Source organism: Polyodon spathula, chromosome 1 (genome assembly GCF_017654505.1).
Source record: "Polyodon spathula isolate WHYD16114869_AA chromosome 1, ASM1765450v1, whole genome shotgun sequence".
In the NCBI taxonomy this organism is placed as follows: domain Eukaryota; kingdom Metazoa; phylum Chordata; class Actinopteri; order Acipenseriformes; family Polyodontidae; genus Polyodon; species Polyodon spathula.
In genome coordinates this window covers 82,035,608-82,156,162 of record NC_054534.1, presented here as the reverse complement: position 1 = coordinate 82,156,162, position 120,555 = coordinate 82,035,608, and the positions used below count along the sequence as shown (strand labels likewise).

Here is a 120,555-nt window from a genome sequence, read left to right as displayed (position 1 = left end):
AAGGCACAAATGATTGGCACGGCTGCCTCCCCAGGCAGTGTAGTGCTTCCAGGGCAGGGTTAGGTCTCCTGTTGGGGCACTTTGAACAACAGTACATTGTTGCTCTGGTTGCTAAGGCCTTCAGTCACAAACCATTTAACTCCAGTAATTAATAAAATATTACTTATCCCCTGCTGGAGATGAAATCCCTGTTAATGGGATAAAGTTGAAACGGTTGACACTTCACATTTTTACATAAATCTGGAGAACAATATGTTACTTTAACATATTGAATTACATACCGCTTTGTAGTTTTCCATATATTTCACAGAAAGTTTGACATTTTGAAATCAAACATGAAATACTATACTACTGTTATGGCTTCAGGTAGACTTTTGCAATATAATTTTGTAGTTTTCTTTGATTACGTGGTGTTAAATAAAAGATAAAAATGATGTTCATATAGTTTTTTTAAAGTCCTAAAATTCTAGGAGATGCAAAACTTTTGACCATAGCTGTACACTTACATATATCTCCCACTTGACTTAGGCGAGTGCAAAGAAGCAACGCATTTACTCCAGTCACTAATTAACTGTTTATTATTTATTTAAAAGGAGAACATTCCATTATTTGTGATTGAGAATGTGCATTCATTATGAAGAAAATGCTGGAAGAATGGAAAAAGTAAGAAAGTACCTTAGACAGTTTTTAGTCACAAGTACTAAGGTTGTTTTATAACTGGAACACAGTTTATTTTACTTTCACAGAAAAATTGTGTAAATTGAACCCAATTGTTCCCCAAAATAAATTTTAGGATCACAAATTCCAGATATTATTTTCTGTGCTAGATAGTATTATTTTCTTGTGGGAATGCGTCCTCTACTGTGCCTTCATAGGTTTATAAAAATTGCATCAGTTTGTACAGCTCTTGTATTAGGAGCTCAAAACAGTGTGCATTTGTTTTAAAAGTATTTTTAGATTTCACTTATGTTTTTATCCCCACTAGTTTGTTTGTAAAAATTTAAGCCACACATGGACAAATGCCAACATGCGATCCAGCCAATATGGCTTAATAGTTTATTACAAAACACACAAGACTACTGTTGGTTCTGAAGTACATGGCTTTATTTAGAATTCTGTTACATTTACACCACGGCAGAGCTGTGGAACATACATAAGGTTCTTGTTTAGAACATACTTCAAAATATGAAGTATGAATAGCAAACACACAAAAGAGAGGTTGGGGAGAAATACACTACATATAAAACAATTGTATTGTATGAAGATCATACAGCGCACAAATTGCAATGAATTTAAAGAAATGAGCAAAACAATCCAAAATTTATTTTGGTAAAAATCAGAAGGAAAAAAACAATAAGTTACATTGACCATTGACTAATATTATATATATATATATATATATATATATATATATATATATATATATATATATATATATATATATATATATATATATATGATAGAAAAAAAGCACATGTATATAAACCCGTTTGCTGATTACAAGTAATATTTTAACACATTAATTTGCTGATTAAATAATTTGCTTACTGCTGCTTAAATGTAAGTGTTGTCTGGTTTCACAGCCCCCTTACGCAAAGGCCTGTGAAATCAGCCGCATGTATAACTAAAATACAATTTTAATGTTCTATGGTGTCCACAGACACATGCTGATCCAGTCAGTTTAGCTCCAGGGCCACAGGGTATCTACTGCGTATCTTTCATTGAAAAACCGAAATGCCCCTCTGCCTGTAATGCAATAGTGTGTAAACAACACTGTTTTATCATTTATGTATGTTTTTTTTCTGTTCCTTTTTATGAATCCAATGCATTTGCCAAAATGTTTTTCTTTATTAACTATACTTTACTTCAGAATCCATGTGTGTACCTTTGGCAGTATTACAGCATAGTGCTTTTTGTGCATTAGTTATGGGGATGTACCATTAGTAACAGAAGTCCTCAAGACTTGAGTACCAATACATTTTTTTGTAAAAAATGTTACCAATAAATTTCACAATAAAATAGTTAACATGACCAAATTACAATGTTAATAGGAGTACCAGGATATATAAAGTAAAAAAAAAAAAAAAAATATATATATATATATATATATATATATATATATATATATATATATATATATATATATATATATATATTATGTATGTATGTATGTATGTATGTATGTATGTATCTCTCTCTCTCTCAACTGTTTTTCAGAATAACTTTTCAAAATAGATTCGCCTCAGTGCCCTCATCAAGTAAGGTTTTTGGAAAAAGAAACAATCAACCTGTAGAAACACTTTAGTAAAATGATTTGAATGACTCTACAATCCCATTACATTGTTTTATAAGTGGACAGTTACAGCATTTACTTTTCACAATCATTGTGTACAGTTCAGTAGGAAAAAAAAAACAAACACACAACACACAGAAAGTTGCTTGAAAGGCTGAACTGGTGAAAGGCTGAACTGGTGAAAGGCTGAACTGGTGAAAGGCTGACCTGGTGAAAGGCTGACCTGGTGAAAGGCTGAACTGGTGCACCCTTTCAGTTGCCCCACTGTGCCTTTCTTAAATCACGGCAGACCCACCTGGCATTTGTTTAACATACTAAAGATGTCAGGAACTTTCAAGCCATAAAATAGAATAGAATTTCAATCCATAAAATGGTGAATTTAAAAGAAAACTGAGAACACTGGGAGTCATTCATAAAACATTAGCTTCAACTGAAAGCCTACAGGATAACCTAGTACTGCAATATTGTTAATGATGCTGAAAGATTTCTAGCTTTGGATTGTGATATTTCATGCAAGACAGTTTGGTAGAGAGAACCCCCCCCCCCCCCTAAAAAAAAACTTGTGATTGGAGTGAATGATTTTTCATGTGGTTCAAGTGTTCAATCAGAAGGCACTGCATTGTGTTACTGTATATTAGGGGCATACAGCTATTGAAATCTGTCAGCTACACATTATAAAAAACTGTCCAAGGTCCCATGTAAAAATCTTACCACACGCAAACTGGTAAGAGCATGTCATAACCCCCACCTCACAGTAACAGTAAATTACCCAGATTGTCTCCCCTACTTTTTTTAAAATTATTAATTATTTATCAATTTAACATACTTTTTTTAAATGCCCAATTTGAAAGCCACCTAACCACTACAACCGAACATGAGTACTGAATATACAGTGGATCGGTGACCTCTATTCCCACTGCCAATTGCCTCTTTTCACCTGCCAAACTTAAAACAACAGGTGCTCTCAAGCTACTGAACTCTGCTGTCAAGAGGCCAGAATATGCAATCTCCAGCACCCTGATGACCAGTAGAGGCTACAGAAGTGCAGGGGGGTGTTACCTGTGCCCAAACTATATTCCTCCCCAACCCACAGGAAGGCAAAAGTTAATTCAATGGTTTCTGTGGGCTCCCAGTCAAGATCAGCAACTTGGCACAGGAGGATTCAAACCAGCCAGCTCCTGATCATATGGCTCACCCTGCACTCCAGTCTGGTAGGGTCTTTACAGGATGAGGAGCCAAGCTTTCCCAATACTTTCTGCCACATACTTTACTTTTTTGTCATGTTCTACAGCTACTTTGGTAAAGATTATTGTTGCTCATATTGAAGCAGGGTAGTTCCTCAGATTTAAAAAAAAAAAACAACAAAAAAAAACACCCACTAATAAAGTTGTATGTTACTTATGTATTTAAGCCAATAAACACTGGCCTTTGGAAAGGATCTTGTCATGTTTGTGAGTATGAGACATTCTAATACAGGAACTACTGTATACCTACTATTTGTATGTATTTAAGCCAGTTGTATGTGTCTGCTACTTCATGCAGCAAGTAGTAGACACACAGAACTGTACAACCCAATTCTCCACATTTAAAACTAAATATGTAGAGCAGAATCAACGATGTATTAGTAGTTGACTAATAAATTACCATGCCAGAAAATGTAACAGAAGATGCTGAACAAACAAAGGGTTACTATTAAAAGGTCGGAAACTAAATTGTGAAAATAATATGGACAATGCTATACAGTGTGGGAACAACGTACAGCCAAACCACCTTCAAATATTTTCTGTAGTGTGGGAAACCAGGTCCGACAATGTTGCTCCAACAGAGCATATAAAGCATATTGATCAGTAAGAAAAATTAGCTGTTGGTGATAAGAATGCCTTGTCTAACACAAAGACATATTTTCCATAAACAAGATATTAACACTCACCACAGAGTGCACACACCACACACACACACACACACAAACCTGATTGTAATAATGTAAAGCTTTAAAAAGGAAAAATACATTTCAGAGATTTGTTTAGAACATGTAGCACAAAACCAGTAACATTTCAAAATTCAGTGTCCCAAGTAAGCATTAAATTACATCCTTTACATTGGTATTTCAAGTATAGGTCTGTGAGGTATTCATGAACAAATACTTATATCTTGATTAAACAGAGATTATTGTCAGACGTCTGTCCAAAAACCAATTAAACAACTGAGCTGCAGCGATTGATTATTAACGTACAGACAGACTTTTAAAATGCCAATGTGAAGATCTAGATTTAATAGCAACTACACACCATGTTATATGTGCTTGCTAAAACGCCAAGTGCTGTTTACTGAATGAAATACTTTAAATTTAAATTGACTATCAGCAGCTCTGTTTTATGCAAATTAAATGTTTGTGTAGGACACTTCCTTTGTATCGTTTAGGTTATTTCGGATCCCTGAAAGAACAACCTGCCACTACAGACCCAGTTTAAAAACAGACCGAAAAATCTTGTTAAGATGTGGTGGTTGGGGATCCTTTGAGGCTGTTGAGAGCAGCGTGGATACGAAAGTGCAACCTGGATTCCATTGAATAGCCTTTGTAGTTTTGCCTAAAATAAGAATAAAAAACAAACAAACAGTAAATTAGTTAAAGCCTTAGGAAGTGATTTCTAAAGCTTGGTAACAGCAGTAAAATGTCTGCTAATAAAATCACACGAACGAATTAATAATAATAATAATAATAATAATAATAATAATAATAATAAATAAAAAATGAAATAACACCTTTTCACAGTTACTTAAACACCATTACTTAACAGAGCAATACAAAAAAAAGTTTAACTAAATGCATGTATATAAAAACAAAGAAGGTTTATACTAAAATTACAGAATCCCGTTATTAAGTTTTAATAATATCCCCCTCAGTGTATGAGAGACATGACCTAAACCTGAAACAATACAGTAGAAAGGTGATACAATACAGAACTTAAAGCTGGCCTGAGGAATTCAAAGAGCAGCCAGACAGAATGGTGCACCAAACAGCGCTCCAGATAAGCTGCAGCTTTTATGCACTACCTTTAAATTTAGTGCATAAAAAAAAAAAAAAAACAGAATAATTTTGCTGCACAGCTTGTATTCCTACCCTAAAACTTCCACTAACAATTACAATTACAATGTCTTCAGTTACTAGGAAAATACACACAAGAAGGTCACGCTTTATTTTAGTTACTGTTTTTATTGTTTATTAACTGTTAACAAACAGCTAATAAACATGTTAATGTACATTATTTATTTTAGGTAAACTGTTAGTTAATAATATACAATAGGCCAGCTAAAACTGCAAACACCAGAGCCCTATGGATGAGCAATACCCAGTCGATCGTATGCTTGAAATTGGTTCAGATTCTTAATGTAGTAATGTTTATCAAATTAAAATCTGTTTTTTTTTTTTTTTTTTTTTTTAAATTAACCCTAACCTAAAAATTAACAATGTTTGTTAACAGTTAATAACCTAAAAAACAGCCCTTAAAATAAAGTGTGACTGGTCTTAAAATATACTATTGAAGGGTTGCTAAGAAAATATACTTACTTTGCATTTTCTATAAATCCGCTGGCTTTTTGAAAGTCTCCTTGCTGCTTGTACAAGAGCCCCAGCTCATATAAACTGAATGGCACCAAATAATGATCATATTTTATCCTCTTCTCACTACAAAGGAGACAAAAAAACAAACAAAAAAATGATTCACAATACGACCACAAAATGGCAGCAAAACCTAAAAATCTGTGTTGCAAACTCTAGCTCTTTGGGTTTTTAAATGGATCATTCATAGTCATCCTAGGTGGGACCAGTATGCAGTTTTCAGTGCTGTTTCATATATCCTGGGATATCCTCTTGATACCATCATTTATAAAATTGGGATATACAAATAAATACGAACATGGTTATGTTTTGCTCCTGAAGGCATTTAAAAGAGTTCTGGAATTTGAATTCTCAGCACAAGTTATAAAAAGTGACAAAACATTAATATTAAAATGTAAAAAAAAAAAAAAAATAGCAAAATGAAAATGTATATTGTGGAAAGTACCAAATAATCTTAAAGAAATACTGTAACATTGTAGATCTACGAAATGTAATAATGAGTTGCTGGAAGAGGTTTTGATTTAAAGAAGTACTAAGCAGGCTTGAAAAAGGTGGATTTCTGTAATGAGGTCAGAACAAAAATGACCACTGAAGGGATGGCAGTGCTTATAAAAAACCACAAAATGTTCCTGTCAGAACAACTGAGGAAGTCAGCATCTCTGGCCAATTTTTTATTTTTTATTTATTTTTATTTATACATAGCAACTTATTCACTGCCAAACATGAACTACTTTAGATGGGTATGACTGCAGTACAGGATACTGACCTTAAGGCTACGGTTTCGGTGTAGTGAGAGGATTATTCATTGTTTTATTAACAATAATATGATAGCCAATCAGAGTTCAGTGTCCTGACAGGAGAATTTTGTGTTACCTTTGTAAGGACAGCGCTATAATGATGACGTGGTCCAGTAATTCAACCTCCCCACCCACCCCTCTTGTATTTCAGGTTCTTTAGGATTTGCAATGGAGATATTTTTATCCATATATATTACACAGTGAATAGTGCTGAATTAACAAACTGGAAGAAAGTAAACTGTCAACATTAAAATACCTTGCAGAAATACACCTTCCTCAGGCATGCTTCTAGGGCTCTTCTTTAGTACGTCTTTCTGGCCCAAGTCAAAATCTTAATGGAAGGACTGATTTTGACATTGAGTAGCCATATCAAATACACAGAGCTTTTATTACTTTTGTCACGAAAGCCTTTTTAACACAAACAAAGTAAAAATGTCTCAGTAAACATGCGTTACCTCATGCTGACTTGAGTGAAGCAGAGTTCAGCTTGCAAAAGACGACCCAAATGTTTCAGACAAAGTCCCTTCAACATCTGGACAAGGCACTGGTCATCAGGGTGGTACTCTGAGGGATCTTTAACCACATATACAAAGTTATGGTAATGCTTCGAAACGGGCACACACACAGCCATATATATAGATCTCAATTTCTTTATAAAATGATCACGGTGTAAAACCATTAAAGATTTGTATTTCTAAAATGAAATTTGCAAACACACTTGCATAAGAAACAACTTAATGGGGCTTATTTTAAATAAACTAAACATCGGTGGATCAGTTTACATGCCATATCCTGCTGGCATTTATCCTCAGGAGTGATTTGTTGACCGAACGCCCGCCCTCCCCGATCAAATACAAGAAATACTAAAAGAAAAAACATTTTAATGACAAAATATTTCGACTTGAAGTCTTTTTTCAAGGTCTTCAACTTTTTTTTTTTTTAAATCCGCCAGTACCAGAGGAAATCATTTAATTTATGGACTATACTGGCATTTTGCCAGGGCATACGTTATTGCATCCCTCCTCTTCACTGAAAGAATGCTTTTAGATGGAGTAGAATGTAAATGCTGGCTTCTCAAAACATACAGAGCCCAGTGGTGTGAAACAACACAAGGTCTGTGTGCAATCCCTCATTTGCCACACTTACTGGTTTCTTGGTTCAATGCCAATTCTGCTTGTTCAATTGTAATGAGCAGACTCTCTGTGTGGTCAGCCCTCTTGCCAACAATTGTAAAGCCATTCCAAACGTACATCATTTCCTGGGAAGATGAATGAATAAATAAATAAAGAAAGAAAGAAAGAAAGAAAGAAAGAAAGAAAGAAAGAAAGAAAGAAAGAAAGAAAGAAAGAAAGAGTAAATTACAAAAAAGCTTACTTTTAAAATCTGGAGAGGAATCATTTTCTAATTCAATAATAAAACAAATCTGTTTGTGGAAGAAATGGGACACAAAGTGCCTGACCAGAGCTAGTAATTGTTATTGTTCTTTCCTTCCAATATCACCCTCAGCTATTTACTCCTGTGTCTTCTCAAGCAGACGCTGATACTGCGTCTATGTAGTGGCTTTGTAATTTGGACTAGGTCGAGACATCCAGACTTATTTCACTTCAGTATTTAAGGCATTAGCTTAACAATGTGTCAACTGTAATTAGCATTCTTGTCGTCTAGTTTCACAGGTCCTGATTAGCATTAATCTTTACTGGGCTACCTTGCTGTAAGAAAGCCAACATAAGGTATGATTGCTATCCAGGGTCTGTGAAAACAGATTTTTTTATTTCCTAAAAGGTGCTGAAAGTTAATGTTAATGTTAAACAAAGTTAAGATGCACTTGTCATTTTTAAACCAAAAGTGGTAAATCATAACAATAAATTCCTTTTCTATAGAAATTCAATGACATCTGTTCATACCAGAGCAGGCACCACCAGTTTCACAGGTTTTGGAGCAGAATAGCGCCGGGACTTTCGCACAGCAAACTTTTCTGTGGGAATGGATTTACCAGCAATTTTCTGCTTTAACCCTTCAACTTGTCTAGTGAAAAACACAGAAAATCCAGAAAATGCCAAATATGGAGAGAAGTACAGTCGTGTAAAATGTACAGCATCACAAATGTACATCACCTTTAGAAAAAAAAAACTTTGTTTCGTCATCATTACTTCAGACCATAAATCACCACGAAGAAGTACCATGAGGAATGATTACAAAAGATAAAAAAAAGAAACACAATACCCATCCGGTTCCTAGCAGCTGATTGATCTCAAAACTTTATCAATTTGGATGTTAAACAATCCAATTGATATAGCCTCAATAACAAGACTAGGTAACCTATTCCACACCCTCAACATTCTCTGTGAAAGTGTCTCCTTCCCTCTGTCCCGAGTCTATATCCACTTAACTTCCAGCAATTACACAGTATTTAATATTTTTTGTGTAGATATAATCAGTGTCATTACAGCTTTACATGGCTGAATTGCTAATTCTGACTGTGACCTGGCACACTAGTACCGTACAGTACTGTTGCCTTGATCAGTTACTTACTTAAACAGCTCAGTTACATTCTCCCCAGTCTGTCTGACAACTTCATCTGGAAGCATGCTTAGAATGGCAGCTTTCTGAAAGACATATATTGCCTGCAAAGACAAAAAAAAGAAGACGGACATGCTTAATTCCGTTGTTCTGACAAACTAAAGCAATTCCTATATTAGGCCAGCAGAGGGCTCTGTTATTTATGATCAAGGCATATTATTTTGCCAGTAAACCACCTGCAAGCCTACTTGAAGCATGCGTGTTTGAAGAACATGAATTTCTAGCATACATCTTGGTCTAATTTCATAACCAAACTTCTTGAGATGTACTATAGTGTATTGCTGTATTGAAGATTATGTATGAAAATTACTCATTGCAATCTGTAGACTAATCTGACCTGCAACTGAATAGAATAGCTGCCAATTATTGGAAACTGTAAATAAACTGCTGCAAAGAGAGAGAGAAAAAAAAAAAAAGAACAGGTTTGTACATGCTGAGCTGTGTTCATTTACCTTTGACCACTTGCTTTCCTTACAGAGCAGGTCTGCATAGCGGTAAGCCTCTAGCCAATTCTGCTGGAAGGTGTGGCACCACATCAGCTCCCAGTAACAGAGGTGATGGATCTGCTTCCACTCCTGCTGGGATGCAATGCAGTCCTGAAACTTCACTTCAGCCTGTGTGGGGGGGAGACCAGAGCAGCAAAGCATTTCATTTATACAGGCATTCTTTCACATTACAAGATGACCCCATATTCACTGGTCTGTCTTTGTCACTATCTTAAACTTGATCTACACACATGTACAGTCCACACTACATACTCTCACGTCAGGTGCTCAACTCCGTGATCTGGCCAAGGCATTTCCTCTGCTTTTACAACCCTGTTTATTGACATTTATAGTCCTTTTGGTGTCTAAGAGAGAATCCCATTAAATTAATTTGTACATACCAGTTTCTATTAAATACTGAATGTACAGAAAACCTGACCTCAATTAGGATGAGAGAGAAGTATGTTTTGTATGTTCGTAACCATCACAAAAACCATCATAAAAAATCCTACCATTAGTATTTTTATTTTTTATTGCAACATGTATTTTTTACAAGATTGTATGTGTACAGCATTTAATTGTTGTATATGAAAAAAAGAAAAATATTGAATATAAACTAAAAGTGGTCTAAACTTTATATATACTACTATGTCAATACTAAGGCTGACATCTATATTTGGCATGCAATATTTTTGATGATGATTAAACATTTAGGCAAAACTTCAATAGATCTTGTACCAGGATGCCACTGGTGATTGACAAATTAATCTAGGCAACCTATACTTAAAAAACAGTGTCTGAATGACAGTTTATTGCATTTGTAGTATACGGTGGAGCTGTGGGAATTTAATTTGTTGTTCATTTATAAAAGCATCCACAAAGGTGCACAGAAAAAAAAAAAAGAAAAAAATAAATTACCTTCTCAAAGTTTCCTTTAAGTACTGCTATCCTGGCTGTATAAAATAAAATAATAGACCCCTTTAAAAAGAAAAAAATGGATAAGTTATACATTTGAAAATGCCAATCAAGTACAGAAGTTATAGATTCAAAGATGAAGTCCAATATCACGTACGTTGGGGAATTTCTTGAGGTAGGGTTCCAACAGGGCTTCGGCTTCTGCAAGGTTTCCTTCACCACTACCTACGGAGATTTCGTTGAGAAAGGGGGTTGTGGAAAACAAATGACCGTGGCAGGAGTTTTGAGGATTAATACACTGCTGTCATGCAGTTCTAAAAAGGGTCAAGGTGACTTAGTTTCAACTTCAAGGTTGGTTCTTAAATTTTTCACAAGATTAACACTACACACTACCTTCTATATACCGACTAGAAAATTCAAGTCAAATGAGAACAAATTCTCTTCTGCAATGTAATCAAATGTATGTGGCCATGTGATACATCATAAGCTGTGCAAGTTGTGTGCATCTATTCAACAACATGGCAAAAGCAGAAGGATCTCAAAAAGCAGGTTGAAAAAATCACAACGTACATCACAAGTACACAACACACTCAAGGGGCATGTTGAGATTTGGGTTTTTAATAATCTGGAAACTTTAGTTTATCTAAATGGCCAGGGTATAGACAGCCACTGCTAGTTATATCATGCTGTCCCTTAAAGTAGGTGCAGAAAACAAAATAATAACTTCATAAAATAAATCTTACCTGTTATGCAACTCAATTGACTATAGAGGTCTCAAAACGTACAGTATCAAAAGAAACATATGATATTGGAAACATCTATTTTTAGTTTAAAATATCACAGCTGGTACTACTGCTACTAATTTGTTTGCCTTGCTGGACCAATCTTACAATTCCATGATAGTGGCACACATTCTGCTTCTATCCTTACAGCAATCTTTTGGATATGTAAACTGCTGAAACGGAGCGGTCTGCTTTTCATCAGATGCTCAAGTATGTATTATTGCTCTGTATCACAAGAAACACAATTCAATAAGTGTAGAATCAATTAATCAAAAGCACTGCTTCTGATGCACCAGTTTTGTTTGGTTTTCATGCTTCAGTCATTGCTTAGATGAATGGTTTTGCAATGAGTTCCAAACAAGTCCCCTAGATTCAAAGCACTCTGTAAAAAGCAACTAACTGTAGCGACAATGTGATATTATATTAGAAAAAAAAGACAATATATATTAAAGCAAAAACAATAGAAAGCATAGCTTTCAACTTGTACTGGGAGCCAGCATTTTTAAATTATGTGGTGTCTGCTGTATTATTTTTTCTACAACATTCCAACTGTGCTAGTTTAAGACTGTGTTGACCACCCAGTTTGTTTATGGCTGTCGTAGCAGTAGAGACGCTAGCATTACGCCCTTGAAACCCGCTAGACACAAACTCATACAACCAAATGAAAGACAGGGGTTTCTTACCAAGGATTAAAGCAACATAAGTGTGGTAAAGCAGCAGGGTCAGAACAGACAGTATAGCTCTCAGGCTGTGGCTAGAAGCCCCTTCTTGTAACTGGGACAGCCCAAACTCCTGAGAGGCACAAAAACAAATGGCGGATTATTTTAAGGCGGTACAACAAACATTTTCACACATTGCTATAGGGCAGGAGTGCCCTCGATTCTCGATGGCCTTTCCTTACCAGGTTTTAAATATTATCAATTAATACTGGTAAATAATTAATAAATACTTGAATGGAGGTGTAATTGGTTTAATTAAGTAATTAAGGGGTATGGTTGTACCAAGCATCTCAGATCAAATGACCCTCACTGTGCAGCGTTGCTATAGGGTCATTTCATGCTCACTGTGACCAAATTCAGGAGATGCGTTTACTCCATGTGTGGCTTATTATACATATACAACACTAACTCCTGCTGTCCTGTCCTCTCTCTATGTTATGTCCCATACTCCGCATCTCACTGGACGGGGAGGTGGGACTGGTCTTCTCCTCTCTCCCTCCTTCATCTTTTCTGTCCCCTCTGACCTCTCCTCACTCTCTGTTAACACCTTTGAATTTCACTGTCCAACTAACCTCTCCCTGTCAACTCCTGCTAATTGTACTGTACCATCCCCCTGGACCTCTCAATCACTTTCTCAATGAACTCAACTATCTCCTCTCCTCCCTCCCCTCTCTGTCTACCCCAACTGTCTTGTTAGGTGATTTCAATATCCCTCTCTCCAATCCCACACACTCTGCCGGATTCCATCCTCTCCTTCAACTTCTCTCTCTCTCCATCCCCTCCTACCCACAAAGCTGGCCGTCAACTGGACCTCACTTTCTCCAGGGCCTGCTGCCCGTCCACCCTCTGATCACTATTTTATCTCTTTTTCTCTGTCTCTCCCTACTGCACCTACCCCCACTGCCACCTCCCGCTGTAACCTCCACTCTCTCTCCACCCCCTGTCCTTGCCTCCACCGCTCTGTCTCTCTCACCTCCCTCCTATCAACTTATCCCAACTCTTTGTAAACTCTGCTACCTCCACCCTCTTCTCCTCCATTGACTCACTCTGTCCCCTCACCTTCCAACCTGCCCGCCCTCTCAGCAAGAAGCAAACTGCGCTCTGCTGAAAAGAAATGGAAGAGAACCTTCTCCTCTACTCTTTCCTCTGCTAAACGTTCCTATTTTCAATCTATTATCCAGCCCTCCACTAATAACCCCCGGAAACTATTCTCTATGAACCCCGGAAAACTATTCTCTAACTTCTCCCCCGGAGACCTCAACCCCCCCAAATTTGAGACCCATGAGACTGACGACGGAGCCTTTTTCTTCTAAAAATCTCGATATCACGCAAACTCTTAAGAGTGCTGAGAGACGGAGAGGGGTCCATCCCCTCCTGGTTGGGTTGTGGGAGAAGGGGGATGATTGAGTGGGCACTAACAGAGGGGAGACTCTCAGACTCAGTCCTCTCCTCCCTCCTCCAGGGCCACAAACCCAACATGTGCGCCCTCGACCGCACCTCCCTCCAGAGCTACTGTCCTGTCTCCCTCTTAACCTTCCTCTCTAAAACCTTCGAGTTGGCAGTTCACCGCCAGCTCTCTGCTTTCCTGTCTAACCACTCTGCTTGTACCTCCAATCTGGTTTCCACACTACTGACTCCACTGAAACTGCTCTCCTGTCTCACTAACTCTGCCCGTGCTGCCTCTCTCCCTCCTCTGTCCCAATTCTCCTTGATCTCTCTGCTGCCTTTGACACTGTCAATCAGTCTATTCTCCTATCCTCTCCTCACTGACCTGGGAATCTCTGGCAATGCTCTGGCCTGGTTCTGCTCCTACCTCTCCGACCGCACCTACCAGGTAACCTGGCTCTGCTCAACCTCTACACCTCACCCTCAAGGATCAGTCTTGGGTCCTCTCTACACCTGCTCCCTGGGTACCCTCATCGCATCCTATGGTTTCTCGTACCATTTCTATGCTGATGATGCTCAGATCTTCCTCTCCTTCCCCCCCTCGACCGAACTGTCCCCTCCCGTATCTCTAGCTGTCTGTCTACGATCTCCTCCTGAATGCATTTGCATCACCTCAAACTCAGCCTCTCTAAATCTGACCTCCTTTTCTTCCCCTCCTCTGATCTCTATCTCCATTACTGTAAAATCTACCATGCTCTCTCCCTCCTCCTCCTCCACCAAGAACCTTGGAGTAATCTAGGACCCCTGCCTCTTCTACTCCCAGCACATCTCCACTCTAGCACACACCTGCTGGTTCTTCCTGAGCAACATACAAAAAATCTGCTTCTTTCTCATCAACTACTCCATGCAACTCCTCATCCAGGCCCTGATACTCTCCCGCCTAGACTAGTGCAACTCCCTCCTGGCTGGCCTCCCTGCATCTCCCAAACTCTGCTGCTCACCTGGTGCTCTCTTTGCCTTGCTTCTCCCACGCTACTCCACTGCTCTGCTCACTCCACTGGCTCCCGATCACAGCCCGCATCCAGTTCAAGACTCTTGTTCTTGCCTACCGATGCCTCGACCAGACTGCACCCAGCTACCTCCAGACCCAAATCTCTCCCTACACCCCCACCCGACCTCTCCACTCCGCCTGCACTAGGGGACTGGCTGTACCTCCTCTTCACTCCCCTGCCTCCAGAGCGCGCTCATGCTCCACACTCGCCCCGCAGTGGTGGAACAACCTTCCTACAGTGGTGGTGCACCTCCTCAAGACACATCTCTTCAGACAACACCTGTAAAACTCAACTCTTCCCTTCTGGGCAATACAGCACTCTGCCTTTAATGCACTTTATCTGCTCCCTATTTTATTGTATTTAATCCTGCACTTAAACACAGTCTGTACTGTTTTGTATTTCACCTGCACTCGTATCTAACCCTGATGTAACTATCAACACTTATCTTCTCTTGAACTGCCCCAATATCAAATCGTACTGTGTTTTGTATTTGATCTTATTAGGACTGAAGTCATTGTATTTTGTATATTGCTCTTGATTGTACTGCAATTATTGACCTACAGTGTATTTTTTGTATACAACTGTAAGTCTCCCTGGGTAAGGGCGTCTACAAAGAAATAAATAATAATAATAATAAACCACACTGAGAAAAAGGCTGTAGGCCGTCGTGTGCATCCATAAGAGCTGTGTAACTACAGATTATCTCAAGTATCTGAGGTGGTAATATTCTCCATTTTGAGTATAGCCTGGGAACATGCTTTGAACTGTTTTGAAAAGCCCAACTGCTGCTAGCTATGGAGATTCACTAACCAGAATGGAGAACAGAATTGAAAGATGCATTAGAAATTCAAGCAACTTTGATGGATAGTTGGGCTTTCAAAACATTTCAAAAGCACAGCAACGTTTGTGATTTAGTCTTACCCTATTGCCTGAAAACCCAATAAATTCCAGAAGCCTTAGAACTCTTGCAGGTAGGAGGGACAGCATCTGAAAATGAGAGGGAAAAAAAAACCTCACAAATCTTAATAAAATTGCTTTGTAGGATATAAACAATGCTGAGAAAAAAATGTAAATGTTATTTCTTTTCCCCTATTTATTTCACTCATGAAGCTGTCATTACAAATGATTACTGATAAATATAAACTGGTTAAACATCATGCACTGTTTATAATTTTAAAAAGGCACTGCACACCAGATGTGTTTCTCTCAATTTTTAAAAATACATTAAATATCCATAGAAACCAAATTTTCAACCAAGAACATAACAAGTTCAAGAATGGGAAAAGGCTATTCTATGGCTGCTCGCTTTGGTGCCAGCGAGGTCCGTTAGCACTCAGGAGAGGAAAAACAAAACCCCCTAACCAGGTTAGTATTGAAAAAATTAAACCTCTGGGAATCTGTGGTCCTTCCTCCAGGCGGCTAGCTAAAGGTCTTATTGTGATGGTTTAAACTGTCCCTCATGTCGTTGTACAGTGGTTTAAAATCAGCCATCTTTGTGCTGAATGTACGAGTGACAACATGTATTTTTTACAATGAATCCAGTGTGCAGCGCCCTTGTTAATATTAATGACAGCATATCATAAAAGCCAATGCAGATTATTAGGTGTCACTACAATGGAAACATGAGCCGCAGTGACCTGAAAGTATTTCATGATTACTGATATTACAGCAGTGAAAAAGCTGCTTCAGAGCATATGCAGTTTTCAATTTAACTGAGGCAATCCCAAACATACCAGATTGAATGCTCCAATTCCTAACTTCACGCCCCCTTCAAACTGGCAGTAGGTTTCGTTCTTGCCAGCAAGATCCTGAGTCATGTTTAAAAGCTGCTGACAATCCCTGGCAGCCATTAGAAAAGTGTTAGACAGAACTCCAAACACATATTAGATGGCATTTAATTAAAACACAATTAATGAATACAACCATTGAAATAAAACAGTTGTTTACGCATTGGAGTGTAAACCTCTGAAACTATTATTCAACTGTATGAAAACACTGTCTCTGCTGTTTGTTAGTGTTATCACTGGAGCTCAGTGAGCACAGAAGTGATTGCTATTCTCCAAGCAGGAGTACCTCTGCAGAAATTAATTCATTTTATTTGCAACCAGCAATTTCCACATTGATAAAATTACAAGAAAAGGCAATATTGCTTACTTGTATATTTGGTAACTTGTTCTGATTTTGATACCACCTTTGATAAAGTTGATCATGTTTTCATCCTAAAGGGGAGGGGGAAACACACATCATAGTTTTAAACAAAAAAAAAAGTTTCTGGGAAAAAACGATGTCCTAAATGTCGCCTTCTTTCATGAACATCTTAACAAGAACCTTTTCAGATCAGCGATTTGTTTCGTACTAATCTCTGTACCATAATACTAATTCCTTGAATAGACCTTTTTCTAATGCTTGAGATACTTATGTATTTAGTAATGCATTAGGTATATCCCTATGAATAAATACAGAAACATCTGTAAACATTTTGAAATCAGTCTCAATGTTTCTAAAGCTGCTATCAGCATTTCTTTAGGATTGCACTGTCTGCATTATAGGTCAGTCCAGACTACCACGTTTCACATTAGCATACACTTTATTCAAAATGCCACCTTCTTGGCAATACAGATTTAGCTCAGTAGTTCAATCTCACGAGCGAGTATATTTACTAAACACTGTTTTGTTTATTTCCAGGTAAAGGCCCATCCCTACAATGTCATTCATTCATGACCTGCTTTACGAAAGAGCTGTATTTTCTCATGTTCAAGCTGACAACCTCATAATTTTAAATTCAATTTTGCTAATGGACTGATTTGTTTACATGTGGATCGCCTGTCATCTTACAGTAACAGGGAAATGTATCATATGCCCAACAACCGGTGGTGTGAAACCAAACACTTAGGCTGTATTTGAATGTATGAGATCTAATGACCTTCACCACCTCTCAATTCACTCTCATTTTAAATGGCGGGATAGATGTGGTCATGAGACAATTTTTAAACGATGGTATTACTACACTGTTGTATTATTGATCTCAACCTAGACTAGAATCCAGGTGCACTGCACAGTTCTTAACTGTAGAAGACAAAAAAAACCCCCAAAAAACCCCACTTCTGTTTATAGCTGTTCCTAAATACAATCTTATTTGTTGCGATTTACTAAAAAGGTAACACACTGCAGACAGAGCCTTTGTGACAAACATAGTTAACTATAAACATGTACTGTATATTGAACAGTACAATTATTTTTGTACCTTCTAAGTCAATACAATTAAATATTATTTTGGCCTTCAAAAAAGGAATGCTTAGGTGAGCGGTTTACCTGCACAAACGTTAGGGCTGCTTTCTGTAGCAAGCACTCTGCATAGCAGAGGTCTGCATGCATTTCCTCTAAAGAAAAAAAAACAGATATTAGGCCAGCAAACTCTTCAAAGTTGCACTTTATTTAGCAGAAAAATAAAAACTGAATTAATATTAAAAATAAAAAAACAGTAATTAAGGGTGGCTAAAAGGGGTTTACAGTATATAGTATATATTCACAATTTTACCAGTACAGACAGTACTAAAAGGATGGATTCAATAAAAAGAAAAACATTACAGCACTTGCATTATTTCCATTTTACACAGCAACATTCAATCAATTTTCTAGAGATCAGTATACAATGTGTGTTAAGTTACCACTAACTGTTTACTGAATGTTAACAAAATTTTTGGGATATTTGTTTGTGGTGTTTCCAGGTCATGTCAGACTGTGTTGAAGTTTGATTTATTGGTGATATTTCCAATTCCTTCTTAAAATCAATTCCCAGTTCCAATTCCAACTTCCATTAAGTTTGAAAAGTATTTGGAATTGAAAAAAAGGAATTGACCCCTAACCCTGAACAAGACCAGTATCAGTCTGTCAAAACTGCGTCAGTCCTACAAGTACTGTACAATATGTGTCTTTATTTACTCATTCATGTTTTTTTGCATATTGTATCACTGGTTGGCCTGTATTGCATATTTGTGCCTGAAGCAAATACATCTACATGAAATGAACAAAGGCACTTAATAAATCAAAACAAAAATCTGAAAATAAGGCAGTTTCTATATTTCTATTTTCAAGTAAGATAAACAAATGATTATACAAATTAAATATTATATTACAAAACCTAGGCAGTGTATTATGACCATCACATCCAACCAGATCACAGCTTTTGATTTCTGTAGTGTATGAAATAGAACAAATTTAAGCAAAAAAAAAACTAAGGCAACTGTAGAGGCTATCGCAGAAGAGTGCAAGGTAAAATGCTAAAATGTCTAGATTTACTTGGGTATCCAAGAAAAGAAAGCAACAGAAAAGTTAAACAGGACACCTTTTAAAAGTATTTTTCTATAAAATAATGTTGCATTATAGTGATGACATGTTTTTAAGAACGTGGAGTTAAATCTCAAAGATAGTGTTGTTTATTAAAATTCATATCGTTTACCTCTTCTTACACTACACCTTATCGCTTAATAAAGACACACACACTAATCTTTTACCTTCACTGAATTGTGCGGCTGCTTGCTTGGAAACTAAACTGGATATAGATTCCACAACTGTGTTCTTTTTTCTAAACCTAAGAAAGTAAACAAGAGAATATAAATTAAAAGGATATGAGGAAAGCAGACACAAGTGGAAGAGAACAACTTGTCTTCTTGTGATGAAAGGAGGTCAGAGTGCTAAAAAGAAAGGTCTATGGGGTACAGGCTGTCTCTCAGTCTTACAGATTGTATGTCGTCTCAAATGTACTTATTCAGTTATTTTCTGTTTTAAAACTACAGTCATCTTCACAAAGAGTTTTTGATCACTCGTGGATCTAGAGCTACCAAAAGGATGTTTTTCTGCAGTAACAATATAGTTGCTCAGGGGAAAACTAATTTTAGAAATGAGAAAGCAAGGAACATGATTATTGACAATGACCTACTTTATTATACTATCACCAGTGTTAAGGTTGTTTTTTCTCTATGGTGCAGTAGATGAAGACACTACAGATGCCTCACCAAAAAGCTCAGTCAACTGATCATCACACAACATAACCAGCATGCATGCTATACAGAGGGCCCTCCTAATCTCACGCTATCTCCTAATCTCATAGTCTACTGATTCTAACTGTGGGGGTTAGAGAAGTACAGAACATATGATATTACATACTTAGATTTTGCTTTTAATACTTGGAATGCCAGCTTTCAACTAAATAGCAAAAACTATAGTTAATATATCAATTTATTCATTTATTTAACAGCTTTTTTTATTTTGAAAGGGCTTTAACTTGCATAAACAAACAAAAAAAGGGTATTTTCTTCCCTAATGAAAGATAAAATGTTATTTTCCTGTCATGCTAGAGAAAAGAACATACATAAACCATCTTCCCTAAATACATACATATACTATTGCCAGTTCTGTACAAATAATCTTTAACTAAGGTATTCCTTAAGCACTGGTCCTAATCTTGCATTGAAGACATGTTAAGGCAATTAATCCTTAACATTTGTACTAAAATGTGACATAAAATGTGGAATGCGCTCTATCGACAAATCACAGCCACTGAACAACTCTGCTGTAACTGACTCCCCATGCAGCTTGCTTTAAATACAGTAAAGTTTTGAATTTGAAATGAAACTTTAGGACCATAATTACTGAGAGATAATAAAAGAGCTAGTCTATAAAACACATTCACATCATTGTCACGAGTTAATATGCGATTAAAGGATATATTTCTCCTAAATTAATGAAAAACATATATTCGTAGCCAAGATAAATGAGGACCTGCAAATTCATCTTTTACTGAATATTGCTATTCTTATTTGGTTACCAGTGCTGCTTTAATCCCTTACCTTTGGCAGGTCTGAAGTGCATCTTTCATTACGCTGATGCCCATCTGGATGTCTTGGTGTTCAAAGGTCATGGCCGCCTGCATCACCAAGATCGTGCTGTATCCCAGAGCATGGTACATGCTAGCCTTCGCCCTGCCATTAAGTGGTTTACACTTTAATAATGCAGAGTGAGTCAGATTTGTGTTGCTCAAACACTAGCGTTTACCCACTAACCCCTACAGAGGTCATTAACTATCTGCTAAATACACTGAACGAAATGCTACCCGTAGACTCCAATTTCCTCATTCTAGAAAGGCATGCAAGGCTGTGATGTTTCACCTCTGATGGAACAGCTTGGGCCATTGCTTGAAACACTCGATTCTGTGAAACTCAAAAGAAACAACAACATGTATACAATTTCATGAGAAAGGTTTGCCTATGATGGGTCACAGCGCAATAAAATCTGAAAGCAATTTGTTATATCTGTATTGAAGAAAAAATACAAAAATGGTTTCTAAACCACCATATTGGATAGGCGGTCAAAGCGAAAGTCACTACACGAAATCCTCAATGGTGGTTGTTATACCCCCCGTTTCAACAAAAAGTGCCACCAGACAACAACCAATACATTGAACATCAAACCAAACAGACTGCTCTTTGCACTGCTCCCCAGGAAACCTCTCTTTTCTCCAAACTGTTTTTGTAATATTGCCTGTGTTCCTATTCCAGCTTCAGCTACTTTTGATCCTGTGCTAGTATCCTTCTAGCAACTACCTTCTTACTTGACACCAGTTTGTAGCTTACTCTGTATATTAACCCATTTCTTTTCCCCTGTAACTTATTTACATACTTGAAATGGTAATTTGGGGAATCGGCTAACCCCAACACACAGTTACTATATTAAAATGCAGAAGATATTGGCAAAGACTCATTTTATATATATATATATATATATATATATATATATATATATATATATATATATATATATATGTGTGTGTGTGTGTGTGTGTGTGTGTGTGTGTATGTATGTGTGTATATGTGTATATATATATATATATATATTATATATATATATATATATATATATATATATATATATATATATATATATATATATATATGTGTGTGTTGTTGTTTAGAGTGGACAACATCAAATGCAATGTCTGGACACTAAGGGTTAAAGCAAAAATAGGTGAATTTAGTAAAACATCTCAAATAGGTGAATTTAGCCACGCTAAAGACACCTGGAGAGGTGTATCTGGCGGGGATTAAAACATCTCAAACTGAAGTGACAATAGTCAGTATGATGGCAAACAGAAAAGGTATGTTTAAATAGAGTCATTACATTATATGACCAATTGTTTTTTCTTTAACACAATTCTTTAAATCACATCTCTTATCTCCCATACAAGTATTTATGAGGACATTTGGTTTACCTATATACTGTATAACATTTCATTACTATGGTTGAACTGCCATTTACTGTATAAAATGTCTGAATGGATACTATATCATGCATTTTTTACATTGTTTACTGTCATTTATTTTAAAGTAAATGGGTGTTTTGTTTTGTACTGTTTTGGTTGAGTAGTGTTTTGCCTTTGACTTTTGATTTGACTTGAATGAGAGAGATTTTTTGTAAAAATGTAACCTCTCTTAAGCCTTTTGGAAGTTGCCAATATCCAGCGTCATTCTTCACTAGACACTTCTCAAACACCAACATACCAAGGTCTCAGCATATCCAGAGCTTCAGAAAACTTGTTGTTCAAAAAGAGGTTAAGTGCCATTGTGCATTCTTCCAAGGCAGTTTTCAAATCCATTTTGGATGCCCTGAATAAAGAAAACAAAGAGTCAGGCAGGAGTTTACAACATAAAATCACCATCACCACCGCACACCACTCAGACTGGTGTGGAGTATAAAAAGATATACCAGACCCATTTACAGGGATGGAAATAAGATTGCTTTGCAGTTTCATCCATTCCTGTTTTCACGATCAGTTTAAATCAGACACACCTGAGCTTGTTACCTATACACTGTGGCTAATGAAGCTTGTATTAAAACCTGGAATAGGTGAAACCTCTATGCAATAGGAGTCGTACTTACATCCCTGCTTTCGTTCATTTTATGACCCATTAGAACAGCATGAGGTAACTAATTCTTCTTAATTGGGGTTTTTTAATTAATCTAAACTTGCAGACCTAAAAACAACTACCCTTTATATCATTTAATTGGCCCCTCTACCATTTTAGATCTTTTTACAGACAGGAATGAGCTACTAGTACAGATAAAGGTTTGATTTTCATAATTTTCATTCTCAAACTCGATCTCGGAGGCAGTATTTTGATCCACCACAGTTTAGATAAATGAAATAGTCAGATATGAACCACGTGGTCAGAGACTCCCCAATAACTACTGAGATCAGTTAAATCTTTTACCGTTTCATACAGTTTCCCTTATGCATTTTTAGTCATGTCAAAAAAACAGGTCAATAAAAAATCATTCCTGGGGAAATCCGCAGCTGAATAAATATACAGAGCATTAAAAGGGTCTATGTAGATTCTGCGCGGCTTGGATCACTAATATGAACCCAATTGCTTTGATTTAACATATCAGCTTCTCAACGACTTCACAAAGAAACTTGACTGTTTTTACTCAGTTCCTCTAGTTATGAGCCACAAGACTTATATAAAAGGGGTGGTTCAGTTTATTTCCTTTGGTCACCATACAGAACGTGTATTTATGTAGTTGAGCATGTGTCTCTGTTGCAAGTGGTCATGTCACGTTCATTTCGTATACTGACACCCACACAACTCTGCCTTGTACTCTCATCCCTTCCCTTTTTCCATAAACTTTGTGTTAACAGAGCTGCTTCAAAGCTCTCTGGAAGCATTCTTGTTTTTGCTGGCTAGGTACCTGACTGATTGGATTTCATATTTTCCTCCGAGGTGAGATATACACCTACTTTACTGATTAACAATACGAAGGCAAGTCCAACTTGCAACAGCTTATAAGTAGAAAAGCTTGTGACAGACTCCCATACTGCCAGCTAGCTGCTAGCTCAAAGAGCACAGCAACTGCAATCATTTAAAATCACTCAGCTGTGTTCTAAATATAAGAAATTGCAGACAACCTACTAGTATTGTATTGTGCCAGAGGGGAGGAATTGTATCACTCCCATATTACAATGAATGTCTGGCTACTTCAGCACAGCAGTCCAATTTCTGTTTCAGGGGATGGGTTCATACCAAGTTACCATAACTCATCCACTCACCAGTGACAGGAATAAGTGTCTCTTTTGGTGACAGTAGATTACAAATGTATTGTATATGCAGACACAGAAAAGGATATATCTGGACACATACCAATTGATTAAAAAAATAAAAAAAATAAGGTCACTGCCCTTAACACTTTTTTAAAGCAAATATACTGCAACTGGAGATATACTTATATATTTGTGTAGATTTTCAGGAAAGAATACAGTATACTACTTATGACTGATGCAATCTAATAAATGCAACAATCCCGACCAGGACAGTGAAATCCAGAGTGGGGGGCTGGGCCAACACTTTCAATATGTGCAAATGTAGTTATTGTCTTCTTGAACCAAGAGTAACTGGCTCCAAATTGAATCATTGGTGCACCAATTCATTTCTGCAGAATTGAAATCGATGTTCAAACACACAACGTCAGTGTTGAGAGATTGTCACAAATGAAACTAAACTGAATTATAAGGAAATGTTTTTGATCCCTACAGACTGGCATAACATTCTCCTGCACTTGCGTGCCAGAACTGTGTGCCACTTTTTTACATCCAGTTTCAATGAGTCTTGCTTCTGGTCTAATTATAATTTTAAAAAAGCAGTGAAGAGTCGTTCTCTGTAGTGGTGTTCAGAGGGAACAGGACCCAAGCATTTACAAAAAAAAGTCTTGCTCAATTGGCAAATTTTGGGGTACAGATTTCCCAATAACACTGTGGGTAGACCTGAAAGTGAAATATATACATGAGGTGTGGAACCAAACGGTGGCAAAAAGCATTGCAGCCAGAAACATGCATCAGACTAGTCTGACAGAATATTCTAAATGTTTATCACCTTAAAAAATATGCCATCGTCATAAAGACACACAAGAATGAAATATAACGGATTCAAAACAACTGAATTTGTTATATACAGTCAAGCAAGGGAGATTTCCTTAAAGCAAATATACTGTTACAATCTCCTGACTGTTGCCTACTTTCCTGCGATAAAGAGGCGGTACATTTAAAAACATGTCAACTTTATATCCCGTGTTTCTGACAACGCCTCAGCCAAGGTCTTGTCCCGCATGTCTGCTTTTAATATTGCATTTAAAATAACTACAGATGAGACGACTATAACAGCCAGTTTTTCATCTGTAATTAGTTAAGCCATCATTTACTAAAGACAATGACAGACTGAAGGAAAGAACTGACAGCACTAGTGTATTCGCCAGAAAATAAAAATACACACACTTCTAAACGCAGGAAACTTGTTGCGCAACTAATTGCCCAGGTGTGGACAAAGCAGTTGCAGGTGATTAAGTTGTGCAATTTCGAGAGCAATTGATCATTCAGCAGGCTTTAGAGACTCACTATTGCTGCCCTTAAGAAACTAAGAGGAAGTCAATACCACGTAGTTCCATTAAACTGTGCTGTGGCAGGACTAGGTTGATAAGGGACTAAGTGAATATTACTGTAATTAGAGGACAACTTCACAAAGGCAGGTGTTCAGGCTTTAGCAATTTCTTTATGTAGAATATTCCAAATACACCCTTTGAAGTTTATAGAATTTGCAGTAAGTGCACTGGTCAGAAACGTCAACCTGGAGCGATTCATTCAGAACGAATAAAGACAACAAACAGGTAAGAAATACTTAAAAATACAATCTTAAAAAGCACATTATATAAATAGCCCTGTAAACATCGGTTATTGATGCTAATAATTGTGCTCAGACTCAGGAGGCAGGAGGGTTGAATTAGATTATGTTAGAAAACACTGCATGCCTTTCAAGTACAAGGATCAGCGTTATGCATTCACATCATTAACATCCTGTTCTCTTTGAATGTCAACCACTAATTTTTTAGAGCTGTGTATTTATTGTATTTTGACTGGAGTTTTTTTAATTGAAAAATCAATAAAAAAAATTAATTGTCCAACAGGTTTTCTTCTTAATGCGATGAATTTCAGCATGTGGACTGCATATTATTTAGTGAGAATAGTGTACTCGTGTGGCCGGGATGAAGGTAAGCAAAGTAAAGCTATCCAACACCTGTCTGGTTTGACTCTTTCAAAGTGAATCAGAGGGTGAATCTCTATATTCCTCGTTTTCTAGCTGTGCTGTCATGATAGTGAAGCAGGACACCCCCTAGGTCCTTATCGGTAACGGACGATAATGTTTGTTAAAAATGTGAAAATAGGCCAGATACAAAGGGTGTTAGAAACAATTTCCATCCAACTCAATTGCTTTCCTAGTGTTATATGTCACGGTCAGGATGACAGTGGGGCAGGTAAGGATACAATGTCCACAACACAAGGTGTCTTTACAAGCTGTCCGGTTTATTTAAAATAAACTATCGCCTGTGCAGATGATCCGGGTGGTAGAGCTGGCTTCATAGCTTCAGCTCCCATGATATTCTTTTGCCAAAACACAAATTAAAACAACAACACTCCGGCATTGTTTCACGTTACCATAAGGGGCCATACTTGCATAGCTGCGTCTCCTTTGTACTGCCAAACTCCTCCCTGTGATCAGCCCGGTGCCACACTCTCTCCCATCACCGCGCACAACGCAGCTGATCACAATAGAGCTGTTCAGCAGTGTTATAACTACATCCTTCCATCAAGATTGGCGAGTTCCTGTTCAGACTTACCATCGAGTCGATCCATCCCTGTAAAAGCGTACCACAAACCTTACTTCGAGCCCTTCTTTGTCTGGGAGTAGATTTGCAGCTCAGATTAATTCTCTCTCATTCACAGTCGCATTAAGTGGTGAAACCTTTAGTGCAATTAACATAACATTTCATGATGTTTCAATAAAGAAACCCAGTCTGCTCAAAACAAACACAGTGTGAATATTTATAGTATCTTGTGCACTTCTCAGAAAAGTCCTGCTCATCTTATTTTAGACCTCAAAATAAATAAATACTTTACATAACAATTTCAGCGGGTGATAGATAGGACTTTAAGGCTTTGACCTCACAAGAGGTTGTTGGGTAATACAAGAAAAAGGTCAGAAGTCATTTTTTGTGAGGCCTGTTCAAATCCAAATCCAGTAGTAAAATGTTTTCTGTGTAGATTGAATTGGAATGTTAACAATCTGTGCTAAATAACATAGATGTGGTTAGTTTAATTATCCCAATTAAACTAAATTAGTATTATATTCCAAGGATATTTTTACAACACTCATCATTCTCAGTCTCTCAACACAAAGACACATTACCATAATGTACCTACCACACACAGACAACAAAAAACACCCCACTGTACTAACACTGTATACAGATACAAAAAACATAACAGTCCAGCAACATACTATTTCAAGCTATTTCTAAGTGAGATTCTGAACGTCACTATCACTGTAGCTCAAGGACTGAGGCAGCCTCCCACTTCCCAGAAGCTACACCTCCAAAGCACTCTGCAATGAAGAAGCCTCTCATATGAGCGCAGCAGAACAATTCACGTTACTAATCTACACCACACTCTGCCAGCTCTAAAAATAGCTTAAAAAAAATAAAGAAAATCTTTCAGTACTTCACGTCAGACAAACTCCCTCCTGACTCCCTGGCTACCTCTGCAAGGCCTATAGCTCTGTGAGGAAATGTATTCCACAGTACCGAATTATAGCTTGAAGCTCTTCAATTTCTTAAAACGAGTAAATGAGGTCAGTAACTTACTGTCAAAGCTTCTTATCACAAGCACAGACAAAACTATGGACATTTACACTCTTCTTCCCTTCTCCATCGGTACAAAACCTTGATTTGTTACAGGATGCGCAATTACAAAAAATTGCATAAGGTAATTTAAACACTTTCTCCTTTAAAAACTTTAATTCCTCTTCAATACAGACCCAATAGTTGAGTTTTTCACCTAAATTACTATAAAAGCTTAGGAAAGATCCCTGGACACCCAGGTTTATCCCATTTAAAAACAAAACCCACTCTTGCCGAAATTTTACTTTGAACACAAGTAACCAGGCATGTATATCTCTTTACCACTTAAAAAGATTGGGTGATATACTTACAGCTTGACAGATTCTTAAAGGACCAGTGGTCAAATGCTTGTCCTGTTCCAAAACTGGCGAAAGAGTCCAATGTAAAAATCACAGAGGATGCTCAGCTTTCCTTAAACAAGACTTTTTTTCCCCTTGCCCCATGGAAGGGAGCCGTTGGTACAGCGTGTTTGCCAGAGGAGGAAAAGGAGGGGAGAGCCAGCGAGCACAAGGTGAGGGAGAGAGAGAGACACACACACAGACAGAAAGAAAGATAGTTCTATCCTCATTAAATTACTTAAAAAGCAAAAACAAGCTAGCTCAAAAGTTCACAAAGCAGCAGCAAGCTGCATTTCATAGCCAATTTTAAAAGAAATGCCAAATAAGAAACAGCAGGTATCATTAGCGGTGTTCGCTTTCCACTGCAGGGATGGAGAGACTCCTCAGCCAGCAATGCTGCAGCTTCTAGCATATCACCCTTACTCTCTTCCACTCCCCTTGCTCTACTTTATCACTGCCTTAAAAAAAAAGAGCTAGACACAGTGCCGATTATAAACGGCAAAACTTGTAGTGTGGTTTCCAGATAGCTTGGATTATGTGTAAGGAACACTTAAGGGAAAAAAAAATAAAAAAAAAAAAAATAAATTAAAAAAAAAAAAAAAAAAAAAAAAAAAAAAAAAAAAAAAAAAAAAAACACACACGTCTAGTTATGACTGGTCAGAGTCCTTTCATTTTTACACCAGATTCAGCCTTCGACTCCTTTGATTAGACAACGCGTGTGCACATACTGTTCAAATCGATACTAGCATTACTGGAAAAAGAAAAATAACTCAAAAATTAGTGACACTTACATTTGTCCTACTACCTTTAAAACCTTTTCATTCAAGTACCAGTGTTTCCAGCAGGGACCACCAGGTGTAGCAACAACTATGTGCAATCTAAACACATCTGGCACAGGTGGGTTCATAATTTATCGACATTTAGTCCCATGCGAACCATCTTATTTTTTTAACCCAGATAATTTTTTCTGCTCCTCAAATTATTTTACAGGACCTCAGGACCTTCTGTAACATTTAAAACTCAGGCGTCCTGTGTCTTTTTACTCCTGTGCGAATTGACCATGCCAGTATTAACTTACAATTGAAATAGCATTTCCAGGACATTCGCCTCAAAGCAATACCAGCCTTCGCAATAAACCATAATAGAATATTAAAACTGGTAAGATCTGTCCTGAGAATTTACAGTTCAGTAAAACACAGCGATTGGGCATAATCAAATTGGGGACAGGCCAAAATAAAAAATAAACTTTAAAAAATTGACAACTTTTGAATGTATGCTTTTAACGGTGCACTTGAAGATATGTATGCGAACACATACCACTCAAAGGACGACATGGTTATTGTAGCCTTTGGAAAAGAAGATGTAAAATTAGGTTCATTAGGTATTCAGACCCCTGACCAATTCTCTCATATTACTGAATTACAAATGGTACATTGAAATTTCGTTCTGTTTGATATTTTGTTTTAAACACTGAAATTCAGAATCAATTAATGTAAGGTGACATTGGTTTTATGTTGGGAAATATTTTTAAGAAAAATAAAAAACTGAAATATCTTGCTTGCATAAGTATTCAGCTGTGGAAGCTCCCAGTTTGCACCGACGAAAGAAATTGCCCTAACGAGGACACAATTACCTTACCATTGGCCTCCACCTGTGAACCATTAAAGTTACTGTCACATTTTCTGGATAAAAACCCCACTGTTGAAGGATCATTGGTAAGGCTGTGAATCTGAAGGAAAATGAAGACCAAAGAGCATTCTACAGAAGTTAGAGATAAAGGAAAGATAGGGAAAGGGTACAAAATAATATCCAAGTGTTTGGATATCCCAGTGAGCACAGTTGGATCAATAATCAGGAAGTGGAAGCTGCATCACACCACCCAGGCACTGCCAAGAAAAAGCCGTCCCTCAAAACTCAGCGCTCAAACAAGAAGGAGACTTATGAGAGAAGCCACAGAGAGGCCAACAATCACTTTGAAGGAGCTACAGAGTTCAGTGGCTGGGAGTGGAGTAATGGTGCACCAGTCAACCATATCAAGAGCTCTGCATAACACTGGCCTGTATGGGAGGGTGGCAAGAAAGAAGCCGTTACTCAAAAAGTACCATCTGAAAGCACGTCTGGAGTTTGCCAGAAAGCATGAGAGTGACCCAGCTGCGATGTGGGAAAAGGTTTTGTGGTCAGATGAGACCAAGATAGAGCTTTTTGGCCAAAACTCAAAGTGCTATGTGTGGCGCAAACCTAACACTGCCCATGCCTCAAGACACACCATCCCTACAGTGAAGTATGGTGGTGGCAGCATCATGCTGTGGGGATGCTTCTCATCACCAGGGACTGGGCATCTTGTTACAACTGAAGGAAGAATGGATAGAGCAAAATACAGGAAAATACTGCAAGAGAATCTGCTTCAGTCCGCTAAAAAACTGAAGCTTGGGAGAAAATTCACCTTTCAGCAGGACAATGATCCCAAGCACATGGCCAAAGCAACATTGGAGTGGCTCAAGAACAAAAAGGTGCATGTCCTACAGTGGCCCAGTCTATTTCTATTTTTCTTAAAAATATTTCCCAACATAAAACCAATGTCACCTTACAATAGTTTATTTTGAGTTTAACCATTTGTAATTCAGTAATATGAGAGAATTGGTCAGGGGTCTGAATAATTTTGCAAGGCACTGTGTGTGTGTGTGTGTGTGTGTATATATATATATAATATATATATATATATATATATATATATATATATATATATATATATATATATATATATATAAAATATATAAAAGGACATTAAAATTACATGGAATTGTATCCTTACCAAAATTAAACCACCTTCAAAATGCAAAAAGACCACTCATTTTCAAAAAACTAAGCTTCAGAAGCTTCAGTGCCCCCTTGTGTTCACAGAGCTGTACATATCTATCTATCTATACATACCATATTATTTTGAACTATTGTTGCCCATCAATAAGCGCCACACTCAGATATCATATTTGTAATAGACTCTGCCCTCGAATAAATGTCACTCTCAATAATTAAACATGAACATTTTTATCCCTACCCCAGCTCAAACAAATGTAGTACTTAATAAAGAAACACATATAAAACACAGTATGGCAAAACATTACAAATAGAAACAAAATTAATTAAATAAACTTGAATAAAATGTATTTAAAAAGAATACAATTATACACTGGAGCATACATGTATTTTACCGCAGCAGCCTTCGTGACTTGCTTGAATATGGTGTACTTTGTAGAGCTGTCATTTACATGCAAGTGCACCATTTATGTCTTGCTTTAGGGGTATTGTACTTTAGGATTAGGGCATACTTAATACCTTTAATATACTGCTGTTTAAATATACCCCATTCAGTAAGAATTATGCATGAAACCAAATTACAATGAGTATTCGTGGGAACTGTGGTTGGCTCCTTGTCCAGAAGAAAAGTTAATTCCACTTCGTTAGATGTCACCATGGGACCGGAAGCCTGATGCTCAGCTCCACAGCCACTGCTGGAGAGCACATGGGCAGCACCTCTGAAGTACAAGTCCCTTGATGCTCTGCATGCTCCATTGATCCTGCACTTCTACCTCCCCCTAGTAGCACAGGAACTGACAGAAAACAGCATAACATGCATGGCTAAAAATAAACGCACCAACCCTTATCGAACACTTTAATAAATACAGAGGACCCAAACAATCAAAATCACATAAAACGTACTTACGTAGGGATACTTTCATAGGCATCTTCAAAGCGTTCCTGAAAAACAGCAAAAATGATGCGGATTAGCTATCTTGTCTGTGCGGTGACCCATCCCCAGCTGGTTTTCTGCTCTAGTCTGCAGGAGCCCAAAGGTCTGGGTGGGTACCCCAGCCAAGGAAAATTAGCTAAACAAAGATCTGAGCCAGTAATCACCGTGTACAAAATGTACTGCACACCAGGCATCCCAGTGTAAATGGAAAGTTGTCCACTAGAACATAATCCATAGCACTGCATTCCAAACACAGGGGTGTAACCATAATAGACAATGGAGGTGTAGCAAACAATACTTCAGCCTAATTTAAACAAATTATATATATATATATATATATATATATATATATATATATATACACACACACACACACACACACACACACAAATTTCAGGCATAATTCGCAGTAATTCAGTTTTACACCCGACTGCTGTAGATCAGTTAGTTTACTTTAAAAGAGCTGTCAGTTGCAACACCCACTGGATAAAAGAAGGATATGTGCACAGCAGGGCTTTAAGAAAAAACATGCCCTGTCTGCATGGTCATATTAAAATAAATGTCTGGTTGCCCTACATCCCAAACCAGAAAATCTTGTGCAGCTGCATTTTCCACACCACTGCAATTTAAGATACAGCTGCAAGTCTTCTAATTCCAGAATATGGTGAACTAAGTTAAATGTAAACATCCATACTAAATAAAAATAAATCTTTACAAAAAATGACCACTTCACAGCCAATTTGCAACGATATATATATATATATATATATATAATATATATATATATATATATATATATATATAAAACGGTTATTTGATTTTGACTAAATAGGTGTTATCTGTAATCCTTAGTGCCATCTAGTGGGGACTGATCACCCTTGTTTGTAAATAAAACAAGATGGTTTCTACCACTAGGTCATAACTTGAACATTTCCCTGATATTAAGGCAACTTAAAGGGAAAATAATAGTGTTGAAATATCTTTTATTCATCACAAGAGGTTATTAGTTGATCTCCACCTACACCCAGTTTACAATAGAGTGGATTAGGGTCAAATGTTATGCTATTCTTTTGTACCAAACGATAAGTACCACCTATATGCACAACGTGTGACGTGCACGTACTGCTGACAACTGATGAGGGCCAGAGTCACAGACTCTGGGTCTACAGCTTAGTTGCCCAGCATTGGCTGCAAGCAGGCAATAAATAACAGTATTATGGGCTGACAGGTGCCCAGACTCCAAGGAGATTTTTAGAATGCAAGGCTTTAGCAGACAATGAATAGCATATAGCAATAGACAATGACAATGAAAATGCCACTGGACTGCCAGGACCCCAAGCAGGGAAGAGTCACAGAGAATTCACTCTACAGATACAACAGGAGTTGGACCAGAAAGGGTCCCAGCGTTTTACAGACAACTGGAGAACACATCTGGCCTAAATTAGCAAAAAGCCAGAAAGGTCAAATGTGAGTTCCGAGTTAGTCACACTACAAGCCACACACATACACACACACACTTTTATGCACATGACACCACTCACACAGCACATGGACCCTGAAACATAAAAATGTCATGTGCCTTTTCTTCACTGAATCTTTCCTTGAATCCTTTCTTGGGCCTGAGAATTCATTCATCTTTATTTGGATCCAAGAAGGATTCTCTGCATATATTAAAATAAACCCAACATTTCTTAAAGAAATTGAGTCTGTGCAGTTTAAAACACCGATACTCGTTAAATTACATCAAACTCAATGTTCCACGTCTCTCCCGTCGTTACTTAATCCATAAATACGAAGTTACTTTCTTTTTTTTTAAATCATCTTATACAGCACTATTTTAAAATAGCCTTATCAATTGAAGAGTACATTTCTCCTCGAATCCCCCTTTTCTTTCTAGTCTACCCTTATTGCTGTATTTGGAGAACAAATTACTATATTAAATGATACATTGTAAAGGATTACACCCTTACACACAGAAAAACCTTGAAACATTCCTCATGCCCACATTCTGATTGCTTTAACTTACACTTTACAACATAAAGCTCTTACCAGGTGGTTTGTGCCCTTTCACAACAAAACCTGAACTGGAAAACCAAGCAGTCAAGGTGACGCAAACCTCAAACCAAGTGTCATTTAACCACAGCTGTCATTTAACCACAGTTCTGTTGACAACAGAGCAATGAACCCGCTGTACTTGATTTCTTTATTTCCTCCTTAACTCTTTACTTTAGAGCATGTCATTTTTTACTCATTAAAAGTAGCTGGTTTTACAGACCCCGATTAGCACATATTTTGGATTACCTGGTTGCCTTCGGTAAATTAGTCCAGGACTAATGATGATCAGGTTCTGTGAAACCAGCCACAAGTTTTCAAGGCAGGGCTATAATGCAAATATTACATGCTGGTGTCAATAGTGGAACACAGGTTCATATTCTCACTATGCCAGGTTATTTTGCAGAATATTTATGTGGCTAATAAACGCATAGCAAAACCTGGACTTATTTTCATCATAAAATTAGCAAATAGCCTTGAATATAGTAACAAAAATACTACTTAAATAGTTTTTTTGGTTGATTTTTTAAATGTTAATAGATTATAACCTGTTTAGCACACAACTAAAGGGTATAGCAGGCACATTGTCAATTTGAGGAAAAGGGTCCATTGCAAATAATACAGAAGCATTCAGTGACGAAGTACTGTTGAGGACATCCAATTCTGACAGTATGCCCAAGGCTCCAAATATTAACTTTCAGGAGAACAGTGATAAAAACAGTCTGTACTGTGCTTACCAGCAGGGGGTTATTTAAAGTCGTGTTGGTCCCCTTTCCTACATGAGCTACTGGGGACCCTTGCACATTTTATTTAAATATTTAGAAAGTCAACCATAAAGAAGAAACACAATATGCATATGCCTTGGTTAAAGTGAGTTGAATTATCTCAAACAAACCAAATGTAATATAAGCTGTTCATTGACAAGGGTATTCAGTTTAAAATTATATTTGAATATGGTATTGGTCTAGTTTCCAAACCACTAATACATCCGGCTAATTTGTTAGGTTAGGATAACAAATCTTTTTGATAAAACTAGTATACATAATTTTTAAAGCAGAAGTTAATACATAGAACTCTGGAGTCTCTCTTCTGCTTTATCTGGTGGATGATTCCTATGTAACCTTCACCTGTCCCTTTGCTTGATGTGATGCTGCCGACAGCTGTCATGTCGAGTCCTTTTTGCTGCAGGAATCATCTGAGGCACAGCCAAACCAAGGTATCCAGAGCTTTGGCAAACATGCCAAGGCTGCCAAAGGCACCTCCTCTTTCTCAAAGGCTCAAGTGTAGCCAGGGAATTACTAGTAACTTAATTGTGCTCTTTGTGGAAACCTGTCTTAAAGTCACTGAAGCACTAAACATCAAGTGTAACAGTGCTTTGTTAATGGGTCAATATCTTCCAAAATGATTCAAGGCTCAGAATTGGGTGAACAACACTGTCTAGTTATATTAGTGTACACAACAAGCTCCAAGTATTAGAATAACAACACTTTCAGTGAATAGGAGTAACTACAATAACATGTCCTTTAAAAAAAAAAAAAAAAAAAAAAAAACAGTAAATGATTGTCAGCAAGAGAAAACAATTTTTATAAACTGGGATTCAATTCACTACTCCTGCTTCAAAAAGGAGTAGTTCATTAAAATCTACATCACTGATAAGAGGAACAAGGTCACAAACAACTTTATTCTGCACAGGTAAAACCAAACATTACAAAACCAAAAATATTTCCAGGAACATCACGATAAGCTTAATTGCAAAACAGAAAATAAATCAATAGTGGAAACACAAAATACTACTTTCCCTTTAAGGTTTCCAGACATATGTAGTGGGTCACTCTATACGGACGAGGTGTTTCTAAGAGGGTTACTGACTCCAATAGCCCTATTAGAACCCCCCACCCCCCCACAAGCTTTGCATTAAGCCTTTTCTTAACTGACAGGATATCAATGTTTTACAGAAAACAATAACATACAGTGGCAAGTATAGCTCAGTAATAACAACTGTGGCAACTACTTTTCTCAGGAACTAAATTGGAAAGAAAACAACATAACATGTTGTTTATGTCAGTGTTAACTCTGTGATCCATTAATAATAACCGTGTGGTTTCCAATACGGAATGCTTTATCTAGTTACTGCACAGATACAGGTTCTTACCAAAACGTTCAAATACGTAGCTTTTATTTAAAAATAAATAAAATAAAAAGAAAATAATGTGGAGCACAGTAAGTAAGTGTGCTTCCTTCTTTGGAGTGAAATGTTTCCTTGGCAGAGTTTTAAAATTCTGCTTTCTCCTGCTTGGTAAAGAAATTCTACCCAATGCTTTGCTTGGATGTCATTGTTCTGTATTCACAAGACAGAATTTTGTGATCAGGAACGGCACTTTATTGTTACAACCAAACAGACACACATGTCCAACTAACTCTTTTATGACTGCTGTCAAAACCCAGCTGGTATAATTTACAGTAGCCATTACACAGTCCATAATGTAATAGCGGTGCTGTACGACTGTATTAGTTTTAAAACTGAACAGAACAGCCATGTTAATAATAACAACAACAGCAGCAGCAGCACAATATGGCCATTATAGGTCGCAAAGAATCCTGCAGTATGATGCGCATTTAACATTAATAACTATTTAAAACAGAGATGTTTATTATTATTATTATAAGTACTGAAAAAGGTTACACAAGTCTACAGAGCTGAAGGGACTACATGTATGTGTACGATATAGTATTTAAATATGTCTCATGCACTTTAACAATTAATATGTGACTTTTTTTTTTTTTTTTTTTTTTTTTAAATCATTACCCAAAAAAATCCGGGTGCCCTATGGGAATGGGACAAATCGCAGTTCCAAATATTATTTAAATTTATGTCTTTTTTTTTTTTTTTCATTGAAACAATCTGAATTAATTCAAGATCTTATCTTTATGGAACTTTACTTGGCCGAACTGAAATGTTAGTATTTTATATATATATTTGTGTTTTCAATTTTTTTAAACTTATGCATCTGTCATTACCAAAACACAAATAAAATATCTTGTAAAAAGAAAAATACAAACCATATTGACTAAATATTATAATACACATTAATACAAAATAATAATTTCGAAGAAAAACTTGGATTTTTTGTTTTTATTGACTATTAAAATTAAATATAAATTTCGTTTTTGCAATTGGATGAGGTTTTGTATAGATGTTTTTATTGTAAAATAAGTCAGCAGTGAAAAAAACATAAACTTTTTTTTATTATTTAAGACATGAATCTGTTAACCACTTGACAGTATAATCCCCACCCCTGATACTGCAGCTGTATTTGTTAAAATAACCATTGTTACAGTGATGACACTATAGTTACGGTAAGGACAGCTTGTTACGGTAGCGACAAAAAAGATTTTAAAATGTATTTAAAACATTTAAAAAAAAAAAAAAAACAACACTGTACAACTTCGGAATTTTTTTTTTTTTTTTAATTGTAAATGTTTGTACTTCAGAACATACAATCATAAAAAAGTGACTCTTTATTAACTTGAAAGTAATCAAACCATCAAACAAAAAAGGCTCAGGCTAAATTAATGCTTGTCATACTCCAGCTTACAAATTCATGTCCTTACCTTTTAACTTGTAGCAGAAAAATAAAACAGAACAGAAACATTTCTGTACCAGTAAAACATATTTCACGGACATTTTGTATTATTATTATTTGTTGTGTTCTTCTCAAGAATGTTTATAAAAAGTTGCTTTTTATTCTTTAAAATCTGACCAGTGTACTAGTGTGGGTCAGAAAGGATCTCATTGAATTAGCCAGGTTATGAATTAGGATTTCTGCTGCTTTCAGATCAAGTGTTCATCCATTTTGGACAGAAGAAATCCTTAAAGAGTAACTGTTCACAGTCCTAGCTTTAAACACACTGCTTCAGATACCACTGGATCTACATTGACATGGCGTTGTGTCACTTGTTTAGGTGCAGAAATCTAAGTGATTACATTTTCTGAAGTACACCAAATTTTGTCTTCGATATGTGGCCAAAAGAAATGGTTCCTGCCAGCACAGCATAACCTTAACCTCACCTGCCTCAGCACCCACATCTTCAATGATTAACTTGTTGTTTTTGACCTTGGAGACTGTGCCATTTGCAGCTTCGCTTTTAATCTCTGTAGTTGTTTTTTTTTTGCATTTGCCTGCTTTCTTTTTATCTCAATTTCTTTTTTCTATTGTTTGACAGTTTTGTATGCCTTTTCCTGCTGTGCCACTGTCACGATCACGTGGTGTGCTTCGGGATGTGGTTGCTGAACAAAACTTTTCAATTTCTTGCCTATTTTTTTCTGCCTGTGTGTCTCTTTTGAGTAATCTTTCACCTTTTGTGTTGGCTTCATATTTGTTTACATCGAGTTGAAGTTGTTTGAATTTCAGAAAGTCAGAAAATAATGAAAGTGATGTTTTATCACCATTTTAGTGTTTTTCTTTTGTAATTCATTTTCTGTCAAGTCACAGAACCAGTTTCAACTGCTAAATCTATTTTTGCTCCTATGATGAGTTTTTAAGCCAATCACAGGCCAGACGCACATATATGTGTGTGTGTATATTATATATATATATATATATATATATATATATATATATATATATATATATATATATACACACACACATACACATACAGTTAAATGTAAAATAAAAGTAAAGTTAAATGTAAAATGTAAATATTTAATGAAAACTGCAATGCTCTAGCTTCAACACACACAGCTGTTACTTGCCTATATCCATTCCCAAATATCGATACGTTTATCACCTGGAAACAACAAAACGAGACTGACAAACAAACACAAAAATGCGGTGGGAAAGCAGACCAGAGCCTTGCTGCATATTCATTAAAACGCAAAGGCAATGAAGACAGCCAAAGAACAGTAGCATCTTTAATTAAAACTCAAGCACTCTGTTTTGTTCGAAAGACCATCTACAGCCCAAGTTTATGTCTCATCTTGGAATCAGATAAGAAACTATTTTTTACTTGTTTTTATGACAAGGACTTTGTCCAGCAGTTTTACACGGCAGGTTGCGAAATAATTCATCATTGCCCCTAGAGCACGTATCATCAATGCCAGGAAAAATCCATACTAGTTATTTGAATGAATGTACAGTCAAATTGAAAGTGATGGTTTATGGGTGGGTTAGCTGATAAGTCATAAGCAGAAAGCTTGCAATACATTAGTATTTAGATGCTTAATGCTATATAAAACATATGTAGGCTTAGCCAAATGCCTGCCCGCACAAACCAGCCAAACAAAACTAATATTTGGGCAACAACAGATTCCAACTGAAGGACAATTGTTTGCCCAAAAGTGGGTCATCTTCTGTGCTGATAAAGCCAAAGGGGGCAAAGTTGATGGTTTAAAGCAACAGTGTACAGTATGTATTGTAGGAAGACATCAGGGTGTTATGTAACACAAACCTTAATGAACTGTCAAGTCCTGTACAAAAAGGCAGAAAGTAGAAATTCTATTTTACAAATGTATTCAACAAACATGTGTACTGTAAACTGGAACAGATCCTGGGCAGGTATATGTTCTTTGCCAGCATGTTGTTTTTATGATGTGTCATCTACATATAGCAACCTAGATGCCTTGGAGCAAAGTTCATCTATAACAAAATTAAAGGATTCTGAACTCTACAAATCTAATTTGTAAACAAAGGCTATCACTACTGTATTGTATGATTAATACTTTTAAAAAGAAATATCTGAGAGCAGGATTCGCTTGTTATACCTCAAAGATTGGAGTTAAATTACCGATCCACTGGGCTACTGACGTTGATCGGGAATCAGAACACAGTATCGCTGTACAGTATATCAGCACAGGGCAAGCACTTGTTTGTATATCTCGATCAATGTAGGATTTATTTGCAACAAGGATCAAGAGGATTTTTGTTTTTTTTTGCAAAATGAACATCTTGCTATTTCAGTTTTTCAGAAACTTGTTTAAATGGAAAAATGAACTGGATTGATTGCACACCAGTCAATCAAATTAGTCAGTAGTAGGATTGGGGGGGGGGGGGGGGGGGGGGGGGGGGGTTGGCTGTTATTCTGGGGGGGGGGGGGGGGGGGGGGGGGGGGGGGGGGGATTGTGGCTGTTATAGAGGGTAGTGTGGGTTTCAGAATATTTTGTACTTTTTTGAATTTCCCTGCAACTCCCTGCTATTCTTAAAGCTGATAGACTTTGGGTAAGTTCATACTGGGAAGCTATGAGCAGAACACTTCAGTACTACACTTTTAACCAATCAGCTTTTACACAGAATAAGTGACACTCGCTGTCAAAGAAATGTTCACCATCATGCTTTATTCAAATATGAGCAGAAGGCTTCGCTAAAGCAGTGTATGGTGGTTTCATGTCAGGTTCATTTTCCTGCTGTGTTTCTTTGTAGACCAAGTTATGAAAGAAGGAGCTACTATACAATTAAGTGTGTTTTCTCATTAAGTGTTGGGTTTTTGTGTATCTGTTTTGAACATAATGCTATTATATTGGCTAATCTGTATCTGAAAATATTTGATTTGTGAAGTCTTGAGACCCTTGGCAATATAAAATGGCATATTTTATGGCTACAATTAAAACTGCTCACAATTTGTGGTTATAACAGTACGTTGCTGCATCACTTGAATACAGGTAACAAATCAAACAGTACAATTTTGTGGTCACACATTAAAAAAGTTCTGTTATTAATGCCCTTTAAAAATCTACACAACCACCGTATATATATTTTAATGGATGTTCCACAAATACTGTTGAACACAGCAAATGTATGCCTCATATACAGCAAATGTATGCCTCATGTATGCCCTAATACAGGCTGACATTTGTGTCAGCATATTATTTTCTATTGAAATAGTGCTTATAAAAATGTATTACAGCTTTAAGATATTTAAAATCACAGAACTCAGATCCTAGAAAGAAGAAGAGAAGGTTAACAAACTGGTAATGTGGCAATGGTCTGTTTCTTCCAACAGTATCACAATAACAGGGTTTATTAAACAGTAGCATGTCTCAGAGCCTGCTGTGCTCTGCAGACTCAGATCTACCGCAGATATATTTAGATCACAGTTATTGCAAACACTAGTGTAATCTGGGTGGCAAGTCGATCCAAAACTTCCCTACAGAGAAGTATATTGTTCAGGAATCAGAACATATTACTGTACAGCACATCAGCACGGTACACTTGTTGAGGCAAGTGTATGTGTCTGGCTAGCAATGGTTTTCAATTCATCATGCCCATATTTTGTTGTGGTATGTTTATTTAATACAATACATAATATTTATTGCCACAAGGACCAATGGCATTCTTTAATGTGTGGTTATGTTTTAATGATAAATGCCTACATGGATTAAAGTTTAGTGCAGAATGAATTGTGAAACTATGGCAATGTTGAACAACTTTATTAAAACAGCCAAATAAACACTTTGTTTTTAACATGTGAAAATGTTTTAAATGGTCATATTTTTCCTGTTGCAAATTGAATGCACACCAGTCTCAGTTTATTCTGTAGGGGTGGAGAACTGGTTTGGTGGAAATATATGCACATCAGTTGGCTGTTCATCTCCACTCCCAATCTGCATATTTTGTACTCCACTGAACTTCCTAGCATTGATCGATTGGACAAGTTAGAACTGGGATGTTTCAGTACACTGCAGGGATGACAGTTTGATCGACTTGCCCCCTCGTCGATATTCCAAATCCACCATTATGTTTGTAATTTCTATCCTTACACATTAAGTCACACCTAGATTAATTACATTTACAAAATGTAAAAAATCATTCCTTCTAAAGTTCTGAGTCAATGTACACAAACAATACACCAGTCTCCTCCAAGGTAGATTCTACCATTAACACACACACACACACACACACACACACACATTATATAGGACACTTATTTTACACCTAGTATTCTTACTGCAACTGCTGAATAAGGCAACCTTCACTCAGTGTTTTGGTTTGCCTCTGGACTTCAAAACCTCCTGATGTGCTAGCTAGATTATATTTACGGTAATATTCAAGCTTCGTGGTCGCTAGTTATACTCGATATTGTACGGTACGGTTTAAAGATGTGAACATAATACATATTATCTTCAACACAAACTGAGAACCTGTAAAAGTAATTGGTACGACATGAGAAATAGATTAAACATCCTGAGAAATACAACAACTCTCCGTAGCAAAAATTCCAATGAACTAACCTCATCAACATCCTGCCCAGCTCCGTTTCCTACACAAGCCATAGCAGTCCCTGAGAGCACAACGTGAAAAAGCAAACAAAAATAATTTATTATTTAAAAAAACAAACAAAAAAAAAAGAATAATAACATGTAGAAAGCTCAGCCTGAACGGCAAAGTCAACGAAGGCTGGTAGTTTAGTTTCAGCCTTCCTGGAATGATTGTTTTCCGCCGGATTCAGTCACTAAACCTTGTACTGGTAGTACAAACTCTTTTATAAAACACACCTCCTCATAAAATATTAGATTTCAAACACACCTTCTCGGTGTATCAGCTACAGATACACCCACCAGCTCACACCGTCAGACGATGGCACTGATCGTTTGCGCTGTGGTGTCTTGTATGTTTGTTTTATTTATTTATTGTATTTATTGTAATTATATATATATATATATATATATATATATATATATATATATATATATATATATATATATATATATATATATATGGATGACGTCCGATATATATAGTTGCATCCTGACTCATTCAAAAAAAGGCCATAATACTGCGCATCACTGGCACTATGTAGTGCTTATAGTAGAAGCGAGGGATACACGCCTATTGGAGAGAGCGACTCTCTCGCTCTCAACCCTCCTACGCCCCCTGCAGTCCTGTGCGTTTTCTCATCACGCAACTGAAAAGCATGTAGTACGTTATTTTAATGGCTAATAAGTTGTACCAATTGATTACAGACAACAATCAGGTATTTAGGTATTATGTGAACCAAACTAGACTTATAGATGTTTATATTAATGCGAAATAAATAAACAAATACTGTACATATTTTCACAACCAGTTTTATACACTACTACAATACACACACGATTAAAACGCCGTCATTATTATTATTATTATTATTATTATTATTATTATTATTATTATTATTATTATTATTATTATTATCCTATGCGTAACATGTCCCACACTCATCCTTCTCGTATACTGAATGGTTTGGTCCACAATCTCTTGTCTTCCTATCCCTATATTGCAGCCGCAAAGCGAATGAGACTGAGATTTGGAAGCAGAAGTGCACCTGTTTGTGTAAAAAGATGTGTAAGGGCACAGGTACCCATTATTTGCTTGTTGCGATTGAGTTTGATCTTTTAAATCAATGTTTAACATATTTTATCTACATTATTTCTTATATGTGTTCATTATCTAACCCGTTTAATTCACCGTTCCTGAATTAAATCTACAAATTGTCGGTCATTCATGTTATGTACGTTTTTTGTAAAGTGATGAACTATTGGTTCATTTGCTTTTTTATTTCTTATTGTGGCAGGGTGAAGGGTAAAACCTGGCCTCCCGACAGGTGGAGACGCTAGAACTATCATCTTTTGGGTCAGCACCAAGATTGAACATACCTTAAGTACAGAGTCGGCTTGCGGTGGCCATCTTGGGATGGACAGTCACACAGGTGTTTTGAGTTACACATCGGTCAAAGCCAGTGTTTTGCCATGAATACAACTGACTAGCGATTGGTCATGGAGCATTGGTGGGGCGTGGCTTGGAGCATAAAAGGGAAATGTGTTGATTAGCGAGTTGGTTGTGGTTGGGGAGATGGAGCTGGAAGGATGCTGCTAAACCTGATACGTGTTTTCATACTCAGGCTTCCAGGCAGCTAAAACACATTATTATTTACAAACCAACCCAAAACCAATATTTATTTAGAAACCCAAAGCAAAACATACTATTTACAGGGGCAGGCCTCGGTCCTGCCACCACAGTATTAAAAAATAAGACCATGAGTATGGATTTCTAATACATTCTGTACCAGAAGTGAACTAATAATGCTGTAGAAGGATAAAATAGAAAACAAAAAGATCAACAGCAAAACAATAAGGGATATAATAAGAGTTATAACCAAGAAAGCAGTGTTTGAAAAGGCAAATTGACAATAGTTTACACACAAATGGATAAAACAGCATATTAATGCTTGTCATCTCAGATTCAGGACTGGTGAAATGAATAGAAATGAAGCCCAAATGGATGAAAAGGTTTTGGTCTTTAATTTTATTTCAGGCTTTATCACCTCCTGATGTCAGTGAACTGAATAAGAATGCATGACAGTTCCACATAATGCTGTTTCTTAACAAAATAAATCTGTATACTGTAAGTTTACCCTGAGTTACAGTATGATATTTATATGTTACTGGGCCAGTCTCACCACCAGACTTTTTCTGGAGTAAAAGTAAAAAGAAAGAGCGGGTCAATTAATGTCAAGAGCTTGCACAACAAACACCTTCCAAACAATATTCCCCTGCGTGACAGAGAATCTGGATCTGATGCCATTCTAACACCAAAATCAAGTCTGCTTAATAAAATAAACTGTAGAGCAAACACAGGCATGCCTTTTCATAACCTTCTTTACGCAGCTGGTCTGATATACATGTTTAGTGAAGGCGAATGCCCAGCCTACTGGTTAGTCTGTTAAACCTTTTATTTTAAATTGTTGTTTATTACCTGAAAATGTATACTGATCAACTGGATCAAAGATAACCCTCCAACTACTAACACCGTGTAACAATTTATTTATTTATTTTTGGTTCCTGGGCAGTAAGTGTTATTTCCTAATTGCTTATGCCTCAAAAGTATAGAAAATGGCTATTATTCCCCACAAACCTTGCTTTTGTGACCAGGACAGTGATATTTTGAAATTTACCTATTTTCCAGAACATTCCAGACAGATTAAGTGCTGAGTAAACTTGAAGTAACTTCTAGAACATTCTAGAACTTTCCAGTAATATAAATAGTAGTATAAATACAGGGGCATTAAGCCCACCAGTTCAGTTTAGTTCCAGCTGCCTAAATGGATACATATCTACATTTTTCTGAGATGGCATCAAGAGGTTGCAATGGTAGCATTCCTGATGGGTCTCCAAGGTGGTTTTACCAAGTTTCCCTGCTATCTTTGCTTTTGGGACAGCAGGGACACCAAGGCGCACTACCACAGGCGGGACTGGCCACAGAGGACCGAGTTCTCTGTGGGGAGGAACAACATCAAGTGGGAGCCACTGGTGGACCCCCGGAAGGTGCTGAAGCCACCACTGCTCATCAAATTGGGCCTTATGAAACAATTTGTCAGAGCTATAGATAAGGAGTCGGCAGCCTTCAAGTACCTTCAAGACTTCTTCCCTAAGCTGTCTGAGGCAAAGGTCAAAGCCGGTGCCTTTGTCGGACCACAGATAAAGAAGATCCTGGAGTTCAATGAATTCCCCGAAGCTCACTAGTAAGGAGAAAGTGGCTTGGAACAGCTTTGTCGCAGTGGTTCGAGGCTTCCTGGGCAATCACAAGGCCGAAAATTATGTGGAGCTGGTTGAGACTCTGGTAAAGAACTACAACACAATGGGCTGTAGGATGTCCCTCAAAGTCCATATCCTTGATGCTCATCTTGATAAATTCAAGGAGAACATGGGAGCGTACTCGGAGGAGCAAGGCAATCGCTTCCACCAGGATATACTGGATGATGGGAGATTACATTTGGGGGCTGATTCGTGAAAGTGATTTACAGTATAATTGTAAATCCCGAAAAACTACTCACTTCTAAATCTTTTGTAGTCATTTTTGTATTACTTTAGTATAAATACATGTTAATTTGGATTCATATGTTGTTTTTTTCTGACTTTATGTGAACGAAAAGACCGTTTCCTCATTGGAAATAGGTAAATTTCAAAATATCACTGTCCTGGTCACAAAAGCAAAGTTTGTGGGGAATAATAGCCATTTTCTATACTTCTGAGGCATAAGCAATTAGGAAATAACACTTACTACCCAGGAACAAAAACTGTGTTACATAGTGTAATCAATGGTATACTGAAATTTTTTAAATTCTCCCCCTAGAAAGACTTAGTGCAGCTTTAAAAGGGGATGAGGAATCATTCTTATCCTCCTGGTATCCTTTCTTAAATCTAAATCTCCTCCCTAATGATCTTGCTAATATAATGGGAATGGGCAATTGCTTTTGAGGTGGAGTAGGTAAGAAGCACTGTTTCTATTTTTATTGTCCTTGATTGTTTTAAAGGAAACAGATGTTATATTGTATTGTTTGCATATTGTTGTTTCTGCTAATTGTTTTGCTTTGTGTATTTCAATGTTATAAGAGAAAACCCAATAAAGTTTACATTAAAAAAACAAACAAAAAAAAACACTTATTTTGGCCCTTGGTTTCTGTTTGTGTAATACATGTGCATTTAATGCTTGAACTACAGCTTCTGTCTCCTGTGGACAACATCTTGGACCACAGTGCTATCCTGTCACAGGTGGTGTTACAGGTGGGACAGTGCTGTGGCCCAAAATGTTACCGGGCACAGGGCCAAAATAAAAGGTTTAAGAAAAGACTAACCAGTAGGCTGGGCATTTGCCTTCACTACCCTAAACAAAACAGTTCACAACCCACAGCACTTTAATCTTTTTGGAGGTAACACTGAATACTTAATAAGTGGCCTTGTTTAAAATAAATAAATAAATAAATAAATAAATTCTGGGTTTACTGGCAGACCAGTCAGGATTAATTGTGCTAGTACAAGACAGAGCAGCTATTATAATTAATGTGCAAGCTTTATAGTGTTGGAACAGTTTGTGTTTTTAAGTGAGAAGTACAGCAAGTAATATGGTGTAAATCTAGTATTGGCATATTCACACAGTAAGAATGTAATTAGAGAGAATGGCTTACTCTTACGCGAATGACTTCCGTGAAATCTGATTTATAACTTTCATTGAACAGCTTGATTCAGTTTGCTGAAAGCAGATATAGTACTTGACTGGATTGATAAAGCAGTTAGCCAAAGGTATCTGGCAAGATGCAAATAGGCACATGGGCTTATACTAGGGAATGTGCTGTTTTCTGAGAAAATGCAATTGCTCCTTTGTTTCGTATATAAGACCTTGCACCTTTGTCAGAACATATGCGCTCCTGCAGTTAAAGGTGAATATAAATGCAACGCCTGGCTGAATGTGCTTTACTGTGCACAAGCATGGATGTAACAGTAATGTTAGTAAAATACCACATTTAAAGCCTTGGAATTTGATTTGTAATAGATTTTCACATCAGAATATGTCCTAAATAAATACATAGATACATGATTAACAGTTTAAAAGAAGAGATGAGATTGTAAAGACCCATTTAAAATAATTGTTTTGTTGTGGTATTTTCTTTTCCAAAATACTGTAACCTTAGCAGCAAAAAGATGGTTTCCTAACTATGTTATCAATATACATCTAATTAGATTTTTGTATTTCAACTTATGTTTTGCTCAGTTAAAGTACATGCAGCTAATCAAACCAAGTAAATATTACCTAACATTTTAAAGATTATGGTAAATGTATTTTTGCCATATAGCAATTAGTGTAAAATTGTCCGTCCTGCACTTCCAAATTAAATTTGTTTCCTAGTCTGATTGTCTGCCCATGGCCTTCTTATGACTTGCATGCTTTCAATGTCTCTGGAAAGTTCCTTCTGAAATAGAAAGACTGGGATATGAACTAAAAGTGCAGAACTAAAATACGTGCAAGGAGCCGTCAGTCAGTTTATATAATATATGTGTCTTTCATATAAATTGTACAAAATGGTGGTAATACACACTAAGTTAGATATACTTTAATTATTTTGTTATCTTTTAAGAATTATGCTGTTTTGGTAAATGTGCGCAAAATGGGATTCCGTTTTTAAAATGGAACTCTGAAAATACCCTGTGACAGAGAAAGAATGAACCTGAGTTACAGATCTCCCTCCTGACCAATGAGGGCGCTGTGTAAATGGTACAGTGTGCCCCAGAATGGATGGTTTGCCAATTACTTCCAGGGAAAGGTGGAAGTCGGTCATCTATCCAGCTAAAACTTGTGTGTAATGTGGACAGCTCCCAAATTAAGTAATTACCAATTGGGAGATGGACACGTTCATAAAAGCAAAGCAGACTCTCATAGATGGTTGATGAGAGTGGAGAGTAGGAAAGAGAGAGTGGTGAGAAAGTGACAGTAAGATAAAACTTTAAAAACAATTGCTACTCATGCTGGGTCAAAACCAGCATGATGTTTGTTTGTCTGTTTATTATTTGTTTTGACCAAAGTGCCTTTTGTTTTGTTCAGTGTTTGTTTTGTTCAAGCCCTTTTTGTTTATTATTTAACCCCCGCAGTACAGTGCCTGTGTCTTCCTGGTCTGACATCACCACCAAGCCATCCTATCCACAGGCACAAAGGGAAAACCACAGTACAGTAGTCAGATTATTATTTATTTATTTGGCAGACACCTCTATCTAAGGTGACTTACAAGTGTTACAGGGCAATACAAAGTTCAAAGCAAAACAATATTTAAATACAGTATAGTTTACAGAAAGTGGAAAGAATACTACTAAAATACAGTAAAAGTGAAGATAAAAAGCAACAAGTTAGGATTAGAACAATGTATTGTGAAAGAGCATTACGGCCCAGGTTCTTTTTTGCCCTTAAAAACCACAGACCCAGAAAGAAAAATTTAAGCACTTGCTGCACTTTTATTATTTACAATAAATAAAATAAAACAGAAAACAAAAACCTAACTCCCACTCTGAGTACTAAATAAATGTTTTTTTTTCTAACTATTACTGGACAACTAAGCTGTTTACCGGTTTCACAAACACGCATCAAACACAGAAAAGGTTCACACAATACCTTTATAACCCAGCCAGGTTTCTTCACAGTGACAGCCTCTCTACACACAGGCTAGAGACTGTGTAGGTAGAACGAACATTTCTAACTGCTAATTGCAGGTAGGTGATAATAATTACAGATTGGAGCCAGGTGACTCTCATCCTGGCTCCCTCCTGTGGCATTCTGGGGGATGTAGTTTTTTGAGACCCCTCCTGGACTACATTTTGTTCCTCTTCCTCCCCCCAGTCTGTCGTAGTATATATACAATAACATAAGAGAGGTGCACTAATGCTTCAGCTGAGAATCCAGTAACATAGTGCTTAGGTCATGTGAGTACAGTACATAGTGTGAAGAGTCAATCAAGAGGTGGGTCTTGAGGAGGCCACAGAGGGCAGTGAGATACGGATATATATCCATGATACAATCTTTTTAACATTTCCATTTTACTTCATGTCTACAAACCACTCAATCTGATATGATCCAGCCCTTTGATTCTTTGCGTTTGTTCCCAAAAACTCTGGGTACTCTGGTTTCCTCCCAAAGACATGTTGATCAGTCATTCTAAATTGCCCTTTGTGTGTGTGTGTGGTGCCCTGCAATGGACCTTGTGTCTGCCAGGTTAGGCTCCAGCTCAATACAACCCTATTAAGCAAATAATGGATGGTTTTGTATGTCAGGCCACTGAGATAATCTGCTTTTTTTTAAGCCAGTATGGAAATCAATTCCCTTAATTTGTGTTGGCCTTTCTGTTTTTTTTTTTTTTTTTTTAACCACAGATGTTGAACAATTCTTCAGTAGTCACACTGGAACACATTTCAATTTTAGGTTATTTGAAACACAATTATCTGCATTTCCATAACAAATTTGTTTCCTACTTTGGCTGAATTGACAAGAACATTCCCTTCAGCCATCACAGCATGAAAGATATGGATCGTTTGTTTACTGCAGCAAATGGAATTGATTAAAAGAGAATGTTGCGTGAGAAAGAGAAAATTTTTGCTGCAGTTTGTTTTAAACATACTGAGTACTGTGACAACGAGCATAAAAGATTAATTTACAGTACCGGTACTGTATATAATTCCTGTTCCACAGATCCTGAGTAACAGAAACCCTGGACTCCCTTACTGAAGATAACATTAGGCAGCCCAAATGTAGTTCTAATCGGGGGCTATGAAACATGTGTTGTTGTTGGTGATGATGATGATGATTATTAATTATTTTAAGAGCACTCAATGATGTGGTCTACATAAAGACCATCAGAGGAGTTCTACAAAAAATGCCTCTTTGCCTTTGGCATTGCCAGATGTTGTTCTTTATAGTTTATAAAGGCTGCCATTGACCTACATGCTGGATTAGTCTGTCTTTTTTTTTTTTGTCACGAGTATCATGGATCCATGAAATACACTGTATATGCATGAATTGAGATTACTAGAAGCTGTGTTTTTTACAGCTCGATTTCAGTCTTCTGTGGCTAGCAGTATTCCCTTAATTTTGGATGCTGTGGCTTTGTGAACGGTTTGAAACAAAGCAGATCAAGAGGAAATTAGAGCCAAATGAGTCACTATTGCTCCTTTACATACTGGAAAAATACAGGTTTAATTTGACCCATTGATCCGTGTTGATAGATGGCAAACACTTAAGACATTATCAATGTTTGACCCAACCTTACTTTTAGCTTACATGCCACATTGAGAACCTCAGTATACACAAATTAAGACTCCATGATACTCAATTTTACCACCAAATTCTGAGGGGGATTGGTTACCAACTCCACGGGACAGGACCACTGCAGACGCCTGCAGACCCAGAGGATCAAGTGGAGGAGGGGAAGATTGTCCTAACCATGAACGTCCTGTATCCGATCACATTGCATGAGGTAAACTGCAAATCAACGTCTACAGCAAACAATATTTCAAATGGTCTATTTATTTCAGACATGTGTAACTAGTATAAATTATGACAAGTATAATATTAATGCGGGAAAGAGTAGGAGCAAGTTAACTTTTTTAGTGCAAATTGAAAGATTCATGGCAGCATGACTGCATGGACAGTTACTGACTAGTTGCAAAGAAATGAACATGTATATTCTGTAAAATGCTCAATTTATTTATTTTTATGAAAAATGGTTCAAACAATTCTCCACATTTAGCATGTTAAAATACTGGTAAAGAGAAACTGCAAGTGTATACAGGTCATCTCTGTGGAGGAACTAAACTGGGTAGTTTACCTGAATGTCATTCAGTTAGTATGGTATTGCAGTGCAATACAAACAATGGCGTATAGTGTATGTATTTTCCTTTATGGTAAATGACGTTTACACCTCAAACCATGTAAATCAGATTTGTTTTTACATGAAAGACAGCATTGTTTCAGCGTTTCTTTTTTTTACTCCACGTATGTTTGAGGAAACAAGCATGAACTATAGGTGACGATGCGGGAGGATTGGTTTCGTAGTGTTTAAACTTGTTATCATAGTCATTAATTAAACTGCATCAGCAGGTTGACCATGGAAATTGTAACTGAAACAGCCTTACTTGGGTCTGTTAACAACCTTTGTTTCAGAGGCAAATGTGGGCCTTGTGTTTGGTTGTTAAATTTCACATGGTTGATCATCTGCAGCCCTATTTCAGACTTGTGCTGTGTAATATCACTGATCTTACTTGTTATTTTGTTTTATTGGGGTTATTGAAATGTGCTACACTTGTCAAAGTCCTTTGCTCATCAGTCTATGCTTACTGTTTTAATCATTATAAGACTCAATATTTTTTAACAGTGTGTTAAAAATAAACATATTTATATTCCCAAATACTATAACTTTTCTTCAACGTATTTTTTAATAAGTCAGCAGATGTAGACATGTAAATATTCAGTGATTAAATATTAAGCAATAATTTTTGTAATGTGCAATCTGGAAAAGCTAACCGGGTTATTAGGAAAGTATTGAAGCCTAATCTACTTTTACAATAAGTAATTAAGTTCATTATCGGAAATTGCAACATTATGGGATATAGTGGAGACAGCCATAAATCTGCATGTCACACTACTGAGTTTTGGAGATTTCTAGAGAAACACATCCAAAATTGCTTAAAACCAACAGTCATCTTTTCAGTCTTGTTTTTCTTTTTGACACTGCTGCTATAGAAGATGCTGTAAGGATAAGTAGTGGGTACTGCCTCCCCCAGGACTTAATGAAGGCAGTAGCTGAAAGGATCGTTTCACCCATTTTGTTCTATTTGGAGTTGCAGAGTTTATTTCTTCACCTTGTGAATAAAACTTGTTGCACCAGCTGTTAGAGTCTCCATTCTAGAAACCTAACTCTTTCTTTCTCCATCCTTTATGTACAAGGATAGCAAACCCCTTCAGACAATACAGCTAAGGGATGCGTTCTGCTGGGTGAGTGACCTTCAGATTAGCAGAGTTCAGCAACACCACTGACTTGGCTGTGGAGCATGTCAGCAAAGTAAGCTCACCACCTTTTGTGTTGGAAACTTGCTTCACTACAGTGCAGAATACCAAACCCCAGGGTTTGGACAAGCAACTTAGAAATACTTGCCATAACACTGTCAATGAGCCAGGTTTTTACATGACAAAGTGATGTCAAAACGAGCGACTCAGTGCTGAACACAGGGACGTGCTGGATTTGTTTTTATCTTTGCACATAGTGCCCCATTAAAGCTCTGAGGCAAAACCCCCAAACTTATTGTGTATCTGACGCTAATGGTGTTGGTGCCTCCAACTTGAAATAAGCATGATACAGTATCTGTCTATAGGTGTATAGCCTGTATGCCGATTGCACCACAGGAACTTGGTCTCAAAGGCTGTCAATCCACCACAGTCAGAAAAACCACAGTTCATCACAAGTAAATCACTTGATACAATGTATTGTTGGATGAGTGGACTGTTTTCTCTTCAGAACTCTGAGAGATGGCTTATCCTTTATAAACTTGACTGTATATTGTGTTAATTTACATTTAATTAGAGTAGGGCTACAGAGTAGCATTCCCAAGTTCATCTCAATCCCTTTGAGTATGTATTTACTATGTTTTCAAGGAAAATAAGGCGAACATATTTTGACTGACATCAACAGATAGTAAAAGGTTGTTTATCCTTACCTGTACTGTTATCAATGAGACTGCGAATATGTTGTGGTTATAACAGGCATCAGGTGAGCTACTCTGCCTGGCAACTGCAGACTAAACTGTGAACAAGAGTGTTTTAAACAGCAGTTTTAAACAAACCTATTGCTTATTGCAACTGTCTTCTTTGTATTATCTTTAAAAGAAAATGATGATTCCTTTGTGATTTATGGGTACTGAAACTTGTTGTGAGGTAGCTTCGAAACCACCCTGCCCTCCAAGAGGAAGTACTTTTCATTGATGTTTCACTAGGGACCCCTTCAGACAGTATGTATGAATCTCTTTGGAAACACATGTATTTGTTTTTTTTACCAGGAAACATTATTAATAATCCAAAATAGTCTGCTCTGTAAATATTTATCACATTATCCATCTCGGCATAATTATGTGTGCCATTTAAAATGTTTACAACATCCAAAACATTAACCTCAATATTAACCACAGTTTTAGAAACATAAACAAAACTTGCAGAAGAACACTGGGGTGGTTGGAGGCTACAGAGTTATTTCATTATTTTAATGTTCAAATTGCCAAAAAGAAACTAAGCAATACATCCAAGAAGTTGAAACGTACACAAAACAAGACTTAAATTATAGTGAATATGGCCTGTATTATTTTAAGAAATGTGGGTCAGCTGTGGGTCACATTTGGTAAATGATGTGCATATTGAGTATCAGGGCCTTACACCTTATAATAGTAGTGTATTTAAGTTTGTCCACTGTTATAGCATACAAATATTTGTTTATAAAATAACCAAACAGCAAGCCTAATATAAAAAGGGTCTATTGAAACCCTGCATCTATCCACTTCTGAAAAATAAAATGTGCAGTATGCCAAATGTAGATCACACGGTTACTGAACTGTTGCTTTTATAAATTAGTTCTAGCAGTCTAAAGCTGCTTAGCAGTCTTGTTCTGATATGATTGTCTCGCACAGTGTGGATTAATCATTAATCAAAATAAACACCTCTTTCCGTGTGTCTCAAGTGTATTTGTGTCATTAAAAGTAATTAAAGATACAGGATTGGTCACAATTTAGCTTTGAAATTGCGATGGTATTTAGATCAGTCATTGTGTAGGTCAATTGAAAAAATCCCTTAGTCTCCTGTCGAAGGTGTTGGAATACTAGACAAAGATTCAGACATATGCCGTGGACGGAAGGCACAATCATAAATCACATATGTAAATAAAATCTCCATAAGATAATTTCCATAGACTTTGTTTCTGTACTCTGCTAGTATTTGTGGCAACTATCTAAAGCTGTAAATGTACATGTTTAATGATGAAATATTTGTGTAAATGGCTGTTTATAATTTTCAATTAAAAAATACACTTGACTTGCTGTCTTGTGATAAAGATACTGCAGTGACCAACTGTATAGGTTCTCCTTCCCACCTACTTACATTTTTAGACAATATTCAATTTATTTATTTTTTAAGTATGTGCTCAGTTTAATCTGTTAACCACGTGGGAGGCTTCATACTCTTCGTAAATATCAAAGATCCTGTAGTTCTTGTCATAATAACTGAACCCCCCATTCTCTTTGAAAATAGATATACATGGACAAGGCTTGCTTTATCTGATAAAGGGAAGCTGTGATATTAGTGATTAGATACAGTACCCCTTTAATTTCAGCCACATTCTGAGGAAAGCACACACTGAAACTGAGGACTCTGCCTATTATTTCACCCAAGGCTAAATCAGGAAAGAAGCTTAAATGCTGCATATTTACTACTTGTAAAAAGCTTTTAGGGCTATATACTGCAATTATGTTTGTCTATGAATTTCTTATAATATATATTTTTTTTGTTTACCCATTAAACTCTAGGTAAGTGACCAATGACCACTGTTTTGCTCCACTAGATCCCTGCTATTTCTGTGAACCTATGTTGCCTTTCCTCTCCATTGCAAATTGCTGAATTTTTTTCTTGGCTATTTTATTTATTTATTTTTATAAATTGCTGACAATTCCTGATACCAATATGGAATCAAGGTTGATACCGCGCTCAAGTTTAAACATTTTTTATTTCTTTCAATTGAAAGTATAACACATTTGCATTGCCTAGTTCTTACCATTTCAGTAGGTTTGCTTTTTTAAACTGGATTCTGGTCGCATTGTAGGCATGGCTGAGTGGGGTGTTCGACTGTTTATTATTTAGGGTTACTCTGCCAATTCTGATTCCACTGGACTAGTACAGACAAGTCTATATGCAAAAATATCAACCCACATTTTATTTAATAATCCAGGCTTCTAAGGAAATAAAACACACACATTTCCACAGTAAATAATGTTGCATAAAACATTAGTTGTACAAACTGTTTGAAAACACAGTTTTATTAATGGTGGCAAAAAACAATTAAGAACTCCAAGCACAAAAATACTTTGTATTTACATAAACGTGTCAGTAAAATACAACATGTGAACAAAACACTTAATACAACTTTAATTATGAGAACTTTAACCACAGCATTATCTTCGAATATAAATTTTAAGCAAAAAGAAAAAACTACTTTGGTAGTTTACTGTAGCTTTATTGGTGCATTGTTAACAAAAACATTCTAAAAAAAAAAAAATAATTCCAAATGAACAGTATTTAAGAAATATGTACAACTAACCAAAAATAACAAAAAACAAGGAAACAGAACTCTTCGCTGCTCCTACTAAAAAAAGACTAACCCACAGATGTACCAATTACAAATTAGTACACCGTTTACATGTTTAAAAACAACACACGTTACTTACAAATCAGCTAAATTTGACCACACTAGTATTTGTGTCCCAAGCAAAAGTTATAGGCCTAGGTTTAAAGTTCTCAAAGTTAGGTGGGCCTTAAAGCTTAAGGTTTCGATGTGTCAAAAAATAAGGGGTACACTCAAAGAGCTTCACAGAAAGGATTAGGACCTGGAAACGGTGAAAGCAGATGAATCCAACTCTGATCTAAGGATTCTTCAAAATTGTGAGTTGAGTCACAAAGAACTTACTAAACACTTCAAACATTTTGAAAAAGGCAGATTATGAATAAAACCAGGGAATATTTACTGAATTCAAACGCAGTTGGTCTGTTTGCACTTCTTTTAAAAATAAAGCCATTCATTTTATGGTCTTTCAACCAAATCTACCAAAATGTGTACTGCTGTACATGCAAGGCTTTGGAGAAAGGATTACAGGAGGTGTAACAGTTTTAAAACACATCACATTTTAATATAAAAAATAAACTTGGTTTAAAACTTTCAAGTATCTACCAAGTTTTGAATGTCAAATATGGGGTACAGTCACAACAAAGTCAAAATGTCTGAAAAGATCTGTAATTAAAACGAAATAAAAAACAGAACAAAAAGTAAAATACAACAGTTCTGTTGCTGCGATATTAAACAGTGGCGACAGTTTCCTCCGCTTTCAGTCTAGTTTTCAGGCAGACGCGCCACCTTCCTGCTGTTTCTCAGAGTCCTCTTCAGTCTGTTCTTTTCCAGCACTGGTAATACACAAAGGGAGACTCATTGCAACAGCTCATGTTCAGTCCAGCAGTTAGTTATTTTGGATCAGTTTTTGGGCAATAACTTTTAAATGGAATGAAGTTTATATTAGGGATGCACCGATAAAATCAGTAGCCTATCGACATGGCACCGATGGAAGGAAAACAAAACAAAAATCAGCAACTAGCAGTTTTTGTTATTTTAACCGATAAATGTATGCTTGAATTTCTACCAGCATAGAACTAAATGTTTAGTCAGGCGCGCTTATTATACTAATTTCGCAAGAAAACTGAGACTGTCATTTTCCGAGTGCTGTATAATGTGTAAACAACCAGCAGCAAATATGTCTTTCAAAAAAATAGCGGTGTTTGGATTTTTATTTTATTTTTTAGTCTTAAGACAATAGGATAGACGAGTTGCGTGCAGCAAAACAGACTTGATGCTTTATTAAATCCAACAATGAACTGAGTAGAATATTGTTCTGAGTCTTCTTAATTAGCGCAGAAACAGATTACTGTGCCATCTTTTGTTAAGTAACAAATTCAAGTTTGACTGAATTTTGTAAACGGAAAATGTTATTTTTATGGCATTTATTTATTTATTTGTTTGATTAAGTGAACAAATTTAAGCTGTGCTGCATTTAGGCAGTGTATGTTTAAAATAAGAATTTAACAAAAGCTGTTTACATTGCGTAGACTACTTTTTTCCCCCTACTGTACTGTATAGGTAGAAGTTATAATATGCAATGTTTGACACTAGGTGTCTATAAAAGTTAATGTCACATTATATTTTTTTCTACAGAAGTGTTTAGTACAAATGCAAAATGCTATTTGTATGACTGTTGTAAACCAAATGTATAAATTGCTGTCAAGCACACAATATAATACTACTACATTGTATTCATTTTCTGAAGTAAAATCGAGTAAACGTTACCTACTCATTTGTCATAAATACAAGTAAACAATGTTAACTTGACATTTATAATTATAAAACAGTTTAAATATAGGCCATATGCCTTGTTCTAGTAGTTTACAATAGCTTACCTGCACTATTTATTATTAAAAATCGGTATCCAAATGGTATCGGCCGATATGGGTAGATAACGATAGGCTATCTGTATCTTTATTGGTGCATCCCTAGGTCATATTTGGCAGAGAAAATAATGGACCTGTAAAGTTTTGTTGGTCACCCATCATGGGTAAATGAAAATTATAAAACGGATCAGAGATTTACTTTTACCTGGTTGGTCACTGAGGTCCCCAATATCTGGTAAAGGACCTTGAATGTAATTGTTAAACTATGTTTAATCTCTGTTCCAAATCAATCTGCTGAAAAAAAAAAGTATATACAGCATAACATTTTTCTATTTTACCTTTTTCTGCTTTTTTAAATTTTTTTTTTTTTTTTTAAACAGCTGAATTTCTATTAAATTGAGTTACAAGAACATGACTCACACAGCACCCCCATTTAGTTAAAAAGCCTGTCACTGACAATTATTGATGGTAATTTTATTTGTTTAGATTGGCCCGAATGTTTAAGAGGATCAAAATAAACTGTGTTCATGTTAATATTTATGCAAACGAAGACTGATTTGCGTGGTTTACTTATTTTAGACATACGTACACATATATAAAAATAGATAAATACATACATTAATTAGTATGTCAGGTGTGCTGCGTTTAACCAAATCACAATACATGTTTTCTAAATGCAGTTTACCAGCCTTATGCCTATATTACTCAGGATTTCTTTCTTCAGACAATATTTAAGAACTGAAGAAATTTAGAAACATCGTAAGAAAAACTGAATAACTGAACTTCGAGTTTTGTCCTAAGGCGACTTTCATGAATACGGCCCTAGGTGTCCTCAGAGTTGGTCAAAAGGAGAGGACGTCTAGTAACCTCCCAGATGTGGACTAGTTTTCAGCAAGGAAAGTTGTTAAATTCAAAATTAAGTGTGATGTTCTGGCCAGAGAGGGTGCTTTTGTGGATGATTTCTAAACAATCAAACTCTGATGTAAAGAACTTGGATGTAAAGATGGAGGAAGAACCTGCACATTGTCCACATCACATAACCATTTTGTCCCTTGAGTGATATATATTTCTATATATCTTCAAATGCTTAGTTCAAGGAATCATTTAAAAAAAAAAAAAAAAAGCAAGGCCTTTGATCAAAGAGTAGGTACTGTATATTGATGTCAAAGATCCCAATATAACCACAGGATCCAGCAGACTATTACAACGAGTAAAAACACCCATCATACCATTTAAGATTCCCAAACTGTGCAATAGTCAGAAGGCCACAATACTACATACAGTGCCTACAGAAGTCTACACGCCCATTAACTTTTTTCACATTGTTGTGTCAATGCCTCAGAGTTTCATGCACTTAAATGAGGTTTTTTTCCCCCCACTTATCTACACACCATACTCCACACTAAGGGGAAAACAATTTCTCAATAAAAACTTATTAAATACAAAACTAAAAAGATCATAATTGGTTAAGTCTCCACCACCCTCAGTTAATACTTGGCTGAAGCACCTTTAGCAGCAATTACAGCTGTGAGTCTGTTGGGACAGGTCTCTACCAACTTTGCACACCTAGATTTGGCAATATTTGACCATTCTTTACAAAATTGTTCAAGCTCTGTCAAGTTCCTTGGGGAGCGTTGATGGACAGTAATCTTCAAGTCATGCCACAACTCTGACTGGGACATTCAAGGACATTTACCTTTTTGTTCCTTAGCCACCCCAGTCTAGCTTTGGCTGTGTGCTTTGGGCCATTGTCATGCTTAAAAGGTGAACTTCCATCCCAGTTTCAGCTTTCTTGCAGAGGGCAGCAGGTTTTCCTCAAGGACTTCTCTGTACTTTGCTCCATTCATTTTCCCTTCTATCCTGACAAGTGCCCCAGTCCCTGCCAATAAGAAACATCCCCATAACATGATGCTGCCACCACCATGCTTCACAGTAGGGATGGTGTTCTTGGGTGATGCGCTGTGTTGGGTTTGCGACAAACATAACGCTTTGCATTTAGGCCAAAAAGTTCCATTTTAGTTTCGTCAGACCACAAAACTTTTTGCCATATGGCTACAGAATAGGAGTGTTTTTTTTTTGCATACTTCAAAACAGGATTCAAGGTGGGCTTTCTTGAGGAATGGCTTCCATCTTGCCACCCTACAATATAGGCCAGATTTGTGGAGTGCTTGGGATATTGTTGTCACATGCACACTTTGACCAGTCTTGGCCATAAAAACCTGTTGCTCTTGCAAAGTTGCTACTGGCCTCTTGGTAGCCTCTCTGATCAGTCTCCTTCTTGCTCGGTCATCCAGTTTGGAGGGATGGCCTGATCTAGGCAGGGTCTTGGTGGTGCCATACACCTTCCACTTCTTAACAATCGTCTCGACTGTGCTCCAAGGGATATTCAAGGTCTTTGATATCAGCAGAGGGAACCTACAGGAACTGCTGAATTTATCCTGAAATCATGTGAATCACTACAGTTTAACAGGTGGAGGCCACTTAACTTGGTGTGTAATTTTGAAGGCGACTGGTTACACCTGAGCTAATTTAGGATTGCTATTACAAGGGTGGGGACGGACACTTAACAAACCAAGCTATTTAAGTTTTTATTTAATTAATTTTCTACAAAATCTACAGAATATTTTTTTCCACTTGGAAGTTGTGGGATAGGATGTGTACATATATGAAAATAAACTTTTATAATGCATTTTAATTCCAGGCTATAAGGCAACAAAAAGGTGAAGATTTTGAAAGGGGGTGTAGACTTTCTATAGGCACTGTATATAAAAACAGGTAAGTGGAGCAAACCTGGCATCTCACCTGCTCTGTTCTGCACTGCCGGTGGTCTCTTCTTTATCCTGGCCCTGCTGGGATGGATTTTTCTCTGCAGGACAAACATCTCCATTCATTCCCTTGGTGTCTTAACAAAACAGGGATTTCAAAATAAACACATTTTAAATAAATAAATAAATAAATAAAAATCACAAGATGCTATAAGGAAATGAACAGGGTGGTGTTGGCAGGCGGGGGTGGGGGTCCACCTAACTCCTGTAACAATAGTTGTTTTATCCCAATTATCTAATTAACTCCATGTTTACACACACAGGCTGGATAACCTTTAAGTACCTGTGCTTAGTTCTTTGGCTTGCTCAGCTTTCTTGATGGCCCCTTTCTTGGCTTCCTCGTGCTGCCTCTGCTCTGCAAGGGACTTGTTCAGCACTTGAGTGATGACAGAATCACCCTCCCCAACGAGGAACATGGTTTTAAACTTGTTGTACAGCATAGTGGCTTTATCCATGATATCCTGGCTGGCTTTGAACCTACGGATCTATCAGATACAGACAGACACCAGAATAAATTTTGCTTTAGACATGGCTACCATGCATGGATTTTCTTAAAAAAAAATCTACATAACCGTCACCAACTTATTATACTTTTTTAATTAACAGGAGGTTAACAGTTCATTAGTATAAAATTATTTAAAATATCTTGATACATCTACTGCATTTTTCACTCAATTCATAAAGTATCTGTTTATATAGTAACTGTACTACTTGTACAGGAATGCTTTCACATTAAAATGAGCATCTGTAACGGTTTTTGTAATGACTATACCTCTTGGTAAAAAAAAAAAAATCCTTGGTTTTAATATGCCACCTACTGGTACATTTGAGGAGTTCCACCTAATGCCAAACCTTTTTGAGAGTTGCAATAAGTTCACTGTGCTTTTGCAGATGCTGAGTTGTAACCTGGAGTGTTCCGAGCTCATCCAATGCCTCAATGCACTTTTTTACATCCTGAAATTCAAAAACATCTGTTTCATAACCACCTACAACTGTACACCACTACTAAAACAAACAACCATGATGTCACTGGAGACATTAGCTATATACTATGGTCATGTCCTTAGTAATAAAATTCCTCTGTTGCAGTTATAAGAATGAACACTCAGTGCTGTATCCAATATGCATTAAAGCAAACTGGTCAGTAAAGAGTTTAGTTGACATATGGGTTTCAATGTTTCAAAGCTGTGTGCAAACAAGTCTCCCGAAATTCCATGTGCAACTTACTGGGCTGTCTATCTTCAGTGATATTTTGATTTCTCCATGTAACCGCTGAAGCCTTGAGTCGGCTGATAAATCTAAAGGGTAAAACATATAAAAAAAGAGGAAATAGGGCTCTAGATTAAAACAAAATCCTGGATTAAAACATGGGTTTGTCAATACATAAAATATTAGAATATTCTATGTAGTGAGTTATATTGCAGAATTCCCTTGGAAATGGTATACTGGTGTCATGGAGTTTCTTTTTGAAAATCCCTTCAGCAATCGTATCAGCATCACTGACATCGTACTGGTTAAATTATCAGTATGTATAACCGAAAGAAAAAACAACTTAAAATTAACTAACATACCACGGACTATGCAGCAAACCTCACCTTTTTTCTTTTCTTCTGGCTTCTTTCCATCCTCTTTGCTTTGCCTTTTATAAGGAATTAGAAAAAACAAATTCATAGCCAGTCAACCATACAAACTGTGAAACTAAGTTTAGCTTGGTTTTATTGTAATATGCCAATAATAGCATCACTTTGTGGCAGAATACCACATTTGCACAATATTTCACAGAAAATGTAATGTGTTCATACAACTCAACTACCTGCCTTTCATATTCAACTTGCTTTATTAGACTGCTACAGTGAATTTCATTAAGACTTCAATGAAAAGAAAGGCCTTTTAAATGCACACTTCTAGACATGGAGGATCATACTCACTCTGAAGCCTTTTGCTCTTCAAGTTTACGTCTCCTTTCATCCTTTTCTATCTCCAGCATATCTTGCTGTGCTTTTAAGATGTTGCGCCTTTTGGCAGCTGCAAACCTATCATTCTTGTTTTTCTGTTACATTTAAGAAGGGTAAGGTTAGTTATCTACAGTAATAAGATCAGTCCACCCCATCTGTCTGTCTCATAAATAAGAATGTCTAATATTAACTATCCTTAAAAGGGTGTTCTACAAAACATACAATAGTTTTAAAATGTGTAATATGAACGCATTTAAATCTTTGATATACACAAACTATAAGCTCACCCTACAAGTCTCTCTGTTGACACCTCTAGCTGTACAGGAAACCAATATGGCACTCAAAAACTGTAAACTAAGTATTAAAATTGTGCCCATAACTATTTCTTTTCATTAGAACAGTTGGTTATTATTGGCTATTGGTTTCACAGACCCAATTGGCACTTAACTGTTGTTATCCGAGGTAGGGTAATATAAGGTTTGTGCTAATCAAGGTCTGTGAAATCAGCCAGTTACGACAAGTTTTTTTATACATTTCATGAGAACAGTTAACATATAACCTGTCACTCATTTATAAACACAGCAATGCCGTTACCTCTCCATCTTCTTCAGAGTCGGACGAGGTCCCTCCCTTGGCATTTTTTCTCCGTTTGACCTCTGGTTCTTTCTTGCTTTCTTTCTCCCCAGTGTCTGTGGGCTTTTCTTCATCCTTTCTCTTCCTCCCATCCTTTTTGTCTTCCTCCTCAGATTTCTGTGGCTTTGTAGGTTTCTCCTCCAACCCTCGCTTCATCTTCTCTGGTTCACTCAAATCCCTTCCGAACAACAATTAAATCCTTACAACCGTTTTCTTTTGGGAAATGTGAAAGTGAAGGAACTTCCTGACCCATCAATTAAATTAGCACCGTTACTATCAATTGTGTAGATATTGTAATGCTTAAACTATGAAGCAGAAATAATTACTTATTGGAATTAGGGGATTGATTATTTTAAAATGTACATTTCTTTTAGAGAATATATCCTTTCACAAATTATAAATATTCCTTTATGGCTTCAAAGGCCAAGCCATCTGGAAGAACAGCATCATATTAATCTTTAGAGGTTATGCATGCCCTCAGATCTTTCCCTGCACAGTTGCATATTAAATGTACACATTTTTTAACATGGATTGACAATCTGCCATGTTACATAGCATCTGCCACAAGCAAGGTATCGCATGCTTGGCACAATGATGATCAAAATTCAACGTTTTGCACGCAGTGTTCTTTCATGCGCTGAAGATACTCAACAAAAAGATTGACATACTTACACCTCACTCCCAGAGGTAGGAGGAAGAGGAGGAGACAGCAGCTTTTCTGCTTTAGGTTTCCTGCCTCGTCGTTTGGGAGTCACAACCTCAGCAACTACAACATTAAATATAATTTTTGTGTGGGTTACCAAACAATGCTTAAACTTAAACATTTTGTTGCAGCATAGAATAATTACCATAACTAAGCATGAAATAACTGTTTAGTGTAAGGAAAAAGTTCTGATTTCTCTTCATGAAATAAAGTATGGTTGATTTGGATGTTTGATGTGAACAAACCACACTGCAATTTAATTTGCACTACCCCTCCATACATGGAATTTAAAACACAAAATAAACAGTAAAGCAAATCATGTTTTACCTGGGGGGCTGGATACAGGGCTGGCAATTACTTCATCCCTTTCAGATTCTGGTTCCACATCCACAATCTAAAGAGCAGAATTAAAAGAGAAATGTAAAATAGTTGACAATTTTCTGCCGTTCACTCATTCTTCAGGACTCCCACAGTTGGTAAAAACCATCATATCTGGCTTATATTATTATATGGCTAGGATTCTTATGTGGATCTCAGAAAAGTCTTATTATGCTAAGTTTCAATTTAACAAGACACCTACCAAAATGGACATACATTTTACTGAAATCAAAGAATACATCTGTTTACCAAACATCAAGAAAATAACTACTGTCTCTATACAGAAGAAACTTACACATAGGTCAGCCAAGTTAAAACAAAAAATGGCATTGAAACTGCTGTAATGGAACTTGGTGAATTATTTAGTGGTTTCTTTACCTTTTTCTTTCTTCCTCTTTTGGCTTTCACTGGGGTGTCAGATGCAACTTTCTTGGTAGTGTCCTTAATGAACAGCAATTACAAGTTAACATAATGCTTCTTGTATTGTGTTTGAACATTGCAAACACAGTTAAAACATTAACTCGAGACAGCAAATATGTACTATATATTCTATCCATTTATATAGCATGACTGTTTGTAATTGTATAATTCATTATAGTACTAAAACTGTTACATGCATGTGTACAACACTACAATTTGTAGTCAAATGTTTACCTATCCCATTGGAAATGGGAGAAGTTACAAGAAAGAGGTTTCAGATGATTGGCCAATATCTTTTGGTGTGCTATGTAAACCATTTTACCATATATTGGAAATAAATGTCATGTGCCATTAGAGGAAAAACAGCCCCACAGAAGGATATTACCACCTCCATGCTTGACAGCAGGCATGGTGTTTTTTTCTTTGTAAGCCTCACCAGACTTTCTCACCAGAGGTTATTACTGTAATCTGATACAACACTGAACTGAACTTTAAATTGCCCATTTTATAAGCACAACACCCTTCAGGGCACACAGTGAAATTTCAGCACTTCATAGGTGGTTCCTATTGTGTGGCTGTCATTGCTTATTTACACTGTACTATGCTCAACTACGCTATTCAGGTTTGGAAGTAATTCCATTGTTGTTGTATTAAATAAATACTATTAACCTATAGTTTATTCAACAAAGCTGAAACTGCAAAGGAAACTAAAATACTGAACTTGACAAAAGACTAAACACATTGGGTGGACTGCAATTCTTCCACTTAAACCAGTTGAGGTTTAAAATTGAAAACGGGTCCTAAAAAAGAACGGTCTATGAGCTCAATTGCAACATACCAATTTAGACCACAAGGTGTCAAAAGGCCTCTTCAACTTCAACACATCAGCAGCAACATAACCTAAACCCTTTTTTGGGCCAGTCTAGATCGTGTAGCAGTCTGGTTTAATTGTGGGTTTTCTACCTTTGAAGGGACAGTATTTCCATTTTAAAAAAAAGATGCTTGCCAATTTAAATAGATGACGTCAGGTAAGATGTTCATAAAACAATCATTGACATCTATTTTATATTTATAGAAATAAGGTCTAAAAAAATGTATGATATAAATAAGACTTTGGTTTTTTGGTTTTTATTAAATTTCATTCGTTGGTGCTTATTTTGTGCTTATTCTCCACCCTTGCAGCTTTCACTTTTTATATACTGTATAAAATTGTTTTCGGTTACTTTCCAAAATTCTTGGGAGTTTTTTTCTGTCACTATGTATGAATTGGATAGTATTTGCACACAATTGTACCTTCTTTCCTTTGCCATCTTTCACAATGAAATCCTTATGGTGACAGGTATATTCTTGTGTTTTTTTTAAATAAGTTTAGTCATCATCAATTTTTTACCCCTGTTTTCACCCCAATTTAGCATGCCCAATTATTATATGTATCCTTGGGGAAAGGCCGCTGGAAAGGTGCTCCTGCCAATCCGTCATTTTTCACACTGCAGATCCACAGCAATGCCACCAGACCTATAGTGCCAGAGGACAACACAGATCTGGTGGCTCCACTGCAGAACGACAGGCACCCTATCAGCCACAGTGGTCGCTGATGCGTGGCCAGCCGTGGATTCCCCTGCCGACCGAAGCCCTCCCTACCCAGGCAGCGCTCGGCCAATTGTGCGCCGCCTCCTAGGAACTCCCGGTCAGCTGTGACATTGCCTGGATTTTAACTTGTGATCTCCAGGCTATAGGGCACATCCTGCACTCTGCGCTGTGCGCCTTCACTGGATGCGCCACTCGGGAGCCCCCTGTGTAATACAGATTTAAATCCTGCAAACAAGCCTCCATTCCTAATTGTAATCTTGTTTTAAATCTCACAAGTGGAGTCTCCAACAGAAATTTTGGAATTTGCTGCCACTCAGTAGTTGGGGTGGGTTTAAAGTATTCACAACAAATCAATGATAGATACAAAATCAGGAAGGAGGGACAAAGAGACATTTACTAAGATAAAAATAATAATACAAATGCTTTTAAAAAAGACCAAATTCCCACTGGGCTTTTTTTTTTTTTTTTTAATTTTTTTTATACATTCTATTGATTTTATTATTTCTATGTAGTACAGCTGCTAGAAGATCATTACCTTTACTAAAAACGTGCATGGATAAATCTACAGATTAATCAACTAATGCCCATAAAGGAACCAATCAAATGTTAGTGTTTTCTTTATTTTTGATTTACTTTGTAGTTAAGCCTTTGCAATGTTAAAATATTATTTGCTTATTTAAGGTTTCTTTGCTTAGAAAATAGTAACCATGGCTGTCAGTATATGTAACATAAAGAGTGTGTATACAGATCTGGTTTAAATGCCGACACCTGCATAGCATTCATAAAAAAATTACCAAAAGCACATCTCTGATGTGTATGTGTGTCATATAAATAAATAAATAAAATAAATAAATGAGAATGTGAAGCTCCGCCTCAGTACAACTTAAGTGCCCCCCAGGGCAGTGGCATCGAGAGCTAGCATCAACATACGTACATAACCAGAAACTGGTAATTTCTCAGTATCCTTGTTTGCACCTTCTGCCTCCTCCTGATCGCCTGCAGAACCAGCAGTAGACAAGCGAGCACATGTAATGAGCGAGCTGGTGTAATTCTACAATAGACAATGTGGGGAAGCTATAAAAAAGGCCAACAAGATGCTCCGATACACTTTGAAAAGTGCTGAATATAAAGCAAGAGAAATAATGTTAAAACTGTACAATGCATTAGTAAGACCTCATCTTGAATATTGTGTTCAGTTCTGGTCACCTCTCTACAAAAAGGATATTGCTGCTCTAGAAAGAGTGCAAAGAAGAGCGACCAGAATTATTCCAGGTTTAAAAGGCATATCATATGCAGACAGGCTAAAAGAATTGAATATATTCAGTCTTGAACAAAGACGACTACGCAGCAACCTAATTCAACCATTCAGAATCCTAAAAGGTATTGACAATGTCAATCCAAAGGACTTTTTCGACCTGAGAAAAGAAACAAGGACCAGGGGTCACAAATGGAGTTTAGAAAAAGGGGCATTCAGAACAGAAAATAGGAGACACTTTTTTACACAGAGAATCGTGAGGGTCTGGAATCAACTCCCCAGTAATGCTGTTGAAGCTGACACCCTAAGATCCTTCAAGAAGCTGCTTGATGAGATTCTGGGATCAATAAGCTACTAACAACCAAACGAGCAAGATGGGCCGAATGGCCTCCTCTCGTTTGTAAACTTTATGTTCTTATGTTCTTACAATAATTCAGTTACAGGGTTATCCATTTTGTTGCTGCAGTTTTAGGGTGAACAACTATTCACAAATACACAGAAATTATGCTGGTAGCAAATATGTCATTAGTACAAGGTGTTGAGTTATGACCATTAATTGACAGCATGTGGGAACCAAGGAGCTACTGCTGCCTGATGTCAGGCCCTTTGTCCTTACTTTGGCACTTGTGGATTTTCTTCTTTTATCTCCAGCCTTTGCTTCATCTTCCTCCACCTCCTGTTCTTGTTCTTGGCTGCTGTCAGATACAGGGTCCTTGCCGGTCACACTCCCCACCGGCTGCATATACATAGGAAATTAATCCTGCAGCATCAACACCAATATCTACTTGCACAAAAACACTGATTACCCACCACATTTTCTTCAGAAGGCTTTTAACTTTGGAGGAAAAACTCTTGGGTAAAGTAACTTTTCATATACATATAGTACAATACAGCCGCCTTTAAAGATGTGCAAGATGAACTATAAACACAAGTAGCATATACTTTCCTGTAGAACTTCCATGCCTTCCTATCCTAGAGTTTTACCTTCTACTGTGCTGAACTTGCCCTATGACTAATGTTTGCTCATAGTACATGATCAATGTTTTCACCAACAATAAAAAACACTTTAAAAGCATTACTTGTAGATTTGAAATGAAAAATTTACCTCTGGGTCAGAGAGCTCGACTTTTGGGTTATTTTCTATTTCCCAAAGGCCTTCATTAAAACCCTTCCTTTTGTTGGGCTTAGCGTACTTGTCTTTGTTTTCTGCATAGGGGAAGATGTCTTTGGGGCCCAAAAATGCACTGCAAAATAAAATCAATTTATTACATAATGACAAGAAAAGCCACAGTAATATCATTTAGGTTAGGTCAGGGTCCATCGATAAATCGTGCTGTAGTTTCATGGCTGAATCTGAGCAGTTTTTAATTTCATAAACAAGTCCTTTCCTTTAAACTGAGACATATGTATTGTTACCTGGTAGGAGCTGAGGAAATGTACTTCTGTTGCAGCACAAATCTTGTGACTGCCAATGACATGCTAAAATGAAGGATAGGTGACTGCAGGCATATATACCTTTTTTTCTACACTTATTTACACAAGACTTCAACTTGGTAATTAACACAATATAACTATAACAGTAACTGACTGTGGCTGCTGTAAATCAGATTAGCAGTTCCATCGGGGCCGTATAACATACACCTCAAATGAATTATCTTTCCTACTTACGTCTCATGAGTGCCAAAGAAGAAAATTGGCAATTTAACATTGGAAGGTTTTACTGCTCCATCTGGAACATCATCAACCTAAAATAAATACATAAATAAAAGCAAAAATAGTGAACCAAGATCATGAAGATTTAACACCTTGTGCAAATGAAGATTGGAGTGTTTAGACAAATAAGCAGCAGCCACTCCTAGTATCAACATGATATGATTCATCTGACAAGCTAAATTATACCTCATTTCCATGAGCCACTCAAACCGGTTTGAAAACCCTGCTGCTCCTGATACTGCATCTGTTAAATTTAGCCAACCTGCACTGGCTACCAATCAGGACTGCCCCCGATTTTTTTCAGACCCTTTCCACAATGCAGGATGGGTGAAGTAAGTCACAACACTGACCAATCAAGTAACAAGTGGGCGTAAACATTTTAATCCAAATCCAGGCTGAGCTTGTTTTTTCAGTGCTTTAAAATTCTGGTGTTTTTTTTTTTTTTAGTACCAAAAAGCTCTAAAGAATCATTAGGATAGAAGCAAAGCAATAGTGTCCATCATTCTGGTTCTTTAAACAAATTAATGTGACCTTAGCCGCAAGGCTTTCTGGGAAAGAACCGCAAACATCCGTCAAAGTTGCACTGCATGGAAACAGGGCTCAAATTGGCAACCTGTGGGTCGCCAGGGGCGACTAAAATTTGTCTCTGCGATCATATTAAAATTTGCACTCTCCACTGGCTACTGTGGAGGGTGGGGAGGTCGATACACCATTAAAATGTGGTTTTGCCATGGAAAAAAAAAAAAAAAAAAAAAAGACTTCTCTTGTACACAGCGCTGCCACGAAAATACAGCCACTTTCTATGTCACGTTCTCCTTGCCATGTGACTCTTGCCATCATGTGAGCCGCCAGAACTGCAATTAGTACATGTCATGTGACTATGGCTGCGGGCACGTATCCTACAATCCATGACTGACACATTGCATACCGCTTTAGGGCAATAACTTTGGGCATTGCTACAACCGTTACTGAAATGTTGTACTTGATATACAATCGCCACCGTTTCGAAAGAGGGCGTTTGTTTTGACGCGATTCACCCGCAGTAACCGATGGACGGTCTAAACTCCCACACAATAACCTGACATTAAAAAATGTCCCCCAATCACCAGTACAGTAATCAAAACAAACAAGCGTGTATGTGGTTAAAAAATCTTTAACACACTAATAAAAAAAAGATGTATTAAAACCTATGAATGTAATAAAAAGTACAGTAATTTGTCGCGTATTCGACTGCAAATGGGACCAGAGTATGCGAGGAGGTGTAAAAATGCAGATAAATGTTTAAAATACCATTATACACAGCTGTAACAATTACTGCGACTATGTTATTTTGAGATTCAGCTTTTATTAGGGAGCTCCCCTAAATCCCTTGTTTAGAAAGATACTGGGTACTAATGCTCGTGACAGAGTAGCTGTCTGCTGTGTTGGTGCGTGCATTTGCTGCCGAGTGACAGGCAGGAGAGCAAGATGAAGGTTGAAGTTGATACACCCAGCAGGCGAACAGGATTGATTTACCTATTGTAGCACTGAGCTGCTTCAGCAAGAATAGTAGAATCTGCCAGAGCTGAATGATGCTGTATCTATTAGGTTTAGATACCAATACAAGCATAACAAATACAAAAGAAAAACAAGGAAAACACAGATCTTTTCAAGAAAGCTGGGAGACTTTGTATAAATGCTTTTTATATTTTTTAAACGCTGCAATAACAGTTCTGATTGTGAAGCATACACACTATAATTTGACAAAACAGGCGATTTACTTGCACTATGCGGGTGCTCGAGCCCCAGAGCACTCACAGAATCACCGCCTGTGCACCCATTACCAGTGATTAAAGCCTGGTTTTCAAACTAATTATTGCTCACCAGTACTGTATTCGTATAAGGTGTGTTTTAAAAAAGTAAATTTCAGCTTCCAATCACGTAAAATATGCTGACGATAACGTAAACACCACTAAGTTACAGACAGTGAGTTCCAGGCTTTAAAACGTGTTACTGTTTATAGAGAAGAACTCAACTTTACTATGTATATATTGTGTTATTATGTTTTAAGCCACATACTACGATAGTGTTCACTATAGTAATTGTTTACTTATTAGTTTTAAAATGTTCAGTAAAACGTGACCTATTATTTGACCTCGTTAGTACAATCGGCCCCGGTTATTATGTATGTATATTTGTATTTAGGCACGAGGATTGCACAGCACTTCACGTGCAAGTAAAATGTAATATGTGAGCACGGGGAATTGCACTTTATTAATTCACATGTAGTTGTACCGCAACTCCAATTGAACGATTGATTAGCAATCGAGTCTCGGTATAGCTGCATAAAAGCAGCATGTTTTCACTCACTCGGGGTTGTATGCTCGGCGAGTGGAGAACGGGATTGGAGATGGAGGTAATAATAATGGTAATAATAATAATAATAATAATAATAATAATAATAATAATGTTAAAATATCAGCTCACCGTGTTTGTCTGTGTAGTCCGTTTTGTTTGTCTCTTTAATTTGGCGAAAGTGCCGTGTCCTGTGTTTTTGTTTGTTACAACCTTTTTATTTACTGTTCTGTTCAATGATTAAATGCTCCCGTGTGGCACATTTGGTAAAAGGCAGTTTCAGGGTCAAAAGCCTCCACAGGAGCACTGTCAGCTGCAGTTTGAAACAGATTTGATGTAGTACTAGCGCTCTGTTTTTATTCGATTCATAGCACTGAACGCTCGCTCACACTTGGCACTAATATTATACATACAATTTATTTTTTTATAACAATTATTAATTTTTCCAATTTTGGAATGTCCAATTATTATTCAACCTGGCTCACCGCTGCAAGCAAATGCTAGCACGTTTGATGTTTGTAATTACAGTAAAATTCTAAAGAGAGTGCATTTAACCTGGTCAAGTTTTCCATAATTTTTGGGAGGAGGGAGGGTGTTTTGCGGATCAGTGAGACTCGCAGAGGTTCCAGGAGACTTGGGCCGTCTGCATTTGTCACAGTTCCCTCCTCAAAACTCAGCTTCAGGTTTTTATACGTTCTTAGCGCCTTAAGTAACAATATTAAATTGAGTCGCTTTTTTTAAAATCGCAATTTCTAAGTTGTTGCTATACCTTGAAAGTACCCATTTTTTGTATAAGCCAAGGTCATAACTTAATAAAGTGAAGACAGTTAAACTTATGCATAAGATTTAATTCAGAGTTATATTGATCAAGCGCTCCAAAATACGGTTTAACAGACCCTCAAAAGCATTTACACTTGTTACTTCCAGTCAGGTGTAGTTATAAGGGTTCCACTAAAAAGATCAGTACCATTTAAGCAAACAATAGGACACTTAAACAACAATGTTACCACAAATGTATTTAATGATCTAAATTTAAAATAACAAAACCCCTTTTCAACTCAAGTTTTAGGGCAATCAAATTGCATTGTGATGAAAGCAAAACAATCAACATCCATACGAATAACATTTCTGTAACACTGATGAATGTATTTAAATGTGCTGAATTGGTCTATGAGGAACTTTGGCAAAAGAGGTTTTGATAAAAGTAATATGGAGTATGATTTTTAAACCTTTTTCATGAAACCGATCTTTAGTAAACTGAGAATCACATACAGTAGCTACCTAGGCCAATTGTTTCCCACAGCGAGGTTAACCAATTATTTGTGTTACTTTATATTAATTACCAGTAATCTCATTAGAAAGTGGAAAGTGTGTTGGTGCCTGGAAAGACATGAATTTTTCAAGCAACAAACCAATAAAGAAAGGAGTTCGCCAGTTATCTTCATTCTTGTATTCACATACTTCTGTGCAAGCTATACTGTTACTAGCACAACTACAACTGCTTTTGCATACCGATTTCCTGCATCCACATGTAAATAACTGCAGCAGAATATCTAACAGTTTGTCCTCATTGACTCTTGCGTTGGGGGTAGTTGTTATTCTTCTTTTGGTTCGAGCACAGCTTCTTGTAGTGCAGACAACTCACACCATCATTAGCCTTGTCATTATACACTGTAGTCACCAAATTCTTCACAGCAGTAAAAGTTTCCATTGAAAGCTTAATTCTGGTGCCCAAACTTCAGATCAGAAAATTGTGCAAGCTTTGCAGTAATACAAGGCGCTTTATTTTTTACAATGCCTGCCAGAATCACACCTTGTAATTGCATGTAGTGAAGCAAGTATATTGCACAGGTCCGGACCACATTTGGTTGCAACCGCATGCGCTGTAAAAAAAGTGTTGCTTGTCTTTTATGCCAGTTCTTAATCAGAGTTCTTAGCTATCTAAAGCAACGGTTCTCAAACTTTTTAGATCGTGCCCCCCTTTGGGTTTTCTATAATAGTTCACACCCCACCTCCTTTCATAACTGAAGAAAACTTGAAAACACTAAGCATTCTAACAGAATAAGTGACACTGCTTACCTGATTAGTGCGATGGGTGTGCTTGTTTTGTGCAGCAGACCCATTCTTAGCTGGATGCCCGAGACAGCAATCCGAAGATCTCCTTCTACTTGAAGACGAGATCGGTGTTTGTTCTTAATGAAAACCAGGGCAGAAAATCAGCGTCTCATATTCTGAACCCATTTCCTTACATAAGATTGAAAACAATCTTGAATTTTGTGGACGAGACTTAAAAGTTCACTATTTTTACTTCAGTTTTCAGAACACAATTAAGTTCCAGTTCGAGTTTCTTAGAAGACAGAGCTTCCCTGTGTATAACGCAATGCGTGAAAACAACATGCGGCGCCACTTGCAGAATTTTTGCTTTCAGTCCAACGTGTTTTCCCCCCATCATAGCACAAGCCCTGTCTACACATACACCAACAGAACATGCCCACTGCAGGCCTTCTTTGCGCATTACGTTGTCGACATAAAATATTTTTGTCCCGTTGTCTTTCCTGGGAGTGATGCAAAATAATAAATCCTTGTGTAGCTTCCCGTCATAGCAGTACATCCTATACACAAGTAGCTCACCTGAATTAGAAATGTCCATAGACTCATCAAGTTGCAAGGCAAATATGGGGCTCTGTTTAACATGTTCAATAAGCTGAACCTTTATATCATTAGCAATATCTTCAATACGTCTTGCAGCCGTATCATCAGACAACGGAATATCTTCAAGCGGAGTTGCAAATTTATCTCCATGCATAATGCGACACATTGCTACCGCAGCAGGAAGAGCAAGTGTTTCTCCAGTTGTGTGTGGCTTTTTACATATAGGTATGAAACTTCATAGGAGGCTGCAAGTGCTTTTGTTGGGATTGTTTGTTTGCTCATAACATCGCATTGACCTCTCAGTTCTCATTCTTTTCGCTGAAAAAACTGACTTGTCAGCATGTGTCGCATGTTTACTTTGCAGATGCCTCTAGTTTTACAGGTTTCATGCCATCTTGTGCAAACACTTATGTGCATAAGACACACTGTGGGTACTGCTCATCTTCATAATCAAGTTGGTGAAGCCATACTGTATGTATGCTTGATATTTCCTCCTTTTAACTTTATTCTGCGTCAGGGCCTTACTTTTCCGCTTCACTGCATGTGTGACTGGCTTTTCGGGATCTGCTACCGGCACTTGAAGTTGAAGCAATTTGCTTCCTCGTTTGTCTCTTCAGTTGTTTTTTTCCCCCCCTTCGCCCTATTGAGCCAACGATCCATTTTACATGCTCAAAAACACAAAACTGTGACCGCTACCAATGCTTACATGTAAACACGTTACACCACGTGGTAGAAATCTTGAACAGAATGATGCAACGATGCACAATATAACGTAACCGAATAACAATGTGTCAAATACACAGTGCCATCTACAGACCATATTTGGAGCATCAGTAGTAAGAGTTACTGCTATAGGTAAAATATGTTAAGCATTTATTAATTTTTTCCTAAAACTTTTTGTGCCACCCCCCCCCCATCCAGCACCCCTAGTTTGAGAACCACTGACCTAAAGAAAACCAACATCTGAATCTGGGGTGCATATAAACAGTCATGGGCAGTTAAGCACAGCATGTGATGCATGTAGGAAGAGACATGCATTAGCCTCTTCATGTGTTGCATAGAGCTCTAGAATGTCTGCAATTCCTACTCTGCTAGCTTATTTCAAAAACTGCCTGCAATTACGAACTTTCAAGGTTCCAGAGATTTGCTCATGATACCATGCCAAAGTTCACAATATCACAGAAAAGCTGCTAAGTTCTCCTTCTTGTGTGGGTTGTTGTAGAACTTGCCTCGGGTCACAGGACCTTGCTGCTTGGAGTTTGAATCTTTAGTTCACCGCTGTGTTGTGAACCTTGTCTTTTGGATCTTTCACCAGCATTTACTGAATCACTGTGACCATTAACGTTCAAATCCTATACTCAGTCACACACAGCACAGATCTTAGCTGCTACAGGTCTCTAACAATATGCGTTTTTAAAATAACAAAAGATTTTAATGTAGTTTCCATTTTTACTGTGGCACAGGAGGGGTAACATGCTGTTTAGTGTGTCAGAATAAAAGGCAAAAGATCTACCAAAGACGACATTTCATTGGTTCAACAGCATTCTCAAATGCCATGTTTTGCAATGGTTACTGCAGCTGTACAACCCCCCTTAAGGTTCACATTTAACTGAGTTACAAAATCCGTTATATGAACTCATGGTGTGTTTTGTCACAAAAACTGGTAATCATTAGTGAAACTTTAAATAACTCCCTGCATTGCACTGTTTGTGTCATTTTTACTAAACCACTAAAAGAGAAAGTTAAAATAAACTGGTGAGATCTCAGAATAAAATTACTTTGGCGTAACTGTCATCATGGCACTCCAGTCTGATTAGAACTGGAGAGATAAGCAAGTGCTAATAATGTTTAAGTTTTTCTTCACATTAAGTTATTTAGTTACTCATCTAACGCAGAGAGGAGCAAATGATACTCTTAAATTATAAATTTAACTTAACCTAGATCTTTCCACTTAGTTATTCATTTTTACTAGCTAGAAGACAACTGAAGGTAATGCCTGGTGTAATAAATAAAAATGAAGTAGAAATACAAGATGATCTTAATTTATTTGCTCCCAGCGCTATAGGTTTGAGAAGTTTAATCACCTACTGCGCCCACCTTGTACAGTAGCAGAAATGTGTCTATTGTTGCTGTCAGGTGGGGTGGGGGTTAGGGAAAAAAAATAGAAAACATCTACTTTCTGGTAGCGATTTGAGTAGTTTTAAAGTTACAGAAGTAGTCTTATAACAGGCATAAAATACAATGAGATGTCAAATCGAACAGGGCTGTGGAGGACACGTCAGTTTTAAAGACAATTGGAAATGGTACAGCACCGTAACTTACCCTGGCTGGCCAGTGAGGGTAGCCCTTCATTTTGGCAAAAATCAGATCGCCTGGTTTGTAGTCTCGAGTCATGTTTGCCCGATTCACTTAGTCACCTTCAAAACAAATCGGGAGAATGAGCTGGTTCCTATAAAAACAAAAACACATCGCGGCTTTGACTGTCTGGATATACCTAGGTAGGGGCTACTGCACTACTTGCAGTGCACACATTAAACAGTAACTGCAAATTAAAATACGTCATGTTACACACCTGACGACGCTTCAATACTGGCAACTACTATTTTTATTTTCACTTTATTTCAGATAAATCGCCGGCACTCCAAGTCCAAACACAGTCCAGCTCCGACCTGCGTCCTCAGTATGAGCTATTAAGTCTCACTTTATTTAAAAATATACATCGTTCATAATAAGGTCGGTTTACTTTTTTTTTTTAAGTTTATTTTTTTCAAATCGAACATGGACCTACGCAATAAACATAAATATATAAGCACTGTAGTCTGTAGCTACAAACTGTGCAATATTGCATGCAAACATTTTGCATTTCCTATTTGGCCTAATACGTAAAGTTTATTGCTCAACATGCGTATACATTTCCCTAGAGGTAAAAGAAAAAAAAAAAAAACGTCAGCTCCAACCATAGATATATGATGTTCACTGGCAATGGACCAAAATGATGGATACATTAATGTCAACCCCTCCCCCAATCTTGTTGAACACAAAACTACTATAATTAACAAGCTACTTCTCACCCGTACATAACCAAACATTTTCTGATAAATAAAAATAAAAATACAACCATCACACAATTTAAATACAAGTAGCCAATATGAAAATAAAACCATTCAGACATTTATAATCAATTTAGAAACCGCACCACCCCTAGGTCGAAGAAAACAGTTAATTGAGCTACGGCTTTTTCAAAATACGCATGTTATCAGCTCCCTCACCGAATTATTATAAAGCTTTTAGTATTTTTAAACTTTCCTAACATTGAAACCAAAACCAAACAAAAAATTCATGCTTACCAACTACAACCACAACCTTTCAGCACTGCCCGCGCCCGCACAATCTAGACTAATCTGCAATCCCGCGCAGCTCTGCGCCGGGAAATACCACTGTAATGGGGGGTGGGCCACTATATTTTTCGAGAACTGTTTAAAAATACAAAATTTACGACAGTTATTTGTTTGTAGATACACAACCAAGCACTGGGAACATGCTAGGTGAAATTTTCTCTTAAAATTATACATACCTACTAAGCCGTACCCCCTTGTTTATTGGGTTCTTCCACAAACTTCATAGGGTTGAGCAAAATGCACAGGAAAACAGATGCGGAGATGCCGACATTAAGTGGCAACACATTTTAAATAACAGAAGGCGTTGATTTCAGGAAGCCACATTCTGTATGCCAAAAGTTATGCCCAAATTAATCCAGTAGAAGAACCTTGTATTTGGTCTGACTGGCAGATACACAACGACTTCATTAGTGTATGTTCTTATTCATAAAAATTCAGTCAGGGAAAGTTCTGAGGGATTGGACATCATATGGACATTTAGGAGACAAATCCATTAGGGCCAGAACGTGGTACATCGTCAGAATGTGGTATATGTACCACAACTTGAATGGTGTATCAATTACACACTTCAATCAATTGCTATAGTCATGATTTCAAGCAAATGCTAAAGTTATAGGTTATTGTTTTGCAAACTAAAAACGGGAAACAACCAATTTCTCGTAAAAGAAAAACAATTCACAAAATGAACAAAACAAAATGAGAAGTCACTGCAAACTTGCACAAGTACACAAATTCACAAGACCAATCTATTGCATTTGATAAATATTACCATACTATTTTCTTAATGGTGGAAAATATGATAAATTACATAAAAAATGACGTAAAAGACTGGAAATTATAATAAATTCAATAAAAAGATGTAAAAGAATGAAAACAACATACCTGATCTGCTTTCTTAGTGACGGTTGTTTATGTAGCACGAGCAAACGCAGTGTGTGCTGTGTACCACGTTTTAACACGTACCTGGAAACAGCACTACACCGGTATAAATGGACTGTTCTTTATTATTATTTATGCAAATTAGAAAAATAATCTCACTGTTGCAAGTCAGTATCAGTCACGAGGGAGAAAAACAATAAAACATCTGATTGGACAGATAGTAGCTGTGGGTCTTTTTGACTTCCACCACTTTTCTGTCTGTACCATGAAACCAGTCTGTAAAACTCAATTTCCAATATCAGACTTTTGGGACTGAATCTGCAGCTGATGGAAACAAGCAAGACTGATTTCAAATCACACCACATCACTCCTAGTGGCGGATGGAAATGGGGCAGGACTGCTGTAATCTGAATGCATTTTGTGTCAGAAGGAAGAAGTGGGTTAGATCGTTGGATGTTCAAAGAATATTTCAAGCTGCAGCCTGATCGAACAAAAAAAAATACCTCTGTAAAATGTAAACTGTACCTGAGAAGTGGCTTTTTGTAACTGTAAAGGGTTATATTTTTAAAAGTAATATGTAACTAGTTACAATTTTGCTCAAGCAAGTGGTACAGTAACATATTACTTGTTAAAAGTACCTTCCCCAACATTGTTTGTTTCTTATACTGTTGTTTTACCCTAGCTTCTATATCCATGACTGGATAAATGGCTAATGTTTTAACAGGGGTTTTAAAAGTGATAATAATTGGCCATTCTGGAGTACAAACTTTGCTGGAAGTTTCCTTGCCCAATTTACCTGAAGGAAACAGAGGAGTAGTACAGAGAAAAACAGAAAACACCTTCCAGACTATACCCTATACCTATACCTATCCTATACCCTGTTGACAGTGTTATTGCAGTTTTTTTTTATCCATTGATTGTTTTTTTAAGCATAATTGTACTGCTCCATTGTACAACTAAGTTGTTTCCTGCTGGTTATACATGTTTGCCTGAATACTTACCTCAAAATAGGGCCTTGAAACTACTGTAATGAAACCTGCAACCATAACAATAAACACTATTTGGTGTAAAGACTTGGAATTGAAAACACATGTATTAGAATCTAATGGCAATGTAATGGTCAAAATATGGTAACAAAAGAAAACCAGACTGACCTCTATTTAAAGTGAATGTACAGTTGCTAAAATTATATATTTCCCTAAATTGTACATGCCATGCACATTCCATCACTGTTTAGGTCTAAAATGTGGAGTTTTCAAAGAAAGCTATATTTTAAAACAGGATATTTGATTCTATACCAGGTAACGGAGATATCTGTTTGTATGCCTTGCTTTGTGATAGTCTTGCACTTTCGTGGTCATTTCACTTGACTGAAATTATCCTCACCCTTTCAGGGCCTTTATAGTCAGTAACCAACTAGATGCTTTCCATTTATAACTGACATGCTTTGTATCCAATAAGATGTTTGACCCTGAATACACTGCTGAGGTGAAATGTTCTCAGAAGGGAAGCAATAATAGATATCCTGGAAGGCAAGGCAAGCAAATTGAGAACTTTCTTTTGCATAGTGTAGTACCTGATGCCATTTTTTGTAAGGTACCAATTATTTTGTTAGCTACAGCCACTTTAACGGACAGTTGAACCTAAATCTTATATATACCAGTATATTTCTTGCGAATAATTGTGGCTTGCTGTAACAGGGGAAGTGAGTCTGACACAGATCCTTGGGTGTTGACATGTCACACAGATGCGCAGATTTAATTCAACGCAAGTGCTGCCACTAGGGTACCAGCATTGGTAGCCCTAGTTTTAGATTTAATAAAGAAAACAAAATAAAACAGCGCTAAAAATAAAAGTTTGCTACAAAAGGAGAGCATTAGCCTCATTAAAAGAGATGTCCCACTCCAGTAACCTACTACACTATGAAAACCTCTCTATACTGGTTGGGATCAACATCTCCTAAACTAACCTACTGCTGTTGCTCCCGCAGTCCAAGCCTCCCAGTGAGTCCGGGTCTTTATGACAGTCCTGGCTGAGTAGAGCCTTTACAGGCACCCTCTTGCAATTGAAGGTTTTCCGCATTAGCTGTCCTGTAGAGCGGACACTCTCATCCTCGATGTAAACAAAGCACACGTGTAGCATGGCAATGCAATCACCTCAAGCTGTGGCGCAGATGCATTTTGAGCTGCGTGCAGCCTCCCTGGACACGCCCACCAGCCAATCCAGACCTCCCGATCAGCTCAGCGCCGGGTGAACCTACCTGCTCAATTGGTTGCCCAGCAACACATCTCCTGTTCCAGGTCCCAGCTGCACACATTTGCACATGAACCAGCAACAGGGTTCTTCTGCCCACATATGTAACTTATAGTGAATTTATCTATATATGGAAAAGACCCTCTTTCTGCAACTAGAACCCTGCACTTATATTGGCAAGAGATTAATATCTTTAAAACACCTGCTATTGACAAATTAACCATCCCCAAATAAATGCAACTCCCAGCTATACTGGCTTTTTTTTTTTTAGCAGCAATAAAGCTGAATGTTGTGGTTGTAACTACTGTACCTTTTATTGGTAACCACAAGGACAGTAGCAACTGTAAGCAGTTTTACCAGATGAATAAAAATCAACTGCTTTTGTACATTTCTGTTAGCCCTGCGCTTTTGATTAACTGAAAGGAAATGCTCAACAAAATAACTTGAGCATGAAAAATATGAACAAGCATGAAAATTATATGAAACATGCCTAATCGAAAATTATCTTCGATGGCAATTCAATGGAGGGAATTTATTGGAAGCAAAATAGAAGTTACAATGTTATTGGCATAATATTTGGGCATACCAGTGGTATTACAATGGTATGAACCAATACACACCATCACAGTACAATTGTAACATACCAGAAACACTAGGTAACAGGAGTATGAAATATCTGTGGGATTTTTCTTTTCCTTGGGTGGTAGTTGGCACTGTGTTTAAATTAGCAGATTTCTTGGTCCTGTGCTTTCAGGATTGAACCTGTTATCTGAAGAAGCCCATTATGGGTTCAGTACTGAATATCCCTGGGCTATTGTACTGCTGCAGTAGGACACAATGGATGCTTTGTCCAGCTGGGCCTTTGCAAATTGGTGTCCTGTTGTTACTAGTTTTTTTTTTTTTTTCTTTTTCTAAAGGTTCATGTGACCTGGCTGTCTTATTTTATTTAAAGATAAACACCACAGACTGCATTTGTAGATCTCTCAATCTACTCCTCCTACTATGTACTGTACTCAACTGACCTAAGCACCATGTTACTGTTCTTAATTGAAGCACTATCCTTGCACTACTATTATGTCATTGTATATAAATATTGTTTTAATCCTAACTTATTGCATTTTATCTCAGGCTCTAAACTGATCAGCAAAAACGACAAGGCCAAAATGGCCTTCAGTTCAATACATCTGTAGAGAGCTCCAAGGCCACTAAGTTTAAGTAAGCTCCAAAGTGTAGGCTGTCATGTCATTTACTCATATATAACCTGAATTATTGGCTACATAAAAAAACAACACGGTTTAACTTAATAATAACTATTTACTCAGAAAATGTGTTTTTTTTTTGTTTGTTTTTTCCAATCAGCAGCCTAGATTGGAGCCTGCCATAGCTTCCTGTGCTGATGCCAGGCATGGATTATTGCTAATCCACAGCACCATTTTTGTTCAATTTTAATTAGTTCCCATGGAAATCTGCAGTAAAATGTCCTAAAATCTACAAAGAGAAAAATATATTTTCTGCAGCAATTACTTTGCAATGAAAAATAGCATTAATGAGTATTAATAAATCAGAACAATGACATTTTACCTTTAAATTAAGCTTCATGTAATATATAGTTCAGCCAGTGCAAAGTATGTTCTATACATAGTCTTTAGAAGCTACAGATTTGCTGGAAAAATGTATTACTGCTGAGTAATTAAAAAAAAAAAATACATTCAAGGTTTTCTTTTTTTTTTTTTTTAGTGCAGTTTGAAAAACTAAAAAAGAAACTGCTTATTTACATATTTTATACACATTGGTAAGTAAAGTTGGCATTTAAAAGAACTGTTTCATCTAGCACAATAATCACACTCTGCACCTGTATTTTTAATTCCTACAAACATCCAATTAGATAACCGAGCTCGAGAACCGTACTTAAAAGCATTTAAATTAATCCAGATCAAAGCGTCCACGCTACGGCTCTGTTCCACACTATGCCTTTAACCGTATCAGTTGCCTTTAAACTGTATTAAGCACAGTTAGCGTCTACACAACGCAATGTTTAATATCGTACTTGAAACCACCTCAGGGGGTAGTCTCGAGTCCAGTTCTAAATTAGATTGCATCAGGTAGTGCAGTGTGGACTCTATAATACCAAACCATATATTTTTTGTGTATCCTCCAATATCCTTAAATGCTTTCAGATATGGTTTGGAGTGTAAACATTACAAATACAGTACTCAGAACATTCGCCTGGAATTGAGAGCGACTATCAATACTATTTGTAGCAGATACAATTTCTGAGGCCTGTTGTAAAATGGTGGATCACGGAGCAACATGCTCAGATGCCAAAATGAAGGCACATTGATATCTGAAGTGATGAAACTGGTCAAGGAGAACTTCAGAAACGGCAATCATGGCATAGATAGCAAGGTGGTATGTTATCCAATAACACAGATTGAATATGTAACTGGGGTATTTCAGGGCTTAAATTGTTTTGGACCACCTATTTCAAAGTTGATTCTCACAGAGGGGTGACCCTTCTACGTCACTGCGATGGGGTACTCCCCGCCCCTGTGCGTATTTTATGTTATGTGTTATTTTGTATGGTTTGGGTTATGTAGCACAGGTGATTTAAAATGTATTGTGGCACCTGTATAGATTGGCAGGGATGGGGTTAAATACCCCTACCTGCCTGGGTTTATTGTGTTCAGGTGGCTGGGGTTCATTGGAGTAATTAATGATCAATCAGCACCCAGCCACCTGAAATAAAAGGAGGCTTCAGCTTCCCATTATGGAGAGGAGGGTGCTTGTGCTTTCTGATCTAGTGAAGGCATTGCACAGCCTGGAAACCTTTATTTTTGTAAGCCTTGTTTTGTGTTTTTCTATTTGTGTTTAAATAGCTTTGTTTTGGCCCCTGTGCCCTTTTATTTTGTGTTTATTTGTTATTAAAAGTATTATTTTAGAACTGCAGTCTGTCTCTGGGTCTCTATCCACTTGCCAGCCTGTCACATGAATATATGTATTTGTGCACTGTGTTTTTAGGTCAGCAGGGAAGTATTAGTAGTTCACATGTAGACTGTGCTGGGCTGAATGATTAGCAATCAAGTCCTGGCACAGATGGATGGATCATGGATCTTGTACTCAAGGCTGGGTGTTCAGAGGAGAGAACATAAGAGAGGGGAGGAAGAAATATAAAGAAAGTAAACATGTGCTACTCGTGCTGGAAGGATGATACTTGTTTTGGGGGTTTGTTCAGTGTTTGTTTTGTCTGCTTGTTTTGCCCATTGGACTGTTTTGTTTTTGTAGTGTTTTGTGTTCAACCTTTCTGAAGTATTTATTTTGCAATAAACCAGAGCTTCACTGTCTGTACTGGTTGCCTGTATATTTCCTGGTCTGACATCACCACCAAGCTTATACATGACAGTCACCCATGTGTATTAATTCCAGCCCAAAATGGATTGTGATACAAAAACAGTGAGCAAACATGGCACAGATTGCAAGTTGGCCAATAATGCAAATTGAATAAGTAACTGGGGTATTCCAGGGTTAAATCGCTTTGGGCCACTTATTTCAAAGTTGATTATCACAGAAGGGGAACCGTTTACTTCACCCCATATGCACTTATGCTGGCCCAAAATATTTTCATACAAAACAGCGGACAAACATGACACAGATTAAAAGTTGGCTAATAATGCAAATTGAACAAGTAATTGGGGTATTTCAAGGGTTAAATCGCTGCTGATAGTGAACAGGTGCAGAGGTGATGCAGTGCAGAAATAATCACAGGCAGACAATTATAATCCAGTTTAGAAAAGGGTGCTTTATTTTGTATTCCCAGACTGGTGACCAAACAAGAAAGCTCCCTGCAATACACACCAATGTGTAAAGCACAGAGGTAAATAATGTAAATGGTTTTGCAAACCAAAATAATACAATACACTGTCACCAGTCCGGGTGTGTGCTGTAGTGCTCGTGGGGGGTGATAACAATTCTAAACAGTGAGTGTAGTGCAGTGTTGATCTGGTTTAGTGCTGGCCCAAGGCGACAGCTCCGGATACGTGCTTAGCCGTCTAGTGATCTACAAACACAGACAGTTACTTAACAGACATGAAAAAACAAACCAAACACTCACAAATATTTTTTCTCTGAATCTCACACGGTCCCTCCAGTTTATAACAAAAAACCCAAGTGAAGGAAAAGATTAATAATTCTCTGGCCCCTTTATGCTAAGAATGGTGTAAAAATTTGAGCAAAACTAATAATTATCTACCTATTGTGTGCTCATTTTTAGCGTTGGTGTTTTGGGGGGAATAACACCAAATTACAAAACAGCAACGGACAACGATCATTGAAATCCCTATATAAATTAGCAATTTATGTACACTGAAGACATGAAAGGAGTTAGAATGTGTACTGCACCATTGCATTTTAAAGTATTGCATTTTTAAGCCCGCTCTTTCACAATTCAGTTTCATCCTGTCTAATGCCTCCTTTCTGAGGTACTATACTTGACAACTGTAAGTTCACATTATTATTATTATTATTATTATTATTATTATTATTATTATTATTATTATTATTATTATTATTATCTTGGGCTCACATACAGAATAATTACAGTGACACTGCCAGTGAACACCTGTGATTCTGGAAGTGTGGTCATTTTGGGTCAATTGCAACTAACTGAAAGCAGCATACTAACTGGGGATGATCCCGTGGTTAGTACACAGCTCCGTACTAAACTAGTATGCAAGTTAAATACCAATTACAACAAACTTGGCAGCTCAAGATAGTCCCCAGGTGTGTACTAAAAAAGGTCTCAATTACAACGAACCCCAAAATAACTGCTGCTGCCCTCGAGGGGATGCTAAGTATAAGACTAAGTTAGTCTAACCCTTTCTATATACTAACGATTTATAGTACTGTACTAAGTGAAATGTGAAAAATCCCAAAATGTATTGTAGCATGCACGGGGGAAGGCAGCAGCAGGGCTGGTAGGTGACATAATCACATACAAAGACATAAGCCTGATATACGTTCCTTACAAAGGAGCAGTCTCTTTTGCACAGCGGTATCGGTGCTATGCTTCAGTGCAAGAGGTCACGGGTTTGCGCCTGCCCTCTGCCTGTGTGTGGATTGCCTTGCCCTGTGTGAGGAGCCTGCCTGCGGGAACCAAGGTTCACTACATTGGTGTTAGAAGTGGACGCAGGTACTCCGGCATGCACTCATCGAACTGGTGCCTGCTGAGCAAGTCCGGGGCGGACTTGAGGCTGGCAGGGGAGAGTGTAGCGTGCATGGAGGAAGGCAGCAACAGGGCTGGTAGGTGATGTAATCACATACGAAGACATAAGCCTGATATCCGCTCCATTGCGCATGTTCACAACAAAGCAAGAGATCACCCTTATCATGTGACGGGGCTGTAGTAGAATGATGACTTGTCTTAGAGCTGCACACGCACGAATACAGGGCTGGAGCTACACGGTTGTAGCCTATGTCTGCAGAGAGACCCCTCCTCCCAACACGTCTTTCTTCATGGCGAGACCTTTTTCTGAGGGTTAACTCAGAGTTGTGTATGCTATTTTTAGGGTTCGGCACGGGTAGAACATTTAAAATCAGCCAGACCCGCTGTCAAAATAAATAAATAAAAATAACATTAAATAATAATAATAATAATAATAATAATAAATAATACATTAATCACAAATAGTATTCTTTTACATGCATAATTTATCTTTTCAGATCATTCCGTGTAGCCTCTTTCACTTTCAGTGCTGAAAATGACGAAATAAATAAATAAATCCCAGATTAAATTACGTTTCACTTTGCGTTTTTTGTGGTGTGGTTTCATATAAAGAAGCGATTATAAAAATGATTTACTGTTGTTTAATAATGTCTTTAATTACTGCTTTTAAATTTTAGATACATTGCAGTAATCAAGACAGTCGCTCTCTGTGCATGACGCTGTGTCGGTGTCACAGAGTGCGCGTGAGTCCATTAATTACTGACATTTTCTGCCTCAGTAACACACAATAAAAAGTGTAATAATCCAGGTAAAAATAAATAAATAAATAAAAACAGAAGCGGGACAGGAAGAGAGAAAAATGCAAGAAACTCCACAATGAATTGACAGCTAGATATCATTTTTGGAAGGCCACCCAAGCCAGGTGAAGTCATATTAGCCTTTGAGACGGAGCGACAGAGGAGCGGGCCCCATAGTAAGAGCAGCCCCTTACAAAAATGTACCATTAATTACCATAGGAGTTTACCATTAAATATTACCATTTGTATAAAATTGGATTTCAAATTTTAATTTAAATGGTGTTTTGGAGCACTCTGTGTGGTAGCTAATGGTAATATAGATGGTATTTTCAATGGTAAACTGAATGGTAATAGTATATCTCAGTGGTAAACTCAGTAGTATTTTAAACGGTAATCTAGGTACGTTTTGGTGGTATACTGTAAGGTATCTTAAATTGAGGTTTTAGGTTTATAAGCAGATGATTACGTTACCATTATAATAAGATATTTATATATTGTATTGATTTAAAGTTTTATTTAATTCTTTGTCATTTTAAAAAATATAGAAAAATGTGCAAGAAACAACAATATGAACTTATGAAATGAACTCTACATTTTGGAGTTGGTTCTCCTGCAGAAATAATCAGCCAACATTTTTTGGCAGAAATACACAACAGTTTTATTAAATAATGGAATTTCGACATAATTTGCAATTTGAAAAAAAAAAAAGTGTGTCTATTGTTGACCACATTGCTCTGGAACACTTGAATAACTGAACCAGTCTCTGGTGACACATGGGGGAGATACTCAGTTCTTCCTCTTCCTTACTTAGTTTCATGGTTTTGCTGTTAATTAAGGTAACCAATATTTTAGAATGTTAAGTCCTGTAAAGCCTAAACATTTCAGATTATGATATCTAGCACTTATAAAAAAAAAAAATGTCTCGTTATTTATTATTTTATTGTGCCTAATTAGTATACCTCAATTTTTCTCCCAGTTTGGGATGCCTAGTATACTGATATGCTCAATCTCCATACACACAGCTAATCTATACTTGCTTTGGAGTACTACAAAATAGGGTTGGCTGTGCTCCAGCTATGGAGCCCTTGGCGCCTTGGTGCTGGAGCTGGGGATGCTGAAGCACTCTGGAGTATGGAGCCAGAGCTGAGGTTCTGGAGCAGCTCCATTCTTTCCTGCATTTCACATTTTATAGGAAGAACGTTTCCTGATTTATTCAGTTTGAACAGTTGCATGAACAAAATAAATACGTATATATATCTATGGACAAAACATTTAAATAAGCAAATGTGAATTATTTAATGTAATATTTATATTGATATAATTTAGAAGGAGAATACATTATCCTAATGTAAATAAAAAACATTTAAGTTGTTGAAAAAGTACTCTTAGTCACATTAAGGACACTTTATGAATACATCCTTTGTGTCCAGGCATTGTTTTGAGCTGGTGTGTTTTCTCAGCTGTAGTTACATACTAGACAGCAGCTTTCTTTTGGCTAAAAGAAGTAAAGTTATGGTCATGCACCTACACTCCCTCCCAAACACCCTGTGGTATAAAAAAGGCAAGGTGGTTGTTGTTGATGTTGACCTTGCAAACTATTTCTCAATACTGTAGCTTCAATCATTTTGAGGATATTTATGACGACCATTCAACGGATGTCATATGGCATAAGACATGCCAAGTTAGAATTACAGGCCATTCATAAGGTTCCTAGTAGCTGCTAGATCCCAAAACTTTCTAGTCTGTTCCTAAAGGATTCCAGCTTGGACCACCCCTAACAGAGATGCAGGCAGTCAGAAGAGAAAGCTTGCTTCTGATAAGCTTGCCAATGTCTGAGCAACAACAGCTTGCCTAGCGCCCATTTCCAACATGGCAACCACTTGCATTCGATCATCTCCTTCACTCAATTGTTTTGATTTGTGGTGTCAGACAGGAGTGAACAGGCATTTTTTTTTTTTTTTTACAGTAACCACTAAATTTACACATTCAGTGATCTGGTGCAGTTACCTTGCACAGGAAAACTGCCATTTTGCCTCAGCTGCCTTCATATTCTACTAGTCTGTTATTCTTTCTGTGTAGATTAATATTCCATGCTTACTATTCCAGCAAAAACAATTATGTTGCCTATCTGAGTGTTTCATAATTCAGCACAATAGAGTGCTTAATAGTTATGAATGATGGCCCAATTGTAAGTGTGATTTTTCTATGAGGATTTTCTATTTACTAACTCACTGTTGCCATAGTCACAGAGGGCTCACAAATGACAGTTGCCCACCCCTTGTGTTCATTTCTAAAACCACCTTACTTCAGAAATTCATCCCCCATGGAGAAAATATATTTTTCCTGTTATAATTTACACATAGGCCCATCATTTATGTTTTTTTCCTATTGGCAAATCGTAGGCAAATTGACCACTTCATAATAAATGTATTACATAGGCAATTTCCCCAGGGTGGATAACCGATAACACAATCTCATTAGCACTAGATGTTAACTCCTGCGCGCCAACTAAACTGTGAAGAAGCGGCACTTACCTGCCTTCTGGCGCCTTAGCGGGCAGTCGAGATTTTCCTGGCTCAGAGGGGCGGTGTTGTTATTATTGCCTTTAACTGCGTCACATTTTTCTGTTGACCAATCAGTAGCGCAGAATGCTGGCGGAAGTTACCGTTGTAAACTAGGAATGTGAAACATGGCGTCAGTTTTAAACTGACTCTGATCGAGCTGGTAAGTTAACAAGTTCATTGATTTTCTTTTGATTAAAAAAACAATAATAATAATCTGCTGTAAAGGAAACAGAAACAGGTGGATTTATTCAAGAACAGTGTACGCTGTGAATGACAATGTTTCGTTCTGACTGTGTTAGTACGTGCGTGGTACATACTGTACATAGAGCTTATATTAATTTTGTGTGCAGTAATATCAGAAATTTTCAGCGAATAATGGTAGGTGCATTTGGTTAACAATGGATTCAAGAACACTCAGTTTTTGTGAAGTTGCCGTTTCGGTATTGTATGAAAGAAGGGTGCATTTTTTTTTTTTAAAATATTTAGTGACGTTACACATCAATGTAAACAGTACGAATTCAGAGAATCCCTTTTTTTCTTGTTTTTAGTAACGAACACGGTTTAATAAGCAAGTTAAATGATTTCTCTGGAATTTTTAAACAACATATACATGGAAAACATAATCCTCTGTTTTTTCTATGAACATTTCCCTGCAGTTTAACATGTCCAACCTTCATATAGAAAATACAGTATTGTATATCAACTTGTAAAAGTAGTTTGGGAAAAATTTAAATAGAGATAAATTAAGATCGCCAGTAGATCTGTGACACCAAGGGAGTTATAAGATATCTAGCTATATCTAGCAGGGTATAGATTGGTTAAGTTATTTATATGTAAAACTAATTTGTAATCTACTTCTTGTTCATCCCCTTCTGAAGGAGTGCTCGTCTGAAAAAGTTAAGGCCATGTCTGCTGGAGAGTCCCGAGCAACATTAAGAAAAAAAGACCTTCAAAGGTCAACAACATCCAATTACAGAGATTCTAAGCACGGTATGCAAGCTTCACAGAAAACAAGTGCAGCTTCATCTGGAAAGAGCTCTGCTGATGAAATTGCAAGGTACCATATTCAAAATTCAATTACAGAATGTTAAAAACTCTCAGATTGTACAGTATGTCACATCATTTATTTTAAGATGCCATTTAAAGATGCTGTAAATGCAATACATGGATTTAATTATTGCCAGTTCTTAATTATTGCCAATTATTAATTATTGCCAAATAGACACATTACTGCTTATAGTTCCAACATTACAACTTTATAGTTAAATTTGAAGCCGTGTTACAGCAGCTCTAACAGAAATTTTTAAATTGACTGATATTAAACAGGTCATTTTAGAGGAATCATCTATATATTTTCAACATAAGGAAACTATCCTAATTATGAAAAAAAAATGCGGGGCACCCCACTTAAAGGAGTGATAACCAACCCTCCCTTTTTTTAAAATCCTATTAGCATTAGCAATATCACTATTTCCCCTTTTATTCTGCTGAAGATATTTCTTGTTATTATGCCAGTATTTCATATACTACACCATATATTAAAACATGGTCCTTGCTGTTTTATGATGTTTGCAGTCATTCTGAGTGGCTCTGTTGACTGTTCATCCAGTTATCATTTTTCTATACTGTAATCTGCCTTTACCTGGTTTGGTCATTCATTGGAGATCCCACGTGCCTGGACTTCATCATGCCATTCAAGTCATATAACAATATGACCTTTCAGCCCTACAAGCCCCACCTACTACATGTATATACCATATAATAGGTGCACATATATGTCATGGGAGTGAGCTTAAATGTGTGATAAGAGCATGGGCTTGTATATGAAAAATCTTTTTCTTATCAAAAGTCTTTTTTTATCAACGTTTTTATCAAAATGTGTTATGTCTTTTTTTTATCAATGTTTCTATCAAAATGTGTTATGTTGATGTCTAGTAAAGCATACAGTATTTATAAAGATATCATACCCCACATCTTGCATTTACACTTCAGTCATGGGGGAGCTTATACTAGGAGAACACTGAACAGGTTTAAATATGAAACCAGTATTAACTGTATTTTCTCAGAAAACAGTATACCCACATATAAGTCCATGCACCTGTTTGCACAGTCATATGATAAAGTGTGAGTAGGCAGGGCTGACAGATTTGAAAGGTCATACAGCTATGGCCAAAAGTTAATGGCCAAATATATATATGAACATCATTTAGATATTTAGTTGATTTAGCATCATATAACGAAAGATATCACCAACGTCTACTGGAAGCCATAATAGTAGTGAAGTATTGTAATTTTTCGTTAAGTATATGGAAAACTACAAACCGGTTTGCAATTCAATATGCTAACGTAACAATATTCATTCAACATTATGAAGCAAAATGACTCTTGAGTTACTTCTGTAGGGTGATGCAAAACTTTTGGCCATAGCTGTAAGGATATCATTTGAATATAATGTGAAAGGTTGTTCAGTCCAAGCACGGAGGATCTTCCACCAAGTAAGGATGGGCACGTGTAATTGTTGATTCCAGTAATCTGTCTTGTATTGGAACAAATATAAATTGTCTGAACAGACCCATTAACCACGCAAAGCCTGCTGCTGCAGCCCAGTGTATTACTGTAGGTAAATATGACATAATTATTTATTTCTATGGCTATAAATTACTCAAGCTCCTGAAACATAAAAGATCTTAAAAGTGCAGGGTGATACAAGTACTGTAGTAATGGGTTATGGAAGTGGTTAGAATGCACCATTGCACATATTAAAACTACATTTAATGTAATTAATACAAGAAACCACAAAATAGAAGTATTTTACAAAAAAAGAGATGTAATATAATGCGGTATTGTTGTGGTCACGATACAATTATTTATACTTAAACCTCTGTGGTTTCTATTAATAAGCAAGCTGACACTAAGCAACATGAATGATATTGCAGCCAATAAACTTAAAAAAAATTCCAGTCCGATTATAAAGCATGTAATTAAAGAGAGAGTTTCATTTGGGGACAGTTTACCAAAGTAGACACAAAGGCAGTAAAATTCACACTTTGCAATAAAAGACTGAGCTACATGAGCAGCATTGGACAATAAAAACCACCTATGATACAAGCATGTATCCAGCTACCTGCAGAGAGAGACCCAGCCACAAGCTTCAGGCTGTGTTGATTGTGAGACTGAGTATGCCTTGCATAAGCAGCAGAAGTACTTGTAAATCACAGAGAATCATTACAGCTTGCTCCACCAAATGCACTCCACAAAGGAGCGAATAACGAACCTAATGGTTGAAATAATCTCTAAAGATACATTGACTGTCAGCACTGTTGAAGGACAGTGTTAAATAAAATAAAACAAGACGTTTTAACTTGACTTTTAGGTAATGACGGTCAATGATTTAACGTCTTCTCTGTACTGCATTATTTAAAAGGCTTCATGTAGCAGAACGTATACCAGGACTGAGAGGTATGTGTAGTATTTAAGATGATATAAATTAGCAAAGAAGGAACAAACCGTGGCAGCAGGAATCTTCCAAACAATAACGTTTTATTGTTATAGCAGGTTATATCAATTCAGCAGGTTCTTCACAGAAACTACAAACAGCACAGCTAGCACGCAGGCTGATATTTTTATAAACAGACTCCACAACATTGCAGCAATGTAGTACAGTAGTAAGCATACCATCCAATCAGGAGGCTGTCCGTGCATCCTCCCCCTAGCTCCTGCCAGGTGCGCCCAACGATCCTTAGAATTCCTGGCCGCACTTCTTGTGTTCCGTAGGGGCATTGCTGGTGCAAAGTCCCAAATAGTAAAACATAAGGTTGCAGCAAGAACAATTACGTGTATTTGATTATTAAAACATATGAACATTCCGCACCAAGCTCAAGCTCCGAGCAAGATTAAGCAGGATCCAGATGAAAACAATACAAATTCAATATTGGAGCAATAGAAATCTAAACAGTCATAAAAATCATAAAATTATATGAGAAATGAAACCAATCTGTTAAAGGTTTTAAAACCTTGATAATTCACCATGTAACACATTTTTTTATTTTTTTTTGTTCCTGGGTAGTAAATGTTATTTCCTAATTGCTTATGCCTAAAAAGTATAGAAAATGGCTATTATTCCCCACAAACTTTGCTTTTGTGACCAGGACAGTAATATTTCAAAATATCACTATTTCCAATGGGAAACATTTAGAAGTGAGTAGTTTTTCGAGATTTACTGTAAATACAGTATAATCATAAATCTCAAAAAACTACTCACTTCTAAATCTTTTGTAGTCATTTTTGTATTACTTTAGTATAAATACATGTTAACTTGGATTAATATGTTGTTTTTTTCTGACTTTATGTGAATGAAAAGACACACATTTGCCTGTTTTCCCATTGGAAATAGTGATATTTTGAAATATCACTGTCCTGGTCACAAAAGCAAAGTTTGTGGGGAATAATAGCCATGTTCTATACTTTTGAGGCATAAGCAATTAGGAAATAACACTTACTACCCAGGAACAAAAATTGTGTTACATAGTGATAATCACTCCATTGATGGTACATGTTTCCTTGTTTTCCACAGGCTACAAGAGCTCATTGTTCACCTCCAGAAGGAACGCGAACACTCACAGAAATCTGAAGGAAGTAGTTTTGATACGGAGGAAGGTTTGAGATGGAAACTCAACAGATCTGAAAAGGAGAAGCTGGACATCATTACCAAGTACAATGAAGAGGTAAATTGCATAATTAGGTCGACCCCTTATAAGGGATTCATTCAGTTTTTGCATTAATTTTCTTCTGCAGTACACTTTTTTGCATACAAAAATGAATTGATAGAATGCATTGCACTTCAGTTTTTGATGGAACAGAAAATTGGGCTGGAAGTGCCAACTTTGCCCACCAAATCCCTAGAGGTAAAAGAAGGGTGGGGTTAGGGTAAAAGAAGGGTGGCGATTGTGAAGTGAAGTCATTCCTTAAATATTTCATATTAAATGGTTCTGTAAATGTTGCAAGAAGTGACCTTGCGCTGGTGTAGGACAACACTGATGAACATTTAGCCAAGGGCAAAATGTCATAGAAAATGTGTCGCATAAATATTTTAAATACACATTTGTTTACAACATTAAAAAGATAATGAAATCATTGCAATTACTGTATTTATAACTAACATTCTGGCCACTGATTTTTGGGGCTAAGGAAAGCGTTGGCTGGCTTTACAGCCTTGCCCAAAATTGATTAATCTTTTCACAAATATTTCTTACAAAATGAAAATCTTTACTAAAATTTTAGTTTTTCAAAAGGAATTAAAACTATGTCTTTGGCACTGTTGTAATTTTACTAAAATTGTATTTGCAGATTTCAAGATATGAAAGTCAGGTAGCCAAGTTAAGAGCTCAGCTTGAGAAAGGGGAGGCTATACGGCAGAATGTTGAGTACGAGATTGCACTGGTGAGGAAGGATGCTGGCCTGGAGAAATGCTCTGCAGAGGAAAGGATGGCACACTTGTATCAAGTGAAAGAACAGTTGAAAGGTAAAGCAAATGTGTATGTAACACATAACTAGGGCTTGGATTTTTTTATTTAAATTTTTGTTCAGTTCGGGGGGTTTATTGTTTTTTATTATTGTTTGTCAAAGTTAATTATTTTCGATTATTAAAAATAAACAGCACTCAACCACTTATTTTCAGTTTCTGTAATACCCTGAATGTACATTTCACTAATACATATACAAACGCTAACTTACTGGGTTGAAGTGAGAACACCCACATTAGGACTTTGGCAGTGCAGAACTCAATTTGGAGTAATTTGAATCTTGGAATTGTGAGATGTAACAGATATAATTTTACAATATAATACAATTGATTTTTATATAGCGCCTTTCACAACAGAGTTATCTTAAAGTGCAATACAATCAAGAATAAGCCATATCAAAAAGGAACATTTTTAACCTGCTTTTAAAAATCAGAAGCCAGTCGATCTGGCGGATATTCTCAGAGTGAATTCCAGAGTCTGGGTGCATAATTAGAAAAAGCGCTTCCACACATAGAGACAAGATAGAAGAAAGAAACAGAGAGCAGATCTGAGTTTGAAAAATGCAGAGAGCGACCCGGAGTGTATGGCATCAACAGCTCAGGAATGTAATCTGGACCAAGTTCCCTACAAGCCTTTAATAATAATAATAATATTTTAATTTTTGTATAGTGCCATTATTGTGGACCACCATCACACAGTGCTTTAGAGGTAGGCTGTGAACTGAGCAAACAGAGTCACTTACAATTGGACACAGATTTAACATCTCATCCGCATGATGGAGCACAAGGAGGTTAAGTGACTTGCTCAGGGTCACACAGTGAGTCAGTCAGTGGCAGATGTGGGATTTGAACCGATGACCTTCTGGTTACAAGCCCTGGACTTTAACCACTGGACCACACTGCCTCCTTAAATGTCAGAAATTACGCCCATTACCTCCCGCATGTCGATCACACTACAGTTCATGTTTTTTTTTTCTGCCCACCCCATCCTATGACAATAGCGTACTGTAGTAATTAATCTAAAAATACAAGAATTGCATTGTTTGCTAAGATTAAACCTCATGGTACTCTGATTTAAGGTTTGATATTTCTGTAGCTATGATAATAATGTTAATCATAATAACGATAATAGTAATAATTAGGCAGTCATTGTACACAAGAAAAAACTTTATTATGCATTAGTAGAAGCATAACTCTACAGTAGTTTTATATTTACAGAAACTTTTTTGGTTCGTCACTGAATAAAACCCTAACAGCATGTTGCTGGTTTGTTTGTGTTCAAGGTCGTTAAGACTGTTGCTAAGCAAATGACGCATCAATGTGTATTACTTAGTGCAGAAAACTGGTGATTTGTCAGCTGCAATGTCTTTGCACGCTGCCTGCCACGCTGATTTTTTTTTAAACCGAAAAACTTCAAGCCCTACTTGTAACCCAGGCACAAGAGCATCAAGAGCAAAAAAATAAAACTTTTAACTATAAAAAGCATTTACACAATGTAATCCTCATGAAATTCATCATGCTAATTGACCCTGTCCTGCTGTTCATTTGGGAAAACATTTGGGAACAGTAAAGATCATATATAAAGGTCACACCCTTTTTTACACTGGTTTCTAGTCACTGTTTTTCTGGCCTTTTTAAATCCAGTCCAAATCCCAACTGTATTACAGTATAGCAGCAATAACCTAAATAATACAAATCTCCAAAGGCAAACATTTTAGTGAATGTCTTTGGTTTGAAACTGCCAGCTTTGACTGTAGTTGACATTTTATGAGCAAACTTTAGTGTGGCACCCAGAGACAATGAAAGGTCTATGGTCATTTGGGAATTTTTTGCCTTCAAGTTAGCCTTGGGCCAGAAAGTCTTTATTAACTTAACAGTATTGTAAGCCTTACTCATTTATTATTGCCAAGTGCACTTGGCCAGTTGAGCAGGATTAAGTGTACAGTTTGCTAAAGCGATTTATACCTTCTACATTTTCGTAACCTTCAGTTTTCTTACCTTTATAATTTTTTGTATTATGTTCTCTATAATTCTGTATTGATGTTTCTGCTTCATTAACACCAGGCTTACTAGCTAATGTCCTTTCTTTGAGATGGGTGTGAAAAATGATCAGGGGTGTGCACATTTACTTTCTGTCTCATATAAAATTTTGATTTTGGAAATTAATAATCACTTACTACATTTGTAGATTTTTGTGAATTTCTGACTCAGGGTTTGGGTGTTTAGAGGTGGAACAAGAGAGCGAGACAGTAAGAACTAAATAAACATAAACAATTGCTGCTTGTTTGATTTAATGTTTGCTTTGCTTTCTGTTTGTTTTTGACCAATGTGCCGTTTACTTTTGTGAGAAGTGTTTTGTTTGTTTAGTTTATTTACAATAAACTCGTACAACAAAGCTTCACTCACACCAGACTGCGTCTGCATTTCCTGGTCTGTGACGTCATCACACAATCTATCGTGACATATGGTGTTCAGAAGTGGGAAACAGTGCCTTCATAGACTCAAGCCAGGAGAAGTACTGTCGCTTTATAGCTTTTTCAGTGGTTGAAACAGAACATTGGTTAACAAGCCTGGTAAATAATGATGAAAGCAGAAACAACAATCGAGGAAGAACACACATTTTTGAAGAATGTGTACCTGATATAGATCTGCTCAAACATAACCTCAAATGAAGAGTTTACAATTGTGACAATGTTTGGAAGTGGGCTCTTGGATTTCTAGGTCCTTCAGTGTCATATCATAAGATCGGCTCATGATGAGTACACGTATGTGTAGTAGTAGTCCTAACGTTTAAGTGACACAGCCATTTGAAACACCTTTGTATCAGATGGAAATTACTTGTGGTATACTTCTGTTTGTATGAAATAATCATTTTAATCCACTGAAAGAGTTCACTTGTTCACAGGTCTCGAGCATCCCTAAGCAGTGGTTAGAACAGGTGTCGCTAATTAGTGTCACCTTTTCCATTATTGAGTTATAACAGAACTGCTGACCTCCGTAGGAAACGATGGGAGAGCAGAGTAAATTCACAAGCACTGAATAAATGGACCACTAAGGGTTAAACTTGTTTCATTTCATACACTACAAAAATCAAAAGCTGTGGTGTATTGTGATATATGGTAACAGAGTGATGTGACTGGATGTAGAGGTTGTGATGGTGTAAAATAGCATCTGTATATATCTGCCCATTATGGCATTAAGTAGCAAACCTGTTGCTTAATTTAAGGGGTCTTTCAAAGTTATCATCAGTTACAGCAAGCGTAGATAGCGTGCTCTTTTTCAAGACCCCTGATAAGCCCTATGTTTTCAAAATGTAATTATTCACTGTAGTCAAAGTAAAAATAAAAACTTTCAACTGGCAGAATTTGAGCACAGGTTCAAAATGTGACAATAATATTTTTCGCATAATTTATACCTTAATTGACTCATGGATTTCCAAAAGAATATGAACTTTCTTATTTTTCTGAAAAAAAAACAGGTAATACATAGCTTTATATATTTTTTCATAGCATTCCAACTACTGCTAGAAGCAGCTCAAATCATTTTAAGATAAAGTATATTTTATTACAAGTCCCCCAACACATATGTGTGTTTTACTTGTATTACAAAACACATATTTGTGTTAATCGGGATTGTATTCTTGTGTGTCTAGTTAGTTCAAGAGGTTGTATATTAACAAGTACAAATAAATTGCAAGAAATGTCATGTTTTCTAATCAGATTTTGCAATAAAACCGAGTAACATTGTATTGTAATGTATTGTATTTAAATGAATTGTGCAGGTGTTTACAAACCGGGGGAATACAGTAACAAATAGAAATATATTTCCCCACCATTTAACAATTTGTGGTATTTTTCTTTACCAAAAGTAAAATATCATAAACTATGACAAATTAAATTTTTGGTGTTTACAGTTATTTTTCATTACGCATGTGAATGTTTCAAGCTGTCATTTTTTTTAAATCAAAAAGTGCACACTATCACTTTATGACTTTTTTTGTAAGTAGTCATAAAGAAAATGTAAAAAAATAATCCAAGGCAATTAATTTATGCAGTATCTTAGAAACAGGAAGTTATTAAATATTGCACATTTATAAAACACATGTTTGAAATAACTTGACTGACCTTTTTATAACTTTTCCTGAATTGTGTTTTACTGTTTGTTTTCAAGTGCAAAATGAAGAAATGCAGCAGAGAATCGCTGATTTGCAGAATGCTTTGCATATCTCGCAGAAAGCGCGAGAGGAAGACCACCGTGTGTTTCAGAGTGAGCTGGAGGAGAGGGACAGAATTATTCAGACCTGCAACACTGACACTGAGCTCCTTTCTGCAGAGAGAGATCGATTGGAAGAAGTCCTTCAGGTATCCTTACATTCATTATAACACTCAGACAATTGTATTAACCAAAAAAAGATATTTTATATTGAGCCTCCAAATCAGTTTCAATTTGACATGAACAATTGCTGCCTCAGCCATAGAAATCACACCGCCACCAGTAGTTTTGAGAGGGTTAAAAAGGTAAATGCTTATTTGGGTAAGGCATCTTCAACTAACCTGTTTTCTTCTTGCTGAGACACTGCCAGGCAGGTATGTCGTAACTAAACTCATCTATGAAATGTTTTTCAAATATTTTAATTTGTACATTTATTGATTTGATATTCATGGCCGGCCTCCACAGTGTATTGCAAGTATAACCAGATAAGTGTGCCACTATCCTACTACATAAATACGAGGTTCATGACAAACTGCAACTGCAGTTTATAATTATAATGCAGCTTAAACTAATAGCTTCTGATAGGTCTCTGACTTTGTATAACTATAAACACTTGGTTTTTGTTTTGGATTTTTTTTTATTGCTTTAGCAATTTCTAATGAGGAAAGGAGTTTCAAACTTGCTTTCTAGGAACCACTTGTGATCTGCAAGCAAATCCTGGTTGCTCTCTCCAATTTTTTAATTTTTTTTTATTAATTAGGTCTGCTGTATCTATTTATTTCAACACTCACAAACCATTAATATGCTGTGTATCATTGAGGGACAAATGCCAGCTGAATTGTCCCGTTTTAACCCCTTTGGGGAGTACTCCATATGAAATCTTCGAGAAGATGACTTTGGATCTTAAAAACTTTCATCTTTGAATACCTATTTATTACTTATTTAGTTATTTACTGCTAGAGTGTTGTGATGCTAAAAATCAAAGGAACACTTTTCTTACACACATTAATTTGTATGCATGTTTTTTTTAACAATGTAGTATATGTGTGTGTGTATGTGTGTATATATATATATATATATATATATATATATATATATATATATATATATATATATATATATGTGTGTATATATATATATATATATATATATATATATATGTGTATATATATATATATATATATATATATATATATATATATATATATACAGTGCCTTGCAAAAGTATTCAGACTCCTGACCAATTCTCTCATGTTACTGAATTACAAATGGTACATTGAAATTTTGTTCTGTTTGATATTTTATTTTAAAACACTTAAACTCAAAATCAATTATTGTAAGGTGACATTGGTTTTATGTTGGGAAGTATTTTTAAGAAAAATAAAAAACTGAAATATCTTCAACCCCCACACATTAATATTTGGTAGAGCCACCTTTCGTTGCAATAACAGCTTTAAGTTTTTTGGGGTAAGTATATACCAGCTTTGCACACGGTGTCGGAGTGATTTTGGCCCATTCTTCTTGGCAGATTTGCTCCAGGTTGTTCACGTTGGTTGGACAACGCTTGTGGACCGCAATTTTCAAATAGCGCCACAGATTCTCAATGGGATTGAGATCAGGACTTTGACTGGGCCACTGTAGGACATTCACCTTTTTGTTCTTGAGCCACTCCAATGTTGCTTTGGCCTTGTGCTTGGGATCATTGTCCTGCTGAAAGGTGAATTTCCTCCCAAGCTTCAGTTTTTTAGCAGACTGAAGCAGATTCTCTTGCAGTATTTTCCTGTATTTTGCTCCATCCATTCTTCCTTCAGTTGTAACAAGATGCCCAGTCCCTGGTGATGAGAAGCATCCCCACAGCATGATGCTGCCACCACCATACTTCACTGTAGGGATGGTGTGTCTTGAGGCATGGGCAGTGTTAGGTTTGCGCAACACATAGCGCTTTGAGTTTTGGCCAAAAAGCTCTATCTTGGTCTCATCTGACCACAAAACCTTTTCCCACGTTGCAGCTGGGTCACTTTCATGCTTTCTGGCAAACTCCAGACGTGCTTTCAGATGGTACTTTTTGAGTAACAGCTTCTTTCTTGCCACCCTCCCATACAGGCCAGTGTTATGCAGAGCTCTTGATATGGTTGACTGGTGCACCATTACTCCACTCCCAGCCACTGAACTCGGTAGCTCCTTCAAAGTGATTGTTGGCCTCTCTCTGGCTTCTCTCACAAGTCTCCTTCTTGTTTGAGCGCTGAGTTTTGAGGGACGGCCTTTTCTTGGCAGTGCCTGGGTGGTGCGATGCAGCTTCCACTTCCTGATTATTGATCCAACTGTGCTCACTGGGATATCCAAACACTTGGATATTATTTTGTACCCTTTCCCTAATCTATGCATTTGTATTACTTTATCTCTAACTTCTGTAGAATGCTCTTTGGTCTTCATTTTCCTTCAGATTCAGAGCCTTACCAATGATCCTTCAGCAGTGGTGTTTTTATCCAGAAAATGTGACAGCAACTTTAATGGTTCATAGGTGGATGCCGATGGTAAGGTAATTGTATCCTCGTTAGGGCAATTTCTTTCATCGTTGCAAACTGGGAGCTTCCACAGCACAGGGGTTGAATACTTATGCAAGCAAGATATTTCAGTTTTTTTTTTTTTTTTTTAATATTTCCCAACATAAAACCAATGTCACCTTACAATAATTGATTCTGAGTTTCAGTGTTTAAAAATAAAATATCAAACAATGAAATTTCAATGTACCATTTGTAATTCGGTAATATGAGAGAGTTGGTCAGGGGTCTGAATACTTTTGCAAGGCACTGTGTGTGTGTGTGTGTGTGTGTGTGTGCGTGTGTGTGTGTGTGTGTGTATATATTTAAAGTACTCTATATCTGTAATGCAAGCCTGACCTCTGCTGGGCTTTGGAGGAATTACTATTAAATAAATAAATAAATAAATAAATCTTGTGTAAACATACACTGCATTTTATAGATCTTAAGAAGGCAGGAAAAACATTCATATCTAGCATTTTCCGTCCTTTTGAAGAAGGCAGGACTTTACAATTTTACCAAACTGTAAACTTAAACTCGTAACATTTGAATATTTGAGCTTATGAACATAGTCATAAATTTGAACTTTAGTATTTAGATTTTATATTATATATCTATATATATATATATATATATATATATATATATATATAAAATTGATTTTTTTAAAAATAATTATGAAAACTGTCAGTGTTTGTCATGTATTAATTTTTTTAACTGTAATTCTGCTGTATTAAAATGAGTCAAATTCCTTTAAAGCTGTAGTGCTTTGTATTTAAAATAGCTTACATACAGTATTAAAAAAAAATAAAAAAAAAAATACTGCCATTTTATATAATTAGCATAGGTACCAAACCCAAGGTGCATGTAGAATGGCTTATAATATATATATGTATGTATGTATCTATCGGGGGGGGGGATATGCATTAAAAATAATATCGCAGTATTTTAGACCTTACAGATGATAACGATATATATATATATATATATCACGTTATTTTAAACATTTATAGCAAGGTTTATTTTTAATTGTACTTACATGCCCTGAAAAGGGCAGTGGGGCAGCAGATGTAAAGAACTTTAAAGATGACAGAAAAGGCACTTAAATTAACAGATCTTTATTTTGTGTTGCGCCACAAAACAGAATGAAAGTTTAATAGAAAATAGGACACCAGAAACAAAAGAATGGCACACACTGACAGCGTAACGGCTGCATGTAACAAGAGAAGCACAAGAATAAATATACATGGTATCTGACCAACAAGAATGTGCTGTACAAAAAATTACTTCACAAAATAAACACAAACACAGCACCCGATACCTGGCTATGTTAAACTTAAACTGTATCATCTCTAAAAACACACAATGAGCACAAAAGTCATACTCCCTAAAGTGCAGGAAATTACCTGTAACTGCAAAACAAAATCTTGTCTGCCTTCTGTTGACAATAAATTCCCCCAAAATTCTTTCACCTACAAAACAACTGAAATCATATTGTCATTTTAATAAGGTAATATACATCCTACACCAGTTACTCTCATGCAGTGATGTGCAATTCACCCAGCTGTCAAGGCTGTAGCTACCATTTTGCTTATACGTTTTGCAAGTTATTTGCCAAAAAACAAGTCTGTCAACAGCTTCAGGTTTCAGTTTGGAACGGCTCGAGAGGAGTATCAGTGGAGCACCTGGTGAATGAAGCGCCATGCCTGAACAGCGCCTGGGCGATGTGCCTTCCTCAAATGTCATCGTCTCTTTACTTTCTCACATAATACTGTTTTGGTTTATTTATTTGTTTATTTATTTTGTTTAGCAGCTTGTGTCTTTTGTATACTGGCCAAACGACCCCCCCCCTTTAAAATATAATCTAACCCCACAATATTTTTAATGTGAGTAAAATTATACCGGTATATACAAGATATCGCCCAACCCTAATTCATGGCAGTCTTATGGCATACAGTGCCTATAGAAAGTCTATACCCCCTTTAAAAATATTCACCTTTTATTGCCCTGTAGCCTGGAATTAAAATGCATTAAAATATTTTTTTTCATTTATCTACACATAATCTTGGCGACGTGCAAGGCAATATTCCTTTTTGATACCCTAGAAAAAATGTTGGAGCACCCCTGCTGGTCTGTGGGGAGAGGCTTGTATTTGTTACCCTACATAAGCCACATATGCATAAGTAAATAATGGTCTCCTCAAATAAGCAAAACACCTAAATCCTGTGGTGCCTCAAATATTATCCATTTACTTCCAGTTGCCAGTCACCACTGCAGTAACCCAATTTTGGGGGTTCACAAACCAGCAGAGGTGGCCCAACACTTTTTCCAGGACATTAAATGTGTTGATCATCATTTGATATCCCAAAATGTACATAGATCAACAGTCCCCTTAACATTTACTTCATAGTTGTTTGGAGTGGCAATCTGGTTTTAGGGAATAATATATATATATGCAGTGTGGCTGATGTTTGTGTAAGATGTCTAGCAGTCCGGCTTTGGGAGTGTGATATGGTTATGCCCACTAATGTGTATATTTGGCCACATGGTAGAGATGTGAAATCAGTTATAAAGAGGTCTCTATAACAATCATTTAATAGGGCCAGGAAGATACATTAATGAACCTACATAAAAAACTGATGGAGCTGGAAATGGAGCGAAACAAAGATGCAGATGCTCTGAGACGTCAAGCAAGCGAGCTGGAGTACAGTGCCGAACGAGAGGAGAGATTAAAGAAAGAATTAGAGGTGGGTGTTTTTTTCACTGAATTCATTGGAACTTCCAGTGTGGTGCCCTTCAGATAGAAATGCTACCGTGACATCAAATGTTATTCAACGAGCATTTGAGCCCTCTTGTGGGATGAAGAAGTAATGCAGTTACTATTCACTTGTAGGTTTTGTGTAAGTATTTTGAAAGTATACCATAGGGGCCTGATTTCAATCTTAAGTTCTCCATTTCAAAGTGTACATAGATCAGACAACTGTAATTCCTTAAATTTGATTTCATGAGTGTTCATACTTAGTTTTACAAGATATGCATACGTGTGTAACTGGAATTATTGTACATACAGGACTAATTGTGTAAATATGTGACTGCTAAAATCGACAGTCAACAATAATCCAGCTGTTTACTTTGAAGCATTTATTTCAAATTGAACAAAAAGCTGTAAGTCATCAGACAGTTTAGGAATTTTTTACATCTGTCAAATTTCAATTTTGTGTGTTTTTTTTCAATGAGTATATATATATATATATATATATATATATAAAATGTGTATAAAATGTGTATCTGAGTGTGTATATAAAGTACAGTGAAAAAGTATTTGCCCTCTGTCTGATTTTCTGCATTTTTGCATATTTTTTACACTGAATGTTATCAGATCTTCAACCAAAATTTAATATTAGATAAAAGGGACCCTAAGTGAACAAATAACCCTAAATTTTGATACTTATTTCACTTATTTATTAAAGAAAGTTATGCAACACTCAATGACCCGTGTGAAAAAGTAATCGCCCCCTTAGACTCAAAAACTGGTTACGCCACCTTTAGCAGCAATAACTGTAACCAAACGCTTCCTGTAGTTATTGATCAGTCTCTCTCAGCGCTGTGGAAGAATTTTGGCCCACTCATTCATGCAGAACTGCTTCAACTCAGTGACATTTGTGGGTTTTTGAGCATAAACTGCTAGTTTCAGGTCCTGCCACAACATCTCAATGGGGTTTAGGTCTGGACTTTGACTAGACCATTCCAAAACTTAAAATTTCTTGTTCTTCAACCATTCTGACTCTGATGGTAAGGGCCACAGTTAGTCAGATATATATTAGGCAGGGCTGGCCCAAATCTGGCCTGATTGTTAACCAAAGTATTCAAACAGCTGATGCTAATTATCCCTTTAATTGGGATGAGTTAACTAGGGGGACAATAACTTTTTCACACCTGAAGATTGCATGTTTGATTACCTTGCACACCAAACAAATGAAAGAAGCACCAAACTTTGGTGTCATTTTTTTTTCTCTCAGACTCCCTCTATATACTACTACAACCCACAGAAAGATCTGACCAAATTCAATGTGAAAAATGCTGAAAAGGGGGGGAAATACTTTTTCACGTTACTCTATATGTGTGTGTGTGTGTGTGTGTGTGTGTGTGTGTGTGTGTGTGTGTGTATATATATATATATATATATATATATATATATATATATATATATATACAGTGCCTTGCGAAAGTATTCAGACACCTGACCAATGTACAAATGGTACATTGAAATTTCGTTCTGTTCGATATTTTATTTTAAACCGCTTAAACTCAAAATCAGTTATTATAAGGTGACATTGGTTTTATGTTGGGAAATACTTTTAAGAAAAATAAAAAAGTTTCATTGTTTAAAAATAAAATATCAAACAGAACGAAATTTCAGTGTAGCATTTGTAATTCGGTAATGTGAGAGAATTGGTCAGGGGTCTGAAAACTTTTGCAAGGCACTGTATGTATATATACAGTATAGTATGTCTAACGTGCAGTTTTGAAAGCAACACGTTACAGCAAACATTTCAAAATTGCAAATGTAAGACCTACATCGTCAAGTGAAGACCATGACAGGAATTTATGGTAAACTTGAATTCCTGTTTATTTTTTTTTAATAATTAGGACTGATGATGCAAATTACAGTACATTTATAATAATCTTCAGTAGATTATAAAAGTAACATTCTGGTTGATGCCATAAACTAAATAATCTTATATTTGGTATTCAGACAGCTATGCAGAGGGTGAAGAATCTGGATGAAAATGTTGAATCAGAAAGAGCAGCCCACTTAGAATCTAAATTCAACTCTGAAATCATTCAGGTAAACTTTGTGTTCTCGATCATGTTTAATTAAGCAATTGAGATTAAATGCAATTGTCATACATCTACCAGCACTGCTTTATCTGCTAATATATCAAACGATTTAAGAAGCAAACTTCGTATTTTCAGTGTTATGGAAACTACTCGAGTAACATCTAAAGGCACTGTTTAACTTGCATCTAGTAAGAACTGAACATTTCAGACATGGTGTTAACCGCTGGCTGTATCTTTTTCACAAATCCATTTCCCTTCATGATTACAAGCTAATCCATCGGACATGCCATTTAACCTAAATTATTGTTCCAGGGATATTTATTTTAAGACATTTGTCTTTTTTCCCTTTAGTTACTTTGTTGTGTATGGCTATACCATAAGATGGTATGCATAAGAAAGTTTTAATGCTAATGCAAGCTAAGAAAATGTTTTTTGAAGTCTTATTATCCCTTTTAATATTAATACAGTACATTGGTTTGCCACCTTTTCCACAGACCAAACCCAGACATATTCGCAGTCAGCCTAGGTCTATCAAACCTGCAGTACTGTAATACAGCCACCAGATCTCGGTACAAATCAAGAATCATGCAGTATACACAGTATTGTGCTCTTGATATTTCTAGCAATCGAACTTGCAAGCCAGAAAAATAGTAGCTACAGTGCATTAGAGCTAATCTTACCTAAGACAAGTAGCTGTGATGATGAGTAAAGCAGTGGTAAATCAATGCAATTTCTGAAGCGACGATGCTGCCTGTTTTTATTTTCACAAATACGTTTTCCAGACAGTCTGTTCGTGATGGTCAGAATTATTTTACTTAATTCTGACCATTTTGTCATTTTGACGTTTTGTCATGGCAGATTTCGCCCCCCACATATAATAAATATTTACAAACATTAATACGTGTTACAAACTACAAAACAGCACTATTGGTTGTGTTTCTGTAAAAAGACCAACAGAGTTCAAGTGTAATCAAATTTGGTTCGGGTTTTTCAATGTAACAAATAGCTACAGCATATTATACATTCACACATGCATACATGCATATAATTTATATATATATATATATATATATATATATATATATATATATATATATATATATATATATATATATATATGTGTTATTAATATCTTAGTAACCATATTTTACTGTAATGGTTATGTATTTAATCAAACACAGATTAATTTAATGTAAAGCATATGAAGGGGAAAAAGTTTACAACCTGCCCCTACGTAAACTTAGATTGTACGAGATCAGTACTGAATAGTACATTTCGAATAGGATAGTGGAAATCCTTTAAGAGCAACTAATGTATCGTATAATGGGAACTTTTGACTGGTATTCAGTTTGGTGCATTTGCTACCTTGGTAGATTTTGACGGTTTTTGAATTGCTGTTCACAAAATAAGTGTCAGAGTTTTGTATTTCTACTTTTAATTTAAAAAACATTCAAATGCATGTTTACTTTATGAAATCTGTCTGCTAAAACACTATAATGTATAGCATCTACAATGTCACTGTAGCAACTTAGAAAACAATAAAGACTTTTAATATAGCTACAGTATACTATTAATTGTTATTTATATGGCCCTTAATTTTAAGATTGCAGTAATTGGAAAGGATTACTAACTGCAGTTCGATAAGCATTTACTGACTCTCAGTTTTAAAACTTAGCTATGGTTCACTAATAACACAGTGGAATGATCACAGTGTCATTTAGTAATTGAAGAACAGTATTGTCATGTTTGAAAATTTTAATAATAAAGCAGAAACGAAAATGCTTTACATATAACAACCACTGGTAAAAATCAGCTCAGTTTTATACGGTGCAGAACTAATGGATTTAAACATATACTTTGCAATACCTGTACAGTGGGTGTCCTAAGCCCCTTTCACACGGGCATGATCTACCTGGTTACACAGTTTCACACTGATTTTGATAAAGTAGGGTTGACCTGGATGACAGATGCAACTACACAATGCACATATCAGTGCCCCAGAAGCAGCTTGTAACTGACGTTTCCATCAACGCTTCTCTGGATTGAACCGTCAGCCGCAAGAGCAAATTTTTCTACATCCCTGCTGCAATCTGACTCATGCTATGTCTCAATCAACAAAACAGAAACAGAATTAACAAATGTTCCTTGCGGAAGTGAAACGTGGCTGTTATTTTGTTGGCTCATGAATGGCCGTCAAGCATTTTGTCTGACTCAACCCGGGTCAAAGCGTGTCAACACACATCCTGAGACCCGGGTCCAAACCAGATATGTGGTTTCACACTACGCAGGATTGAGATCCAGTTAGCCAGGACCCGTGTCCGGACCCGGTTAGGAGTGCCAATGTGAAAGGGGCTTTAGTAGTACATGTATCGACAATAATAATCCAAAGCAAAATTGGAACTGTGACTGGGATGGCATGTGTGGTGTCGTCAGGCCAGAAGCAGGAGTAAAAACAAGCATTGCAGAGATTTGGTGCAAAGGCGCTTGCTCCTTTATTTTTAAAGACAAAAATAAATAAAACATTTAAACAAAAACACTTGCTCACAGAGCACAAAAAAAAGGTGTAAATAAAACAAATCATGAACACAAAACAAAACCTGTATAGGTCAGGCTGGGCAATTACCTTCACTGTTCCTATATACCTATTTTAAATTTCTCACTCCTCTTGCTTTACCGTTCCTCCTCCGAACACCCACCCCAAGTGCAGAGAGCTGCAGGTTTTTATACAGGTGACCATCTCCCATTAGCAACAAATGAATCGCTTCGGGAGATGGCCACCTTCTGCACGAGTTTGATTACTCCTGGCTGAGGACAAGCTACCGACCCCGCCTCTGCCAGAACAGGTTTAAATAAAAATAAAACAATAACAAAACACGGCTATGCCGTCATATTTAAATGCAATAAATCATAAAACAAACAAATACAAAATAAATTGCACAGGGGTGGAGGGGGAGATCTCGTTCTAAAAATAAATAAACAAATAAATGTACAGGGCTCCTCGCCCTGTTGCAGCAACATTGTGTTACAGACTTTCTAACAAGTCTGCCATAAACAATTTTGTCTGTTATTTAATTAGCCCCTTGTTAAATAAATAAATAAATAAATAAATAAATCAGTACAAAAAGATATATAACACAAAACTGCTTAACGTAAAAAAGAACAGTCCTAGGTACCACAGTAGCAGGAGCAGTTTACACTGTCTCTGAGTTTCTGATCGCATCATAAATTGATGAAAATGTCCGGTCTGCTTAGTTTTTTTCAAGAAAATTGGCTTCATCACACTGTGCCATTGTCATATTCATTTTTGACATCCACAACATTCTTTTCCTTGTCCAGTGCTTCATGCCAGTCTGTCAGAGGGCGTAATTGCTCAATGTATGACACATTTTGATTGGTGGAAGTATTTTTGGCGATCCAATCAAAACCGACAATAAAGCCAAAATAAATTCCATGCCAAACTTTGAAAGGAAGGTTGGTCTTTCTAATTCCCAGACTGTCTGGGTCAAACCCAGACAGGTGGCAACCCTAATAGTACATCACACTGTAAAACCACCATCTCCTTTTAACTTATTACCAGTATTAGGAATATTATTACCAGTACTAGGAATATCTACTGTATTAAACTGAGAAAATGTACAAAACATGCATCAACCTTTCCAGACAGCTGTTTTTATTAGTGTCAGGTGAGAAGAGCTATCCAAGAAGTTACTTGATTTGTAGAGATGCTGATTAAAAATACTCAGGTTATTTTTTGTAATTCCAGTTGAGGATACGTGACCTTGAAGCTGCACTGCAGGTTGAAAAGTCAAGCCATGCCGAAGCTGTGTCCAATTTTGAAATGATTAAACAGCAGTTCAGAGAGGTGGAGAAGGCATACAAGCAAGAGAAAGAAAACGCCCAACAATCTATAGAAAAACTACAAAGGTAAGCACACACCTTAGTACGTCTACTGTACTAAACATTCAAGAGATATCCTTTATTGTTTTGTCTTGCTTACGCACAGTTCTCAACTTATTCAATACCAATGCTGCTAGCCAGGCCTACGTGAAGTTTTGCTGCCACATCTTTGTTTTCCTACATACTTCCTGATAAAACTTTCTGTATTAACTGGATCACCAAAATCTGTTCTTTACTACACTCAGTGGTGATGAATTTTCCGACTTATTCAAGTTCCACCACCACCAACACCACACACCCCCTCCCCCCCACCCCCCGTACTCCCCACTAATACCACTGCTTATAAGAATTTTAGAAAATCGAGTTGAAGTTAATTGCACTTTTTAAACACTTAATACTGTCAAAAACAGTATTTTTCTACTGGTATTCTGAGCTTTTTGATCTGATGGGTGACTAACCTAAGTAATACACCAATTGCATGTTTTATGTCTTGGCATTTTGTTGTAGAGAACATTTTACAAAAAGACCCACATGCTAATAATTTCAACATAGGCTTCAAGGAAACTGCATTTTTCAACATATTCATTTTATTACTACACCTTGTAAAAGGTTAGCATGTAAGTAACAAAACTAATATATACAATTTTTATTAAAAAAATTAAGGATGTGTTTTTGCTTTTCCAGGTTTGAAAATGACAGTTCGTCTTTAACAAAACAAATAAGTCAAGAAATAGAACAATACAAGAAAGTAATTGCAGACTTGTCTGAAAAACTGCAGGGCCAAGAGAAAAAATCAGCCGAACTTGAGATGGTTAGTATTACAAGTCTTGTTTATTTATTTTTTGTGGGCATGTGTGAGGCTGATAGACTTACAGCTTTTCAAAATAAACATCATTAAGTATATGTTTTATATGACCCTTTAGAGCATAAGAAATATCCTTGAATTTTAAACTGCAACAATCAACAATTTAACACTGAAGTAAAATTCCTTGGTGTCTATTGCAACATTCTTTCATAGATATTAACTTAACAGCAGTGGATGTTAATACAGACTTAATCATTCTTGAAAACCTGCTGAATGTTCATAAAATGTCCTACCTGCATGTCAGTATGCCAATCTTTGAAACAAACTACATGCAATAGCAGGATGTTAAACAGAAATTTAAAAAGGGGATTTCCATTTTTCTGTTGATTACTGAATACATTTACAGAAAGAACTTTGATATATTATAACCTGTTAACGGTAATAACCAATTAAAAAACAAACAAACAAACAAAAAAAAAAAAAACACTTTGGGAACTGCATTCTGTATTTACATAAAATAGTGATAACATAAAAAAAAAAATATATATATATATATATATATATATATATATATATATATATATATATATATATAGTGTGTTGACCTGCTCAGATTCTTATAGCAGCAACAATAAAGTGATATTTCTTGGTAATGGGTGACCAGAATAACTAAATGTTTAATCAATTAAGTATTTTAAATAGCAAAACAAATATTTTAGTCAAGCTCCCTTTATTATTCTCCTGTGACTGATATTATGACTTCATCTGTAGGCAGAACTGCTTATCCAATTGTGATGAAATTGTCCTTATCTTGAATCGAAGTCATGGTGTCTGGCTTGCATGACTGCAATGATGAACTGCTCATCCAGTTGTGTTAAAATAAGTCCCAGTTGACATGAGTTTGAGCCATTATAAATTTTACTTAAGAGCTTATGAACCTCAACATTTTTAAGCTTATGCCTGTCTTATTAAGCTAGGTAAAACTTGGAGTGGTTGCACATAAAAGTGGCAGCCTTCTTTCCATCTCTAGCCTCTGGCCTTAGAGTTGTGAATCTTTGTTAGAAGAAGTTATTCCATGTTTTGAACATTGATAACTGACTTTTTTCGTGGTACTAACTAGGGATGCACCGAATCCAAGTTTTGGGGATTTGGCTAAATACTGAATCCATCTCAAAAGATTCAGCTGAATACCGAATTTACAAAAACTGTCAAGAAAACTGAAGGAAACTGTTGCATGCAAAACAGACTGGCAGCTATTAACAAGGGGCGCGCACAATCTATAGTTTTGAGCCTTTTAGTTAATACTGTAGTATTTTTATTACCAAATGGAAATATATCCCTGAATAAGACTTCAGTTTGAAACTTACACAATTTATCGCTAGCCCTGTCCCCTTACAACAGAAAAATCGAACTACAGAAACGTTTACTTTACCTTTACAAAAAAAGGAGAGCTGCATCTTTGCCTAACCCTCTATTTTCTTTAATGAAGTTTGAAACTGTGTCACCTGATCTGAAAGCCATGAGGGAAAAATAACCATGATGAGTGATCTGAATCTCTCTGCGAAAAAACCCACGTTGATTTAAATGTACAGTGTGTGTAACACATATCAAATAGGCTACAAAATAGTTTAAAATATTTAAATAAAACACAGCAGTTCCCAAATTGTCCAACTTTTATTGGCACATTACAATAAAGTAATTTAATTTACTAAACAGTTTCTGAAAGTTGTAAAGTTATACAAATATATATGTTTTTTGTGTACTGATTTATTTATTTTTAACCTCAGTGTGATCTCTAGAACATGTTTGACAGACAAAGCAAAAAGCACCAAACCTACCGCAGTTTGCCGTTACTATACTGAACAAAAATGTAAAGGCAACCTGTAAAGTGTTGGTCCCATGTTTCATGAGCTGAAATAAAAGATCCCAGAAATTTTCCATATGCACAAAAATCTTATTTCTCTCAAATTTTGTGCATAAATTTGTTTACATCCATGTTAGTGAGCATTTCTCCTTTGCCAAGATAATCCATCCACCTGACAGGTATGGCATATCAAGAAGCTGATTAAACTGCATGATCATTACACAGGTGCACCTTGTGCTGGGGACAATAAAAGGCCACTCTAAAATGTGCAGTTTTGTCACACAACACCACAGATGTCTCAAGTTTTGAGGGAGTGTGCAATTGGCATGCTGACTGCAGGACTGTCCACCAGAGCTGTTACCAGAGAATTGAATGTTCATTTCTCTAACATAAACCGCCTCCAACGTAGTTTTAGAGAATTTGGCAGTACGTCCAACCTGCCTCACAACTGCAGACCTTGTGTAACCATGCCAGGTATCCACATCTGGCTTCTTCACCTGCGGGATTGTCTGAGACCAGCGACTCAGACAGCTGATGAAACTGTGTGTTTGCACAACTGAAGAATTTCTGCACAAACTGTCAGAAACCGTCTCAGGGAAGCTCATCTGCGTGCTCGTTGTCCTCACCAGGGTCTTGACCTGACTGCAGTTCGGTGTCGTAACCGACTTCCGTGGGCAAATGCTCACGTTCGATGGCCACTGGCACGCTGGAGAAGTGTGCTCTTCGCGGATGAATCCCGGTTTCAACTGTACTGGGCAGATGGCAGACAGCGTGTATGGTGTTGTGTGGGCGAGCGGTTTGCTGATGTCAACGTTGTGCACAGAGTGCCCCATGGTGGCGGTGGGGTTATGGTATGGGCAGGCATAAGCTATGGACAACTGATGTAACTTAAAAAAAAGGATGGTGAGTAAGTAGATTCAAGAAAATGCACAGAGTCCTTTTCTTCAATCAGTTGTTAGGTTTTTTGAAATATGCAGGGAGTCTGGTCCCAGGTACAGGACAAACAGATTACTCGTTCTTACAATTTTTGCATGACATTAAATACCCTTCTGTATAGATGGTCCACCTCCTCTTTCTCTGACATTTAACCAATAGCAAAGGTACAACACATTATTCTGTTACCATATACTGTATGTGTATATGTGTGTGTGTAGTCTTGTGTGACAACCTCTGAACTCAGTGCATTCTTCAAACCCCTGTTTCCCCAAAAGGTCCATACATCTAGTTTTTGTCATCTTCCTTGTTCATATTTCTCAGTATTGCTTGAGACCCTTTGAGTCCAGTGGCATTCTCTTATTCTGCCTCAGAACCTTTGGGTCCAACGGCAGTCCCTTGGAGCCTTGTAGCCCCAATATGCTTTGCATTCGAAAAGTCTTAGAGCCTGGCCCTTTCTGGTCCACAGCATTGTTATCTTGTTAGCTTGCAGTCAATGCTCGGCAAGAAGCTTGTAGACGCAAGGGCTCTATCAATTGTTAGCAGTACATGCAATTTGAACCAAACAGTCTGCTATCTGCAATATTAGTCTCTTTTCAGAAAAGAACACCAATATAGTTCTGCCAGTCCACATCCGTAGCAAACTAATAATCAATTCTCGATCCATGTTTTCCAACAACGACAAACACAATTGCATTTTATCGATGGCAATTTGAATGCAGAGAGATACCGTGACGAGATCTTGAGGCCCATTGTCGTGCCATTCATCCGCCGCCATCACCTCATGTTTCAACATAATAATGCACGGTCCCATGTCGCAAGGATCTGTACACAATTCGTGGAAGCTGAAAATGTCCCAGTTCTTCCATGGCCTGCATACCCACCAGACATGTCGCCCATTGAGCATATTTGGGATGCTCTGGATCGACGTGTATGACAACGTGTTCCAGTTCCCACAAATATCCAGGAACTTCGCACAGCCATTGAAGAGGAGTGGGACAACATTCCACAGACCACAATTAACACTCTGATCAACTCTATGCAAAGGGGATGTGTCGCGCTGCATAAAGCAAATGGTGGTCACACCAGATACTGACTGGTTTTCTGATCCACGCCCCTACCTTTTTTGTTGATATCTGTGACCAACAGATGCATATCTGTATTCCCAGTCCTGTGAAATCCATAGATTAGGGCCTAATGAATTTATTTTGAATTGACTGATTTCCTTATATGAACTGTAACTCAGTAAAATCTTTGAAATTGTTGCATGTTGCGTTTATATTTTTGTTCAGTGTATATATTACTGGTTTACTGCATAACTTTACTCCATGAAAAGTGTGATGTGATGTGCTGTTCCATACGGTGGTTTGCATTCAGCATCCGAGTGACGTGTTTAGGGAGTTGAGAGTTGCGACAGAGTTCATCAAACATGTTCTTGTTATTGAATTCAACAGTTACGTTCAATACCGGATTCATGTCTCTTATTTAAAGAACTGCACACATTGGGGGGGGGGATGTATTAAAATGGATGTGCGTCTGGACGGATATAGGATTCGGATTCGATTCACCAAATCCTAAGTATTCTTCCAAATCAGAACCCTGCTCAAAAAGTAGGTAAGGTTTGGAAACATTTTGAGGCATTGGCTTTTGATCGGACATGGTGGTAGCAGGAAAAATTGGCATCAGTGTTGTCAAAGTGAAATCAAACACATTAAAAGAGGTTGAAATTAGAAATACAGTGCTTTAAAATATGACAAGTTTTTTCTTAAAGAATGAAAATAATTTTTATTTAGCACAACTGCAGTATTATACAAACAATGAAGGCAAGGTTAAGCACACTGTTGCGCCTTTTAATCAAACAAATTAACAAAACAAAACTGTACAAACACTAACCAAAACACAATGGTCAAAACAAAAGGCACAATGGCCAAAACAAATGGACTATACAAAACACTCACAGACGTAAATAACACAGGACGAATGGCACAGCACAGAACACGAAAAACACTTTACCACATACCTCTAACACCAACATTACTTCTAACACACTAACCAGCCTAACACCAGTGATCACGTTGAACACGAAGGTTCATGGAATACTGTAGTTATTCCATGAATAAGAATATCCTCATTAAACCTACAGTGGCTATAGAAAGTCTACACCCCCTTTCAAAAATGTCACCTTTTGTTGCACACCATCTGTATTAAATTGTAGTGATTCACATGATTTCAGGTTAAATTTAGCAGTTCCAGTAGGTTCCCTCTGTTGGGTAGTGCATTTCAAAGCAAAGACTCAACCACGAGCACCAAGACGCTTTCAGAAGAACTCCGGGACAAAGTTGTTGAAAGGCACAGATCAGGGGATGGGTATAAAAAAAAAAATCAAGGGTCTTGAATGTCCCTTGGAGCATGGTCAAGACGATTATTAAGAAGTGGAAGGTGTATGGCACCACCAAGACCCTGTCTAGATCAGGCCGTCCCTCAAAACTGGATGACCGAGCAAGAAGGAGACTGATAGAGAGGCTACCAAGAGGCCAATGGCAACTTTGCACGAGCTACAGGCTTTTATGGCCAAGACTGGTCAACGTGTGCATGTGACAGCAATATCCCAAGCACTCCACAAATCTGGCCTGTATGGTAGGGTGGCAAGAAGGAAGCCACTACTCAAGTAAGTCCACCTTGAATCCCATTTGAAGTATACAGAAAAGCACTCAGGAGAGTCTTTAGCCATGTGGCAAAAAGTTTTGTGGTCTGACGAAACTAAAATGGAACTTTTTGGCCTAAATGCAAAACGTTATGTTTGACACAAACCCAACACAAACATCACCCAAAGAACACCATCCCTACTGTGAAGCATGGTGGTGGTAGCATCATGTTATGGGGATGTTTCTCATCGGCAGGGACTGGGTCACTTGTCAGTATAGAAAGGTAAATGAATGGAGAAAAGTACAAAGAAATCCTTGAGGAAAACCTGCTGCCCTCTGCAAGAAAGCTGAAACTAGGTCGGAAGTTCAACTTTCAGCAAGACAACGACCCAAAGCACACAGCCAAAGCTATAATGGACTGGCTAAGGAACAAAAAGGTAAATGTCCTTGAGTGGCCCAGTCAGAGCCTGGACCTAAATCCAATCGAAAAGGTGTGGCATGACTTGAAGATTACTGTCCATCAATGCTCCCTGAGGAACTTGACAGAGCTTGAACAGTTTTGTAAAGAAGAATGGTCAAATATTGCCAAATCTAGGTGTGCAAAGTTGGTAGACCTATCCCACAGACTCACAGCTGTAATTGCTGCCAAAGGTGCTTCCACCAAGTATTAACTCAGAGGGGTGGAGACTTATCCAATTATATTTGTAATATGTAATTTTTTTCTCAATAAAAGCTTTTTTCCCTTTAACAGTATGGAGTATGCTGTGAAGATAAGTGGAAAAAAAAATCCTCATTTAAATGCATGAAACTCTGAGGCACTGACGCAACAAAATGTGAAAAAAAAAAAAAAAGTGTAGACTTTCTAAAGGCACTGTATATTTAACAGCATTTACATATATTTTTAACAGTTGGTTTATGAGAATTACTTTCCTTAGATCAGTCTCCACCTCTCTTTAGCAACTCATCTTAACTTGGAACAGTGCGACTCGCCCGGTCGTTTTGCGGTTGAATGGATTGAATTGAAGCATGGGCTATTTTACCACATTTATATATAGATCAAGGTGACCTACACTACCTTTTAAAGACACTTGATGAGCTATTTGACTCTACGGGCCCTATTTTAATACTGTAAAATTTGTAAGTAATTATGTGGTTGCAAAAAGGAGAAGATAAATTGCTTTCCATTTAGTTTTATTCCATTAAAATCAAGTAATTCTTCTCTGATAATTTGCCTTTGCGTATGCTTTAAAATGGGTCTCAAAGTCCTGGGAAATGCTTGTCCAATTTAAATTAACTTGTGAGATGTTATTGCCCATGCTGTGGATGTTTATACCTTGTTACACAGTAATGGGCAGTGCTGTGTGACGCTGACATTTCTAGATTATTACATGTAAAATCTAAACTAGGCACACCCCACTGAGTTTAGCCAGATATCGTAAAAGGCATTTTGCAGGTTAAGCCAATGACCAAAAAACATTCAAAGAAACAATTGTCTTAAAACTTACATTTTAGCAGGATAATTATGGAGCCAACTTTAAAGAATTTGATGCATTTCTTGTAGCTATTCTGTTTTAATGTATAAATAATAAAAAAAAAAAAAAAAAAAAAATACAGAAAGAAATTGAACAAAATAACCGTGCTCCATCCTCCATCCTACGGGTGAGATGTTAAATCAATGTCCTATTGTAAGTGACTCTGCATATAATGCACAGTTCACAGCTTACCACTGTAAAGTGCTTTGTGATCGTGGTCCACTATGGAAGGCATTGTATGAAAATAAAATTATTATTATTATTACTATTATTATTATTATTATTATTATTATTGTAGAGCAGACAAGGCCTCAGTTTGAGGGCTGATTCAGAAGGTGACATCTCTAAAAGCATAGCTTAGTGAGCACAAAGTGAGTTTTGGCCGTAGAACTTTGTTATCCTTGAGCTCAGTGAGGGACCTTAAAGAACTGACTAATGTTATTCAGATTTTAAAATATACAAACATGAATGTTTAAATTGCAAATACACCCACCCATCGTTATGTAGGTACCAAAGAGATATTTTGAACAGTCAGCATCTCGGTGGGACCTCCAAATTGTAGGTACCAAAGAGATATTTCGAACAGTCAAAATCTCGATGGGACCTCCAAGTTGTAGGTACCAAAGAGAGATTTCGAACAGTCAACATCTCGGTGGGACCTCCAAATTGTAGCTGTGGGTACTATTGTGGGCAGTTAATATATTCTTAAGAGCAATACATCAAAGGACCTCCAAAAACTATTCTAACCTATTGTAATGTACAAACCCGTTTTTAATATCGCTCTCTGAAAACGATAGCGGATTTACAAGTTACAACAAGCCAAAAATAGACCACATTCCAGACTGTTCAGAGTTCATGAATCGTGTTTGTTCAACATGAGCAAATGATTTAATACTGGGAATCTCTTCTTAGAAAGATGGTATTTATTAAGCATGCAATGAAATAAGTTTGAAAATCACACAAAACAGTTACACAATTAAATGTCACATTAAAAGCATTACAATGAGAACTAAGGTTTAAGACAACAATTCACCAAAGAAATACCAGTACATACTGACACAAGGGGTCACAATACCTGAATAGATATTTTAAGAGTATTGTTACCTAGCCTGAAAAGTAGTCTTGCGTTTCTCCGAATGTCAGGGCTCCCAACCTTGATGGACAAATACTTAGAGCTGAGGGCTCCAGGTGCAGTCTTTAATTTCTTAGTCTTCTTAAGTCTGAGGCAGCTTCAAAGGTTTGGGGCGGCTAGCGGGTCGGAGGGAGCTAGTGGGTCCGGGGAACTAGCGGGTCGGAGGGAGCTAGCGGGTCCGGGGAACTAGCGGGTCGGAGGGAGCAAGGGGGTCCGGAGGGAGCTAGGAGCTGGGCTAAAGCAGGGGTTTTATACTTTTCAAACAAAGAGATTGTTTGAATTTCCTGCTGCATGCTCCGATTGGCTATTTTGTTGCACATGGGCTTGCAATCTTGATTGATTGCACACCCCCCTTCCTCTGTCTGATTATCATAATCTGGAAAGGGGAAACTTTAAAACATGCATAACTTTTGCTAAATAATCCAGATTTTATTCTGACTTCCTGTTATTTTTACCACAAGAAATAACATTTCTTTAGACACCAAACATGTCTGGTTGCGATTTTGGTTATAGTTTGGCATTGATTATGGTTTGTCATTGCAAACAGTTTAATTCTCTTAGGGATTTATTACTTGGGTTATTCTATACTTTTTAGGCAATTTTAAGAAAAAAAAAACACTTGCATCTTGTACTCAGTAGTATTAAATCATTATGTGAAATTTGTCTTAAATCTTTTAAGACATTTTCCTCTCTTTTTCAGACTCCTATGTTAAATCACCTCTCTCTCTCCCTAGACGGGTTAATTAAATCACGGAGACGGGTTTGATTAGCCATTTGTCTCCTGAGTGCCTGGTGCATTCAAGGTGTGAGGTTGATAGTTAACTCTAGGCAAAGCTAAACGAAGTAGATTAAGGTTCATTCCATGTAGATTCTTGATACTGTAACATCATAAAAACATAAAATAGGGAAGTTCATGACCTTTGCAATATATTTGTGATGACAATGCCTATAGAACCTACAGTTATATCACCCCTCGCTATTCTGCGGATTCGGTTATATCGCGATCCTGGAGTTGGCTCCCCATTTTTACTGTTAACCTTGTATGCCTTAGCTGCAGTATACATAGGCACTTAGAATTACTGTTCTTTTTATTTCTTACAACACATCACAAACAACAATATACAAAACAATTAAAAACAAAGCATTAATATTGTACTGTTGTCGTATACACACATATTTCACAATAACACAAAGCAAATTAAATGTCTACTTGCTGAAGCGTTTTTTATTTTAGCCAATGAGGTGTTCACGTGTGGCAGCAATGCACTAGCAAAAGCCACAAGGCAGTGACGTCAGCTACCTAGCAACAAGCCTCCTATGTTGTTGGGAATGGATTCTTTCAATGCATTTCAGAAAGTAGAGGAAGACTCATGAAATTAATTGGAGACTGATGTTGATCAAAAGCAATTACCCTCCGCTGTACGAATTAAAACGGTGGTCTCTTGCTATATCATGGCCCTCTATGTAGCGGATTTATATTGGACCTCGACACCTGCGATATATCAAGTGGGTGGTGTATTTCTAAAATGTACTGCATTTGTAAATTAGCATTCTTTATAATTTATAATTTATTTATTTTTTAAAATTTGGAATCGGCAATTATTTGATCTGATTTTCTCCCCAATTTGGTAAGCCCAATTGTTGTTTATTTCAACCTGGCTCACCACTGCCATCCCAGAGGGACGAAGACAGATACACACGTCCTCCGAAATGTTTGCTGCCAGCTTTCCGCTTCTTTACAGTCTGCAGGCCCGCCATGCAGTCACCTCAGAGCTATAGTGTCGGAGAACCACGTAGCTCTGGGCAACTTGCAGGCAGGCTTGCAGACTCTCGGCCAGTCTTCAGGGGTCGCTGGTGCGAGGTGAGCCGAGGACACCCTGGTCGACTTAAGCCCTTGATGAGTGTAGGTTATGGTCAGTAGGAGCAATTTTTTTCTGGAATGAGAAGGGTTTTGAATTTGCTGACCTACTTCCCAAAAATAGGTACTT

The 120,555-nt window shown here is 36.9% G+C and overlaps 3 protein-coding genes across 9 annotated transcripts; 1 reads left to right on the top strand and 2 right to left on the bottom strand.

Annotated features, from left to right (window-relative positions):
• Positions 1–2,162: 2,162 nt before the first annotated feature.
• Positions 2,163–41,978, bottom strand: LOC121323157 (tetratricopeptide repeat protein 39B-like). Of its 3 annotated transcripts, XM_041264026.1 has the most exons (19): positions 41,771–41,978; positions 31,465–31,499; positions 22,185–22,289; positions 20,478–20,609; positions 19,143–19,219; positions 17,941–18,008; positions 16,783–16,847; positions 16,362–16,467; positions 15,550–15,615; positions 12,155–12,263; positions 10,847–10,914; positions 10,693–10,752; positions 9,742–9,903; positions 9,242–9,333; positions 8,614–8,734; positions 7,856–7,967; positions 7,165–7,282; positions 5,862–5,978; positions 2,163–4,881 (listed from the first exon to the last, which is right to left on the bottom strand). In XM_041264026.1, exons 1-19 carry the CDS (start codon positions 41,810–41,812, stop codon positions 4,785–4,787), a joined length of 1,752 nt encoding a protein of 583 aa, XP_041119960.1. In that variant the 5' UTR covers positions 41,813–41,978; the 3' UTR covers positions 2,163–4,784. The 3 variants fall into 3 exon arrangements, with proteins under 3 accessions (XP_041119960.1, XP_041119970.1, XP_041119978.1); XM_041264036.1 differs by lacking the exons at positions 31,465–31,499; positions 41,771–41,978 and adding an exon at positions 27,717–28,282; XM_041264044.1 differs by lacking the exons at positions 22,185–22,289; positions 31,465–31,499; positions 41,771–41,978 and adding an exon at positions 20,796–21,371.
• A 12,810-nt stretch (positions 41,979–54,788) lies between these two features.
• LOC121323141 (PC4 and SFRS1-interacting protein-like) lies at positions 54,789–88,638 on the bottom strand. 5 transcript variants are annotated; one of them, XM_041263957.1, is made up of 16 exons: positions 88,615–88,638; positions 75,858–75,984; positions 68,505–68,581; positions 67,942–68,080; positions 67,453–67,572; positions 63,950–64,012; positions 63,521–63,587; positions 63,163–63,256; positions 62,452–62,668; positions 61,831–61,952; positions 61,498–61,541; positions 61,130–61,200; positions 60,755–60,856; positions 60,186–60,387; positions 59,880–59,979; positions 54,789–56,042 (listed from the first exon to the last, which is right to left on the bottom strand). In XM_041263957.1, exons 2-16 carry the CDS (start codon positions 75,927–75,929, stop codon positions 55,979–55,981), a joined length of 1,554 nt encoding a protein of 517 aa, XP_041119891.1. In that variant the 5' UTR covers positions 75,930–75,984; positions 88,615–88,638; the 3' UTR covers positions 54,789–55,978. The 5 variants fall into 5 exon arrangements, with proteins under 5 accessions (XP_041119891.1, XP_041119921.1, XP_041119901.1 ...); XM_041263987.1 differs by lacking the exon at positions 88,615–88,638 and adding an exon at positions 77,110–77,130; XM_041263967.1 differs by lacking the exon at positions 88,615–88,638 and adding an exon at positions 76,883–76,956.
• Positions 88,639–88,755: 117 nt separating this feature from the next.
• LOC121323150 (coiled-coil domain-containing protein 171-like) lies at positions 88,756–110,948 on the top strand. The gene is made up of 9 exons (XM_041264012.1): positions 88,756–88,804; positions 89,523–89,701; positions 93,218–93,368; positions 93,991–94,165; positions 98,336–98,526; positions 103,518–103,664; positions 105,674–105,766; positions 109,523–109,683; positions 110,341–110,948. Exons 2-9 carry the CDS (start codon positions 89,550–89,552, stop codon positions 110,552–110,554), a joined length of 1,284 nt encoding a protein of 427 aa, XP_041119946.1. The 5' UTR covers positions 88,756–88,804; positions 89,523–89,549; the 3' UTR covers positions 110,555–110,948.
• The last annotated feature ends 9,607 nt before the right edge of the window (positions 110,949–120,555 follow it).

Excerpts from the sequence above, each read along its gene's own strand:
- LOC121323157 (XM_041264026.1), bottom strand. The coding sequence starts at position 41,812 with ATGGCTTGTGTAGGAAACGGAGCTGGGCAGGATGTTGATGAG. Across the intron at positions 18,009-19,142 it reads AGCCGCACAATTCAGTGAAG|AGGAAATGCATGCAGACCTC; the intron begins GTAAAAGATTAG and ends TTTTTTCTTTAG. Across the intron at positions 5,979-7,164 it reads TTCACTCAAGTCAGCATGAG|TGAGAAGAGGATAAAATATG; the intron begins GTAACGCATGTT and ends TCTCCTTTGTAG.
- LOC121323150 (XM_041264012.1), top strand. The coding sequence starts at position 89,550 with ATGTCTGCTGGAGAGTCCCGAGCAACATTAAGAAAAAAAGACCTTCAA. Across the intron at positions 89,702-93,217 it reads TCTGCTGATGAAATTGCAAG|GCTACAAGAGCTCATTGTTC; the intron begins GTACCATATTCA and ends TGTTTTCCACAG. Across the intron at positions 98,527-103,517 it reads GATTGGAAGAAGTCCTTCAG|GGCCAGGAAGATACATTAAT; the intron begins GTATCCTTACAT and ends ATCATTTAATAG.
- LOC121323141 (XM_041263957.1), bottom strand. The coding sequence starts at position 75,929 with ATGACTCGAGACTACAAACCAGGCGATCTGATTTTTGCCAAAATGAAG. Across the intron at positions 68,081-68,504 it reads TTCTTTGGCACTCATGAGAC|TGCATTTTTGGGCCCCAAAG; the intron begins GTAAGTAGGAAA and ends TTTATTTTGCAG. Across the intron at positions 61,542-61,830 it reads GAAGAGCAAAAGGCTTCAGA|GCAAAGCAAAGAGGATGGAA; the intron begins GTGAGTATGATC and ends TCCTTATAAAAG.